The following is a 144,179-nucleotide window of genomic DNA, read 5'->3' on the forward strand; positions in this document are numbered from 1 at the left end:
GGTGGATAAGGGACAACCCTGGTGTGTGCCCCGCCCACTGGGTATGATTGTGAAATGGTCCTCCTCATTCAGACTTGTGTAGTGGGCTTTGTGTACAACAGGTACAACAGCTGTGTCTATCGCAGAAATTCCTCACCCGAATCCTTGCGATTCATGACCGAATGTAAATACTGCCAATGTAAGGCATCAAAAGCTTTTTCAACATCAATAGCTAATGTTAAAGCATTGGAGTGGTCATCAGTAGGATGGTCCACAGTGTGGCTTAATCTCCTTCCGTTCATTGTTGTGTTTAGTCCGGAGATAAACTTGCATTGATCTGGATTGTATCAACCCCTGAACCTTGGATAGAATACTATTCACTAATATCTTATTGAATTGAACATTGAAAGACGTCTATAAGGACATCACCAACCCATCTCGTCCTTGTTTTGGGAGTGACATGATCAGGGCCTTACAGGAGGAAGGAGATACTACATGACCCATTCAGGAATATTTTTAAAGCCCAACTAATTTTGATGCAAGTGAGTCAATATACATCACAAAGAACTCTACAGGCAGCCCATCTGAGCCAGGTACTTTTCCATGAGGTTGCTGCTCTCATCTTTTGTTCAGCTATGTCTGCTGCTGTAGGAGTAACCTTTTCAGGAGCTAGCACCATTTTCCCCACTGCCTGAATATAAGCGTGGAAAGTATGCATAAGGCACTTAGCAAGAGATGCATACAGAGTTTCTTAGTAGTGGGCAAATACCTTTCTGATATCAGCCCATGAGTGCCCCAAGAGAGCCTTTGTGATGCAGATCTCAAGGAGGGAGGGGCATTATTTATTGGTGTTTGTAAGCCAGAAGACCTTTCCGGTTTTGTCCGTTTGACTGTGCCCTCTAGCTAAGAATTCTTTGTAATCCAACCAACTTAGGGGGTCATTACAACCCTGGCGGACGGTGTTAAAGCGGCGGTAAGACCGCCAACAGGCCGGCGGCAAACATTTTGGAATTACGACCGTGGCAGAAACCGTAAACTAAGACAGCCACTTTAACACTCCGACCGACACGGCAGTACAAACAAACAGCTCGGCGGTCACCGCCAACAGACAGGTGGAGGACAATGTACTGCCCACACTATTATGACAGGCCAATCCGCCACCGTTTCCGGGGTGGATTCACCGCGGATAAAAACACGGCGGAAACAGGAATTTCGAAGGGAAAACTCTCACCTCTACCACTCCACGAGGAAGGAGGACACCATGGACCCGGAACTCCAAATTCTCCCTGCGATAGTCTTCTTGCTCCTGTACCAGGAGCACCAACACCGGCGGCGAAGACCACGGTGAGTACTGCATCTACGACACAGGGGAGGCAAAAAACATGGACACACACACGCAACATCCCCACCCCCACCCTCACCCACTACAACACACACACTATTACATATTTATTTATACATTATAGTTACAGCCCCCAACCCCCCGGAAGAATGCAAAGACAAAAGGAAATGAGTGTAATCATTGTAATGTATCAAAATTCAGTAAGCAAAAATATATATATATACACTATTAACAAAATATACACCAAGATTATTAGTCCAGGTATTGCACCATTCATAGTCCGTGGACCACTGGGGCCAAAATGCATGGGCAAGGCGCACACACGATACCAGATCAAAACAGAGAGAACACTGCAGGGGTATCAGATAGAAATACAACAGGCACCTCAGGGGGAAGGTAACGGGGGGCACCTCAGCCGGATGAGTGCATGACGCCAGATCCACTAGGGGCCTCCATGCCCATTGTTGTATCCTGGGGAGTGCAAAGCCACAGTCTCTCAAGTCTCTACAGTGGGTGGTTTGCCCACTGATCAATCCTGGGGAGTGCAAAACCACAGTCTCTCAAGTCTCTACAGTGGGTGGTTTGCCCACTGTTCAATCCTGGGGAGTGCAAAGCCACAGTCTCTCAAGTCTCTACAGTGGGTGGTTTGCCCACTGATCAATCCTGGGGAGTGCAAAGCCACAGTCTCTCAAGTCTCTACAGTGGGTGGTTTGACCACTGTTCAATCCTGGGGAGTGCAAAGCCACAGTCTCTCAAGTCTCTACAGTGGGTGGTTTGTCCTCTGTTCAATCCTGGGGAGTGCAAAGCCACAGTCTCTCAAGTATCTACAGTGGGTGGTTTGCCCACTGTTCAATCCTGGGCAGTGCAAAGCCACAGTCTCTCAAGTCTCTACAGTGGGTGGTTTGCCCACTGATCAATCCTGGGGAGTGCAGAGCCACAGTCTCTCAAGTGGATAACATTCTCCACTGGTTTCTGTAAGGGGCTTTGTGCCCAGAGAGCTTCATCCTGCCAAGGACTGAGGTAGTGGATGTATCTCTCCACTGGTTCTGGAGGGGGCTTTGTGCCCAGAGTGCTTCATCCTGCCAAGGACTGAGGTAGTGGATGTATCTCTCCACTGGTTCTGGAGGGGGCTTTGTGCCCAGAGTGCTTCATCCTGCCAAGGACTGAGGTAGTGGATGGATCTCTCTCCTGGTTCTGGAGGGGGACTGGTGCCCAGAGTGCTTCATCCTGCCAAGGACTGAGGTAGTGGATTGATCTCTCCACTGGTTCTGGAGGGGGCTTTGTGCCCAGAGTGCTTCATCCTGCCAAGGACTGAGGTAGTGGATGGATCTCTCTTCTGGGTCTGGAGGGGGACTGGTGCCCAGAGTGCTTCATCCTGCCAAAGACTGAGGTAGTGGATGGATCTCTCCACTGGTTCTGGAGGGGGACTGGTGCCCAGAGTGCTTCATTCTGCCAAGGACTGAGGTAGTGGATGTCTTTCTCCACTGGTTCTGGAGGGGGCTTTGTGTCCAGAGTGCTTCATCCTGCCAAGGACTGAGGTACTGGATGTCTTTCTTCACTGGTTCTGGAGGGGGACTGGTGCCCAGAGTGCTTCATCCTGCCAAGGACTGAGGCAGTGGATGTATCTCTCCACTGGTTCTGGAGGGGGCTTTGTGCCCAGAGTGCTTCATCCTGCCAAGGACTGAGGTAGTGGATGGATCTCTCTCCTGGTTCTGGAGGAGGACTGGTGCCCAGAGTGCTTCATCCTGCCAAGGACTGAGGTAGTGGATGGATCTCTCCACTGGTTCTGGAGGGGGACTGGTGCCCAGAGTGCTTCATCCTGCCAAGGACTGAGGTAGTGGATGGATCTCTCTCCTGGTTCTGGAGGGGGACTGGTGCCCAGAGTGCTTCATCCTGCCAAGGACTGAGGTAGTGGATTGATCTCTCCACTGGTTCTGGAGGGGGCTTTGTGCCCAGAGTGCTTCATCCTGCCAAGGACTGAGGTAGTGGATGGATCTCTCTTCTGGGTCTGGAGGGGGACTGGTGCCCAGAGTGCTTCATCCTGCCAAAGACTGAGGTAGTGGATGGATCTCTCCACTGGTTCTGGAGGGGGACTGGTGCCCAGAGTGCTTCATTCTGCCAAGGACTGAGGTAGTGGATGTCTTTCTCCACTGGTTCTGGAGGGGGCTTTGTGTCCAGAGTGCTTCATCCTGCCAAGGACTGAGGTACTGGATGTCTTTCTTCACTGGTTCTGGAGGGGGACTGGTGCCCAGAGTGCTTCATCCTGCCAAGGACTGAGGCAGTGGATGTATCTCTCCACTGGTTCTGGAGGGGGCTTTGTGCCCAGAGTGCTTCATCCTGCCAAGGACTGAGGTAGTGGATGGATCTCTCTCCTGGTTCTGGAGGAGGACTGGTGCCCAGAGTGCTTCATCCTGCCAAGGACTGAGGTAGTGGATGGATCTCTCCACTGGTTCTGGAGGGGGACTGGTGCCCAGAGTGCTTCATCCTGCCAAGGACTGAGGTAGTGGATGTCTTTCTCCACTGGTTCTGGAGGGGGCTTTGTGTCCAGAGTGCTTCATCCTGCCAAGGACTGAGGTACTGGATGTCTTTCTCCACTGGTTCTGGAGGGGGACTGGTGCCCAGAGTGCTTCATCCTGCCAAGGACTGAGGTAGTGGATGGATCTCTCCACTGGTTCTGGAGGGGGACTGGTGCCCAGAGTGCTTCATCCTGCCAAGGACTGAGGTAGTGGATGTATCTCTCCACTGGTTCTGGAGGGGGCTTTGTGCCTAGAGTGCTTCATCCTGCCAAGGACTGAGGTAGTGGATGTCTTTCTCCACTGGTTCTGGAGGGGGCTTTGTGCCCAGAGTGCTTCATCCTGCCAAGGACTGAGGTAGTGGATGGATCTCTCTCCTGGTTCTGGAGGGGGACTGGTGCCCAGAGTGCTTCATCCTGCCAAGCACTGAAGTAGTGGATGGATCTCTCCACTGGTTCTGGAGGGGGACTGGTGCCCAGAGTGCATCACTCACCCCGTGACGGTCCCTGTTGCGTCAGTGCCCCTGCCACTCATGGGCTAGCGGTGCTTGAGTAGGCGGTCCTTGCCCTGTTCAGAGGTGCTTGCCCTGTGCAGCGGTGCTTGAGTTGGCGGTCCTTGCCCTGTTCAGCGGTGCTTGAGTTGGCGGTCCTTGCCCTGTTCAGCGGTGCTTGCCCTGTGCAGCGGTGCTTGAGTTGGTGGTCCTTGCCCTGTTCAGCGGTGCTTGCCCTGTGCAGCGGTGCTTGAGTTGGCGGTCCTTGCCCTGTTCAACGGTGCTTGAGTTGGCGGTCCTTGCCCTGTTCAGCAGTGCTTGCCCTGTGCAGCTGTGCTTGAGTTGGCGGTCCTTGCCCTGTTCAGCGGTTCTTGCCCTGTGCAGCGGTGCTTGAGTTGGCGGTCCTTGCCCTGTTCAGCGGTGCTTGAGTTGGCGGTCCTTGCCCTGTTCAGCGGTGCTTGCCCTGTGCAGCGGTGCTTGAGTTGGTGGTCCTTGCCCTGTTCAGCGGTGCTTGCCCTGTGCAGCGGTGCTTGAGTTGGCGGTCCTTGCCCTGTTCAACAGTGCTTGAGTTGGCGGTCCTTGCCCTGTTCAGCAGTGCTTGCCCTGTGCAGCGGTGCTTGAGTTGGCGGTCCTTGCCCTGTTCAGCGGTTCTTGCCCTGTGCAGCGGTGCTTGAGTTGGCGGTCCTTGCCCTGTTCAGCGGTGCTTGAGTTGGCGGTCCTTGCCCTGTTCAGCGGTGCTTGCCCTGTGCAGCGGTGCTTGAGTTGGCGGTCTTTGCCCTGTTCAGCGGTGCTTGCCCTGTTCAGTGGTACATGAGTTGGTGGTCCTTGCCCTGTTCAGTGGTGCTTGCCCTGTGCAGCGGTGCTTCAGTTGGCGGTCCTTGCCCTGTGCAGCGGTGCTTGAGTTGGCGGTCCTTGCCCTGTTCAGTGGTGCTTGCCCTGTTCAGAGGTGCTTGAGTTGGTGGTCCATGTCCTGTTCAGCGGTCCTTGCCCTGTTCAGCGGTGCTTGAGTTGGCGGTCCTTCATTGCCCAGCTGGGCTGGGGCTGGCGGTCCTTCATTGGTCAGCTGGGCTGTGGCTGGCAGGGCTCTCCTGGGCAGGTGGGCTGTGGCTGGCGGGGCCCTCCTGGGCAGCTGGGCTGTTGGCGGGGTTATCCTGGGCAGCTGGGCTGTGGGTGGCGGGGCCCTCCTGGGCAGCTGGGCTGTGGCTGGCGGGCCCTCCTGGGCAGCTGGGCTGTGGCTGGCGGGGCCCTCCTGGGCATCTGGACTGTGGCTGGTGGGGCCCTCCTGGGCAGCTGGGCTGTGACTGGCGGGGCCCTCCTAGGCATCTGGGCTATGGCTGGCAGGTCCCTCCTGGGCAGCTGGGCTGTGGCTGGCGGGGCCCTCCTGGGCAGCGATGATGGGGCTGGCGGGGCCCTCCTGGGCAGCGGGGATGATGGCGGGCTTCTCCGCCGTGCCGCTCCTCCCAGACTTGCCGGGTTTCCTGTGGCCCTTCCCCACCTTGGGAGGAATCACAGCTGAGTCCACACTCCCACCGGGACCCCTGGGAGCGGCTTGGGTGGCTGGAGTATTCCCCTCTCCCGCCGGGCACTGGCCAACTTCTGGTGCTTCACAGGGGGGGGACTGGCTGTGCTGTGGCTCTGTGACACACTGGCTGTCCTGGTGGCTGGTGCACTCCACATACCTGTGACAACAGGCACCACTGGTCCTGGAGATTTTGTGGCTAAGGTGCTAGTTCGGGACCTATGAGTTGGACGGGGGTGGGAAATAGGTTAAGGGTGGACAGGAAAAGTTGTTTGGACACACTGGGACGGGTAGCTGGAGGGGGTTTGGGAGTGGAGGAAGAGGTGGTGGTTGTAGGAGATGTACGCTTTGTGGCTTTGGGTGCAGGTGCATGCACTGGAGGCTGTGGTGAGGTGGATGTATGTTGGGTGGGTGTGTGCCTGCGTTTGTGTATCTTCGGAGGTTGTGTCACAGACACACTGGGAGAGGACACAGGGGACGTGTGAATGGTAGTGGGGGTGGTGACTGCACGTGAGCGGGGTGTGGTGGTGGGTGTGCTGGTGCGGAATGTAGTGGCTGTAGAGGTAGTGCATGCAGGTGTGAGTGTAGACGAGACTGGGAGGGAGGAGGGAGACGAGGAGGAGGGGGACACAGTGGAGGCAGTGGATGTTGGTGTGTCTGTATGTGTGTGATGCTTGCGTGAGTGCCTGTGGGATGTGTGGTGCTTATGTTTGCCTGAGCTTCCCTTGTGTGGTGAGGTGTGTGCAGGCTGGTCTGATGGTGTGCTTGGGATAGGCAGAGGTGGAGGGGATTGGGTCTGGGTGGAGGAAGTTGGAGGGGGGAGGCTAGACACAGGGACAATGGCTGCCATCAGTGCTGAGGCCAGAGTTTGAAAGCATCGGTGAAGGGCCGCCTGACCAGAATGAATGCCCTCCAGGAATGCATTAGTTTGTTGTAACTGCCTTTCTGCACCCTGGATGGCATTCAAAATGGTAGACTGCCCAACAGTGAGTGACCTGAGGAGGTCAATGGCCTCCTCACTGAGGGCAGCAGGGGTGACTGGGGCAGCATTTGAGGTGCCTGGGGCGAAGGTGATGCCCAACCTCCTGGGTAAGCGGGCACGGGGCGAAGGCTGAGGGGCTGCTGGGAGGGCGGCGGCTGTACCTTTAGAAGTGGGGGGCACAGATGTTGCCGCCACCACAAGGGAGCTCCCATCGGAGGACGAGTCCTTGTAGCTGGTTTCAGCTCCTATCCCCGGTGTGGTGCTCCCCTCGCCCTCCGTCTCACTGGTGTATTCTGAGTCCGTAGTTTGGCCCTCCATGGCCAAGTGGGATGCAGCTCCCTCGTGCTGCTCCTCCTGATGATGGTAATGCACACAAGAACAGGGAGACCACAAAAAAGGGGGGGGAGGACCAGAAGAAAGACATGTTGAGTGCATGGATTACCGCTACCGTTGGCGGACAAGACAGACACAGAAGCTCCCTGCACTATGTCGCGCTGATGGGCTCTACAGTGCAATTCCTGGGAAATGGCCTACAAGGCTATGGATGACATCTGCACACATAGATGACACAGGTGCATGAATAGCTGTACTTGGCACTCTACAGAGGTGTGGTGGGGGGGCACAGGGCCATGCCTTACGAAGGGGCCTAGCCTACGGAACTCACCCTGGCCTATGGAAACCCACAGCCCTCCTACCCCCCCGACACTTCCACTGCGTGCAAAGCCAGCTGAATGAGAGTGTACTCACCCCCTTGTGTCTGCTGTGATGCCCTCAAGCGCCCATCCAACTGCGGGTAGGCGACAGCCAGGATCCTGAACATCAGGGGGGCCATGGTTCGACGGGCACCCCTTCCACTTTGGGAGGGCATCCCCAGCCGAGCCTCTGCCGTCTTCCTTCTCCAGCGGCGAATGTCCTCCCATTTCTTCCGGCAGTGGGTGCTCCATCTGTGGTGGACCCCCAGGGTCTGGACGTCTTTGGCGATGGCACGCCAAATATCCTTCTTCTGGTGGGCGCTGACCTAAATGAAATGTACAGGGTACGAAGAGAAGTCATTACCAACTGCGCCGTCAAAGTGAGTGGCCCCCATCCCCACCCTTGCCATGTGGCACATGCACCCACCATCTTTCATGCACGCATAGCTCTGCCCCCTTCCTTCTTACAACCAGCCCTCTCCACACAGGCATAGCCCATACAACATGCTCCCTGTTAACTTACCTGTTGGTCTGGAGGACCGTAGAGTAGCGTGTACTGGGGGAGGACCCCATCGACGAGCTTCTCCAACTTCTCCGATGTGAAGGCAGGGGCCCTTTCCCCAGACGCACAGTCGAAGATCAGGTATCGAGTGATTGAAGTGATAGAAAATGGCAGTCACGTCTGCGGCGGTTACGTCCACGGCAGTGCGTACCATCACCGCCGGCGTACATCATCACTGGCTCCTGGGACCCATAGGGTCCAATGTTAACCAATGCAGCATTGCGCCGCGGTCTTCGACCGCCTACCACGACGGTGTACAACGCCAGCGCAGTTACCTCACATCCCATTGTCCCACTTTACAGGTCAGGCAGCTGCCATTTCAGGGGCCCACATGGCCTAATTACCAACTGCGTCACACATACCTAGGCCTAGTCTCAAAACACATACAGGCCAGATATTGTTTATGAATGGTGTTCTGTGTAGACTGTGGGTATATGCCTCTGAGTTGTTTGACTCTGTGCTCGCTGTTGTCCTTCATAGGCACCGTCCGCTGGGACATGTGAGGAGATTGCGGAATCCTCCGGTGTACCGACCGCTGGTGGACCTGTCGACAATGGAGGAAAGAAATTTGATTATCACCTACAGGTTTGACCTTGCCACAATCCAGAAACTGTGTACCCAGTTGGAGCCAGACCTGATGTCAGCAATCCGCCATCCCACAGGAATCCCCCCTCAAGTGCAGGTGCTATCAGTGCTCCATTTCCTTGCTAGTGGGTCATTTCAAATAAGTGTGGCCATGGCATCAGGGATGTCCCAGCCTATGTTTTCCAACGTATTGTCCAGCGTGTTATCTGCCCTGCTGAGACACATGCAGAGCTACATCGTTTTCCCTCAGGTGGAGGATTTGCCTACAGTGAAAGGTGACTTCTATGCCCTTGGACATATCCCCAACATCATAGGTGCCAGTGATGGGACCCATGTGGCTTTGGTCCCCCCCCCAAAGGAGTGAACAGGTGTACAGGAACCAGAAGAGTTATCATTCCATGAATGTACAGATGGTATGTTTGGCAGACCAGTACATCTCCCATGTGAATGCCATGTTCCCTGGCTCAGTGCATGACACCTACATCCTGCAGAATAGCGGCATCCCTTATGTGATGGGTCAACTCCAGAGGCACCGTGTGTGGCTATTAGGTGACTCTGGTTACCCTAACCTGTCATGGCTACTGACCCCAGTGAGGAATCCCAGGACAAGAGCAGAGGAACGCTACAATGAGGCTCATGGGTGAACTAGGAGGGCTATCGAGCGGACCTTCGGCCTCCTGAAGGCCAGGTTCAGGTGTCTGCATATGACAGGTGGATCCCTATTCTACTCACCAAAGAAGGTGTGCCAGATCATCGTGGCCTGCTGTTTGCTTCACAACTTGGCTTTGCGACGACAGGTGCCATTTCTGCAGGAGGATGGTCCAGATGGCGGTGTTGTGGCAGTTGTGGAGCCTGTGGACAGTGATGAGGAGGAAGCAGAGGAAGAAGACATGCAGAACAGGGACTCAGTCATCCAGCAATATTTCCAGTGAAACACAGGTGAGAATACATTCCTGCTTACTACATGTACTTTTACACTTCTACCTCTCTCCTGTCAGTCGATTTCACTTAGTGTATGGTCACTGAGTTGTCACTTTCCCTTACGGTTTCACAGGTGTGGGTCCCAACGTGTGTCATCTGCTTAGATTTCTCATGGACTAGAGCTGTGTGACATAGGTATGTTGACATTACTATTTCATGAACATGTTGTCACTGTAATTGCAAATACACTATTTTAAAATCACAGACAGACTCCAGATCTTTTGGTGCTTTAGGTGTGTTTATTTATATACAAAATATTGCAGGGGGATGTTAAATGGTGAGGGGTGATGGCGGAGGAGTGTCCATAGCAGAGTCTAGTCTATTAGTCTCACTGGTGCATTGCCATATGGGCATAGGAAGTGGAGCTGGGGCAGTTTCAATATGGACAGGGTGACAAAGTGGGACAGTGGGATGACAATCAGGGTGGTCTCATTTCGTGGTGGGGGTCTTGGCATCACTCCCTGTCTTTGTCCTGGATCTCAGGGACCGTTTACGGGGTGGTTCTCCGTCTACAGGGGGTGGGGTGCTGGTGTGGTGGTCCTGTGGCGGGGTGTCCTATCCACTAGCGCTGGCAGAGGTGGTGGGCAGTTCATGGTCCATGCTAGTGTCAGGGGCCCCTGGGAGTGCCACAGTGTCCCTCCTGGTGTTGAGTACTTCCTTCAGCACTCCTACGATGGTGCCCAGGGCGGAGCTGATAGTTCTGAGTTCCTCCTTGAACCCCAAATACTGTTCCTCCTGCATGCGCTGGGTCTCCTGAAACTTGGCCAGTACCGTTGCCATCGTCTCCTGGGAGTGGTGGTATGCTGCCATGATGGAGGAGAGGGCCTCGTGGAGAGTGGGTTCCCTTGGCCTGTCCGCCCCCTGTCGCACAGCAGCCCTCCCAGTTCCCCTGTGTTCCTCGGCCTCCGTCCCCTGGACTGTGTGCCCACTGCCAGGTCCCTGTTGTTGTTGGGGTGGTGGGATATCCTGGGTTCCCTGTAGTGGTGGACACACAGCTGATTGACGTGTCCTGGGGACGGAGGTATGGGCCCGCTGGGTGGGTGCTGTGCTGGTGTTTCCAGAGGGGGGAAGGTCTGTGGTGGCCTGTGCCTGTGTGAGGGGAACCGACTGTCCCGAGGCCCACGATGGTCCGGGCTGGCATCTATATCCAGGTGGACAGAGGTGCTGTCATCACTGTGGGCCTCTTCTGTGGGTGGAGTGGACATGTCTGGACCCTCCTGTCTGGTGACGTTGGGTAGTGGTCCTGCAGGGGTGGAAAGGCATGATTATTGCATCTGTGTGTGTCATGGTGTGCAATGGGTGGGTGACCGTGTACCCCAGTGCTGGCATTCCTGTGTGGGAGCTTGTGTGATGATGGTTTAGGGGGTGTATGGGTATGTGCAGTGGGCATGCTTTGGTGATGGGTGTCCATGCATTGTGAGGAGTTGGAGTGATAGCGGTGGGGGCGAGGGTGGGGGTATGTGATAGCATGCAGGTAGGGTGGGGGATGTAATAGTTAAGATTTGACTTACCAGAGTCCATTCCTCCACCGACTCCTGCGAGGCCCTCAGGATGCAGAATCGCCAAGACCTGCTCCTCCCATGTTGTTAGTTGTGGGGGAAGAGGTGGGGGTCCGCCGCCAGTCCTCTGAACCGCCAGGTGGTGTCTTGAGACCACGGAACGCACCTTCCCCCGTAGGTCGTTCCACCTCTTCCTGATGTCCTCCCGATTTCTTGGGTGTTGTCCCACTGCGTTGACTCTGTCGACTATTCTTCGCCATAGCTCCATCTTCCTTGCAATGGAGGTGTGCTGCACCTGTGATTCAAATAGCTGGGGTTCTATCCAGACGATTTCCTCCACCATGACCCTGAGCTCCTCCTCCGAGAACCTGGGGTGTCTTTGCAGTGCCATGGGGTGGTGTAGGTGATGTGTGGGGTGGTGTGTGTGGTGATAAGTGTGGTGATACGTAGTGGTGTGTAGTGTGAGGTGCGTGGAAGTTATGTGGGTAATGGTGTTGTGTGCCTGTGGATGCTAGTTTGTTGATGGTGGTGCCTCTCTCTGGCCTTCTCTCTGTAATTGTGGTCTTAGGGGTTTGTGGGTGACGTGGGTGTGTGTTTTATACTGTATTGGGTGTGTGGGAGCGGTGCGTGTACGTGTATCAGGTGTGTGTATTTGGAATTGTCCAATGTGGCTGTGTTTTGTAAGAGTGTGTGTATTTTGAGCGCGGCGGTGTGTACCGCCAATGGAATACCGCGGTTGAAAGACCGCCGCGTGGATTCGTGTGTCGTGCTAGTGTGGGCATATTTCTGTTGGCGTGACGATGGAGGTTTTGTTTTCGCCAGTTTATCACTGACCTTTGGTGTGGCGGACTTGTGTGGGTGTCTGAATTTTGTCGGATTCCAAGATGTGGGTCATGATAGCTGTGGCAGAATTCCGCGGCGGTGTGTTGGCGGTCTTCTGCACGGCGGTAAGCAGCTTGTACCGCCAATGTTGTAATGACCACCTTAGTCTTCTTTGCCTAATGCATAATTTTCCCCTCTTTCTTTGCTTACTGCATCTTGAAGCTTGAGCTGCCTACCCATATGCTTTCTGCTTCTTGTAAAGTCTGCTCTTCTCTATTAATCAGGGGAGTGGAATTCCCATGGTCTGACACCCAGGACATATTGTTTAGGGTCAAGGACATTAAGGGGCATATTTATACTCTGTCCTGAATTAGCATCATTTGTTTCACGCTAATTCAGTGCAAACTTAAATCCATATTTATATTTTGCTGCTAGACAAGTCTCACGCCAAAATATTGGAATTTTTTGCCTACGGAAAACTACCTTGCGTCAATGAGATGAAAGGTAGGCATTCCTGGGCAAAAAATGATGATATGGCCTTAGCGCCATATTTATCACCACGTGCTAAAATCAAGCATAGGGGTATGGGGGCCTTAAATAATGGCACTAAGCTTACTTAGGGGGTGATTCTAACCCTGGCGGTCGGTGTTAAAGCGGCGGCCAACCCACCAACAGGCTGGAGGTAAAAAAAATGGGATTCTGAGCCTGGCGGGAACCGCCAACACAGACAGCCACCTTAACACTCCGACCGCCACGGCGGTACAAACAAACAGCGCGGCGGTCACAGCCAACAGACAGGCGGCAGACAATGTACCGCCCACACTATTCCAACTCACCAATACGCCACCTTTTCCGGGGCGGGAGCACCGCCGATAAAAACACGGCGGAAACAGACTACGGACGGGAAAACGCTCACCACTACGCACTCCAGGAGGAAGGAGGACAGCATGGAACCCGAATTAAACATCCTACCTGCTCTCGTCTACCTTCTCATCTACCACGAGTACGAAGTCCGGCGCAGACGACAACGGTGAGTACTGCACCTACGACACACGGGAGGGGGAGGACGAAAGGTTACACACATATGCGACCCCCCCCCCCAACTATGTACTCACCAATGCAGAGCACCAAGTCACAGTGACACCACCCAAACACCCCTGAAAAATGCTAGGACATAATCATATTTGGAATAAATATTTATGTACCAAAAAGCTCCAGAAAATTATCGTACAACCATGAAAGATATTCACAACAAAACTAATGACATACACATCAGTGTATAACTGAAGTACCAAGTCCTGCACATCCTACGAATTCAGCATGTCAGTGGGCCAAAGTCTTGAGAAATAAGGGCAAAGCCCACACAGGAGACCTGAGTCCTTTGGAGAGAACACTGCAGGGGCATCAGATGTAAAAACTACAGGCACCTCAGGGGGAAGGGAAGGGGGGGGCACCACAGCCACATGAGTCCACGACGCCAGATCCACGAGGTGCCACCATGCCCACTGGACCATCCTGGGGAGTGCAAAGCCACAGTCTCTCAATGTCTCTACAGTGGGTGGGCTGCCCACTGGACCATCCTGGGGAGTGCAAAGCCACAGTCTCTCAATGTCTCTACAGTGGGTGGGCTGCCCACTGGACCATCCTGGGGAGTGCAAAGCCACAGTCCATCAGGTGGATGACAGTCTCCACTGGTCAAGGAGGAGGCATGGTGGGCACAGTGAACCATAAACGGTGCTTGAGACGGCGGTGCCCAGCGGAGCGGTGCTTGAGATGGCGGTGCCCAGCGGAGCGGTGCTTGAGAGGAAGGGCCCAGCGGAGCGGTGCTTGAGAGGAAGGGCCCAGCGGAGCGGTGCTTGAGACGGCGGTGCCCAGCGGAGCGGTGCTTGAGAGGAAGGGCCCAGCGGAGCGGTGCTTGAGAGGAAGGGCCCAGCGGAGCGGTGCTTGAGAGGAAGGGCCCAGCGGAGCGGTGCTTGAGACGGCGGTGCCCAGCGGAGTGGTGCTTGAGACGGCGGTGCCCAGCGGAGCGGTGCTTGAGAGGAAGGGCCCAGCGGAGCGGTGCTTGAGAGGAAGGGCCCAGCGGAGCGGTGCTTGAGAGGAAGGGCCCAGCGGATCGGTGCTTGAGACGGCGGTGCCCAGCGTAGCGGTGCTTGAGACGGCGGTGCCCAGCGGAGCGGTGCTTGAGAGGAAGGGCCCAGCAGAGCGGTGCTTGACAGGAAGGGCCCAGCGGAGCGGTGCTTGAGACGGCGGTGCCCAGCGGAGCGGTGCTTGAGACGGCGGTGCCCAGCGTAGCGGTGCTTGAGACGGCAGTGCCCAGCGTAGCGGTGCTTGAGAGGAAGGGCCCAGCGGAGCGGTGCTTGAGACGGCGGTGCCCAGCGTAGCGGTGCTTGAGACGGCGGTGCCCAGCGGAGCGGTGCTTGAGAGGAAGGGCCCAGCGGAGCGGTGCTTGACAGGAAGGGCCCAGCGGAGCGGTGCTTGAGACGGCGGTGCCCAGCGGAGCGGTGCTTGAGACGGCGGTGCACAGCGTAGCGGTGCTTGAGACGGCGGTGCCCAGCGGAGCGGTGCTTGAGAGGAAGGGCCCAGCGGAGCGGTGCTTGACAGGAAGGGCCCAGCGGAGCGGTGCTTGAGACGGCGGTGCCCAGCGGAGCGGTGCTTGAGAGGAAGGGCCCAGCGGAGCGGTGCTTGACAGGAAGGGCCCAGCGGAGCGGTGCTTGAGACGGCGGTGCCCAGCGGAGCGGTGCTTGAGACGGCGGTGCCCAGCGTAGCGGTGCTTGAGACGGCGGTGCCCAGCGTAGCGGTGCTTGAGAGGAAGGGCCCAGCGGAGCGGTGCTTGAGACGGCGGTGCCCAGCGTAGCGGTGCTTGAGACGGCGGTGCCCAGCGGAGCGGTGCTTGAGAGGAAGGGCCCAGCGGAGCGGTGCTTGACAGGAAGGGCCCAGCGGAGCGGTGCTTGAGACGGCGGTGCCCAGCGGAGCGGTGCTTGAGACGGCGGTGCACAGCGTAGCGGTGCTTGAGACGGCGGTGCCCAGCGGAGCGGTGCTTGAGAGGAAGGGCCCAGCGGAGCGGTGCTTGACAGGAAGGGCCCAGCGGAGCGGTGCTTGAGACGGCGGTGCCCAGCGTAGCGGTGCTTGAGAGGAAGGGCCCAGCGGAGCGGTGCTTGAGACGGCAGTGCCCAGCGTAGCGGTGCTTGAGAGGAAGGGCCCAGCGGAGCGGTGCTTGAGAGGAAGGGCCCAGCGGAGCGGTGCTTGAGAGGAAGGGCCCAGCGGAGCGGTGCTTGAGAGGAAGGGCCCAGCGGAGCGGTGCTTGAGACGGCGGTGCCCAGCGGAGCGGTGCTTGAGACGGCGGTGCCCAGCGGAGCGGTGCTTGAGAGGAAGGGCCCAGCGGAGCGGTGCTTGAGATGGCGGGGCCCTGTTCAGCGGTGCTCTTCTCCACGGCGGGGCCCTGTTCAGCGGTGCTCTTCTCCACGGCGGGCCCTGTTCAGCGGTGCTCTTCTCCACAGCGGGGCCCTGTTCAGCGGTGCCTATCTCCACGGCGGGCCCTGTTCAGCGGTGCCTATCTCCACGGCGGGCCCTGTTCAGCGGTGCTCTTCTGCACCGCGGGCCCTGTTCAGCGGTGCTCTACTCCACGGCGGGCCCTGTTCAGCGGTGCCTATCTCCACGGCGGGCCCTGTTCAGCGGTGCTCTTCTGCACCGCGGGCCCTGTTCAGCGGTGCTCTTCTCCACGCCGGGGCCCTGTTCAGCGGTGCCTATCTCTACGGCGGGCCCTGTTCAGCGGTGCTCTTCTGCACCGCGGGCCCTGTTCAGCGGTGCTCTACTCTACGGCGGGCCCTGTTCAGCGGTGCTCCACTCCACGGCGGGCCCTGTTCAGCGGTGCTCATCCAGCAGGTCAAGGGAGCCAGACCTGGCCTGGACTCCCTGCTCAGTCGCCCTCGGACCGTGACGTTTCTGGACCCTTCGGGGACGGACTCCTGGCCTCCTTAGTGTCCTCCTTCCCAGCAGGGATGTGGCATGTGGGGTCCACCTTCTCCGCGCTCCTGCTGCCCTTCCGCTCCTTTGATGGGGCTCTCGGGCCCTTGCCTCCCCTAGATGGTGTGGGTGGTGAAGTGGCCGCACATTGCTCCTTGGGGGCAGCCCTGTCGGTCCTCGCACGGCGGCCCTTGTTTTTGCGGGTCCTCTTGCCGGGGGGGGGGCTGGACGTGTCCTTGCTGCTGATCGATGTGTCACTGCTGGCAAAGGGTGGGCTCCAGAACCCAGGCACAACAGTGACACCCGAAGCTGGGCTGGTGGTGGCTGCGGTGCTCTTGGGACTCTTTGAAGATGGATAGGGGAGCTCATCGGGGGGAAAGAGGTTAAGGTTAGTCAGGAAAAGTTTTTTAGGGCCAAGGTAAAGGGTAGGAGAAGTGGAGATGGAAGTGGAGGTAGAGGAGGTGGTTGTAGGAGAGTCAGGTGTGCTGTCATTGGGTGAAGGTGCTGGTGCTGTAGGCTGTCGTGAGGTGGATGGCTGTTGGGTGGGTGTCTGCCTGCGTTTGTGTGTCTTGGAAGAGGGGGTGACAGACACAGTGGGAGAGGACACAGGGGACGTGTAAATGGCAGTGGGGGTGGTGACTGCACGAGTGTGGACTGTCCTGGAGGGTGAGGTGGTGATGGAAGCACTGGCTGATGTTGGGGTGCATGCAGGTGTGAGTGTAGACGTCACAGGGAGGGAGGAGGGAGACGAGGAGGAGGGGGACACAGGGGTGGCAGTGGCTGTTGGCATGTCTGCATCTGGGTGTTGCTTGGGTGAGTGTTTGTGGGATCTGTGGTGCTTGTGTTTGGATGAGCTGCTCTTGGGTGTTGAGGTGTGTGCAGGCTGGTCTGATGGTGTGGATGGGATAGGCTGAGGAACAGGAGACAGAGAAAGGCTGGAGGCAGTAAGAAGAGGGAGGCTGGAAACAGGGACAATGGCTGCCGTCAGTGCTGAGGCCAGAGCAGTGAACGCTCGTTGATGGGCAGCCTGACCCGAATGAATGCCCTCCAGGTACGCATTGCTCTGTTGCACCTCCCTTTGCACACCCTGGATGGCATTCAAAAGGGTCGTCTGCCCAACAATGAGCGTCCTTACCAGGTCAATGAGCTCCGCACTGAGGGCAGCAGGGGCAACAGGGGCAGGGGCTGAGGTGCCTGGGGCGAAGGAGACGCGCGCCTTCCTGGGCGAACCGGCACGGAGCGAAGACTGAGGGGCTGCTGGGAGGGCGGGGCTGGTGCGCTGGGTGGCGGCTGTACCTGTAGAGGCGGGGGCAATGATGTTGCCGCCACCCCTAGGGAGCTCCCATCTGAGGACGTGTCGCTTTCGCTGCTCTCACCAGCGGTCCCCGTCGTGGTGCTCCCCTCGCCCTCCGGATCACTGGTGCCCTCTGTGTCTGTTCCTGGGCCCACCGGGGCCTTGTGTCCTGCAGCTCCCTCGTGCTCCGATGCCAAATCTCCTCCGCCTGATGATGCTAATGCACACATGCACAAGAAGATGAAGAGAAAGGGTGGGGGGAGAAAAAAGAAGACCAGGTTGAGTGCATGCAATGTCAACACCGTTGGCAGAGAGGACAGACACAGGTGCCTAGTGCACTAAGCCGCTCATTCGGGGTACACTACTCAGTACTACTGACTAAGACAACAGGCCAAGAGACGTCAAACGCGCACATGGGAGATGCTGGACCTTCAATGGCTGTACTTGTCACCCTACCGAGGTGGGGGCCGGGGGCACAGGGCCATGCCTAAGGGAGAGGACTACACTACAGAAAGCGCCCTGGCCTAATGTCACCCACAGCCCTCCTCCCCCACCCAGACGCCTCCACTGCGCAGAAAGATAGGAGAATGTGCTGATACTCACCCCCTTGTGTCTGCTGTGATGTCTTAAAGCGCCCATCCAATTCAGGGTAGGCCACCGCCAGGATCTGGGACATCAGGGGGGTCATGGTGCGACTGGCACCCCTCCTAGGTTGGGAGGCCATCCCCAGCAGTGTTTCTGCGGTCTTCCTTGTTCCGCGGCAGATGTCCTCCCACCTCTTGCGGCAGTGGGTGCCCCGTCTGTTGTGGACCCCCAAGTTCCGGACTTCCTTGGCGATGGCACGCCAAATCTCGATCTTCTGATGGGCGCTGACCTATTTGACATGTACAGGGTGGAAAGGAGGAAATCATGAATGACCTGCATGTTAGATGTGATTGGCCCCCCCCACCAACTTTGCCATATGGCACATGCTCTCATCTGTCGGGCGTTGCACTCCTCATTCGCCCCCCACCCCACCAACTTACATCCACCCCAATCCACACATGCATAGCCCATTCCATGTGCACCCGGTGTACTCACTTGTTGGTCTGGAGGACCGTAGAGTAGCGCATACTGGGGGAGGACCCCATCCACGAGCTTCTCCAACTCTTCAGACGTGAAGGCAGGGGCCCTTTCCCCAGTCGCAGCAGCCATTGTATCTTCCAGACCGAGGTCACAGCAGCACTTGCAGTATAGGTCCTCTCCTGTGGATGATCAGGTCTCGAGTGATTAAGCAGATAGAAAATGGTGGTCCCGCCCGCGGCGGTGCGTACCGTGGCGGTGCGTACCGCGGCGGTGCGTACCGCGACCGCCGGCGCACTTCGTCATTGGCTCCTGAAACCCATAGGCTTCAATGTTAACCAATGCGGCTTTGCGCCGCGGTCTTCGACCGCCTACCGCCACGGTGTGCCCCGCCAGCGCTTTGACCTCACATCCCATTGTCCCACTTCACAGGTCAGGCAGCCGCCATTTCAAGGGCCTACATGGCTTAATTTTGACTGCGACACACAGGCCTAGGCCTTGCATTGCCACACATACACGCCTTTCAACCCATTGCCATTCTTTTACTGTGCAAGCTGTCTGTACGTACCTGTGGTTTGGCTGACTCTGTGCTCCATGTTGTCCTTCCTAGGCACCGTCCGCTGGGACTTGCGATGAGAAGGAGGAATCCTCGCGTGTACCGACCGCTGGTGGACCTGTCGACAATGGAAGAACGCCATATAATACTTCGATACAGATTTGACCGTGCCACTATCCATGAACTGTGTGCCCAGCTGGAGCCAGCCCTGATGTCCCCCATCCGCCAACCCACAGGGATTCCCCCTCTGGTGCAGGTTTTGTCAGTCCTCCATTTTTTGGCCAGTGGGTCATTCCAGACCACAGTGGCCATGTCATCTGGAATGTCTCAGCCTATGTTTTCTAAGATTTTGAGCAGAGTGTTGTCTGCCCTGATGAAACTCATGCGGAGCTACATCATTTTCCCAGAGGAGGGTGACTTGCCTACAGTGAAGGGTGATTTCTATGCCCTTGGACATATCCCCAACATCATTGGTGCCATTGATGGGACCCATGTGGCTTTGGTACCCCCAAAAGACGATGAGCAGGTGTACCGAAACAGAAAAAATTATCATTCGATGAATGTCCAGGTGGTCTGTTTGGCTGACCAGTACATCTCACATGTAAATGCCAAGTTCCCAGGGTCAGTGCATGACGCGTATGTGATGCGAAATAGCAGCATCCCCTATGTGATGGAGCAGCTACAGAGACAACGTGTGTGGCTAATAGGTGACTCTGGTTACCCCAACCTGCCGTGGCTACTGACCCCAGTGAGGAATCCCCGGACAAGGGCAGAGGAACGCTACAATGAGGCACATGGGCGTACTAGGAGGGTGATTGAGCGAACCTTTGGCCTCCTGAAGGCCAGGTTTAGGTGCCTGCATATGACAGGTGGATCCCTAATGTACTCACCAAAGAAGGTGTGCCATATCATCGTGGCGTGCTGTATGCTGCACAACCTGGCTTTGCGACGCCAGGTGCCTTTCCTGCAGGAGGATGGTCCAGATGGTGGTGTTGTAGAAGCCGTGGAGCCTGTGGAGAGTGAAGAGGAGGAAGACTCAGAGGACGACACAGACAATACGGACAGAGTGATACAACAGTATTTCCAGTAACACCCAGGTAAGAATCACCCACGCCATTTCACAATTGCTTCTAGCCTCCTGCATCTGTACTTTCTGTAGTTCCCACTAGATATTTTTGGGTAATTTTTGATTTTCCCTTCCCTTCTCAGTGCTGTATGACGCAGTGCCTGACTTCTGCTTGGTTTGCCCATGAACTACAGCGTATTGACATTGGTATGTTGTCATCACTAATTGACAGAACAGATATTGAACAGTAATATGTAATACATTTGCTAATAATACAGCATGACTCCAAACTGATTTGTGTGCAATATGTGATTTATTTACAGGGCTAGATATTGGTACATGTGATTCTAAGGGTGATGGGTGGGGGTGGAGTAATGTCCATGGCAGAGTCCAGTTCTCAGTCTCACAGGTGCATTGTCCTTTTGCCTGTGGAAGGATGGAGCAGAGGCAGTTCATGGTTGGACAGGGTGGCAATGTGGGACAGTGGGAAGAGTTCAGGGGGTATGTCCTGCTGGCGGGGGTCTTGACATCCTACTCTGTCTTTTTTTTGGATCTCAGGCTCCTCTTACGGGGTGGTTGTTCTTCAGCAGGAGGTGGAGTTCTGGTGGCCTGCCGTGGTGTTGGGGCCTCCTGTCCACTAGCGCCGGCGGAGGTGGTAGGCTGTTCCTGGTCCGGGCTAGTGACAGGGGCCCTGTGTGGTGCCACATGGTCCCGCAACGCGTCTTCTATCCTGTTGAGGGCCAGGACGATGGTCCCCATTGCGGTCCCGATGATTCTCAGCTCCTCCCTGAACCCCATGTAGCGTTCCTCCTGCTGTGCCTGGATCTCCGTGAACCTGGCCAGTACCGTCGCCATCGTTTCTTGGGAGTGGTGGTAGGCCCCCATGATGGTGGTGAGGGCCTCTTGGAGAGTGGGTTCCCTGGGCCTCTCCTCCCCCCCTTGTCGCACAGCAGCCCTCCGAGCTGCCTGGTTTCCCCCGGCCTCTGTCTCCTGGACGGTGTGCCCGCTCCCACTGCCCCCAGGTCCCTGTTGTTGTTGGGTTAGCCTGGGTGCCCTGTAGTGGCAGACACACCGCTGATTGACGTGTCCTAGAGACAGAGGCATGGGCCCGCTGGGTGGGAGCTGTGCTGGTGTTGGCAGAGGGGGTCGGGTCTGGTGTGGCCTGTGTCTGGGTGAGGGGAACCGACTGCCCAGAGGTCCCCGATGGTCCGGGCTGGTCATCAGGTTCAGTGTCGACAGAGCTGCTGTCCTCACTGTGGGCCTGTTCCGGGGGTGGGATGGACATTTCTGGACCCTCCTGGCTGGTGTTTTGGCGTTCGGGTCCTGCATGGGGTAAGAGAGTTCGGTTATTGTTTCTGTGTGTGCAATAGCGTGCGTGTTATGGGTGCCCTCGTCCCCCAGTGCAGGCCTTCCCTTGAGGGAGGTGTTGTGAGGGTAGTTAGTGGGGGGGGGGGTAAGTGCGGTGGTCATGCTTGGGTGATGGGTGTCCATGGATTGTGTTGGCATGCAGGAGTTGGTGTTGGGATGGGTGGGTTGAGCTGGTGAGACATTGTCAGGGAGGATGTGTGCTGGGGGGTTGGGGGTGAGGGTGGGGGTGTGGGTTGGCATGCTGGTGGGGTGGGGGGGATCTAGTAGTTGAGATTGGACTTACCAGAGTCCATTCCTCCGTCTACTCCTGCGAGGCCCTGAGGATGCAGGATGTTGAAGACCTCTTGCTCCCATGATGTAAATTCGGGAGGGGTGGGTGGGGGTCCGCCGCCAGTCTTCTGGACCGCGATGTTGTGCCTGGAGACCATCGATCGGACCTTCCCCCGTAGGTCGTTCCATTGTTTGCGGATGTCCTCCCTATTCCTGGGATGCTGTCCCACCGCGTTGACCCTGTCCACGATCCGCTGCCATAGCTCCGCCTTCCTAGCTATACTGGTGTGCTGCACCTGTGAGCCGAAGAGCTGGGGTTCCACTCTTAGGATTTCCTCCACCATGACCCGGAGTTCTTGGTCCGAAAAGCGTGGGTGCCTTTGGGGTGCCATGGGGTGGTGTGGGTGAGGTGTGGGGTGGTGTATGTGATGATGAGTATGTTGGTGTGTGGTGCTTTGTGCTACTATGTGGTGTGTGTGATGGTGTAGTGTGCCTCAGTGTGTATTGCTATGGATTGTCTGCTGTGTCTCTCTCTCCTTCTCTCAGTAATTGTGGTCGTAGGGGTTTGTGGGTGATGTGGGGGTGTGTTTTATAGTTGATTGATTGTGTGGGAGTGGGTTGTGTATGTGTATCAGGTGTGTGTATTTGTAATTGTCCAATGTGCCTGTGTTTTGGTGCTGTGTGTGTATTTTGACCGCGGCGGTGTGTACCGCCAATGGAATACCGCGTTGGAAAGCCCGCCACGTTGATTCGTGGGTCGTAATGGCATGGGCGTTTTTCTGTTGGCGTGACGGTGGAGGTTTGGTCATCTCCAGTTTATCGCTGCCCGCTGATGTGGCGGCCTGCAGTGGAGGTCGGATTTTTGGAGGTTTGGCCGTTGTGGGTCAGAATGACCGTGGCGGCTTTCCGCGGCCGCGGCGGTGTTATGGCGGTCTTCTGACCGGCGGTAAGCGCCTTTTACCGCCGAGGTCAGAATGACCCCCTTAGTGCCATTATTTGACGCCTGGGTCAGGGCAGGCATTAGGGGACCTGTGGGTCTTTTTCCATGGTCAGAGACCACAGGTGCCCTTTCCTGGCCCCAGGGACACCCCCACTCACACCAGAGGGTCAGAGGAGGATGGGGGACCCCATCTTAACTAAGACAGGAGTCATGTCCATGGGGTTTAAACATCAGAAAATGACGCTAGTCTGGTTAAAGTCATTATTTATGCCTCTGCCCATATTAGCATCATCCTTTGACGATAAACCCCCTGTTCCCTCTACCCCCCACCTGGCTTCCGTCCTTCTTTATGACGCTAGCTGGGCCTTACCCCTGGTTACCGTCATACCATAAATATGACGCCCGGCCGAAGTCTTGGAATGGCGCTACCCGGCGGTATACTTTTTGGAACCAAACTGGTTTATACCCAATTGACATATTTGATCTACTTGTAGGTCTCTAGTAAAGTGCACTACATGTACCCATGACCTGTAGATTGAATGCTACTAGTGGGCCTGCAGCACTGGTTGTATCACCTACATAAGTAGCCCCTTAACCATGACTCCGGCCTGCTATTGCAAGGCCTGTGTGTCAGTTTCACTGCCATTTCGGCTTGGCATTTAAAAGTACTTGCCAAGCCTTAAACTCCCCTGTTTCTATATTTGACACCCCTAAGGTAGGCCCTAGGTAGCTCATAGGGCAGGGTGCTATGTGGGTAAAAGGAAAGGACATATGCCTGTGTGTTTTATATGTCCTGGTAGTGGAAAACTCCTAAATTCGTTTTCCACTACTGTGAGGCCTGCTCCTTTCATAGACTAACATTGGGGCTACCCTCATATACTGTTTGAGTGGTAGATTCTGATCAGAAAGGGGTAAACAGATCATGGTTAGTATGACCAGAATGGTAATAGAAATACCTGCTTATTGGTGAGGTTGGATTTTACGTTGATATTTTAGGAATGCCACTTCTAGAAAGTGAGCATTTCTCTGCACTTAAAACCCATCTGTGCCTTACAGCCTGCCTCCAATCCACGTCTGGATTGGGCTGGTTGACAGCTCCTTTGTACATTTCACCCAGACAACCACAAACACAGGATACTCAGTCACACCTGCACTCATCTGAATATTGAATGGGTCTTCCTGGGCTGGGAGGGTTGAGGTGCCTGACTCTTACATTTCAAAGGCTAGTGGCCTGCCCTCACACAATGGACTGCCAAACCCCTGACTGGGACCCTGGCAGACAGACCTATACTGAAAAGGGACCTTGTGCACTTCAAAACCACTCTTTGTAGTCTCCCCCACTTCAAAGGCATTTTTGGGTATATAAACTGTGTGCCTGACCCCACCAGGTCAGAAACTTCCTGGAACAGACACTTCCGGACCAGATCCTGCAACCTGTCAAGAGGAGCTGCCTGGCTGCCCAAAAGACTCACCTGGACTGCTTTGCTGTGAAGGACTTTTGCCTCGCTGTTGCCCTGCTGCCTTGCTGGCCTCTGACTTTGCTGATAAGTGCTCTCCAAGGGCTTGGATTGAGCTTGCCTCCTGTTTCTGAAGTCTCAGGGCCGAAAAGACTTCCTCTCTTCAAGGAAACTCCTTGTGCAGTGAAAAACGACACAGAGCCTGCCGGAAGCGACGCACAGCCTGCCCAGTGATGAGAAAATCAACACATCGCCGAACCGGAAATACGCAGCCTGGCTCCCCGACTGGAGATCGACGCAGCGCCTGCGTTGCGACCAGAAGACTATGCATTGTCTGTGCTGCATCAGGAAATCCAACGCACACCTTCCTTTTTCCACGGATCTCCTTCTCTGCGGTCACTGTGCGTGTAATTTTGACACAAACCAGGTACGTTGTGCACACAAGAGACACTTGTTGATTTTTCAAGACTTAAGACTTGTGCTTATCAAATCTTGATTGTGTTTTACCTTAATTCAATCAGATAAATATCTTATATTTTTCTAAACCTGTATGGCATATTTTTGTGGTGTTTTCACTGTCTTATTGAATGATTTATTGCACAAATAATTTACACATTGCCTTCTCAGTTAAGCCTGACTGCTCAGTGCCAAGCTACCAGAGGGTGGGCACAGGATAATTTGGATTGCGTGTGATTTACCCTGACTAGGATTGTGGTCCCTACTTGGACAAGGGTGTATACCTCTGCCAACTAGATACTCCATTTCTAACATTTACTATTAGGGTGAGCGCTGCAAATAAATGTTGCAAGCTTGGACTGCACTATTGACAGTGGTTCCATTAAAAAAAATGAGTAGACACGTTTGTAAAGTTTAACAATATGATACTACATATAAGGCCCGCAGGATGTTCTCTTATAAGATGTAAATATTTGCAGAAGCTTGAATGCAAGATTTGTGATTCTTTGCTTTCAAAATAAAATGTTTAAAAAAATGCAACTAGGAAAGAAATGTTTGCTAAATTACTGTGAAATGTTAGGTACCATTTCCTTTGAAGCGTCATTTACTAAAATGTGTTGATGCATGCTAGTATTTCCAAAAAATATTCGGATTGGAACATCAGTGGAACCAGTTTCAACAAGATTACAGGAAACATGAAAATAAATTGGCATTGGCAAAGCCAACAGGTCCTACATTGGCGGTCAGTCTTTTGGTTTTGTCAACGTGTGTCTTGTTTTGACATAGCTTTTGTAAACCTTTATTGTTGTGGGAGAAGCCGGACCCTCACCATTGTAACAAACATTGGCAAAAAGCAAATATAACTTTGGTCTCAAAAAGCACATATTGCCATAGTTCCTGGCACTTAACAAAACTACTTTGTGTGCTGATATGCTGCTTGTAAAAGAGCAGACTGCTATCACTCACGGTGAAGCCAGCCAACACATGGTTAGAGAGAGAGAGAGAACGAAAGATAGAATTTTAATAAAAACAAAAGGTATTGGGTAATGCCAGACCTAATTAGGGGCACAATTCTTAAAGAAAGTCACAAAAGTGCACCCAAGTTAGATGTCTTTACATTAGTGCAAATTTACATATTGCATGAATTCATAAGAATTCACACAACTAGACCAGCAAATTGTACTCCTGAAAAATATTTGTGAACTGTATTTTAGCACAATCAAATATACATGTGCAGATTTGCTCATGCGAAAATCTGTTGAGCCTTACAAGTTCCCTTTCTCTCCAGCCACTTTTTTCCCCAACCTTGAAAGAAGTTTTGTTTCTGCTCTTGTCAGGAGTAGGGTAAAGTGCCCCCCCAAAGTGGGGGGGCGCGTCCCGTTAGGGGGCGGGGCCTCCGAGCCCAACGCTCTCCTTAGCACCAGAGGTGCGCAGGGCTGGCCGGGGCTTCCACTCCCGCACCTCGCGAGGTGTGGGGCGGAAGTACCTGGGGGAGGCGAACATTGCGGCAACGTGGGCTGTCGGACGGATCCGGCCGGATCCGGCCGCTGCAAACCAGTGGGGGGCTATTTAAGAGCCCCCCATGAAGGCTCGTCCTTCTTTCTGGTTTGCAGCAGCCGGGTTCGTGTGGAGCCCGCAATTGTCTTGCCTGCCTTCCTTTTTCTCATTCAACCGGCTGGTGGTGCTCTTCAGTTGCTGCGTTTTCTGAGGACCAGCGGACTTCCGTGACCTGGGTCGGGTAGGTTGGTGCTATCGTTGGCCGCTTCCTTCACCTTCGGGCAGGCTAATCTGCATCACAAGTTGATTTTGTAAGTATTGTTCGCCGGCCGCAAACTGTGTTTCTTCCATTGTTGATGAAACGCGCGTAATTTCTTTGCGCGCATGTGTTGAAAGACGGCATTCTTTTTGTCGTGTTTCGTGCGCTAGGGCGCTAGCTGCAAGCTGTGTTTCTCTGTGTGTGCTAAGAATTGCGCCAACAGTGGTTTTATTTGTCTACATTTATGCGTATTAAATTTATTCTGGATCTGTTGCTGTTAATTTCTTGCCGCGCGTCTTTTAAAAGACGATATTCTTCTTTGTCGAGTTTCAAGAGCAAGTGCGCAGGTAACTATCAGTTGCCGCATGTAAGCCATCATTGTTTTAGCGCTGTTAATTTCTTGGCGCGCGTCTTTTGAAGGACGGCATTCTTCGTTGCTTGCTGGAAGTATGTAAATGTTTGAAACGCGGGTTTTTTAAAGCAGCATTCTTTCATTGTTGTCCTGCGCGCGCTAGGACGTCATTAATAAAACCCTTGCTGTAAGTTTGTAAGTGCCTTTATTTACACACTAGAGGGCCTGGTGGGTGTTTACTCACATGCAGGTAATAATTCCTTTGGCTTGCATCACAAAACAACTATATTTGTCAAGTAAATAAATGTAAAAGTATGCCATTTGAACTTCATCTTTTACAGGAAGCAAATAACTCATAATGCAGTAGTCATTCATATGTGTCTGTACGCTATATGGGTATATGTTAAGGCGAGTGCCTTTGTTGACCTGTTAATTACCAGAGCTATTTATCATTTGATTTGCAGGGCCATCATAAAAAAAAGTAAAAAAAAGTATTTGCTTCACTGTTGGGTAGCCTTTTTGGTATTACATTTGCACCATGCCACCTAGCAAGGCTAGCGCTGCGAAGGGAAAAGGGAGGGACCCTGAGTTGTCCCAGTTATTAAAAATGGTTTTGGAGGAGTTAGGGAATGATGACACGGACAGTAGTGACATGGCATCTGATAATGAGGTTAGTGGGGAAATGACCAGCCGTCCACGGCGGTCTCATGTAGCCCCTTGCGCCGTGTTTCCCACGGTTAAGCGTAGGAAGAATGAGAAGACAGCAGCGCCTGCTCCCCCTAATCAGGTTTCATCTGCAGTGATCAGTCCCCCAGCGCTGGTGCCCCCCTCTGTGATTCCAGTCCCTGTGGTAGCTACCTCACCCGCGCAGCAGGGCCCAAGTGTAGGCTCATCCGTAGCACCGGCCCTAGGAGTAGAGGAGGTATTAGCGAATATTCGAAAATCGTTGGCTTCCTTGTCACCCGCAGGGCAGTCAGGGACCCCTCCAGCCACCCTTCCTGTGGTACCGCCACCTGTGCCCCCCCCCCCTTTTTCCTCGGCACCCCAAGCACCAGTGCAGCAGGCGCAGGGACAGGACTCGCACAGGCAGGCTTTATTAGAGGTATCCAGACTATTAGCCAGCATTAACGGCCCTGCCAGCAGCACACTCCCGCCCACAACTCCCTGGGGTGCTAATGATTCCTTGCAAAATTCATTATTGGAGCTGAAACGCCAAGTGGACGCGTTGGCAGCAGGGCATCCCTCAAATACATCCCAGGCGTCATCAGACAGTCTGTGTGTCACCCAGACACTGTGCACTGTAGTTACGGCAACCCCTGTACTTTCAAATGTGCTGCCCAGTATCAGCAAAAATCCAGTCCAGGATAATTCTGCAAAAGAAGGGTCAACTGATGCATTACTATCAAGACCAGGTAAGCTGGCAGCACACGTTAGTGCAGAGGTAAAAGAAAAAAATCATTATTGGAGCTGAAACGCCAAGTGGACGCGTTGGCGGCAGGGCATCCCTCAAATACATCCCAGGCGTCATCAGACAGTCTGTGTGTCACCCAGACACTGTGCACTGTAGTTACGGCAACCCCTGTACTTTCAAATGTGCTGCCCAGTATCAGCAAAAATCCAGTCGAGGATAATTCTGCAAAAGAAGGGTCAACTGATGCATTACTATCAAGACCAGGTAAGCTGGCAGCACACGTTAGTGCAGAGGTAAAAGAAAAAATTTGGAAAGGGGATTTTGTCTACATATTTTCACTAATCAGCGCAAGGCGAAGGGAGGTGGATGCTATAGATAAGGAGACTAAGCCTTCCTCTTTTGGGGACAGAAAGGCAAAAGTGGAGGAGAACATTACAAACTGGTTATTTGGTTTTAATGTATTCATGACGGTATTGTTAGAAAAGATACCAGAGCTGGGCACCTCTTTGATCTACTATGCAAACAAGATATTGAGGGCTCAGCACACCTATGGGGGGTCTGCCTGGATGGAATACGATAGGGACATCCACTGGGCTAAAGTGGAAGATCCTTCCATTGGTTGGGATCAGACAGAAGTTAATGTTTGGTTGGAGTGCGTTAATAACAAAGTCCCTGGGAGGCAGCCCTTTCGTTCCCAATTATCAGGTGAAAAGAAGGGATCCTGTTGGGCATTCAACAGAAAGGTGTGTTCGCGCCCCGCTGGGTCCTGCAAGTTCAGGCATAACTGTTCCTTTTGTGGACACCCTTCCCACCCAGAATTTAAATGCATCAAGAAATCTAAAGAAAGAGGTAGAGATGGTAGAGATGCAATTAAGCCTTCTAACTGACCCCCCCTTGCCGTCCCCTATCAAGTTGGTCACATTGCTCCCATGGTTGAGGGCTTATCCGGTCTCTGATTCTGCAAAAACACTTCTTCAGGGTTTTTCTTCTGGTTTTAGGATCCCAGCATTTAATGTTCCACCGGTGAATCACTGCAAGAGCTTACTTTCCGCTTCACGGAACCCGAGTGTGGTGGCCAAGAAGTTGTCAGGAGTCTTGTCAGGAGTACATTTCCAACCTTTCTCAGTTTCGGAAAGGATTCGAGATGAGCTGGTGAAAACCCTTAAAGCATGCAAGTTATTGGGTCCACACAGACTCAAAAGGGCATTCCAACCTTGTAACTATTGCTTACTGCTATCTCTAGCCCCTATATGTAGATCTGTGGAAGAGTGACAAAATAATGAATTTGCTAGTACTGAAGCCCTGCTATAGTATTAGCCCTGACATAACCGTAGAGGTTATTATCAGAGCTCTTATATAATGAGATTGCTGCCATAATTTGTTACAGCTCTACATGGCACCAAAGGGAAAAGTATTTTTTTACAGGACAAGTACATTAATGAAGCAACTTGTCACATGGACAAGTAGATATTTTATTAAATTCCACATCCCTGATTAATGAAACACAGTAATGTGTGTCTCATGTCTACCTAGGTCACAATGCATTTTCAATCGACTACAGACTGGAAGGCATCCCATTTGACAAGCATTGAATCAGGTGTCATATGAGTCCAGGCAAAATCATGCCTAATCCATTCCACAACATTTGCCAGAATATTGGCTCCTTGGGAGTACCTACTTGCAGCCCCTATGTCATGATTCTTGTTCTATCGTTGCTCTTCCTCAACATTATCATCAGGCGTGGGCTGTGGTCGAAATAGGTCTTAGTAAGTTCTGTGTGTATTCTACATTCATTTGCAAGAGAGGGATGCAAAACAACTTATCTAGCCTGACAAAGAGATTGTACGTGTTAGAATAGAATAAATATTCTCTTGCTTTGAGATGTTGTGCTCTCCACATGTCTTTCAAATCCAATGGGCCAGACAGATCTGCAGCACTTTCATGGTCCTATATGCATGAGAAGGGCTAAAGCAGGTGTCATCTATCTAGTGTCACATCAGGTGTACAATTTAAAAACTCCCCATTAATGAGAAGAGGATAATGAAGTACATTGGCTAATCTGGTGGTTGATTCGTGAAGGCAGCTTGCTTTAAGTTTGCAACATACATATTTAATATGTCAATGTCTTCCCTATCCAATTTGTCCCCCACCACCATGTACTGCATCTCTGCATCTCTGATCTGTAATGTGAGTTGGACAGGGACATCCGACCTAACCCAGATCAGGACTCTGAGAGAAAGCAACATTTATTAATCAATTAGTAGCACAGACGGAGCATATGGCAATTAATAAATCTGCAGTTTTAAAAGCCTAACAGAGAAAATAAACATAGAAATGAAAACGTGCAGTTTAAATATGGTGGACATTTGTGCCTAACAATCATATTTTTACATCACGCTTAACATGAAAACATTGTGCATTTATAAATGTGTGAATTAATAATGAATATTAACATGAAAGTATTATTTTTATGTAGGAACGGTAGAAATAAAATGTATAATAATTAAATGAATATGAACTAAACACACTTACACTGAAATAAATGGATTTCATTATTATGATTATGTGCATAGAATACAATACATGTTTGAACCTGCTTTTACATAACATGAATGATGTTTTAGATAAATCATTTGTTTTGCATATTTGATTTGATTATTAAGGTGTGCACAAGGTTTCATTAATGAATTAATTGTATTAACATGCATTAGGCTTTCTTAACATGACTGGGCCTGGAAGGTTAATTTTGCAAGCAGTCATGAAAAATGTTACTTGTTTATTTTGTCCCCTCTGACCTGAATTCTCTTCCTAGGCAGTTAATGTAATTTTGAATGTTCTATTATATTGCAGGAGAAGAGCATGTTTCAAATTTAGTTAATGTAACAATATGTGTTCTAGCTGTCAAATAGAGCAGGAACCTACTGTACTCATGTGAAAGAATACTAGCTTAGTTTATTGTTTTCCATGGTAAGGGAACTGTAAGTTGAAAATTATTAAAAAATGTGATATTTTGGCATAACTCTGTAACCAGAGGAAGATGACAACGCAATTTTGCTGAGACGATTTCCAATATTTGCAAACTTGGTAGTACCACTGCCTACTATTGGATGCTGAAACTGATGCTCAGAGTGTGCCCACTTGAAGAACCAATTAATTAATTTTGTGTATTTTAATTTGTGAACAACTTGGAAACTCAGAGTTAATTCACTCGTCTTGAAGCGTTCCAGAACTCTGTCTATGTCTGTCCTATATCAGCTGTTCATTATCTTCTCTGAGTCCCTTGATGAGTTTCCTCATCATAGTTTTAACTGCCCTATTCTGTTATGTGGTTCAGCACTAATATGGCCAACTAATTCTGAACTGCAGATTTGCCCTATGTGCAGCTCATGTTCTGTACCATCCTGATGCTGTTATTAACTGACACTGGAAGAAGGTGGCCTTTTCTGTGGAATCATCCTGTATGGTGCCCCATGAGGAGAGGTTTAACTAAATGTGGTTTCTTGTTTCCCTTTTAGCTTAGTCATTTACACTAGCATATTTTTATACTGAGTTATTTTAGTTAAATGTTTTCCAAATTATTTTTGTCTTCTTTTATTTTTGCTTTTGCCTGCATGTGTTAGTCCGTTCCCACACATGCAAGACCCAATTCTGGTTAGTGTTAGGAGTGGTCCAGCCCTAAAATCATTTGTTAAAACTGTATTTTGATGATTTACTGTTGTCACAATCATCAGCTTTGAAATCTAATAATAACGTTCATATTGTATTGTTGCTAATCTACATAATTCTTTTGGAGTGTTTAACAGTATTAATGTTCAGCAGGTTGAATCTTTTCAGACATTTCGGTCAGCCTATGGTTTTTATGTATGTGTATAACTTAGTTTTGTGCACCATATATGTGACATTGCTTTTGGGACTGTAAAAAAGCTTTGAATCTTTATTCAGATTGGAGTTTTGATTTAGTGCTGAATTATTTATGATGTCGAAAATTGCCTATGGTTTCATGTTATTGATTTCTGATTGAGTGATTTCTGACTACTGCCTCCGTCACAAAGTCGAAAGAACTGGTCTACCTCTAAGGGTGAGCTTTATGATGGTGTCTCACCCGTGCACCTGTGTTATCTGTACCCAAGGTGGAAAGAGGACTTCTGTGGGTGCACCAGCTACTCCATGGGCAAAGGCAGAGTAGTGTGTGTAGAAAAGCTAACTATACCAACAGTTTTGGAGTGCAAACCCCTCCACTTTGGTTAAATATGCCCTCTGAATGTCAGCTATGTGTGCACCTCATCATTTTATATATGCCTGAATAATATATCTCTTCATCATTGAAGTGAGGCCCCTCACAGTTAATGTAATTATTCTTATCCCACCCATCTATGATTGACGCAGGCAAAGTTGTGATGACTGAGTGTCCCTCATCTCCCAAGCAATCTCAACTACATCCCCATGATTATCTCTCATTATTAATCACTGAAACAGTAACACAAAAAACAAAATAACAAAGCACCAGCTGTTCCCATCCTGCACAGTATGAGAAATACCCCCTATTCAAACCACTGTCTGATATCATAATTCCTCTTTGCTAACAATGTCTGGGTCTGATCCCCGGTAAGACAGATCGATCAAAGGTAGAAGGTGGGTGGAGCAAGTCATTATGTGCTCCTGATCACCTCCAGCAGACATTATCAGCAAACCAAACTATTGACCTGAGACTGCTCCAACTGACCAAAGTTAATTCACCTCCAGCCGCTGTGATTCATAGTCTGTTGGACGGTGCTTGCACTGCATTAAATCCAATAATTTGCTGCTCTCTGGGTCAATTTAGGCATTTAGATGCTGCTTTCTGTGTCTGTTAATAGTTCCATATTTATGGTATGACCTCCATCCATTGGATCTCTTGTGTCATCTGTCAAAGGGGACTTCTCTTAAGTTTGTTGCTAGTGCCACTGCCCTTATCTCTGTCCAGTTGTTTCAGCTGGTGAGTGGGGCATCGCATTCTGAGTCTCTTCCTACATCTCTTCATGGGCCATCAACTGGTCGACATGTTGTTCCTTCATGAGGCACCTCTCGTCGACCTCCAGTCCCGCACATCCTGTGGGACTGTCAAAAAAGTGGTTCCCTCGCCATGATTTTAAGGTTAGCTGGAATGAGTAAGCATATGGAACTGCCAAATATCCCAATGTCTTCTTTGCTTCACTGAAGGAGGTCTTCTGTTGTTGGACTGCTGCTGTGCTGTTGGGTAAAAATGTGACTTTGTTATTTTCAACCAAGATGTGACCTCCCGCACTTGCTTTTGATAGTATTGCCATGGTACCTATAGTGGCCTGAACAGGCAGCCAGGATGGTGTGGGGGGTGAGGGTGCTGGGTGGCGTAGGGCTCCTGGAACCAGATGCTGCCTCTGCAGGATGAGGGATTGTGCATGTCCGTCATGCTTATGTTTTTGCCTTCCACATTTTCCAGAAGATCCACTATTCTAACATTGTTCCTTCTGCACCTCCCTCTGAGTCCTTTGCTCTGTATTCCAGGTATCAAACTTTTTCAGTCAAGTCTTTTGTCTGTCCAATCGCTTCCACTGCAATTGTATGAAGCTTTAATAAAGTATTTTTCACTTTGGTAAAATGGCCTGCTATGATCATCACGTAGTGGGTTCAAGTTGACTGTAACAGGGTCAATTTTATGTTCCACTGACTAGAGGCTATAACTGCAAGGATTGCATCAAGCCTGTCATAGCAGTTTTTTGACTCTGAGATAATGGTGCCTCGCCCAATTTGAGAGTGATTCCTGTTGCTTTTGACCTGTGTCACCTAGAAGCTTGGAAAGTCTCCCCATTTGAAAGTAATGTTCAATTGCTTTTGAGCAAAAGCAGCTTGGTAGTGTTTCCCCATTATGACACTTGGTCAGGAGAGCTCAACCAGGATCCTGTATCACTTTTCTCACTCACTGCTGTGCTTCTCCTGCCAGGCGGAGCACTGTCTCCCCTGCATACTTTGCAAAGGGTGGGCAGGAGGAGTGCTTAAACATCTTGGCTTTAGGATGTGAGGGTGCAACAGTTATATCATTGCTGTCAGTAATACCACAAGTACAGCCAATGCCAATAGGTCCCGCTTGAAAGTTTTAGCATCTGATACTATCACACAGGCTTCCCACTCACTTCCCGGTGTCCCCTGTCCACCCAGCTCACTTCAATGAAGGGAAGTGGGAATCTGGAGCTACTCCCCTGCACAGTGCAGCTGTTGGGAAAAGGCCAATTGCATAGTGCCTAGATCCAGTAAAGTGAAAACCTCTTATAGCAGCATGCATTGGTGACATTAGTCTTTTCACTACTTCTTGTCTACTGGGTTAGAAGTGCATATCATTTGCATACTATTGTGCCACCTGTTTTTGTTTTTTTCTCTGGGCAAGAGAGGTAGAAAGGTATTTACATCACAGGCCCCCAATTACGATGTCAGCTCAAGGAGTTTCAATGATGGGGAGAGAATGGAGCCAATGGTTGTACACATGGGATGGCTCACACCTGCCAGCTACCCTTCACCAAAGAGTTCCAAATGGGCTTGGGTGACACCTCACCCATCCGTTCTCTGGTCAACATTTGTCGGTCTTCCTATCTTAAGTGTGGTAAGCCCCCATCTTGACCAATCACGTTTCTACTCGGCTCTTGTGCCTTCACCAGCTGCCAAATTGTTGACAGACTGTCCCATGGCCTGGGCCTGGGTCAGGATCTTATTCCTTCTTGCGATCCACTGATCAGGTCTTCTCCAAGCCCCACACAGCTCTTCCCGCAGGGCACTGAATGCTTCACTTGAAGCGCAGTCGGTTGCCATGTTGGTGTGCTATGGGGGATGTCATTTCACTGCATCCCCATGCTGGCAGCACCCAACAACAGCTTTTCTTGGGGCACACTGTGCTCTCTGGCACACTCCTAGTCTGTTCCAGATGGGCAACCAGAGACGGAGAGCTCTGTCCCACCACATGGTCAAAGAAGTCTGCCAGGGTGACTGAGAGCTCGCCACCATGCCAATTAAGTCAACGTTTCTTGCATTCATGTAGCCAGTGCTCCATTTGTCATTAGAAACCCAACAGCCCATTTATGAGAAAGTCAGTAATGGACTGTCTCCCAGATTCCTTGGACCATACCCTGTAGGCCAGACAATTCTGTCTCAGGCGGCATTATCTCTGTCTTTAGTTTATCTTAGGTGGTGGACATGCCATCTGCTGAGACCCCTCTGACTCCACAACCTGATCCATCAAAGGTCCAAACGTGGTGGAGGAACTGTCCAATGTAGGGTTTCTTGTCTGACACCATTTCTGGTAAAGTTAATTCTCTGAAAAACAGCATGAAAATGGTGGCAGATCTTCAGGAAAAGGTAAATGTGGAGTCTCTAACATTTTGATAATGCTGGAATACATTCAGTGGTGTAACAAAGGCCCCTACAGCCCCCATTGTGTGGGGGGCCCTGAGCACCCTGGTCTGAGAGCTCCTGAGTGAGTTTGGAGGGGGGTCCTCCATGTACTTTGCAGGGGAGCCCCCTCAAGTTTTGTTACGCCACTGGATACATTCCTCATCATGTTAGAGAGACTACAATCTGTGCAGTAGTATTGTGCTCACAATTTAGGGGACATTGGCCAGGGGCATCTGCTCTGCCCGAATGTCCACATCCTTTGATGGACATTGGTAGCTGTTTCACTCCCAAACAAGCTACTCCCATGGCAGATATAACAGAAAAAAACACTGCTGGATAAACCATGTCAACTGGCAGACAGTCCTAAACATGGGGGATGTTCAAATGAATCCATAGTAGAGGTTGTACGTGGATCAAAACGTCATGTGGACAATTTACCAACCAGCCTGCAAGTATCCTACATCTTACCCTCATAGTTCAAACCTGAAGCAATCAAGCATGGAGTAAATACATAAAACAGAATGTGGTTCTTGAATGGAAAAATGGTTAAATTGAACTAGGGGCCACGCCGCCAGGTCACGGGCACCGAAGACAGGTGTGGGCCGGATCGGACCAGTCACAGGCAGTGGCGAACGGTGGCCACCTTTTGAATTTTTCAGCGGTGAGCAACCATTGGTTGCTCCCATCAGATCAGTGGCAGGGTCGCCCATGCGGTCGTCAGGGGTGGCAGGGCATGTTAAGTAGCAAGCAGGGTCGCCCAGTTACACGTTTCTGCCTGGGCCCCCGCCTAACAATTGCTGCCGCCGCCCTTTGGCCCCTCTTGGCCTGCTACAACAATGGAGTAAGTCGTTTCTAAGCTCACCCCCTGTTAGGTGTGGGAGGGGGTCATCCCCTCATGCTTGGGAAAACAGAGCTTCACCCAGAAGGCCTGAGTGAAAAAGGGCCTCATGAGAACTAAAATGATGTAACTACAATTGTCTCGCACTGTCTCGAATGTCTACTGATATTTATTTTATCTCCTTTAAAATCTGATCTTTAGGTCACATGGCTACCGCCTGTGCATGGATCCTCGGTCATACTGCCGGTAGCAGGCAAAGTCACCTTCTGCCCAGAACCAGGTTAACAGACAGGCCGAAAAGCAGAACTTTTCTTCTACTGGAATGTGAAGGGAGGTCTTTGTCAGAATGGGGTACGTCGGCTTGCCCAGAAGATCACAGACGGGGTGCTACAGCACTCCACCATTTGCATGGTCTCTGGTCGTCCCAGAGTCTGGGGGGAGACCTGGTTGGTAGGGAAACCATCCAGGCCTGTGGCAGAGGAGGAGTCATGTTTGGCCACTAAGAACAGGTAGAAAACCTTGGCATCAAGAATATGTACAGGCGAATTCAAGATGAATTGGATTGTTTAAGCATTTGGCTCAATCCGGGGCAGGGTTACTGCGGTCACTACTGGAAGGCTGGGGACGCCCGCTACCGCGATTTGTCCATAGCCAGCCGGGGTACTCCATCACACGGCCCTGGGGATACAGGGGATGGTGGCCTGGTATAGGGACCAAGGTATGGCCCAGTTGGCCAAGGCCCACCTCCCAATGGGTGCCAGGGGGAATCCCTGTTTTGGGTAGCTCTGGCATGGTTGTATGGGGGTACAGCTGTTATGCTGGCCCAAGCTCCCTCTGTCTTGAGGGGACAAGTGAGTTCGCCTTGGTAAAGACAACTTATGGAGAGACCGGCAGAGTCTTGCTCTGGGTCCAAGTCAATTGAATCAGTCAGCACCACAAGGGCCTGAGGGTGGTAAATCATGACTCCTTAATTGGATATGAAATTTAGGCCCTTATTTATACTTTTTTAGCGCCGCATTTGCGCCGCTTTTTGACGCAAAAACAGCGCAAACTTACAAAATACAATTGTATTTTGGAAGTTTGCCCCGTTTTTGCGACAAAAAGCGGCGCAAATGCGGCGCTAAAAAAGAATAAATATGGGCCTAATGTATTCATGTATTAATTATTGTATATTTGATTGGAGATTCTATGTATTAGATATGACCATGCAACTACTATGCTGTATTATACTTATTGTCATATTTATGTGGAAAACAAAACATTTGTCGTGTTTGTGAATTGTAACAAATACGGCCGGAGAATGTTATATTCTCTAACGCAAGAAACCGGCTTGCATTGGCTCTTTCTTGTATAATTTTGTATATGAAAGTTGAGTAATTGTATGTCTGGTTAAAATATGACCGGTCTCGCTGCGGTCCCCCACCTGTAAGCATTCTGGTGTCCGATCGATAAAATACCCTGTGGAAGCCATTTCAGAAATTCCCACGAAATGTTAGCAAAGCAACATTTCCCTTTCTATTTAAGTACTCTAAATCCGATGTATTAATTGGTTTTGTGCTAAAAAAGGATAAAGCATCATTCTCCAGAAAGGAATCGGACTGAAATTATCAAAGAAGCAAATTTAAAATGCACTATGCTTCTAATGACCATTTATAAAATTTCACTTCGGTGGTGGTTTGATTTGATCCTGATCACCAGTAGCTAAGAATGGCAGTACACAAACAGAAATAAAATGTTGTGGGAAGTAAGTGCTTCGATTCTTCCGCAATTGAATATTGTGCAATTTTACATTACATATTTCATTTTCATAGTTTGTTAGAGTAGCATAATGTGTTTTGTTCTGTGGAATTAAGGGAATATTGGGTTGAGGGGTTCCTTGTATGACAGAGATTGGAGGCTCGGGCTAGCAGTTCTGTGAATCGCTGTGAAAACTTTCACCTATTTGTAAATACATGCCTTCTGTTTTCTATGGTGAATCAACATTCTTCTTGCGAAGACTTGACCAATTGGCGAGCCACCATTATATTTGTACAGAGAACAAGTACTCAAGGGTGATCTACACACAGTCTGCTGGTGAATTGAAAATTACGGCGCTTTATTCTTCTTGGTCTAAGGAGTGGCAGCAAACTCCTGTACCGATGCGGTTGCAGACTCAAAGTAGCTCACAGTGTGTGCAACGGATTGTGGAATTCAGGACACGTTCCAAGTAGGATGACCACCTGGCATTGAGGCAAATTATGGACAGGACTGTAAAGAAATTCAGGACAAAGGGTCAAAATTCAGGACATAAATTCAGGACGAAGGGTCAAAATTCAGGACAAAACCTCAAGAACAAACATCATTTTTACAGACACACCCAAGAGAGGCCATACCACATTAGATTTTCAGTGCATCTATTTACTCTTTTTTAACATAGTACTATTTATTCACTGTGGTCTTTTTGTGATTGCCTTCTGGAATGCTACATTCAGGTGTCACATTACATCCTTGTTCAGTAGTAAATTAATGCCCTTCAGCACTGTGTCAAGGCCATCACACCTACCCAAATCTACCCAATCTTTCTGAAAGAGAAAGTAACTACAACATTTTGATTATGTTTCTGAACATTTTAAACCCCTGGCAAACAGTTTGGGAAACATTAAGGTAATTACCCTTATGCTAGTTTAAACGAATTGAACAAAAATATCTGTCTCACCCCAACCGCCCATGTACTTTCAATCTGAAAAAATAATAATGAGACAGGGCAGGTGGTGTGGGCAACAGTCTCACACCTAATGTCAGGCTGTGAGGTACCCACAACTTGTCTGTAGTCTCCCAGCACTAGAGTGTATGTCTGGGACTCTACGTTTATTTCAGAACTGGCAGCCCGGACTACCAATGAACGAGAATAAAAGAGGAAGATGACATTGAGATCAAATGGGAGGTGTTGCTAGGAACCGGATAAATAAGGAAGAGAAGAACAAGGTGAGACAGCTCTTAAAATCATACAAGATGGGTCCATCAAGACTATCGGAAGGTATTGGGTACCTGGGAGTTGTCTCTGCAGACAGGAGAGAAACAGAAGGGGCATTAGCAAGTGTTTGAACAAGCAGCACTCAACCACCTTGGCAAACTGTTCTGGTGCAATGGTCCACTGTTCATGCTTGTGAAGGATATGCAGGGGTCAGACCCCTTGCCAGGTTGTGCAAGGCAATTGCCCGCTTTGTCCATGTCTTAAAATGGTTTTGAATTTGAGCAAAAGCCAAACTAGTGATCTAGGTTATGTCTAAGTGTCACATACACATAGAATCTTCAAAATATTTGGGATGTAAATTGAACAAACAAAATGTAAACATTTTAAAATGTAATTAGTGTTTCTTTAACATATGGCACTGTTTTCCCCTTTTATACAATTAGACCTCATATTGAACTGGGAACCAGTTACCTTTCGATACCTAGTGATTAATATCTGATTTGCCGGATGAAAATCTTGGCAGAGGATCACGGTCCCTCCGAGCCCAGTTTGCTTTTTCGTATTCTCTTCTGCTTTCTGTAGTGGGCCACGTGGCACTAGGGAAGATGGTGTGCTACCCCGATGCTAGTATTATCTTGCAAACCTTCCCCTGCTCTTCCTTCTTTCCTTTTTCAGACATGCCACACATCTGATTTGGTCACTAGGGCGCCATCGGGTAGCCCTTTCCACTCTAAAGCTATGCATGACTGCGGGTTGATTAGGCCTTCTGAAGTTAATACGCTATTATTCAGCTGCACAGGTCCAATGGGTGGTTTGCAGGCTTTCTGCCCGCTCCTCCCTGCATGAGATAGGGTTTATCTGTAAAGACTTTTAAGGAGGGCTTACTGCACTGCTCATTGTTTCCTACTGAACATTCTATGGATCACCATCCGGAAGTATTATGCACAGCTTTCTCTTGCCTTGCTAGAACCTGTAAACTCACTGACACGAAGAAACCCTGTGCTCCTGCATTACCTTTGATAAGCCTTCCCACTCACACAGGACGACTGTGCTCAGAGCAACTCCATCAGTGGCATGCTGCAGGTGTCTCAAAATTGGGGGATTTGTTTCTGGATGGTGTGCTACTAAATTTCTAAACCCTTGGGGCAGACTACCATCTTCACCCCAGTCAACTCCTTACTTACAACCACCTTAAAGAATCATTAAATGCCCTATTTCATGTCTGCCACCTAGCACTAACCCTACATGAGGTGTGCCAAAAGCTCTATATCATAGGGACTGGTGGCAAACTGATAGAATGGATGTACAGAACTTTCCTGCAACATTGAGACCACTCCAGGTCTTCTTGTCATACTTCCTGGGTGATTGATGTGGCCAATCCTCTGCAAGATACGGACTGGACAAAAATACTGAACTTTCCCCGCAAAGTATCCCACGGCTGGCACTTTAAGTACATTCATAGAGCTTCCTTGGGAATGCCGGTTGCTCCACTCTATGGCATTGCACTCTACAGCACTATACTCTCCTCTAAACCACTCTACACTACTCCACTGTGCACCACTCTGCACTACTGCACTCTCTGCCACTCTATTGTATGCCACTCTACTCCACTGCACTCTATGCCACTCTACTCTGCCCCATGCCATTCTACGCCAATGCACTCTAAACTGCACTGTACGCCACTGCCCTCTACTCTGCAGCACTTTACTCTACGCCACTGGTCTGTGCCACTCTACACCACTGCACTTGCACTGTACTCTGCAACATTGCACTCTCCACAACTGTACTCTACACCACTCTACTCTGTACTAGTGCATTCTACGCCACTGCACTTTATGCTACTGCACTCTATGTCACTCTACTCTGCATCAGTCTATTCTACCCCACTGCACTCTATAGCACTATACTCTTCTCTGCACTACTCTACACTACTCCACTCTGCACCACTCTATGCCACTGCACTCTATGCCACACTAGTCTACTCTGTACTCTATGCCACTGCACCACTCCACACAACTGCACTCTCTGCCACTCTACTCCAATGCACTCTATACTGCTCTACTCTATCCCATGCCCCTCCATGCCACTGCACACTACGCCAATGCATTCTAAACAACTGTACTGTACCCCACTGCACTCTACGCTGCACCACTGTGCTCTACGCCACTGCTCCTATGCCATTCTAGTTCACTCTACACCACTTTGCCACTAACTTTTCAGCCACTCTGGTGTATACCATGGCTAAAACACATTGGCAAAGCCAATAACTCTTGCGTAGACGAGACCTATTGGCTTTGCCAATGTTTTTTAGTACTATGAGGTACCAAGGTCCCTGAGAGAACTGTGAACGTGTTAAGTCCTTATTTTAAACATGCATTACACACATCATAATATAGGCTGCTACAAAATGCGTAGAAACATTTTGGTTAAATAAAAAAAAGTCCTTTTAAAATACAGATTTGAATAATATACAGTTTATACCTATTACTAACATTTTTTAATAACCGTCCAATAAAACCACACACTCCACAGCTCACCTTGGAACATCTTTATAGTACCTGTGTAAAAGAAAATTTATTTGCCATCAGAAAGCTTCAAGTGACTCCTTTGATTAAAGTCAATGCAGGTTTTCAAGCCCCTTTAAATTTGCAAATTTACCAGTTACCCACATTTGAATTTCTTTAGGGAAGGAGACACCCTGGCAAGAAGGCCTTTTCTTATCTGTCTGCCTCTGCCTCCCTGAGAGCACAGGCGACTCCCTGCCTTTCAATCCAGCTGGGGAAACTGATCGGACCTAATTACATTTTGTCCTTTAGGTGAAAGACTACAATTACGGACAAATGATGTCCGTTAAGCCTTTCATCACAGACAACGGACGGCAGGGCGAAATTACGGGCAGTCTGTGAAATTTACAGATGGGTGGTCATCCTAGTTCCAAGCCTGACCTTGGGTACTGCGGTGCAAGCCTGGTCCTGCGTACCAACACTTAGCTGAGCGCACAATACGTTCCGAGCCTCCCCTGGTTGGGGCTGTGATGTATGCAGCAGAGGTGCTCATTTCTGTAGAATGTTTGCAGCACACAGGCTGATATGGTTGGTGAGTGCTGAGCCTCATACTTTGATTTGAAAGTAAATGAGGCCACAAGGTCTTTTGCACAGAGCCTCAGCTTCCATGTCGGCACGTATTTAAAGCATTATTATTGATTTCTAAGTATGAAGTTTCACAATCCCTTACATAACAGGTTTCAGTCATATGAAGAAATAAGAAAAACATGTAGGTCCGAACCACTCAGTTGTTAATGTGTAACCAGCATATATTGTAGTCGGGTTATATTGATTCACAATATTACTCAATGAGGTGCTCCATCCATGGTAATTGAAAAAGAGGGTTTGTGCAGTGCATCAAGGTAAAAAGTGAGTATGCACTTTCTATAAAACTAACAAAACGTATTAGCCATGACCATATAATACACAGTAAATTCTCTCATAGATGGGCCAGATCCACTCCTCCTTACTTGTCTAAATGGTTTTCTGGTGTAGGCCAAAAGAAAAAGCCATCAAAGTTTCCACCCTTTCAAAATGTGTGGCCGTATTAACATATAGTCAGGTCTTCATCAGGAATGTATGTTGAACACCCTGGAACTGGTGTGGATTTTTAAAAAGATGGCTACTCACCAAAATGTCTGGTGGTCTTAAAAAAATCCAATGTCAGAAGATGCATGTCACGTTTCAACATCTTATTCAGATGTGAGGTGCTCTTTGTTTCCTTGCAAGCTTCTTCCGGTGTAACTGAATGATAAGTTATACTAGCATTGCATGCCATTTGGCCTGGCATTTGCAGTATTGTTGTTTCAGAGGCTCATGTTTCATTTGTTAAGGTAGAATCAAAAGTGTTGCATTTTCTAAGATATCAGGTTGATTTTTGCCAAGGATCTTCAGGAACATGGCTGTATTTTGGGTATGGTGCTTACCATATTTTCAGGACGTGGTGTGGTAGCGAAAAGGGAAAATGTGAATTTTTGAAGAGGGAGGTTGAATTTCTGGGACATGTAATATCAAAAGATGGGGTTAGGTCTGGCCTAGGCTGTCACTGAGTGTTCACTGCAAAGGGACAAGGATGGTCTCAAGTCCTTCATGGAACTTTGTGAATTGTACTCTAAGCGTATACCAGATTAGGCACACAAATAAAATATTTATCTAACATGTTAAGGAACTGTTCCATTCTGCTTGCATAAATGGTGTCAGTTGACATTTGATTTAAGGTTCAAATGACTGATGGCAAAACCCTCAAGCCATATGACCCTAGTTGAGTGTGCGTTATCGTTGTGGATGTAGCAGATATGGTGTGGAAGCTGTGAATACCAAGGAGAATGAGTAAGAGGAAGGTAAGCTTTGCTTCGAAAGTAGTGAGAAAATCAGAACCCTATGTTTCTATAATTGAAAAGTAGTTACTTTCTTGTTATTGGGGAATGGGGAAATTTTAGTGTCATGTTTGAGGAAAAAAGAAATGGTTATTATGCAAATTGACCACAAACCTTCAGTGTACATCTTCAATAGGGAAAATATGAAAACTCTGCCCCTCATATTTCCAGACTTGTAGCAAAGAGGATTCAGTCTCTCTCTGATGTTGTTCACTTACTGGGTGGTAATAACGTCACATAGATTTATTTTTACCCAGGTTCCCCATGAAGGAGAAGATGGTCATTGTTGATGAAGAGGATATTAAAAACTGTTTTGTGGTAGCTGTGGAAGTCAAGCAAGCTTGTTTCTACTCAGTGGCATAACAAAGGCCCCAGCAGCCACCAGGGTGCGTAGAACAAAAGAGCTCCAGTGGGCCCCCTCAGCACAATACACTGTTCGCAGGCGGCAAGCCCCTGACTGGGTCCCAGGGTGAGAGGGCCCCCTCAAGGTACTTTGCAGGGGCCCCCCTTCAGGTTTTGTTACAGCACTGTGTCTACTCTCGACGGTTATGGCAAAAAGCAATGTGTTGGGAGAAGGTTTTAAAGGAGGTAGTGGGCTTCATTCAAAATGGTTGGCCCAGAGTGTTTGTGCCATGTTCTAGTATGCAACTATGGGCAAAGACGTTGATGAAGTGATTAGCGGGTTTGTACTGCGGTCTAGTTGTGAGAAGAGATTTAAGGATAACATACCCCCCCATTGCACCCTATAGATTTTCTCTCAAGGCCCTATGTTATGGTGGGGACAGATAGAGCCAATGCTCTTTTTATTCCACACACAACACTTCATTCAGTTACTAAGCTCTCAGATTTAAAAAAAACATTGGGCAAGAGAACGAACCTCCAAAGTGTTTTTCCAGCTTTGATTGCAAAGTGGATGAAGAATGGGGTGTCTTTGGAGGAAATGTACAGCATTGTATGTGGAAAGGATCAGGGGTAACATCACAAACAGAAGGTTGCATTAAATGGGAGGAAGGTAAAGCTTGTACGTTTGGTGTTGGTGATTTCAGCCAGATAGGCAAGCCTGGTAATTTCAGGAAAGGCAAAGCTGGATATTGGGATCTGGTCTAAATTGACTTGGTTCGGGACAATGCTGTCAGAGCCCTGGGCGACACTGGTGGAATTCTGAAAACGTGGTAAAGGTGACATTGAATACCTGAATGGCCATGATCCAGCCACAAGTGTGAAAGTTGTGAACATTTTGGCAATGGGCATATGACGGAGTGGACAAATTAGGAGGATCCCCTATAAGCTACATTGATTGGATGTGCTTACCATTTCCCTCATATCTTTATCACTAGCTAGGAAATGCACCCACAGTTAAATTTAATTGAAAATGTATTATTAGCTTGGAAGGGTAAAAAAATGTTTAAAATATATATTTATAGTTTTTTATTTAGCATTTTTTGCTTTTCTTAAAGAAAGGGATACTAATGTTGTGTTTACTGGTGCTTGATCACAGAACCTTTGGAGTTTCAAGATTCTGATGACTCTGGGGTATCAAAGGAATGCTGGATAGAGGGGTTCCTTGTACAACAGTTGAAGCTTGGAGGATAAGGCTGGCAGCTCTATGGGGAGTCACTGTGAAGACTTTCACAATAAACCTACTTATAAATATATGCCTTCTGTTTCCTGTGGTGAATCATAACACATACGTTCTAGGATTGCAGATCAGTTTGTGTCCTACAGTACAACAAAGTCTGTGAACTACAACATGCTATGGCATTTGCAACAACAGATGGAGCACAGTTTGGTACCTAAATAACAATGGCACATTATTTAGGTGCGCAAATGTACAACAAAAAAACACTGCAATACTCGGATATAGGTGCAGAATGTGTACTTATACTTTAACAAGGGTGCAAGAAGGAGGGATGCGGGAGGTGCGGCAGCATACCCAAGATAACCTTACATAAGTTGAGAAGGAAAAATGATTTATAAAGAGGCCTTTTAGTTTAGTTTTTAATTTGTCTCATTTGCTGTGAGTTCCAAGACTGGTAAAGTGCCATGCAATGTTTTCTTACAAACTGTTGCTTATTTTACAAGATTGGTGTTTACTTTTCCTTTACTTGAGTTCAAAGTGAAGGAACTTTGTAATGACTAAGTGACAATCTTACTTGGTTACAGAAAGTATGAAAGGAAAGATTGCATGGTGTTAAACGTTTTTTAATATGCAACAAAATGTAAATACTTGTAAATGAACTTTACAAATATTTCAAACTATCAGTAGCAAGAAATCTACAAATAAGGCACTTTTTTCTAACTATGAGGTGTGGTGGAAGCAAAAGTTTTAATAAGATGCAAACATACCAAGATACTTTACTCGTACAATGCACAACTTTTAAATACATGCAGAAATCCAATAGCTGCACCGTATGGTTTGTGCGCTACATAGGTTTAGCAGTAAAGCTGCATAACTGATTCAAATAAAATGCCAATGTCAATGGAAAGTGCACTCTACGTAAAAAGTTCCCTTACAGGTCATGCTTTTTAGGTTGAGCATAGCAGCGCACAAGCGGTGCTTCTCCAACGTGTTGGTATCTATTTAGGCTTTTAACCACACCCATCACTATAACTCGTTCGGGGGCTTGCCTTTTAAAATCCCCTTGATTTAATTTGTGAAAGGCATGCATACGTTATGTCTTTTCCGGTGTTTTACCTTCTTTGAGAGCCCAGCCAACTACTGAAAACATACGCAGATCCATATTTTCAGCATGGTTTCTGGATTAGTTTTTCTTTTTATCTCCTACACAGCATGATTGTGCTCAGCAGCATTGGAGCTATTTGCATGCCGACCAGTTTACTTCCATTGTTTATTCCTGGTTTTTATTGTTTTTGTTACAGATGAACATAAATACATTTTTAAAAGCATATGACTGCTTGTGTGTCTTCGTTCGTGTTTGTTGTTTTATTTACATTGTTTTTAGGTAGTGTTTTTTTCTTGTTTATGTCACAGTTGTTTGCTTATGTCGCAGTTGTGTGTAAATGTATTTTAAAAAACAACTTTTTGTGTGCTTTTATGGTAAACAGAGCTGTGTAGTGACAAAATAAGCAGATAAACACAGAAAACGTTGCTTTTACAAATACGTTTACGTGCCATCAAACAAAATATAATGTTATATTGTAGCAACTGTAATAAAGCGCTATAATGTATCAGTGCTTTCTTTTGTGATTGCATCTGTACACAAAAGAAAACGCTGTTACATTATAGCGCTTTATGCACTTTTCACTTGTGCTACTACCTGGAATAAAACCACTGTTTTTATCCAACAACATAAGTGCACACCGTAGACGAGTACATGTTCCAAGGACAATCTCAAAAGAAAGCGCTGCTATATTATAGCGCTTTATCACAGTTCTACACTATATAATTATACTATGACATTTAGCAACTGTAATAAAGCACCATAATGTAGCAGCGCTTTTTTTTAAGGTTACTTTGGAACATGTACTTGTCCATGTTTTGCACTCACATTGCTGAGTACAAACACTGGTTTTGTCCAGGTGGTAGCACAAGTATTATGGCGCTACATGTTGCGGTGGTGTTTGAATACATTTTAAACAACAAATGTTTGTGTGTTTATATGGTAACTGCAACTGCGTGGTGACAAAATAAGCAGATACACACATAAAATACATTCATGCGGAACGTGATATCAAACAAAATATAATGCTATATTGTAGCAACTGTAATAAATCGCTGTAATGTAGCAGCGCTTTATTTTTAGATTGGTTTTGTACGCACAAGAAAGCGTAACTACCTTATAGTGCTTTATGGGCTGTTGGGCTGGCATTTTGTGGCAGCATAGTTGGTTTTCCCGTTGGTGAGTAATTTTGTGATAGTGGTATGGGATAGCTTGATGTGCCATGCAATATTTTTGTGAATAGAAGCAGTTTTTTTAACTTAATATAACAAAACATACATAACTAAAATGCACCAACACAACCTTTACCAATAAAACAGAAAGCAGCAATAATTTTTTGAAACGTTTCTGGTCATTATCTAAAAGGCAATCGTTGCCTTTACGGTAGCTTAACACCGCAAGGTTATAGTAATGCAGTCACATTTTTTTTTTAAAGAAACAAGGGTGCACCAAGGACTCTGGGCTGGTGTGAAAGCTATGAATAGTACTCCACGTGCTTCAACAGGAAACAGGATGGTACAAGACACTGTGGGAATTTTTCTATGCAGTTATTTAGGGCACATCACTCAATGTGTATTCAACACCTTTAATATAAGGTTAATTTTCTCTTTATTATACCGTTCTGTTTCCTGTCAGATCACAAGGAATCCATGTTTTGCACTTACGTTGCTGAATATAAACACAGTTTTTTTTCCAGGTGGTAGCACGCGTAATAAAGTGCTACATGTTGCGACTGTGTGTAAACGTATTTTAAAAAACAACTTTTGTGTGTTTATATGGTAACTGAGGCTGCATGGATAAGCAGATAAACACACAAAAGGTTGTTTTAAAAAAAACATATATGCAGAACATGACATCAAACAAAATATAACTGTAAAGAAATGGCTCCCTGTTGCAGTTACCCCCCCACTTTTTGCCTGATACTGATGCTGACTAGACTGAGAAGTGTGCTGGGACCCTGCTAACCAGGCCCCAGCACCAGTGTTCTTTCACCTAAAATGTACCATTGTCTCCACAATTGGCACAACCCTGGCACCCAGGTAAGTCCCTTGTAACTGGTACCCCTGGTACCAAGGGCCCTGATGCCAGGGAAGGTCTCTAAGGGCTGCAGCATGACTTATGCCATCCTAGGGACCCCTCACTCAGCACAGACACACTGCTTGCCAGCTTGTGTGTGCTGGTGGGGAGAAAATGACTAAGTCGACATGGCACTCCCCTCAGGGTGCCATGCCAACCTCACACTGCCTGTGGCATAGGTCAGTCACCCCTCTAGCAGGCCTTACAGCCCTAAGGCAGGGTGCACTATACCACAGGTGATGGTATATGTGCATGAGCACTATGCCCCTACAGTGTCTAAGCAAAACCTTAGACATTGTAAGTGCAGGGTAGCCATAAGAATATATGGTCTGGGAGTCTGTCAAAAACGAACTCCACAGCTCCATAATGGCTACACTGAATACTGGGAAGTTTAGTATCAAACTTCTCAGAATAATAAACCCACACTGATGCCAATGTTCGATTTATAAAAAAAATGCACACAGAGGGCATCTTAGAGATGCCCCCTGTATTTTACCCAATTGTTCAGTGCAGGACTGACTGGTCTCTGCCAGCCTGCTGCTGAGAGACGAGTTTCTGACCCCATGCAGTGAGAGCCTTTGTGCTCTCTGAGGACAGAAACAAAGCCTGCTCTGGGTGGAGGTGCTTCACACCTCCCCCCTGCAGGAACTGTAACACCTAGCAGTGAGCTTCAAAGGATCAAGCTTCGTGTTACAATGCCCCAGGGCACTCCAGCTAGTGGAGATGCCCGCCCCCTGGACACAGCCCCCACTTTTGGTGGCAAGTCCAGGAGAGATAATGAGAAAAACAAGGAGGAGTCACTGGCCAGTCAGGACAGCCCCTAGGGTGTCCTGAGCTGAGGTGACTTCGACTTTTAGAAATCCTCCATCTTGCAGATGGAGGATTCCCCCAATAGGAATAGGGATGTGCCCCCCTCCCCTCAGGGAGGAGGCACAAAGAGGGTGTACCCACCCTCAGGGCTAGTAGCCATTGGCTACTAACCCCCAGACCTAAACACGCCCTTAAATTTAGTATTTAAGGGCTCCCCTGAACCTAAGAATTTAGATTCCTGCAACTTACCGAAGAAGAAGACTGCTGAGCTGAAAACCCCTGCAGAAGAAGAAAGAAGACACCAACTGCTTTTGCCCCAGTCCTACCGGCCTGTCTCCTGCCTTCTAAAGAAACCTGCTCCAGCGACGCTTTCTCAAGGACCAGCGACCTCTGAATCCTCAGAGGACTGCCCTGCTTCAAGAGGAACAAGAAACTCCCGAGGACAGCGGACCTGCTCCAAAAAGACTGCAACTTTGTTACAGAGGAGCAGATTTAAAGACCCCTGCAATCCCCGCAAGAAGCGTGAGACTTGCAACACTGCACCCGGCGACCCCGACTCGACTGGTGGAGAAACAACACCTCAGGGAGGACCCTCCGGCGACTCCGAGACTGTGAGTAACCAAAGTTGTCCCCCCTGAGCCCCCACAGCGACGCCTGCAGAGGGAATCCCGAGGCTCCCCCTGACCGCGACTGCCTGACTCTAAAATCCCGACGGCTGGAAAAGACCCTGCACCCGCAGCCCCCAGCCCCTGAAGGATCGGAACTTCAGTGCAGGAGTGACCCCCAGGAGGCCCTCTCCCTTGCCCAGGTGGTGGCTACCCCGAGGAGCCCCCCCCCTTGCCTGCCTGCACCGCTGAAGAGACCCCTTGGTCTCCCATTGATTTACATTGCGAACCCGACGCTTGTTTGCACCCAGTGCTGCTGAGGGTGTACTTTTTGTGTGAGCTTGTGTCCCCCCCGGTGCCCTACAAAACCCCCCTGGTCTGCCCTCCGAAGACACGGGTACTTACCTGCTGGCAGACTGGAACCGGGGCACCCCCTTCTCTCCATTGAAGCCTATGCGTTTGGGGCACCACTTTGAACTCTGCACCTGACCGGCCCTGAGCTGCTGGTGTGGTGACTTTGGGGTTGCTCTGAACCCCCAACGGTGGGCTACCTTGGACCCCAATCTTAACCCCGTAGGTGGTTTACTTACCTGCAAAAACTAACATTACTTTACCACCCCCAGGAACTGTGAAAATTGCACTGTGTCCACTTTTAAAACAGCTTATTGTGTTTTATGTAAAAAGTATATATGCTACTGTGATTATTCAAAGTTCCTAAAGTACTTACCTGCAATACCTTTCAAATGAGATATTACATGTAGAATTTGAACCTGTGGTTCTTAAAATAAACTAAGAAAATATATTTTTCTATAACAAAACCTATTGGCTGGATTTGTCTCTGAGTGTGTGTTCCTCATTTATTGCCTGTGTGTATGTACAACAAATGCTTAACACTACTCCTTTGATAAGCCTACTGCTCGACCACACTACCACAAAATAGAGCATTAGTATTATCTCTTTTTGCCACTATCTTACCTCTAAGGGGAACCCTTGGACTCTGTGCATACTATTCCTTACTTTGAAATAGTGCATACAGAGCCAACTTCCTACAATAACGTTATGTTATAGCAACCATAATAAAGCTCTATAATGTAGCAGCGCTTTCTTTTGTGATTGCCTTTGTACCCGCAAGAAAGCGCTGCTACATTATAGCACTTTATGCCGTTTATAACTTTTGCTGCAGATAAAGGAAGAAGGTAAATTACGTGCTTCAGTTATATGCAGGGCCACTGAAAATATGTGGCAGGAAAGGACCAAAATATGAGGCAGGGTTGACCAATTTATGTGGCAAGAAAAGTCCAATTAGGCATTTACAACGCCAATAGCTCCAACTCTCGCAAATGTGAGACCTATTGCATTGCAAATGCTTGTTTCATTTAGTTACGGCAAATTTGTCCAAAATGCACCATTGAATAAACACTATTCACTCGCCATTATTCAGCTGAATGAATGTGGCTCATTTACTAAGCTCTGTGTAACACTTGGGTTTTTCACAACTCCTATGACTTCACTGGCATGACATTAATGTCAGCAACCTCCTTTTGTAATTGTTTCAGCGCTTCTGTACTTTAAGTAGCTGGGACTTCCTGTTACTGACAGTTGCATTTTCAATGATTTTCTGTTAATTGTAGGTGTGTCAGACCAGTTGGCTATGTCCCCATGATTACAAGAAAAACATTTTATAGAAACAGAATTCAAACAGTCCCTCCTTAACCCTGCGTCCTCTTTGCAATGGAGCGAATTGGGGGTAGGTTCAAGGGTTGGTACACATCAACATGCAGAGCGACTCGATAGTAAGCAAACTGTCTGTTCTTTCTAACTGTACTTAGCTAAAAAGATGGCATTAAAACATGCTGTTGTAACACCCATGCAGCAGACTTTCAAATTCGCAGTTCCAACTTCCACTGTGTCTCACCATATCGTCTCTCTTCCCACTGTCTCCAAGTGAAGAGACAATATCCCACTGGGAAGGAGAAAGTGAGCTGGAAACTCCTACACAAGCTGAGTTTCCAGCTTGTGCATGAAAGATCTAGACTGCTGATGTCCATCATGGGTTTTGTTACTTCTCTGAGCCACCAGCAGCAGTCTCACAAGCTTTTGTTTGTATATATGGGGAAGGTGGAAGGTATAGTCAACCTACCCTGGGCTTGAAGGCCTTGTCAACCTCATTGCAGGTCAATAATGGGCTCAAGCCCAACCCCTCTCCAGATGCCAATCCTCTCCTTTTTCTCCTGCTCGCACACTGTGAAAATATGTTTAAGGTTGGAAGGTCTCCTACAATGAAGGCAGAGCTCTGTGGTTCTTCCTCAATCTTCCCTCCCCAGCATAGCCTGCTAACCAGAATTGGGCCAACAATTAACAGTTGATTCCTAACCTCCTCTGCATGTTTAACATCCCTGAATCGTCTCCACAGAGCAACTTTTGCTAACTGATAAAAACACTGACTCATGGGCAAGCCTGCTTTCAGCATCACTTTGATAATGTAGTGCAAACATTAAATAGGAACATTTGTTAGAAAACTTTTTGATGAGCCTGGGATACTTCTGGAGTTTACTCAATGTAATATTCACGCCTTTTTCTACCTTTTTCTGAATTGTAATCTAAGTTATTTAGGTCCTACAAGGATTTACGCAAATAACATATTGCGTTAAATCAAGTACCCAAGCTAAACTTGCTAACATGGGGTAAAGGGTTGTCAGGCGAAAGTTGTATAGATTATTAAAAGGGGCTAAGCTGGAAAGGATCCAATGAAACCTTAGTAGCGCTCCAATCCCTGGCCCTGAAAGATAAGAGCCAGTGGCCCATCAAGGTAGACCTTAGGGAAGTTTCTGCACTAAATTCAGACCTTTGTCAGGGAGTTTTTCAGACATGGGTAAGTATCATACTTTCACACATGGAAAGGGAAATGGAAAATAATATTTTGCTGTGAATAATTTCAATTACCAGGTGACCCCAAGACATGATTCACTCCTCGAGAAGCCCAGCACTCCCTGGGACGAGGTCAGTACTTATCTATCAAATTTGTCTTTCTCCTTTAATGCCTGGATCTTCAACATCGCATTTACTCTGGGGATCGGAAAAGATAAAGGAGAGTTTGTGCTTAGGACATGTGCTGAACTCAAAGTTGATTTCCCGAGAGAGAGGGTGCTGCTGAGAGGATCTTCATCAGTGGTCTGGAGTTTACCATCAGCATATTGCCAGACCCTTCAAGTGTGCCCCCTTGATCTGATGTGGCCTGCTCACTACGGTAGTCGCTTCAACCTGTAGGTTTGAATCATAATGTGCAGCCAGTGCATGTTGCTGTCCATCTTCAGCCTGTTCAACCTGTTGCTACAAGAGACTTAAAGAATTTCCCCTTTTACCATCTTTGCTAAGTAGAGTCCACTCGAAAACACTCAGTGAGAGATGTCCAGCCAGTTAAGGGAGGAGGTGCTCATAGAGACCATGAACTACCCTAGACATCATGAACAACTCCTAGAAGAATACTCCACCCAGACACTAAATTGAGGGAAAGGGAGATAAGGGTCCTTTGGAAATTCAATTAGGACTTTTGCTGAGCAAGGAGCTGCTGATTAGTCTTCCTGAAGCACTGCATTTGGTAGATGGTGTGGTGGAAGGAAAGGCTTGCAGACACTGACATGTAAGGTGGATGAACACCTCAGGTAAGGACATTCTTTTGTCTTTATCTGATCATTGTTTCAGTGTGGTTGAGGACCACCTGGAGCATAAATCTCACAACTCTTTGTGCCTTTGTTGTGCTTCATGCTGGAGACTACCCTGCTGTGTGTAGCATCACTTTACAAAAAGGCTCTATCTGGAGAACAGCCCAGAGAGGACCCATTAAACCGCTTCTGACCAAACTGATTCTAAAAGCTCAGAGAGTGGTTCCATATTTCCCTTCTGCTTCCACTGTGTAAATGTGGGACCCACTTACCTACTTGTTGTTCCAGTTCTAAGCTCCATATGAAATGGAGTGCTCCACAGAGTACTGATAGGAGTGCTGTGTAATCAGAGTTGCTGTCTGCCAGAGTTGAGGAGCCATCACCTGAGCCTAACCCTTGGTGTAAGAAGTGTTTATTTGTCCTGAAGCTCGTAGAAGCCAACCTGCCTGCTGAGAGAGGGATGGAACCTTTCAACACTGCAGAAGGAATGACTCCCTAGGAGGAATGAGGTGCAGTGTTAACCGAGCGTGGTGTGTCTGCTAGAGGAGGAAGACTGAACACAGGGATCTTTGTGTACTGGTGTCATTGGGCAGCAGACTTTCCACTGCAGATCTTGGCAGGAATTGTGAAGCTGCAGCATTAACTAAGCTTCTGTGTCCAAGTCAAAGTTCATGCATGACCTACATCACTGTGCCAGAATTGAAGTTGTATCGTGACCTGAAGCCTCTCTTTAATGAAGAGATCATGTTGTGACATGTGCTGAGTCTTGCTGTCTGACCAAGTCTGGCCTCTGCATGGCTGCACCATCCCAGACTCAATCAGCCCAATTAGGATTGTGCCGAGCACCTGCTCTGTGAGTCTGCATGTGATCCAGAGTCTCCACGAGCAGCCATCCCCTATCAGCAAGGAGCCACCACATTCTCCAGAAAACGTGGAGCAGCCCCTCATCCGAGATACGACCACCTGAAGAAGTCCTCCGAGGAATTGCCTGTTCATACTCTTTAAGAAGCTTAAGAGCAGGTTAACAGAGGAAGAGCAGTCAACCCTACAAGTGTTTTGACCGTAACATTGACTATGAGACCTCGCTTGTGGAGAACTGTGAGAGAGACTGTGCAAATTAAAATAATGAGGGGAGTAATGTGCACTGGAGCCTAATCACATTTCCCCTGGGAGAGTACCACCTGGACTACAAGGTGAGGACAAGAGCCATTGGTAGGAAATGGCACAGACAACCTCAAGTGTCCAGGACTCTAACTTACATTTTGCTCATGTTGTATTATTAGTATCTAGTTCTACTGTAAAACACTTTCTTCTTTAAAGTCTAGCACTGAGTTGGACAATCATTTATTATGTGAATGTATATATTGAGTGCTGAGCTTAAGCACCCCTAGAGAAACCTCTAACTGCTCGTCATTATTGCAACTGACAATGAAGTGCTGAAAGGGTTGTAGATGGCCTAGTTTGCAGAGTCATAGTAGGACGGTACCTGGGACATGAGTGGCAAATGATCTCAACTCCCACAGTTGAGGCCCAGTAAGCCATGCTTACACTTTAGCCTCCCAAACACGGCCTGACAAGTGCACTCCAAGGGTAAAAATGAACAAGCAACTGACTTGACACTGTCCAGCACGTTTCCTCTGTTAAAGGAAATATACCTTAGCCCTTTCCTCTTTCCTCTTCTGAGTTGTTATACCCTACTGAGGGATATGCCACTGGTATATACAAAAGAGCTGGATTTTTCTTATTTAACTGCTATAGCTCTCATTCTCCATCTACATCAGTTTGATGCTCAGTCCCGTATACGTTTAGTATATTCCTCTGCTGTCACTCCATTATTCATGCACACTTAGTACATCATTCTATTCTGCAGTCCAGTATACTTTTACACTTAGTACATTGCTTTTGCTACTCACTTCACCATACATAACTCATTATATATAACTCTGCTGCTCACTCTATTATCTGTGTACACCAATAGCACACAACACTATGGAGCTCACTCCATTATCCATCTACACTTAGCACATCACTGTGGCACTCTCTCCATTGTCCACGTACAATAAATATCGCTCTGTTGTTCATTCTATTCTCCATGGATACTTAGGTATGTTACATTCATTTACATTCATACACACATCAGACTTGGAGACCGTGCAACAACTATCCTGGGTAACCTTAGTCCAGTGCTCAAGTGCTTTTCTAGTTAGCTTCTCTATACAGGTTGTTTGTTATTGCTGGCCCAGTCTGGGGAACCCAAGTTTATTATTCATTTCTTTTTTTATTATTCTACTATTTTCAACTTAACAAGCAAAATGAAACATAATACAGCAGTTAACACAACCTGAGCAACATCCCACCATGGTCACTGAGTAAATGCAAACATTTTTCTTTTTCAGTTCTGGTACAAAATGCCCAAATGGACAAAACACTTCCTACTTGGATCACAAATGCAAGTAAATTGAGAGGATGCGGGAGGTGAAGCTGAATGGAGAGGTAAGGGCTTTAGGACTTAATACCAATGTGATCCTATTTATAACACATGACACACACTGTCTTCATTCAAAGATCACCAATGTCTCACCTCCTCTAGCCTTTCATGATGGGAACACTCATATATATTCTGTAACAGTTTTCTACCTTGGAAGTACTTCCAGTATGCTATTTTGGATAAGAACCAATGATGTAACACAGTGTTTCTTCATCTGTGGTCCGTGGACCCATTTGGGCACCCGAACCCTACTTAAGGGGTCTGCCCCTGCTAAAACAATTTTTTTAACTATTAATAGATTAATATAGTGTGTACGGATTAAGAAACTAAATGTACAATTGCATTTTTTGGAAACATTCTATAAAAGTGAAGAAACTTTAAATTTGAGGGCACAACTTGTTAGTATTCTGAGATTGAGTCATGGGAGCAGTGCAAGTGCATCAAACACAATGTAGTATGGTCGATTAGTAGCTCAAATGAATTTAGAAAAGCTTCAACCTTCTCATGAAAATTTCGATTTTTTTTATATTTGCTTGTGAATTAAATAAAATATTTAATCATTTGTATTTTTGTTTGTTGAATACTTGTTTCTGTATTATTCATTTATTGTTAGTGGTTCAATTTATTGAAAATGATTAGGTCAGTGTCCCCAGATTACAGTAATTACTCAGTGTGGGACCCCAGATTCCACGAATGATTTTGTAGCGGTCCCCAGGTTCCAGTAATGGTTAAATGGGGATACACATCAGTCAAAAGGTTAAGAACCACTGATGTAACATATTCAGTACACCAACACTTCCGGGGCAGACTTAAAAGTGATCCAAAATTCTTAATGTTTTTGGTTATTGACAGAGAAGAAAAGGAAGTCAGTGATGGAATGCACAGATGAATGCACGAGGGGACGAAAGAAAGACAATATGGGCTGGGACAGAAGTTAACACAGTAGCTACTGTAGCACGTTGTTGATCGCTTCACAAAACCAAAAACACAACAGGATTCAATAGCAAGGGTGCTTGCACATAGAAACATACACCTTTAGTGAACAGCCACAACGAAAATACCCCAAGAAGACCTTAGTGCTCATGCTATAGCGATTTTTTGGTAAATATGCCTGCACTTTATTAGGTGTGTATGCAGTGCTTTGTGTGTAAAAGAATGAGAGCTCATGCCCAAAGCTCTGCTCAGAAGTCCGCGGCCACTGTTATTAAACGTGATATTAAGGGCCAGATGTAGGAAGCCGTTTGCATGGTGCAAACTGCGAAAATCGCAGTTTGCGCCATGCAAACAGCCTTCTGCGATGTATATTCACAATTTGCGAGTCGGTACCGACTCGCAAATTGTGAATGCGACTCGCAAATAGGAAGGGGTGTTCCCTTCCTATTTGTGACTCGCATCGCAATGCAGAATTGCTTTGTGACCGCGAATGTGGTCGCAAAGCAATTCGCAGTTACCACCAGTGTCACACTGGTGGTAACTCATTCGCAAAAGGGAAGGGGTCTCCAAGGGACCCCTTCCCCTTTGTGAACGTGGGCAAAAAGTTTTTTCAGAGCAGGCAGTGGTCCACTGCCTACACTGAAAAAACGAAACCAAATGGTTTCGTTATTTTTTTTATTTTGCAACTCGTTTTCCTTTAAGGAAAACGGGCTGCAAAATAAAAAAAAAACAGCTTTATTGAAAAAGCAGTCACAGACATGGAGGTCTGCTGACTTCAGCAGGCCACCATACCTGTGAGTGCAGGGACTCGCTATCGGGTCGCAAAATGCGACCCACCTCATTAATATTTATGAGGTGGGTCTTTGTGACCCCATAGCGAGTCGCAGACGGTGTCTGAGACACCGTTCTGCATCCAAATTTGCGATTCGGAAATTGCGAGTCTCACTGACTCGCAATTTACGAATCGCAAATTCGGACATTGATACATCTGCCCCTTAATGTCTGCATGGTGAATACCAAAGTAGTCTTGAATTCACCTCTGGCTTCTTTAATCCAGTATCCCACGCTGCCTGCCTGTTTATCGCACTTTTGCAGATCCCGACTTTCTCCCATTTTTTTTTTTTTTTTACAGTTTGTCAGTCTTTCTCTTTGCTTTTCTTTCCCATTTGTGTGTTTTCCCCCTCTTCCTCACAGTCATTATCAGATGAGGAAAAATCAGTGCCTGTCCCCAAAAATGCGTGTCAGTGAGACCCACTGGTAACCACCGGCTTTAATTAAGCACTGCAGGTATGATATATAACTTGGCCTTTAAGGGTATTATATGTGAGGCAAGCATGCCTACTTTTCATAATCAATCATTGGTAAGAAATTCCAGATACATGATAACATTTTTTTATCATTTTTCAATCAGTTCTCACCACTTGGTGTCTACTCCCATCATAATAGGCAGGACTTGATTTAAAGGTCGGCAAACTAAAATAGCTCTTTCTACACTAGTAACACATAATCAAATATTCTTTAAATTATCAAACTAGAAAATACATTTATAGTTTTGGAACTGACATGTGACACAAAGAAAATACTGTTGTCTAACCAAAAACTTCAGATCTTTATTTTCTATTTAACAATCTCCTTCCTCTTCAAGGAAATATAGGATGATACAATCTTTTGGCCTGGTCCAACTCTTCACACACCAAATGGGATCTCCTCCGTTTTTTTTGTGGTGTCCACTTCAAGCCAGCATTTGCACATTGAATCTATGATATATCAAAGAACTGATAACAGAGATGAGACAAGGACCTGTAGTGAACATTTTTTAGAGGCATTCACAAGGTTTGTGATATGCACTTGGGAAGGTTTGTGAAGCACCTCACATTTATATCATTAGCCCAAGCACTATTGAGAAACAACGGATTGACGTACACCAATCGATCCATTTTCCTACACAAGAACTGTGTAGGAAAAAGTGATAAGCATAGTTGTTATTGGAGAAACGAAACAGAACAAAATGCCAAAATTGTAACGCCTTAATCTTGCTTATGTTCTAAAACCACAAGTCAGTTGGTATGTACGAGTAGTGTTAAAGAACACTTGCATCTCACCTTTTTGTCTGAACATTAAAACTTTTCAGTGTATATTTACAATCACAAAAGTTATGCATGCATACATTAGATGCCAGCAGAATATATTGTGAGTTAGTAAAATGTCTAATATACCAAAGTGAGTAGACATATTTTTTGTGACTACCTTTCTGAACTCTGTCCACTATTCTTTCCTGTGTCTTACACACTGCAACTGGCCAAGAGACTTCTGCTAAATGTGTCTGAAATTCTGATCCGACTTACAGTGATTGGACTGTGTGCCGACCTATGTACTACCCTTACATCAACTGAGCTTCTTCTAAGAAGGGAATGTCAATTATGAGAAGAACTACATGTGTTGATAAAAACATATGCTGCACCGATTGAAGTTAAAGGAGTATTTATTAAAGTATATGGAGAACTGAGCAGAGCTCCACCACTTCACTATCCAGCTCCAACTGCTGTTCCACCGAACCCTCATTAACATACTCCCTCCACTCTACATTCTATAGTGGCACATGCCACACACATTCTACATTCTGTAGTGGCGCATGCCACAAATCTCCCCCCATTAAGAACAACAAGAAAATAATTATAATATAATAATAATTGAGTAAAAGATGCAGTCAACATACTGTCGCAAAAATCCTAAAATAAATATAATTACAAAAATATATTGTACTGATACATAAATACAATCCCCCGAATGTGCACTGTAATAAAAGGATATAAAAGACTTGGATCGCATACAATTTCACCCAACTACATATCTTCCGAAATAACTCGGTACCTTCTTCTTCGCTCACTGCGTCGCAACACATTACCTTGGTCAATCAACTTTTTATCCACACATAAATTCGTCTGCACATTAGGAGCACATATTCCATCTCTCAATTGAACTGCACTTCCCAACACTGCACTAATTCTCATTGTCTGTAACCAACAAGATTTACTTACCCTTATCAACAAATCCTAGTTTTTTGACTCTAACATATTGTCCCACCATCAAGTAGAGAGTTATTCCTACCAGGTACAAATTAAATTTCAAAATCATACATCTGTAATTTAGGAGCCAATCTTGTTAATCTAAGAGATAAATTCCTTTCACCACTAGGTTTTAAAATGTTCGCCAAGGATTTATGGTCTGTGCAAATTTTACATTTCCTTCCCTAAATATACAGCCTAAATCGCTGCATAGCCCAAAAGGCTGCTAATATCTCCTCCTCAATAACCAAATACATTCTCTGAGCCTGAGTCAAGGTATGTGAGGCATAAGCTACAATCCACTTATAATTAAACTTCTTCTATGACAACACCGCCCGATGCCATTTCCACTCGCATCCACCGAAATCACACAATCAGCACCTATTTCAAACGATTTCAAACAGAGAGCATGTAAAATGTCCTTCTTAGTTGAGCCAAAGCATTTAAATTGCTCCCATTCCCACACAAACTTCATATTTTTCTCGAGTGATGTCCTCAAATGCTACACTTTCATAGAACAATATTCAATGAACCGTGAATAAAATTCATAAGTCCTAAAAAACAATATCAATTGCTCCTTACAAGTAGGTTCTGGAGCATTCAATATCACTACAACATGGCTAACCTTATGATAAACCCCATTGCCTGTTATTACATGGCCTAAATATTCCAGTTGAATCTTCCCAAAATTACATTTGTAACTCTTCACAGTTAATCCCTTGTTCTTGAGAATAGATAACACTTGTTTTAACTTTTTCCTCCCCAAAAATCAAGATATCATCTTGGAAAACCCTTGCCACTTCCACTTCTGCTAATATTTTGGTCATTTCCCTTTGGAACACTGCTGATCCACTGGCAAGACCAAAGGATATTCCTTTATACAGAAATGCTCCTTCCAATGCCACAAAGGCAGTAAAATCCCTTAAATCATCCTCCAATTCAATCTGATGGTATGCACTGGACAGACAGATTGTAGAAAAAACAGTAGCATGACTCACTGATGATAATAATTCTTGTAGACTGTGCAAGGAAAACCTATCAACCCAAATCGCCTTATTTAAGCACTTCAAGTCCATGCATAATCCCAATTAAGCATTCGGTTCAAGAGATGTCACCAAAGGTGATATCTAATCCGACCTTTGAATTGGTTTAATTCAATTCTTTTTACACAAGTCATTTAACATTTCTTTGAGATTGGATCTATAGTTCACAGGAACATTGCGTAACTTTGGTCTCACAGAACTCATGCTTCCACATAGAATAATTTTGTGTATAAAGCCTTTTAGCACACCCAACGATTTGCTAAATATCTCAGGCAATACATTTTTAAGTGTCTCATACCCCAGACAACTCTCATTAGACTTCTGTACCACATAAGCTGTTGGTTCCATATTCAGATCCAGTTTGATTCCCAACTCATTCATATGAGGCCATCCCAAAATCACTTCACCTTTCTCTGCAAATTATAATTTACCATAACACTTTCTGTTATCAAATTCAATTCGTACCCATGCAGAACCCACCATAAGTATTTTGTGCCGCATATAACATCTTGGGCTTACATACGATGTGTATGATTCTCTCCTCAGCCATGAACTATAGAACACATGTTTATTCACAATCGTGTACCCTGGACATGAGTCTACCACAGCATTCAACAGGTGCCCATCAATCGCCCATTTACATATAGGCAATTTTACAGATACCTTCTTCCATTGTTCAATTAGCCTGTACATTTAATATCACACCCTTACTTCCTTCCTCTCCATTATAATTTTCCAATACATAGTTTACAATTTTATCACACCTGTACAAACCCTACTTAAGTGACCTTTCTTTTTGCATGTGCTACAAATTTACCCTACAACAGAACACAATTTGGAATTAGCCAAATGTTTTCTTGATCTACATCTATAGCACAATTTAGTACCAGTTTTTTGCAGTTTTTTCCCACTTCTCCTTGCCTTCCTTCGTTGCCCCAATGACATTATTAGTTCCAGCATCCCCATTACTATTTTTCTTCTGCACAGTTTCATTTACATTTTTCAGACACCTCAATATTTCTCAACACCTGTTCATACAATATGTGTTCAAAAGTGCATGTTACTGCTAGTCCTCTCAGTGCTGCAACAAATTGACCAATGGACTCTTCTTCTTACTGAATACTGGAGTAAAATTAAAATTTCTCCAACACTACATTTATTTTCCTGCCATATTGCTCATGTAATTATTCTTGTGCAACTTGATAGACATCAGCATCACTAGGATTTTCTAGTGGAAGACAATTCTTAAACTCCCTTAAACCAATTGCTCTCGGTCTATGTTTTAACAGGGATAAATATCTCTCTGGAGTAGATGTTCCCTTTTCTTGAACCTCCACATAACTTCAAATAAGTCTAGCCATAACTCCCACTGTATTGGAGGATCCCCTGGGTCTGATAAGAAAAAATGGTGGTGGTTGAATCATAGCCATTTGTGAACCAACAATGTACAATGTACTATAAATTCTAAACCACACTAGAATGTACATAACGATGTGCAAACCATCTAATAGAATTTACCTTAGATTCTAAATTCCCATAACTAAGTGGTGTGTGAATCACTGTTTGTCCATCAAAGCAATTCGCCAAACTATTGCAGTGGTAAGAGTGCCAGAACTCCACTTATAATAAAGGTGTGCCAATCACGGTAGATCCACTTAATTTGGAGCCGAGCCCAAAATGGCCCCTCCTGTCTTGCCTGACGATGTAATCATGTGTCATGTATGCTGAAACAGCAGGCTCCCAACTCAGCACATGCAGACAGCTCATGCATAAACACCATCACATCACGTGCTACAGACTTGCTGCATGTTGGTAGCTCCCACATCCAGGATGACAAGGCTTGGCCCGTGTCGGAACACAACTCCAAAACAGGTATCCTCGATAGAAGGAGGGTCACACTTGCCAGATTCCCACAAGACTTCACAGTCACAGGCTACACTGACTTTAATTGCTGCTCATCTCAATGAAATACTTCCTGCTCATCGCTCTCTGTGATGATAAGTGTATACGCTGCACCGATTGAAGCTAAAAAAGTATTTTTTAAAGTATATGGAGAGTGGAGGAGCCCTTCCACCACTTCACCATCCTGCTCCAACTGCAGTTCCACCAACCCCTCATTACCAAATTCAGTCGATTCTACATTCTATAGTGGCACATGCCACACACAAATTCTACATTTTATAGTGGTGCATGCCACAATGCAGCAATGTTCATGGCCCCTAAACCCACAAAACTTCTTGCAATCTGGATGAAATTTCATAATTCTCAATTTCATCATACACACTGTACGAGTCTTTAAGGCTTTTGTGTAAATTGCTAATTTGTTCATATATTTCTATAGATATGTCAGATATATGTACACAGCACTAGGCTTCTAAACTGACATACATGCAGCCTTGGCTGCTAAAATTCCAGAGCAATTCTGATGTGTAAAATAACATTTCTTTATGCTACCAATCATGTAGCTATACACTCAAGAGCATTTGTGGTCAAAGTGTCCAAAGCGTCCACCTGTACTCTAGCAATTTGTCAAATCTATTTAACGGATAGGCCCATCCCATAGTTCAGAAACAAGATAGTGAAGAACTGTGCAGTTTTATAGCTCTTTTCATTTTCCAACACCAGGCAGGAGGAGCTGTAGCTGAGTGTCGCACAGCTACACTACTTAGCCATCAAAACTTCAAGCAGACCAGCTTTAGGGTAGGAATAATAAGGCTCTGTTGCCAGACATAGTTCCAGTTTGATCAGAAACATCTCTTTGGGTGAACAAGATACCAGAGGGAGAAGCAGTCCTTGACTCAGCTTAAGTGACAACTGAACAAGGAATCAGCACAGTATTTTGGTGTATTGTCAAATTACATTCACTGTATAAAAAAAGATGCTGCAATTTTCTTCCTCAAAAACTGGTCCTTTGGCAACAAAATAGCAGGTAAATAGTAGGGGCAACATCTCTTGGTCAGGTAAAGGCACAGTTAGATCTTTAAGACGAAAATGGGTTCTGTTGTCACATTCAAGAACAAAGAACCCATAGAAATATCGGTCCTTGAGCTGTTTTTTCTTTTTTATGGGACTGGAACCATGAGCACATCCTCATTCAAGTCTGTGTGCTAAACTAAGTAATAGTATTGTAGGAGCAACCATTTTACCATCTTTGTCCCTCCACAGACCATATATTAACACCAACAATATTGAGTGGTAAGACAATTGTGGGACAAAATATGGAAAGGAAAGTACATATAGGGAAGTATAGATTTACTATTCCTAACTCCACATCTACATACCAGTAAGATGTATGTACCCTGTAGGTACATATATGTGTAATAGGTATTGAAAATATAGACTTACATACCTGTCAGAATTTTATAAAATATATTTTTATTGATATTGTGTCCACACGTTCGATATTCAATGTGCACACTATATGATTCACTAATACAGCCATACTGTGTCCAGAGTTTGATTATGCTTTCCAGGGCTTGCTCCTCCACAGCAAGCAGCAAGAGTGTGCAGAGTAGGCTTGAGTGGTTCAGCATTTTGAGAGATATACTTTATCAGTACAGAATTTGAAGCTAGAGTAGCATTTTAGCAGCATTACCAGTAAGAGCATTCCCAAGGTGAGGGCATCCTGCTGATCCGGGCACTGCCTCGGGGTGCGAACAGTTCTGGACCCGGCGGCACGCGACCAGGGAATGGAGCAGCCGGAGGACAGAGCACAACAGCCTCTTGTAGTGCAGAGCGGCACAGCTGCTAACGCGGTGAGCGGAGACTGTGCGGCCCCACAAAATGGTGGACGCGTGCCGTCCCTGAGGAATTAGTGGTGTGGGCCTGCTGCTACCAGGGAGCAGGGTGCGCCGGAACACCAGGTGCTGGCGCACACAGACACTGTAGGGGCCCGGGCCTTCTGGGGCAGAAGTTGGATGAGGTGGCGGACAGCGCAGACAGGAGGCGCATAAGGGCCAACAGGGCTTCAACCCCTCCCCCACCCGGCCCGGAATAGATGTGGAGGGGTGGATGGCACCTGGTGTGGAGCTGACAGACCCCCACGGCACAAAAGTTGAGCTGTTACACCGTGATGGGGCAGAGCGGTGAGGTGCAACCTGGGCGGAGGTACCTGCGGTGAGTGCGGTGGGTCCGGCCTTTCATAACCGGCATGGGCGTGGCCCATAGCTACTGCAAGGAACAAAGGGTGGAGTGCATACGCCTGGGGGGCGGCTAGGGTCGCCGACAGCCCTGAGTCTTGGAAAACCTGTTGGGACACACCGGATCCCGAGCGGTAGAGAGGGGGCCAGCATTAATGGCAAGTGGCCCCCAGACCCATACCTGGCCACCCTGACCAAGTGGGCCTGATGGAGAAACAATGCCCTAGGCCACAGGAATCGCGGGCCGGCGAGCACAGACGCTGACCGTGGGACCACGGGCCGCCCCCCCAGAGAGCACCCCAGCCGCCCCAGGTGCAAGGCACCCTACAAAAGATCCTGGAGGCAACTGAGGACTCTAAGAACACCCTCAGACAAGAAATAGGAAAAGTGTCAGCGGAACTGGGCCTTCTAAGAACGGACCACCGAAAACTGGTGGAGAGAGTGGACAATGCAGAGGAAGAGCTGAATGAAATGGACGTAGTGCATTTTATTTTACATTAATAAGTGCAGGTATTCTAACTATTTTCCCACAGTTAACAAACAAGTTTGCTTTTGATCTGCTATGTGCCTCCACTTCACCTTTACAGTTACCTTGAACAGTGAAGACAATGATAGTGAATCAATTGTACCGGAGTTCAACACTTCACCCGAGGTAGAAATATGAGTAATTGAAACTCAATGCATTATTACAGTACAAAACACTGAATACGGTTACTAATATGCTGGCAACAGTTTGGATTAACAACATTATTTAATTCCAACTGTGTTTTCTCTAGCTAAGGTGCAGTCTCTTTGAAGCAAATGACACACCAATAAGAGTTCTTGCATCTAAAGTTAACGAAATGGATATCTGGTCTTCCAGTTAATTAATTCATTATAAATGCATGCAAACAGGAATGCATCAAAAGCCTTACAGGTAACAAGCACAGGCAAAGCCAACTAGCCTCACCTATGAAAGATCTATTGGGTTTGTCAATGTTTTTACAGCCATTTTGTGCAGCAGGAAGGTTAGAGGTGACATGCAGCAATGCTGGACAGGGTGGGAGGAGGAAATCATCATTGGGGTAGGGCATTACAACTTAAATAAAATAAAAAACAAAAATTAATGTTTGGAAAAAAGTGTTATGACTCGGCTAGTGCTGCCTACGTCGTAGCCCTATTTTTCATTATGGCGGGTGGAGGTAGGCGAACATAGACAGCGGCAGCATGGTGGGATGGGGCTAGCCCCATGAGGAGCAGCAGGAGGAGTGTGGAAGTGAGCTAAGAACACAGGAGTAGCACTACAATGTGGGAGGGGATGGAAGGATAGGGATGAAGGAACCTACACAACACAGCAGAATGGTGGGAGGGATGGTCAGCCTCAAGAACGCGGGACAAGGCAGGGCAAGCAACAAGGATGGTAAGCAAGAAGAACAAGGCAAGTAATTAAAATAAAAATAAAAGAGTACATCTGAAACTGCAAGCAATGGAAGGGCACAGTGGAAAAAGGAATCAGTACTTGGGCCAGGGAAAGGAGAAACACACAAAGAGGACCTGAAGTTGGCATGCGATAAACATAGAAAAGCAAGTGAACGATAAAGCCAACCAATGGAATACATCTTCATTGAGGAAAAATAACCTGCAAAGATACATTCTGTTACAGCCAGCGATGGTCTTAAAGAGGTAATTATTTTTTCAGTTGGCTCTGTGCATGTGTAAAAGCTTTCTCTTTGGCAACCACATAGTATGCGCTGATGGTATGTCTTCACTGAAAAGCAAGTATATTTTCTTAGCTGTCAGAAGATTTTCCGGCAGTACAAGATGCTCATACCAATGCTGATGCTGCTTTCATGTTATTTTAATCATGAAAGCAGCGCTGGGATTTACTGGGGCACCGGAAGAGAAGAGGAGAGCAAGGTGGCAGATGGTGCCCGTGAAGGTAAGTTTCTTTTTTTTATATATATATTTTGTTTATATTTTCCCCGTCCCCATCCCCCCTGCCCCTCCCCTTGAGATTTGTGGTGGCCGCTGCTGCAATAAGCACTAGCCTCCATGTGTGATTCTCACAGTCTCTCATGAAAACTGATGAAAAATCATATGATTGTCTTCAGCCTAGGTAGTTTCTGATGCAAACTTTCCTATTTGATGTGGGGTTGACTGCTACTGGTTCTTAAGCCAAAGATGATTACATTTCCATGTCTTGGTGAATCCATAGCTTTGTGTCCTTTTCTATTTAATGCATTTCATGGCACTTTGGGGGAGGTTTTTATTTTTGCTCCTGCATCCTGTGTTTTCCCAGCCAGTAGAGAGTTTTCGGGATGGGATCATACATTATCTTATGCTTATATTCATATTCTCATTTAGCTTCCATGCAGTGCTTTTTTATGTATTGTGATGTTTTGATTTTTATGTATCACAATGCACTTATTAATAAGATTGCACTTATATCATTCAAGTCTATTTGAAAAAGGGATTTTTCGAATTTCTTTTCAAAGGCAGACACCCAAAATCGATATGAATTTGTATAAGTGAAAATGTCTACATCTAGACTTGATTACCTATTAGAATTAGTGTGCTTTCATTTTTGCTTTAATTGGGAGCCAATTATTTTGCCCAAAATGGCGATTATGATAAGAGCACCTTAGAATTTGTTACATGCTGTTATTGACCTTATTTTATGGAAATAATGTTTTAAGATGTCTTAATACATGTTAGATGGACTTCAACCACCTGTTGACTGCTACCTGAACTTTGCACAGTTCTTCCTTTTAGTTTTTGGGCAGGGTACTGTAGGCCTGTTCTTACACATAGGTATCAACAAATGACTATGATGGTCTTTGAAGGTAATAGATGAGCCAGTGTTCTGTGTTACCTGGGTTCTGTTAGAAAAGCCTCCGGTACTTCTCCCTCAGATAAGGTTGTCGTGATTCATGTGGTGGGAAAGTCCTGTCTGCACTGTACTGCCTAACAGTACACTTTAGATTTTCTATAACTAACTCCACATATCTGTACTTAGTTGGTACATATATCTTCCAGTTATGCAGATGTGAAGTTAGGAATAGTAAATGTATACTTCCCTAATTACATTTACCTTTTGATACTTTGTCTCAAAATATTCTGTCCTCTATATCACAATATCGTTGGTGTTGATATTCAGTTGTACAATCTTTGAAATCAGGCATTAGGAGATTAGGAATAGGTGAAGTTGTCAATACTAGTAATATTGGGGGTCTGATTTAGATAAGTGCAATGTCAATATGTCACTGAGTTTGCCTTTGCCTGTCAAAATATTTTCTAGTAGGATTAACTGTACCACTTATCTATTCCTGTTATCTTCTTACATCAGCACTCAATGACAAGGATGGGGCATCAAATGGGCAGGGCCAAAGCTGCCACCACCAGTGCTAGGGAGGATGGAAGTACCACTTCCATCACCAGCGTATTCCACTTGCCAACCATATGTCCATCATTGACTAATTTATTCTAATCCTTCATTGCACTTCAAATAACTCACAGTAATCATCATATCTCTGCTCCTCCATTAGAAAAAAGTTGTTGATTGGCTTGACTACCAAGCTTTTTTAACATGGTCAACCAACAAAATGCCCAAAGTGATATTTTCGATCAATGAGAAGATACTGCAAACCAAACTGTAATGATGTATTGCAGTTGTATTTTGTTTACAAAAAAGTGGAGGAGTATCTGGCATTTAACATGTGCCTCAGCCTACCAAGGAAATTGTAAAAATCCATTCTAGGCATGTGCCACATTTTACGGTGCAAGTGGTTCAAATATTTATTTAATGGCTTCCACAATGAATTTACACCTGTTCACATTTTTCCCTTTTGACATCTGTCAGCTTTCAGCTACAGTGACTGACTAACTCAAAGCTTAGGCACATGATGACAACCCACCATTCTTTAGCAAATCCTCTACCTACCCGGCCTTTATTCTGTAACTTACCCTTCAGTAGAGTAAGTCAAGTTTCCTTTCCTTACTGCCAGGCAAATGTGTTTGTTTGTTTGAAATAATTTGTGTTTGAGGGTGAGGCCAGGAAGTAAAGTGAGATGATGTGCATGTGATTTTTTGTTTTGGAGATGGTATACTCTGTGATCAATGTGTCCAATAAAATCTATATATCGTGTTCCTTTCCCTGTGCATAATTTTTCCCACCGTCCACTTACGGCAAATAGGATATCTATTATCCACATGTTATACATGACGTGTGACATTTATTATTCATGTGCCTTTTTGGAGTCAGTGGTGAATTGAAAGGCATTTGGAGAAGAGCAGGGCATTGGAATAAATGTATTGTCCATGTCAGCTGCCCCATTACCTAAGTAATACCTGATGCGCTATCTAGCAAGCGTCTATTCATTTAGCACAACAAGAATAGAATACTTGTACTCCATAGTGGATGATGCCTTACTCATTAATGAGAGTTAGTTTTCTTTTTTCCACACAAAGTTTCTGTGTGTTTTTTATGAAATCCTTTACAAGAAAAGAAAACACTCTGTTTTTTTAATTCTGGGGTTATGCACACTAATTTCTTCAGCCAGTCAGTGCTTTTATGTGAGGCACGTGTGGGTAAATCATGTCCCTGTGACTCTCCAAGTCATGTCAATAAATCCAATGGCCCTATGGGACCAGCAATGTACTGCTACTGTGCCACTATATAATTTTAAACATGTGTTGGCACGGAGCATTGCTCACAATTTGTCATTTTTTTCTTTCTTGATATAGCTACTTCTGCTGGTCCACCACCTCCATCGACCTGGCAGAAAATAGCAGCCCAGCTGCAACAGCAGAGGTTGGAGACCACCTGGGTGGGCTATCAGTGGCTGGCAGAGAAGGAAGATGAGGCACCTGCCCCTGCCTTGGTCCCCAGGTCCTCCAGCCAGCCATCAGCATCTCCGGCCTCCAGGCCACATCAACACCAGTGCCACTGATAGATGGCGGCCACCAGCGTCTGTAGCACACCAGACTACTACCACCATGACACAACAAAGAATACCAGATATTATATAAAAAACTAGCAATAGAAAATTATTCTGAGCAATGGGGAGCATGGAATTTAATGAAAAACAAAGTTACAAAATACTCGAGTCAGGAAAAGTGTACTCAAAGTCTGGAGTGGACAAGGTTAAGCTTCTATGCATAACAAAGGCCTGAACGATGATGTTGATGAATTATGTTATTTTATACCTGGTTGGGTAAGTGGGGCTGGTGTGGGCTATTGCTCAGGAAATAGAAGATCTCACAATGAGTTGGTGTTGCATTTTACCATTTCTGCCCTACCAAATGTGTGATCCATTTGGGGTAAAGTAAGTCACACCTCAATAAATCAAAGAGCCCGGGGGAAGGGGGTTAGGGGTTTCATGAATCAATGGGAAAGGGGATTGAGGAAAGATGTGACAAATACAAAAGTTACACAGTGCAACAACAATATTCGTCAGTCAAATGAACCCACCAGTTATAAAAAAAAAATATGATTGTTAAAAGAAAAATGATACTTTTGCCAAATTGTGCAGTGCATCTGCATTCTTCTCAGAATGTCCATCATTCTTGGGTGCCTGGCTGAACCGGTCCGGTAGGTAAGCAGGAGAGTTGAGCTCAGCTTTCGCCTTTTGTTCGTACAGGAGAGGAGAAGGCCTGCAGATTGTGAAACAAAAACTATTGTAGAGTCAAGGAGAAGGACAGAAGGACGGTAAGATCCATAAGAGTGTACCAAGAAGGCTCAGAAGCAGAGCGAGAGCATGGGAGTTTCACGTTTGAACCAGCAGTGAGCAGCACACCCTTCAGGAGCATTTCCAAAAATCAACACACTTCTCTCCAGTCTGCAGAACTGAGTACTAGGACTCAAAGTCATCATCATCACGATTTCCCTTTGAAGTCAATAAGTCTTTTCACCTGGCTGTTGAAGTAATACCACCTTGAGTAATTCCATCCTCCTCCTGACTCCAAGTGACTCTGTCTCAGTCCCGACCCAAGCACCCATACCTAGTATAGACCGGTAGTGCACTGCTGTTGAAGAATAAGTAGAGAAGCAAAATTGAAGTATTTTGTTGTGTAGATTTGTGTTTGTTAACTAAGGTGACTGGTCTGATCTCTGAAGAACCAAAAAAAAGGAGTGGACCTTGCAGGTACATTTCATTAAGGTTGAAAGGCCAATCACCTTCAGGAAAAATGATTTCCCATCAGGCTCCAAACATTGCAAATCATTGAGATCATGTTTACCAAATAGTTAAACACCGTACCTCATTGTCTGCCATCACACAAATCATCAATCACTCACAATGACTCAATAATATAAGATCACTCATTGGTGCAATAGGCAACTCTTCCAATCCAAGCATGCTGGTAGGTATACAATTGTATCTCCTCGTTGATGCAAGCAACACATTGGAGTTTGGCCGTCTTCTAAATTGATGATCTTCGGGGGCAGCCCTGCTAGGTGATGCAAAAAAGAAAAAAAAGAAAATAACATTGGCGTAGGAGGAAAGCAGGCATTGTCTCCAATGTCCTGACAGGAATGGGGAGGCTTCTTCACTGCATACTGTTCCAACTCCAATCCAGCCATACATGTGTCTAAAAATGGTGGGGCAGCATGAATCAGACACAAATATAATGTACTACTTATTACATATACATATATTTTTGGCAAAGAAAGAAATCCAACAATGAATAATTAAAAAGGACTATAGTGGCATTCTCAGTCAGGAAAGTGGAGTTTGTCCTCAAACTCATGTGATTTGCCCAGAAGTCAGCTAACACACTTGATTCTGACCAAACATCCTATTCCTGTGCTATTTGAGAAACAGTCTAATAGTGTGGTGTGAAATGTTGGTTAATTTTGATCATGGTCAATCTCTCCACGTTTTGGGGTTCAGAGACTGTTCCTTCTCACTATGACAACTGTGCTAGTTGCACTGAGCACATGCTTAGCAGACACAGTGGATACTGGACAAGATATGGCCAGTATGCTGAGCACTGGCCATTGGTGCATCTTCACATACCAATACACCAAAGGGTTTTGATCCACACAGACCTCTTTTCGGTCACCCAGGTACTCTTGGAATAGCCTCTGAAGTGGCATTGGTGCTGCCACTACTCAACCTTTTTTTGCCTATGAACTGGACTCAGGATCTGCCACTTGAAACTAAACCAATGCAGAAGTTGGGGCCAATTCTTCTATTCCTGTAGTTGTGGTTGTTGCTGGCATTCTTGTTACTGGTGTTGGCTGCTGTGAGACAAGACTCCCCTTTCTGGAAGTTGAAGGCAGCACCCCAGAACTTCTGCCCGGGAGTGGTAATTTCCAGCCATTGTTCTTCTAGGTCTCTGGCTTGCTCAACAACCCACCTCTTATATTTCAAAACAACCCCTTCAGAAAAAGGAATTAAAGTAGCCAGAATTTATTTGTACTATGGATCAAATAGTGTGGCCCAGATGTACTCATTCGACAACATGATGTCATTTTGCAGCGCTGTATTACAAGCCAAGTGAAGGATTAAGGGCCACATGTACGAAAGTTTTGCGAGTCGCAAATTGGTCGCAGCGCTTTTTGCGACCATGCAAAAAGTGAAATGGTATGTTCCAATGCCATTTCAGAGTCCCAAATAACAATGCGACCAATTACCGACTCGCAAAAATTGCGACTCGCAATTAAGAAATCGCAATTTGCGAGTCGCAAACCGCATGTACAAGGTAGTTGCTAATTGTGAATAGTAGCAAAAAGCCCGTTTTGCACACCGAGATTAGCACTGATTCCAAACAGGTGGTAACCAGAACCAAAGTATAAAAGCAGACCCAGGAGGCAGTTGGGTTTTTCAAAATGGCTGCACTCTACGTGATTGCATGGAGGAGGAGAGTCCAGGCTTCCCAGCAGAGGAGGAGGAGGTGACGACAGAAGAGGATATAGAGAACCAGGCAGACCATATTTCAACAAACTGAGGAGGATATATACGACAAATACAGACTGAGCAGCACAGTTACCTTAGAGATTACTGAACTGCTGAAACCTCAGCTAGAACGTCAGACTTTGTGCAGCTGCTCTATCCCCACACATGTTCAAGTGCTCTGCTCACTGCACCTCTTGGCCTCAGTTAGTTACCAGGGGGTGATTGCTGTTGCTGGTGGGTGTCCCAAAGTGCCCTGTCACAATTCTTTAGACGGTTCTTAGATGCCATACTCGTACACATGTCTGATACATATACCTTCCCAGGAATGAGGAAGAAATACACAACACCAAGTTGGACTTCTACAGAATAGCAAATTTCCCTCATGTACCCATTTGCCCACCTGCAAATCTGCAATATGTTTTCCGCAATAGGAAATGTACCCACTCATTCAAACATCCAGGTGGCATGTGATGCCCATAATGTAATAACTGACATAGTGGCAAAATTTTCAGGGAGTACACATGATACATACATATTCAGGCACAGTGGGAGACACCAATGCCCTGAACGTGGGGAGTTTGGCAAAGGATATTTATTAGGTACTGTGTAGTACACACCGATGTCTTAAATACATGTCACTGCAGAACCATGTGACGCCATGCTCATATCTGCTGTTTTATTACACAGGTGACAGTGAATATGCCAATCAAAATGAGAGGCGCTACAACATTGGACATCGACAAACCGTTTTCGATGCCTGAACAAAAGTTGAGGGGTACTCCAGTATGCCCCAGAGACTGAATGCAAGATTGTGGCAACATGTGCCATCCTACACAACATAGCAACCAGACATGGGCTACATCTCACCCTAGATGACACAGATTTGGAGGATTAGGAGCAACAGCCACCACAACGACAGCCTGGGGATGGTAGCATCGCAATGGAGAGCAGACAGAGACGGGACCACATTGCAACTGACTACTTTGGCAGGTACCTGCCAATCGTTACAGCACTCACAAATGTAAGACACACATAGCCAGGTTGTGCAAAAACAAAAAATCCCTTTAATGTCAGGAGTGTAATAATGAACTGTTGATGTCTAAACAGCAATAAAAACGTAAAATGTTACAATGTCTGACACATTTACATCATGTGCCTCAGGAAAATCCCAGATTAGCAAAATCACACCCTACTGTGACTACGGCCACCATGGCCCGATCCTGGTTGGTCCCCTGATGTTTGGTGGGCACTGCTACTGGGTGGTCTGTATTAGGTCCACTGCATGACTTAAGCGCCCTAGTCCCCTTGCTACATCACCAGCAAAATGCCCAAGTTCCACCTGTAGCATTACAGTGTGCCTTGACAGGCAGGTAGTAGTGGTTGCAAGGCGGCCAATCGACTGACTCAGCCGTTCCAAACGGGCAGCAGTGTTGCGCTCTCTGCACCTTGCATGGGCCCTATCCTCCACCATTTTCCTGCACATGTCATTGATGGCGGTGGTGAGGTTTGCCATGTTGTTGTTCATGGTGGTGAAATGTGTGTCAACATTGGCAAAACCCTGTGAGAGGGTCTGTTGCAGCCTGTTGCAGCCTGTGCAGGTTCCTGTTCATTAACTGCATATGTTTATTTTGCAGGCGGAGACTGCTCAGAAAGGATGCCTCCAGTCCTAGGAATTGTTCCCCTGTGACATCCTCCTCACCTGCTGACTGTGTTTGACGTCGCCGTCTCTGCCCAGACCCAGCTGACCTATGTGGCTGACTCACACTCATCGGTGGCCCGGTGTCAAGTTGCCTGTCTCAGTGTCCACATCTGTCTCGTCTGTGGTATCACATGCATGGTGGACAAGTGGTGTGGTCATGCACTCCCGTGCTGATACACTGGCTGCTTCATCTGCGGTGATGGTGGCAGATTCATCTCCCTGCACATAGGGTCATCTGTGGGTACTTGTGAGAGACCTGTGGGACACAGGGGATACACTGTCAGTGCCTCTCATATGTGTGGTGTATCAAAATAAATATTCCTCAAAAGTTGGACTACTGTACTACATTGCCCATAATGCTTTGTTCTGTAGGTTACAATGTAGACATGGGCACCTTTGGAGGATGCATGCTTTTGTGTACTGTGGTTGTGTGCATGGTGCATTGAATGGTGTAAATAAGTAAGATTTGCTACTTACTTTTGGATGTTCCTGGTGCAGAACTGTCCAGGTCCCCAATTCCAAAGACAGCCTCTGGCTCCAGAGTGGTCTCCACCATGCTCTCAATGGCTGTAGGAGGTGGTACTGTGGATGGTCCTCCACCAGTTCAATGCGCCTCCCTCATCCGCTCTGCCATCCTTTCTTTGGTCCTGGACCTGAGGTCATACCAACTTTTGCGTACCTCGTCAATCGTGCGATGGCTGACTCCTATTGCATTGATCTTACTCTGAATGTCCGGCCAGATCTTCTTCTTCTGTGTGTCAGGGACACTCATTACTGCCTTGCCAAATAGGACCTCATAGTGCAGGCAGCACTCCTCAGTCAGGACCTCCAGCTCCTTATCAGAAAACTTCAGTTTCCTCTTCCTCCCTGCAGTGGGTGTCTCCTTGGTCTGAGCTGCCATGGCTGTAGTAGCTCCTCTCAGCTGGGTGTGCCTCTGCTGTCTGTGCTGGGTAGACTCTTCCCAGTTCCATGGGGGTACTTCCTGGTTCTGATGTCATCAATCAGAACCGGGAAGTGTGTTTTTTTTTTTTTTTTTTTGGCACCCGCTCTCAGATTGTGACACAGTCACAATTTGCAAGTCGGGGCCATACCATTGTGCTATTTGCAAAATCACAATTTGCGATTTCACAATTTGCGCTGCAACTCCTCACCGAATCGCAAACTGGAATTGCGATATCTACTTACTCGCAATTTGCGAGTCGAAAAACCAGAGTTTGATACATGTAACCCTAAGCTCTCAATTAAGGCAAGCATTTCTGCATTTTCTTTTACAACTACGAGTGTGAACCTTTCAGACACCTGTTTTCACTGGTCCCATAGCAGATGCAACAACAGGATAGCTTGGCCCATGGTGCTGTCCTCTTTGCTAACTTTCTGAGTGAAAACCTCAAAAGGGACTAGTATCTGTGTCAGGCATTTGAATAGGCCCCATTTGCGCGCATCCATCGTCATACTTTTTCCAATTTCATCCTCCCTCATTCAATGACATACTCATCGATCTGTCTGTACTGCTCAAACAGATGTTGCAGCATGTTAGAGGTTGCATTCCAACATGTTGGCATATCCTGTACGGGGGCTTTAACTGGTACTCTATTAGCACATAGAATAATCATCAACTGCTTCTGGGCTTTAAAAGAATTGCTGGAATTAGTGCAGATTCCTCTGCAGGTGCTCAGTATGTTGCTGACTACATCTTATTTTTAAAACATCCTGCACAACCAGGTTGATTAAATGTGCCAAACACAAGACCCTCAAATAGGCACCATCTGACTTGGCCTTGACTGTATTACTGCAATTGTCTGTGGTAACAAATCGAACTTTGAGACCTGGGGTCACTGCCATTCAAACACTTTGCTATTGAAGTCTTCCAAGATGTTTGCTGCTGTATGGGATTTATCCATGGTGAACATTGCTACTGTTGCATGCCGCTGAATGCCCATAAAAGTATCTTCAGACAACCACAAAAGAGATCTAGTGTGCAGTGATATACATGTAAACAGTTGCTTGACAACTGGTCTATACGTCTGTCCTCAGTTGGATAGTGTAAACAGCACTTTGCTGCAAAGTTTGTCCAAGCACTTGCAGCACATCATGCTAGAGCCCTGTAACAGCAACGCTAGCAAAATAGGTCCAACTTAGAACCTTCCATTTCGGGAAGATGGTAGCCACACATTCTAAAAATCCCACTCCTTCCACAAAAGACAAAGAGAGGAGGTCCAACGCAAACATTTTAGCCAACTTCCCATTGTATAAACATGCCATTAGGTAGTTGCGGTCATAAGGTCCCTGTTTCCTAAACAATCCTATAATAGTAGCCTGATTTTCTCCTTTTCTGGGGCCAATGATGCAGACGACATCCGAAAAGTAGGAGGTGTTAGACTCAATATGCCTCTTGGGGTAGTCACTCTAAGCCGTGGTGTCTCCATCTGACGCTTATGCCATTTTGAGGTCCCTGAGGCAGTGATGCTGGTGCACTGATCGGAATGGGGCTGCTTTGCATAGAGATGTCACCCTCTTCTTCCTCATCACCTCCCACTGTGATTGGAACTGATGATTACCTGCTCTTCTCACCTTCAACCATGATGTACAGCAATTCGTTTTTAAGGTGCTCTTTTCACCGGAGTGAGTGGTGTTTTTTCATATGGGTTGTTTAGCCTCCAGTACCATAGTGTACATCAGGTTTATTTCGACAAACACTTGCATAGCAAATGAAACATATTGCAATGTTATTCTCCTGCTTGCTAATCGAAAAAAGTCCCAAACTGGAAAAAATAACTTTCTTAGTGTGACAGTGCATACTTCTATTGAGGTAGGGGCTGATGCAGATCTCAGCAGGGGAATTACAGATATGGGAGCTGGCGCTGGTTCCTGTGCCACATCCCTTGGGTAGGTTGAATAGCAGGGGTATTGTCGGTCTCCTCTATGCCAGCTTCCATAACAATGACTGGCTCATCATCCTCCTCCTCATCCCTTCCATAATTCAAAGGCTTTCAGGAACTGTTCTTTTCCCTTGGCTCTCCTGGCATCTCTCAGACTCTGCCGAGGTCCAATCCATATCCAGATCATCATCATCAGAAGAGGTGCAAGAAGAAGAAAGTGGAGTATCCTTCCTTTTTCTTGCTGGAGATCTGGGAGCCAAATGTTTCTAAAAGAGGTGGTTCTTTTTGCTCCAACTTCAGGAAGATCTACTATTGCTCACTGATGCTCTCCACTTTGCTCTGTTTCCTGAAATGACTGGGTAATATTTTGTGAAAGTAGCAAATCCAATTCAACGTCTCTGATCATCTGTGTCACCATGATTGCACTGGCTGCTAACAGACATGGGCTTGGGATAAAGCTGTGGTGGTGTTGTTGATGTGGGAGTGCTGCTCCCAGCGTCCTCTTTCGAGGCTGGTGCAGCAGGCACAAGTCTCTGGAAAAAAGTTGTTGATGGCACGCCAGTGGTGGAAAGCTGCTTCTTTTTACTGGCCACTTTTTTCGCAGCACCTTCCTTTGGGGCCATCTTAAACCTGTCACTTGGCAGTGGCACTGAGCTGTAAAAGTAGAAGAGATTGGAGGACTAATACCACATGTTTTTGTTCAGGCCTTCTGTCTGGCAGCACTGTGGGTGAAGTCTCTGTTCTCTTGCGCACCTTAAAGCAAACATGCAAGAAAAACATTTAATTAAACGTAGCATGGTTGCAGTTTCAATCAGTCAATCAATCAGAGATTTGTAAAGCGCGGCTAATCACCCGTAGGGTCTCAAGCCGCTGTTTTTGGGTGTGCTGCTCAGTCAAAGAGCCAGGTCTTGAGGTCCTTCCTGAACTGCTTCAGTGTTGCAGTCTGCCTGAGCTTGAGATGTAGCGAATTCCATGTCCGGGTTGTTGGGTAGGAGAGGGATCTTCCTCCTGCTGTGCTTTTCTGGATCTTGGGGATGGCTGCAAGGGCCAGCTGGGAAGAATGGAGATGTCTGTTCTGTTGGGTACAAAGAAGGTGAAGCAGTGGTTGAGGTATGCTGGTCCTATGTTGTGTAGTATCTAGTAGGTGTGGATGAAGAGTTTGTATGTAATGCGCTTGTTGACTGGGAGCCAGTGCAGGTCTCTGAGGTGTGAGGAGATTTGGCTGTGTCGGGGGATGTCCAGTATGAGTCTGGCTGCTGCATTCTGGATTCTTTGTAGTCTTGATTAGAGTTTCTTGGTGATGCCAGCATGGAGTGCGTTGCCGTAGTCCAGTGCATGGGTGACTGTCTTCCTCGTGTCAGAGGGAATCCACTTGAAAATCTTTCAAAGGAGTCAGAGGGTGTGGAAGCATGATGATGAGATAGCATTGGCTTGACAGGTCATGGAGAGAGAGGAATCCAGGATGATGCCCAGGTTGCGTGCATAGTCCGTGGGAGGGGGCATTTACCAGTGCTTTGGGCCATCAGGAGCCAATCCAGGTGGAAGGGGTGGAGCCGATTACGAGGATCTCTGTCTTGTCCCGGTGGAGTTTGAGGCAGCTGGCTTCCATCCAGGCGTTGCCTGCTCTCATCCCATTGTAGAAATTTCTCTTGCCCGTTGCAGAGTCCTCGGACAGGGAGAGGGTCAGTTGGGTATCGTCGGTGTAGGAGACCATGTTTAGCCCATGTTGTTTGATGATCTTGGCAAGCGGGCCATGTAGATTTTGAAAAGTGTTGTGATGCATGAAGATCCTTAGGGCACTCTGCAGTATGTGTCTTTGGGTTCTGACGTGAATGGTGGTAGTCTGACACTCTGCGTTCTTCTGTGAGGAAGGACCTGATCCATTCCAGTGCTTTATCTCAGATGCCGGCATTGTGTAGTCTGGCAGAGAGGGTGGAGTGGTAGACTGTGCCAAATGCAGCGGAGAGGTTGAGAAGGATGAGTGCATCGTGCCTCCGTGGTCCAGTATGATGTGTATGCCGTCGGTGGCTGCTATAAGTGCGGTTTCAGTGCTGTGGTTGCTTCGGAATCTGCATTGGGATGGGTCTAGGATTTGGTGTGTCTCAAGGAATTTGGTGAGTTGCTGGTTGACGGCCTTCTCCGTTTCCTTGGCTGAGGAAGGGAGCAGGGAGATGGGTCTGTAGTTTTTCAGCTCCCCTGGGTTGGGGGTGGGTTTCTTGAGCAGCAGGTTGATTTTGGTGTGCTTCCAGTGGTAAGGTGGCGGTCTCGAAGGATCGGTTGATATTCGGCAGAGCTGCGGTGCTATGGTGGCGCTGATCAGGTTGAAGACATGATAAGGGCATGGGTCCGAGGGTGCTCCAGAAGTGGATGGAGTTCATGAGTCTTTGGGTGTCCTCTTTGGTGATGGGGGTCCAGGAGTTCAGGATCTGGTGAGGTGCTGGGTCTGTGGTGGTGAGCGTTGCGGGCAGGTTTTGGTTCTTGAAGCCTTCGTAAATCTCCTGGATTTTTCAGTGAAAGAAGGTGGCGAGGTCGTTGCAGAGGTTTCAGGAGAGAAGGATGGATGAGGTGTCTGTCCTGGGGTTCGTGAACTCTATGACTATGGTGAAGAGCTCTTTGCTGTTGTGAGCGCTGGTGATGAGGTGTTCTTGAATGGCAGCTTTTTGGGGGCTCTGGTATGCTGGTGGTGCATAGTGACTGCATTTTTGTAGGCTGTGTAGTCTTCGGTTGATTTGGTGTTCCTCCAATTTCCATTCCAATCATCTGCAGGAGTGTTTAGATTCCTGTATGTCTGCGTGAGCCATTTAGGTGTTTTGCTATGTCGGTTTCCTTCTGGTTTCCTTAGGGGGGCTACGTTCTCGGTGCATTCCGATAACCAGTGGTATAGATTGCGTGCAGCTTCATCTGCGTCTGCTGGGAGGGAATGATTGAGAGCATTGGTGAGTTGTAATTCTGTAACTTTGCCCCAGGGTCTGCCGAGGGGGCGAGGTGCATAGTGGCGTGCAGTGTTCTTTGTGAAGGTAGAGTAGATGCACTTGTAGACAGTCCGATTGTTCCGAGGTGAGAGAGATGGTGATGTGAGAAGATGGGGTCCAGAATTTGTCCGGCTCTCTGGGTGGGGAAGTTGATGAGTTGTTAGAGGCCAAGTGTTGTGAGGCTGTCCAGGAGGAGTGTGGTGTTAGGGTCATCGTGGGTATCAAGGTGGAATTGAGGTCGCCGAGTAGGATGTAGTCGGAAGAGGTGAGCACTTGGGGGTCAGGGTCGAGGTGGCCTGTAGATGAGGGTGCCACAGAAGGAGGCATTGGGTTTGGTATGAATCTGAAAGTGTAGGTGTTCATGGGTTGACTGAGACTGTAACTCGTTGGTGGTTGTCAGGTGGAGGTTGTTCTTGTAGAGGATGGCAATGCCTCCTCCAGGCCGGTTTGCTCTGTCCTTGTGGATGATTTTGTAATTGTCCTGGAAGGCTGTGGCGATGACTGGGGCAGCGGAAGGTGTGATCCAGGTTTCCGTAAAGAAGGCGTCGTTGAGTCGTGGAGGTCCCAGACTTCTACTTCGTACTTGACGAGGGAGGGTATGTTGAGGAGTATGCACTTGAGGTGGTTGTCCGTGCTTGGTGTGGGATCGTGAGGTGGTCTTTTGAGGGTGCGGGAGCATGCGTGGCAAGAAAAAGGTCCATGAGTGTTCCTGGGCTCGGCTAGGTGGCAGGCTAAGGATCTTCCTGGGTTGAGGGCACTTAGATTGCTTGCGTCAAACTGGCAGATGGGGCGAGGACCGGGGTCCGTGGCACGGGCCAGGCGCGGATAGGCGCAGATGGGCTTGCCTTTGGTGCACCTTTGGCACGTCAGTAGCACAGCACCATTAATAAGAGCAGGGAGGTGGGGGCGGGGCCACAGGGGCAGCAGCGGCACTGGGAAAAATGCAGGACAGTGAAGGAAGAGAGAAAGAGACAAGAGGGAGAAAAAAGGAATAAAAGACAGACAGTGAGTACAGAAGTAAAAAACAGAAGTAAAGGCAGAGGTAAAAGACAGAAGAGACTTGCAGATGGCCACTAGGCCACCAGGGGTGAGGCGCAGGCAGAAGCCTGAGGGCAAAGATGGACTTTGAACTAAGAGTATGGCAGGCTCTCAGTTCGCTCAAGGCAAATGCAGCAGCAACAGGTGGAGCTGCACAGGGGAGGACAACAGACGCTGACCAGGAGGTCAGAGGAGTTGCCCTCTCACTTCGCAGCAGTGTTATTAAGAATGGGAGGGAGGTGGGGAGTCTGGTCAGCTGGGAGGCAGAAGGTGGGAAAAGCACTTTGCGGGGTGGAGCGGGAGAGGCAGCAGCGGTGCGGGAAAACACGGGACAGTGAAGGGAAAGAGAAAGAGAAAAGAGGAAGAAAAAAGAAATAAAAGACAGACAATGAGTACAAAAGTAAAAAACAGAAGTAAAGGCGGAGGTAAAAGGCAGGAGTAAAGAGAGACAGAAGATACTTGCTTGCAGATGGCCACTAGGCCGCCAGGGATGAGGTGCAGGTGGAAGCATGCAGATGGAGGTGGGCCTCGAACTGAGAGTCAGTCAGTCTCTCAGTTTGCTCAAAACAGAGCAACAATAGGTGGAGCTGCACAGGGGAGGGCCAAAGACGCTGGACCAGAAGGTCAAATGAGTCTCCTCTGACTATATAATTTAGTGTGGTTGGTTACTTAAGTTACTATCCTAAATAATTAACACCAATATATCCAACCATTTTAAAGTCAAACCACACCACCCCCATTTAAATTTAATTTCCAATCAGGATAACAACATACAGATGTACCTAGACTTTGCTGTATGTGCATCTATTCTAAGAGAGACATCTGTGGCAGTCAGGGAGGTGCATCGGAAAATGCAATAATCCTTAATAAATGAAGGCGGGTGTGTGCCACCTATGGCAGGAAAGGGTGTTTGAGGGAAGTGTAATAATCCTTAGAAAATGAATGAGGCTGGTGTGTGTACAGTGCACCTACTATGGCAGACATGGAGCCCAAGGGGAAATGGAATAATACCTGAAAAATGAATGCTGTTGTTCGTTTGGGTGCCTATGGCAGTCAGGGGGTTGACAGATCATGGATGGAGGCAAAATGGAAAAAACGAAACAAAAAAAGTAATTACAAAAATACCAAAATGTAAATAAAGAAATAAAAAATTGAAATATTCAATAATTGAAATAAAAAATTAAATAAAAATAAAAAAAGCAAAATAAAAAACAAAAATTAATTGCTGATGTTTGTACTATGGGGGCAGGAGAAACTTATTGGGAGGCAAGGTGGTACAGGTGATTTTTTTTTTACAAAAAAGTGAATTTTATATAAAGCATTGTTCATCATAATCATATTCATAATATGCATACACTACAATGATCTTCAATGGTATTATTAAGCTGATATCACATGCAAGCCTATGGCAAAAGCACACTGACTGGCTGCACAAAATAGCATCCACCCACATGGTCAAACAACAGCGAGCCAAGTGGCATGGAGAACAAAACACATGCAAACCTATGGCAAAGAACACTGACTGGCTGCACAATAAGGCCCCACAGCCACATGATCAAACAACAACAGCAAGCAAGGTGGCATGGAGAACAAAACACATGCAAGCCTACGGAAAAAGCACACTGGCTGGCTGAACAAAATGGGCTCTCGCCACACGATCAAATAACAACAGTGTGCAAGGAGCCATGGAGAACAAAGGAAACATGCAAGCCTATGGCAAAAGAACACTGGCTGGCTACACAAAATGGCCTCTGGCAATAAGGTCAAACAATGACAGCAAGCAAGGAGGTATGGAGAACAAACACATGGAAGCCTATGTCAAAAGCACATTGGCTAGCTACACAAAATGGCTATCAGCCACATGGTGAACCAACAAGCAAGGAGGCATGAAAACCAAAGAACACATTCAGGCTTATGGACACAGACTACACAAAATGGCCCCTGGGCACATGGCATGGCGATCAAAGACAAATGTGGCCTGGGCAAACTTATTCCCATACACACTGGCCAGACAAAGGAGGCATGGCAATGTGAAACACGAAAATTAACTGAGGTACACAAACTTTACAACAACACACATCCTCCTATGGCATCAAAAATTATCCCACATATACACTTTTTGCAGAGAAAATAATTTGAAATACAAACAATAACCCACATTTTCAATGTAATCCAATGCCACCCCTGCCCTAAGTGATGTTTTAATTAAAACAACACATAGCACAGAAACAGTTATTTCATTTACTGAACCCGAGGTCCATGTTAGCCTTTTAAAGATCCACTGGCACTCCATCAGGCATAGGGGCTTACCAGAAGAATTTAATGTAAAGGCCAGTACTACCTTTTGATAGTCAAACAACAAGTCAATTCCATCATGTTTAAATTAGTCCTACCTAGGCTTTCCTGATTTACTTTTAAACCTGTAATGCCTGATAAAACCCCAACAAAAGCAAAATAGCCCTTCTATGTGTAAACATATAAATACTGCTAAACACATACACATCCACACCCAGAAATTCCATTCACAGAAAATAAAGTCAAAGAGTATGTGTAATTCATTATTTCTTTCTGAACGGGCCAACACAGCGTGACTCTGTTAAACAAGGAAGCAGCACAAAACACTGGTTTATGATTAGCATGCTTACATTTTGTGGTTTAGGGATGCCTATAAATGTCGGCCCAGATTTATGAGGTCCTAGCGCCATTCCAATGCCACATTAGTGTCATTTCTTTACATTAATGTGGCGTTAGAAGGCCAAAAACGCCACACCATATCTACAAAGTGGTGCAGTGCATGCATTGCATCACTTTGTAACCCTTTGCACTACATTATGCCTGCACCAGGCATAAGTATTCAAAGGGAGCATTCCCCAATTAGGGGGGCCGTTACAAAGAAATCTAACGGATGCTTTGCAGGATTAGGGTCAACATTTTTTATTCTAATCCTGCAAAGCGCAGTGCTAGCGTAAAAAAATATGATGCTAGCTCCCTAGCTAACATCTTGTTGTGCAGTTTTTAAATATGATGGCGCACACATGGTGGTGTTGGGGGGAGCTAAGGGATCCAGGAAAAGTGGCGCTGCACTAGCTGCAGCACCACTTTTCATAAATCTGCCCCACAGTTTCGTATTCTGTTTGCTTCTTCCAGTTTCGTGTGCTTGAGTTAAAAGCATGGGGTTTGGAAGCATGTTTTCAGGTTTGATCTAATTATAATTATGTTTGATCTTGTGGCAGTGTTTAGGTCTGTTGCTTATTGATGGAATGGCTGACTCACAAGAAACTTGCCCAGTATCTCCTGTTTATTTGTTTATTGCTAGTTCGAATTTCACAGATTCGTCTGCACAATACAATTCAAAACGAATTTAAAATAGATTAAAAACACGAGAATAAAGTGAGAAAAAAAAATGACATCGAATACCATCGTTCCCAATCCCTCTCACAGTATGAATTGCTCCTTGCTTTTGAAGTGGAATCCGCAAGTTCAATGAAAAGACAGACAAAAGAAGCTGCCGCACATAGCTTGAAGCTACAGTACAAGCTAAAATACAAAAAGCATGTCAATCCAATATACCAACAGCCTATTAGTCAAACCAAAGTGCAGGTGTTCAATCTAGCAGCGCATCAGTCATTCAACAATAGTTACGTTCTTGCTTAGTCAATGTACAAAACATTTTTCAGCAGTCATACACACAAGAAATACAGTGGCTGTGCAAGTATTGAAGTATAGATACATTATGTAGTTGCAAAAATAAGTCATGAAAAATCTATATACTTATTTATCAAGTCCTGTCAATCATGCAGTATTTAAGAGAAAGTCAGTTACAATTTGCAATCTAAATATTTTAATCTTACCAGTCACACAGCATGTAAAAGACTGGAAACTGGGAGCAGGATCGTTGGATTTGTATCTTCTCTATGGACCCTCAGGGCCTCCCAATAATGCCTAAGCCTCAAAGACAAGCATAGAGGTTTAATCCATTTTCGTCGCAGATAGTAGCACTCAGGACAGAAAAAAAGAAAGTGCTTGACATTTTCTTAGCCTAGTTTACACACAGGAAAAGTGACAAAACTGGACTTTGGGTTCCTGTGCCCAGCATTAATTGGATGTACAGTTTCCTAGCAAGGAGTAGTGAAAACAAATCTAGGAAACCCCCAAAGTAACAATCAACCTTCATATTTAAAAAAAGAGTCAGTTAAATTCCCCCAAAATGTGCAATTCACTCTCCTATTCAAAACATTTTTCAGAGTAATTTTTTAACAGTTTGACGTCTGCTGGGCATGATGGAAATTGAATTCTTTCAGAGAGCTCCCATGGCTAGATTGTTTAACGGAACTTAACCAGGGGAAGGTTAATACCTGGGCTCTGCTGATCACATCACAAAGCAGTGTCAATAGTGAGCTAGTTCTTCGGTGGATGACACTCTGGTCCAGTACAAAATGGGCTTTATCGCTTATCTCCTCTATAGCCAAGTCTAAACATAGAGGCAAAAAAGAAGTATTCTGTGGGAGCCTTAATAGAGAGCAAATAAAAAAGTTCTCTGGTGGTAAAAGGGATTCACCTCCACAGTGGCCTCACGGTTCGGATCCGTAAATACAGTACAGCATAGTACAATGCATTTCTATAGCGCACAGCTACAAAAATGTTTCCTGGTGCCTGCAGAAAAGACTGTCAAATTGTAAGACCCTTTTAAGAGCGGAAAATTACAGTAAGACTGAATCAAACAGAAATATTTGTAGACCCTTTCTAAAGGTCAATTCCAAAGGGCAGCTTCAGAGGATAAGAGGCAGTGCATTCCACAGTCAAGTTGCCAAATAAGCAAAAGAGCGACCTCCGCTTCTACCCTTGTGTATCCTAGAAATTAGAAACAATTTGCGTTGATTGGAACGCAGGGCGCGAGCTTGCTCCAACATTTTGAACCTGTTCCTGAGATACTCAGGACCTCTTAGATTAAAATTTCGGAACGCAACAGTGAGAGCCATGAATTGGATCCTGCTAATAATTGTGAGCCAATGAAGCTGCCGCAATTCACTTGAAATTGAGACCCGGGGGGGAATCTTAAGGATCAGAAAATTTGGGAGGCCTATTAACAGACTGTTACAATAATCCTGTTTTGAAGTAATCAGTGCATGCACAATAGTTTTTTGATCGTCCGCAGGGATCAGGTAAAACATATGTCACAGCAAACTCATAATCAGAAAACAGGAGCTAGACAGAGCTTTATTCTGTGGCTCAAAATTGAGCACAGGGTCAAATTTGACACCAAGGTTCCTCACTACCGGGGAAGGGCAAGGTGGAGGTCCCAACTCTGGAGGCTACCAAAGGCCAAAATCAAGATTAGATTTAGTACCAAAAAAAAACAATCTCAGTCATATCTGAGTTGAGTTTTAAAAAGCTGGAATTCATCTAGTCCATGACAAATTTCAGACAGGCCTTGAAAGAACCTAAGCTGGACTGGGCATTTTCCTGAAAGGCCCAAAAAAGTTGCATATCATCTGCATATGAAACAAACTCCACTCCCAAAGGCTCAGCAAGTTTAGCCAGGGGTGCCATATATACATTAAAAAGTGTAGGGCTAAAGGCCGACCCCCGAGGAACTTCACAGCACAAAGGCTTAGCATCTGAAGTAAATGGGGGAGAAAAACTGCCTCAGTACGATTAGCTACGGAAAGACTTAAGCCACATTAATGCATGACCTGCAATGCTAATCCTTTCCAGCCTTTCAAGCAGAACAACACGAGAAACCGTGTTGAAGGCCACAGAGAAATCTAAGAGCACAAACATAACCTGGGAATTACAATCACAATTAACTTTAATGAATTCTGAAACTTCAAGAAGATCGGTTTCGGTGCTGTACCCCGGTCTGAAGCCAGATTGGGAGTCATGCAGTATATGGTTATCCTCCACAGAAGCTGAAAGCTGCCTATTAACATTTGTTTCCACCAGGTTTGACATAGTAGGGAGAAGTGAAATAGGTCTAAAATTGCTCAGGATGTTAGGATCAGCCACAGGTTTTTTCAGTAAAAGGAGTAAGAGTGCCTTCTTCCAGCTCTAAGGTACAATTGCCTGATCCAAAGAATCATTCGGAAGGGCATTCACGATGGGATTAACCACTGCGGTAACTAATCTGAGGATAGTCGAAGGACAAGGATCGAGTGGAGAACAAGACTTACATTTGGTAAACTCCATGGCCGACTCTTCAAGGAAAATGGGGCCAAAAATGACAGAAGGGGGACGGATAAAGCAATGGAGAAGGAACCCATAGATTACTGTCATCTTCAATTAATCAATCAATCAGTATTTGTAAAGCGCGGCTATTCACCCATAAGGGTCTCAAGGCACTGGGGCGAGGGGAAGGGCCTCATCCGAAGAGCCACGTCTTGAGGTTCTTCCTGAAGACGGTCAGCAACGGGCTTTGTCTGAGGTGCCGGTGGAGGTTGTTCCAGCTCTTTGCTGCAGTGTAGGTAAAAGATCATCCTCAGGCGGTGGTTTTGCAGATGCGAGGGACGGTGGCCAGGGCCATCTGGGCAGAGCGGAGGGATCTGGCGGGGTTGTGGAAGGAGACACAGTGGTTCAGGTAGGCGTAGTGTATGGCCTTGTACGTGTGGGTGAGAAGCTTGATGGTAATTCGCTTTTCGACCGGTAGCCAATGGAGGGTCCTCAGGTGTTGGGAGATGTGTTCTTGGCAAGGGAGGTCCAGAATGAGTCTGGCGGCGGCATTCTGGTTGACTTGAAGTTTTTTTATGTTTTTAGTTGAGGTGCCGGTATAGAGGGCGTTGCCGTAGTCGAGCTTGCTTGTGACTAAGGCATGGGTGACTGTCCTGGGACAGTCTGCTGGGATCCATCTAAAGATCTTCCGGAGTTTGCAGAGTGTGTGGCAGCAGGAGGAGGCAACAGAGTTTACTTGGAGGGTCATGGATAGGGAGCATTCGAGGATGATTCCTACATTGTGGGCATGCTCTGTCAGTGCAGGGGGGGGCGCCCACCCCTTATGCATCTTAAAGCATCAGAGAACCATGGGACAGGCGACCTTGTTCTCTTAGGTGCAATAGTAGTGATCACCTGTTCTACCCAGTTGTTAAACAAGATCACATTCTGATTTAATACTCTGGTCAGATGTAACGTAGTGGTCTGGAGGGCATGGGCCAGAAGCAAGGTCGGTATGTAAATCTAAATAGCAGTGCTGATGGCCTTGGCTCTATAAACCTCTAAAGCGGGAGGTATCACATTTTTGCCATGGACATAGAATGAGTAAAACCCTTAGATACATAAGAACCCTTACCTCTCAAGTGAATATTGATAGGGTAACTGCCAAATACCCTATGCTTTAAACATTCAGTGCTAGTATAGTGACAATTACCTATGAAAACTGTGTTGTCACCATGTGCATGGGACAGTGGTGAACATAAGAGACAAGATTTTCCACATATCAAAATAGCATACTACAAAAAATAAATCATAGATGCAAGGTGTCTCATTATCATGTGTGCCATGTTAAGCTAATGCTGTTTTTTTACCGTTTAATACTAGAATTGTTGAGCCCATACTTACAATTTTAGCAGCAACGTTCCAAGTCCCAGAATTTAATGCGGTGACAGTTAAAGAGTCAGGGCTGACCTAAAGTGTGACACTTGACATGGGAACACTTGGCAGCTATGCATCTCCATGCAACAACAGCAGTGCTACTCATGTAATCAGACAAAGAGTGCAGAAAAGCAGTGGCGAGCATGCTGAAAGGATAAGGTTTCAGGTTTTTAGAATTCAGGGCTGCACAGTAACCTGGTGTGATAAATGGTTTGATGGGTACTATGTTGATGGCAGTGTTGGCCACCACTACAATATCATAATATGTATTAATGTGTAGGTGAATGGCCCCCAAACTGTGTTAAAAATGTGTTTACTGAAACATTGGAATATAGCACTTTCATGCTTCCTTAATCCACTAATCACCCAGTCGATTATAGTCCCAGGAGAGTGAGTTTGAGAGGTACTGAAATCTGAGAGAGGGAATGAGACAGAGGACATGAGTGTGAATTTGCACATAATTTTACGCTTAGCACAATCTACCATAAGCCCATTGAACACACTGTCAGTGGAAAGACACTTCACGCCCTCAATACTTTTCTCAACATGGAATATGTGTTTTGTAGTAATCACTGCAAAAAGCAACATGTTTTGTAAACACTGGGAAAACACAGCTTTGTCTGTTTTGGGGGGTTAGGTAACTTAATAAACACTGATTTAAAACAGTTTGGAAAACACAGAGAAAGCACCTCTGAAATCTTCAAATAGTAAACACTAAAAACAGGAAAACCTAGTTATACTCTAGTTGAAGGGGTATTAAAGCAAAATGATTACGGTTTCTCGTTCCTCAGTGCTGCAGGCTTTCAGGTTTGAGTTGAGGCTTTGCTCTCAGCAACATTTAGCAGCATACCCATATATTACTTTCTTTTCCTAATTTAGGACATTCTGTGTGTCCGAAGCTTACCTCTTTAGCAGTATTAAAATACAATCTTGTAGGACAGGTTTTCAAAACTATTTAATAGGCAAATCGCATGGTATGAGAGAAGGGTCATGGGTTACAAAAGAATGACACTTAACAGTAGCAAACTACTCTTAAAGAAGGTTTTTCATGAGAAAAGTACACAAGTCGATACGACATATTTGTAACCTAAGGTTTTGGTAGCCCACACTGGAGCTTTTTTCTTGTTAGGAAACTAAGCTTTAATCGGCTATCTTTCATGCTGCCTAGACCCAAAATGTTGTTAAGGTGGAAGGCTGCTGTGGATCCAGGTGGGGCAGTTCCAAGATGTGCTACAATGTTGAAGAGTAACGAGGGAAAATGTTTTTACATACTACAAAAGCTTTGCACCGGAGTACACGTTTTAGGTCGTTAAAAAATTGTTGCCATTGGGATGAAATCTCCTGCATCATATTCTTTAAAAATGTGGGGAACATTTCGGAGGTATGCTCTGCTGTTACTGTGCCAGTTGTCATGGCTTGGGTAATCTTGCATAGATCGATTAGTTATTTAGGAGGCACATCCTCATATGAGCAGCAATGCCAAACTGCAGGGACTTAGCCAGGTCTTACAGGCATATTCTTACAACTTTACTTTCCCTGTGTCTGACCTGGTTCTCTCGGTGTCGTAACATTTCTAATTACTTTATTACAATGAATGCATATATTCGATATAGGTGCACCTCAATAATTCTGCTTACGCATGAAAATTTCCATCATATTCTATCTTGAAATCAACTATATACAAGAGCCTTGCTTAATGCATTATATACAGTTAATGAAACAGTAACTTATTTTATTCAAATAATAAGCTGCAGGCTGCAAAGGCCAACACAAACAGAGAAAAAACAAGGAAGGACAGACTGTAACCGAGTTGTTTTGGTTGGCTGGGCTCCAGGAGCATGCTGGCATCATTTCAGAATTAAAGTGTGTCTCGAGATATAGTAGGAATGACAGGATACCCAATTTTAAATTACCTCTGAGGAACAGGCTGAAGGTTTCTTAATTAAACCCAACTTCTAAAAGAACGCTCGCAATAACTTTTCAGATCGTTTGCAAGTCGTTGTGGATTTTAAGGAGATGGATGGTTTATAAACCGCGTTTTTTTTAATCAGAGAGGAAAGCTGTAAGCATTCAGTGACAGTGTTTGGTAATGCTCAAAGTATTTTTTTTTTTTAAATACACAGGAAGTGCCACTAAACACAATAGACAATCCTGGTGTGTTACCTGGAAAAAGAAAGAATGCCATGTATTACAGTTGCAGGGTTATGCTGCCTGGGGGAGTAATTGTCTTTTGTACCCTTTTGTTGTTTAGATAGTCTAAGGAAAATTAAGAGCACAAAGTAAAGAAGTGGCACAGAGCCATTCATACCATCGAGAAAGCACACCTGGTTCGAGGAGGAAATAAATACAATGTCAGAGTAAGTAAATGCTTCAGTACAAGGTTAAGATTGTGAAAGATGGAAGACATGATTTCAGTACGAGATTATCATCCTCCAGCCCTTTGGATACACTGGCGATCAGAGCCATAAAAATGCACTGGGAATTTACCTTTGCATTTAATACAGTATGGGAAAATAACACTTGCATGTATTTACTTTTTAATGCTTTTGTTGAACACCAAAAAGCCATGGGTACAATTCCAGCCTCAAGACTAAGATGGTTGTACAAGGCTGTAGAAAGCCCGGTTTGGATGCAAAACAATATTATCCGCTCAAGTGTAGAGGCAGGAGTGCTGTCATTATGCCTTCAATGAGGGGCAGTAGTTTTGGGAGGAGACCATTTGGATGGCCCATGTTTCTCAGATAGTGGACTAAACCAATTTTTGAGTAGCTGGTTTGCTCCAGTCTGGAGATGGTGAAGGCAGCTAAACTCCAAAGTACCATCCTTGTAGTCCCATTTTCAGGGTGAAAAGGAAGTGGTTTGGTTGAACTTTCTGTGATTAGTTTAGGACCCTCCACATTGACTTATCCATCAATGTGTTTCTTATGTTTGAACTGGGAATGGCAGATTGAAATGGCATGTCTACGGCCTTAGTCACCAAGCAAAAGCATAGTGGAGGTCAGGATACTCTAGGTGCTCTAGGCACTAGTTGGAGATTTCCTTTTGTACAGAGCATTGTGTCTTCAATATTAATCCTCTATTCAATTCACAACCATGAAAGGGATTTCAATGCAAGTGTTATAAGCTCCTGTTTCTTCATGTTCAAACACTACACGTCTGGATGGGTTGAAGTATTTGATGAACGTTTTTGAAGTTGTCCTAATTCAGCACAGAGTTAGTCAAGTTGAGACTCAGGCCTTCTTCAGAGGTTTTACATTCAGATTTCCTTTCTCTTTTTGCAGGTACTAACGCATCTAGGGCCACATGTACGAAATTTCTGATTTGCGACCCGCAAATTGCGAGCCGCAAATCCGAATGTAGGATGGTGTCCCTGACACCATCTGCGATTCGCACTGGGGTCGCAAATGCCCACCTCATGAATAATCATGAGGTGGGTTGCCGAGATGCATTACAAAAACAAAAAATGAAACATTTTCGTTTCATTTTTTCAGAGCAGGCAGTGGTTCACAGGACCACTGCCTGCTCTGAATTTTTTTTTACAGTGGCATTCACAATGGGGTAGCGGTCCCATGGGGACCCCTTCTCTTTTGCGAATGGGTTAGCACCCATTTGAAATGGGTGCAAACTGTGATTGTTTTGAGACTGCGTTTGCGGTCACAAAACAATGCTACATTGCACTGCGAGTCGCAATTAGGAAGGGAACACCCCTTCCTAATTGCGAGTCGCAAAATTGGGTTTGTGCATCGCAATGTGCTTTTTGCACATCGCAAACAGCAAAATTTGCTGTTTGCGACATGCAAAAAGCTACCTACATGTGGCCCCCAATGCTCTAGAGGCATTAGAGTGGGATGCATTACCAGCAGATATAGGACTGCTTGTTTTGAGTGTGGGGTTTGAATTGGATTTGTTGTGAAAAGTGATTTAAAGGACCCTCTCCATAGCTTGACCCTCTCCATAGCTCCTAAGAGGATAATCAAGTAAGCATATAATATAGACTATGGGGGTCATTACGACCCTGGCGGAAGGCGGAGAACCGGCTGGCGGTCTTACTACATGGAATTATGACCATGGCAGTTACCGCCATGGTCATCTGTCGGTTCTCCGTTCTGCCCGCCGGGCTGGAGACCTGGGTCTCCAGCCCGGCGGCCGTCACTATACCGCCGGCGGTATTTGGACCCGGCTTACCGCTATGGATTTCCAGCGGTTTGAACCGTCATGAAATCCATGGTGGTAAGCACTATCAGTGCCAGGGAATTCCTTCCCTGGCACTGATAGGGGTCTCCCCCACACTGACTCCCTCCCCTACCCCCCCACCACCCCTGCCACCCTCCAAAGGTGGCAGGGCCCCCCTCCCCACTCCGACCCCCAACATCACATCACCCATACCCACACTACACGCACGCAGGCACCACCTACACACTCACACGCACACACGCCAACATACATGCCTACATCCACACACACAGTCAGACACGCACACCCACATACAAACATACACGCACACATCCATACAGACATACCCACAGACATACATGCACTCATTCCCATACACACAACACCCCCGCAAGCATACACGCACTCACACACCCCCTCTACATACACACACGCACACCCCCCTCCCCTCCCGGACGATCGACTTACCTGATCCTCCGGGAGGGGATGGGAGCCATGGGGGCAGCTCCGCCGACACCACACCGCCAACAGAACACCGCCACTGCGAATCACAGGACGTGATTCGCTGGGTGGTGTTCTGTTGGCGTGGCGGTGGAGGTAGAGCAACCTCCACTTCCCCGCCTCCCGCCAGTATGGCTTTTGGCGGCTCTCCATCCGTAAAAGGACGGAGAGCAGCCAACAGTCATAATACGCCGTGCGGCAAACCGCCACTACTGGGGGTCTTCCGCACGGCGGTCCCTCAGCGGTCTTGGAAAAAGACCGCCGAGGTCAAAATGACCCCCTATGTCTTAGCCAACATTGTAATTGGATATCATAATGTAGTGCGTTGAACCCTTTGCAACTGTACATTACCTACTAACACATACCAGGCTAGCAAATCCCAGAACAATCAAAACAATCCCAGGAGAAATAACAGAAGAAGAAGGAATGACATAGCCCTTCTTAAACAGTGATATATAATACAACCGCTACTACACACAGCTGTTAAACACTTTCAGATATACCTGCCCAAAAACCAGCTGCCCAAGTTCCCCCATGTTGAACTAGTATAACATCCTAGGATGTCAGGTGGTGCAATCCATCCTCTTCAAGTGAAGCAATAACCCCACAGATGTTTGGAGCAGAAAGATCTCATTGATGAGCTTTCAGTCAATAGGCACCACTCGCTATGCAGATCAACTGACCAGTAGATTCCTAACAGGTACTTAAGATCAAGGATGTAGTCTCACCACAAGTACTCAGTTTTGACCAAACTTAAAAGTGGTCCCATTTCTAAAATAACTTGAACTCAAGTACTGGGCTTCAGACATCATCTAATTTATCATCTTCCTCTTACCTTGAAGGACCATATATTCTTACTTGTGTAAAAAAAAAACATTTGGTTCAAGGTCCGTTGATGAGGAACCACTGGAACAGAGGTACCTTGAATGAAACAGGCATATCACTAAAACTGAATGATTCAGGCATTAGTGTGATGATAGTGGATACGTTCAAGAATGACATAGGAATTTAGTGACAAGTGGCAAATAGCATTAACTACAAAATTATTATTTTGTAGGATTTTGATGCTTGGCGGGAATGCAAACTGGTAGCATGAGATTAAGCTCTCCCCCTTACAGAGAGTGACTAGCTAAGGAATGCTAGGAAAGGCAAGGAGAGATTCAACCACTCTTCCCCTCACTAGTGACTGGAGGAGGGCTGTGCCAGAACCATAGATCTTCAAGTGCAGGCTAGCTAAGTGATTATTCTGTCTGTTGGGCAAAGTCCTTCCTGTGCTGAATGGAGCTTTTTGCTCATCTTCAGGAAAGCCTCGTCCTTTTCATTTCCAGGTAGGTACTCGCCTATGTCGACTCAAAATATTGTGGCCATTGGCACATTACTAGCCGAAGTTCCATGGGTACTGGAAGACGTTTCCAAGCCACACTTTGGGGGGGCCCTGACCTTGACTGATGCATAGCAACAGCACAGAGCACCAACAAAATATAGTTAAAATTTTGACCAAATTAGGTAGGGAGCAATGGGGAGAAAAAAACACAAAAACAACTGCCAGAATATTAAGTCTTTGGACTAACAATATGAAGTGTTGCCAGACAATTTCTGTGTCAAGTCAGGGTTCTAAGTGCAGCGGTGCTCGCGCTACCCAGAAGTTCTTCATTACTCTTGAAGAAGAATTCTGTGACAGGCCTCAGTCCTGCTCCCCACCCCATAGTCAGCAACATTTCTGCCACAGCTGAAGACCAACGATCTTAGAAAAACTTCTTTGGGCATCATCATGAATCCAGTCTCAACCCATGAGACGAGCATGGGGAACAGAGAGACTGCTGATTCCACCCTGAATTTTATTTTCCTCCTTTACAGTTTGTAATATTTATGTTTAAAGTAAACATATAACTTCTCCTCATCACAAGTTAGCAATTGCAAACATGGCTACACATAAGTGGAGAATGAGAGACTTTTTTCAGCCGTCGTACAAACTACCTGTCAGAAATCTAGAAAACACAAAATCATACAGGGGCTTTTATCGAGGAACTCTTTAATGTAGACTCATCTACTGCTTCACAGAAATATTAAGACGTTAGGAGAAGACACCTCACTCACAATTAGTAGTGGCATGCTTCATCATAGGTGCCTTCACCTCATTCGGATCAGTGAATACCAACTGAATGGCCTCAACCATAAAATTGGAGCTTGATATAAGATCTTTCTTCTGGAAAAGTGCAGAGATCAAGGTTTCTAAAAATGATTATGGGTATATCCCAAAGATATCCCCTTTTATTTATAGGGTACCATTCCATGCCAGTTCAAATCATGAACCATTATGGGAATAATGTTGGCTCTCAATATGCCCAATATTTTAATGAAGAATATATATATATTTTTTTAACATTTTATTGGTTTTGGTATGTATAATAGTACAAACATTATAACATGTAGAACCCTCCCCTCAAGTAGAGTAGTGAGATCTGATATGAGTCATTTACAGCAACTCCTATAAACAGTTTGCTCTTTTGTCTATGGATTCTCTTTCGGCAGAACACTGGTTTGTCATTACCACATAGCCTTGCATGCAGGTCTGTCATTATCGTGGAAGGTAGGCAAGTTCCATGTGGCAGTGTAGTAGTTTGTTAGTCTCTGTCAATGTATGTCTCCACTTGAGGGGGTTAAACCATTTTCCTCCCTCCCACCCTTCCCAACTGTCGGTCGAGTGATTGGTAAGTGCAGCACGGTGATTAATGTATATGCAAGCTAGGTTTCTTATGAAGGAGTCTTAGATGCAGTTTACTCCTGGTATGGTTGGGGCGTGCCCGAGTGAGTGTTTCGTTATAACGTGTGTGTTATGCAAAGCTTCGGGGAGGATTATGCTTATCTGCCAATAGTCCCTTATAAGAGTCAGGGTTCTTGCAGTTTCTCTACTCGCTGTTCCCACTCATCCACCAGTGTACTCCAGGCCCTTTCTCTATCTCTAGGACCCTGGCCTCTACGTGCCTCTCTGTGTCTAATCGTTTCTTCAGCTTTGGACCACTTAAGAACTTCCCTCGTCGATGCCTGTTTTCTTGGCCCTGTCGCCGCTTTCCATTTTATTGCTATCTCTCTTTTGGCCAATACAAGAGCTAGATCTTGAAATTGATTAGTGTATTTATGTAGCGGTTGATGCCCATAACTTCCCAGAAGGCAATGTACGGGGTCCTCTGGCACATCGCGTCCAATGATGTCAAACAGAAGCTGTGTTATGTTGTGCCAGTATTCTCGGATTGCTGGGCAGGTCTAGAACATGTGCATAAATTCGGCCCCCTCCTCATTGCATCTGGGGCAGCTAGCCCCCAAGTCCCCAAAATGTCTCTTTATTCTGCCTGGTGTGAGATATGCCTGATGAAGGACATATGTATTTATTCATTTAAATCGGGCGTTTCTAGAGGCTCTCGCGGTCCAGGCTAGGATTTCCTCCCATGTTTTGTCTTCTATTGTTGCCCCTCAATCTACTTCCCATTTCAGTTTAAGGTCCGATAATGGTCGGGTCACGTTGGCTCGGATTTTTCTATAGAGATTTGTTACTGCTCTAGATGTTCCCGTTGTACTCACTAGGTATTGTGCGACTTCCGAAGTGGGGGGCTCTGCGCTTCACATGCACCAGTGTTTTCTTATTGTGTTTGTGATTGCTCTATGTAGTAGGAAGCCTCCCGGTGGCAGTCGGTATCTATCACAGAAGTCTGTGAATGGCAACAAGGAGTCTGCTTCATATAATGTGCCCAGTGTTGTGGCCCCTACACTTTCCCAATTTCTAATCGCAGCCCAATTCCCAGTGTGTGGGAACATTAATAAACATCTCAACAGGATTTCAGGCGAGTAGGGTCTGGGGAATTGTGTCTTATGTAGATATCTCCTCCAGCATCTATGGATGACCTCAAGAGCCTGGAATCCGCTGGCCCTCGGGCCAATGAGGTTCAGTACCACCCCTGATAGTGTGCGTAATTCAGTAAGAGTAAAAGGTCAAATTTAACTCTCGGGTATTGTGCGGGCAGCTATCCACGTGGTCAGCCACTGAAGTTGACCGACCAGGTAATAATCTTCGAAGTCTGGAACAGCCAGGCGGCCCCCCTCAGTTGTCCTGCAAGAATAGAGTTCAGGTTAGTGAAGAAGTTGCCTGGTATCCACAATGGGAGGGCAACGAAAAAGTAAAGTAGACTAGGGATGGCTATCATCTTTAATAATGCTATTCTGCCTGCCACTGAGACATGTAGCGTCGCCCAGAACCACATGGAGCCTTTAATACCCCTCAGTGCTCGTTCTATATTGCTTTCGTAGAGGTTCTGTGGGTTATGATAAATGTGGACCCCTAAGTATTTGAGGCACCTTGGTTCCCAGTGTAGTTCTCCTATGGCCGGGGGGGGGGGGATATCCTCCCTCCCTGAGTGGGAAGAGACTGGATTTTGCGCAGTTCACCCTGAGACCCGATAGGTCTCTGAAAATTTTCAGTAGTGATTGAGCTCCTTGTAGATCCCCTTCCATGTTACTGAGGAAGAAGAGAAGGTTGTCTGCGTATAATGCTATATGATGGGATCGACCTGCTATGGTAATACCTCTGTAATCTCTGCCCTCCCTAGTGGCGCAGGCCAATGGCTCCATCGCCAGTGTGAACAGCAAGGGTGAAAGAGGGAAACCCTGTCTCGTGCCTCTCGCCACTTCATAGCTGTCAGAAATGGTAGTGCCCGTACGCACTCTGGCTTAAAATACACAATTTTGTCCATGCAACAAATCGGGTGCCTAGTCCCAGTCTACAAAGAACCTCGTATAGATACCGCCATTCCAAACTGTTGAATGCATTTTCGAAGTTGATGGCTAGTACTGCTGCTTCGTTTTTATCAAATCCATCACTATTCATTAAGGCTACCAGGCGGCGTATATTATGTGCTGTTTGATGCCCTGGTATAAAGCCAGCTTGGTCAGATTGTATAATTTGGGTCATGTGATGCAAAAATCAGGTTGCTAATATTTTACTTAATATTTTATAATCTGTAGTTAGCATTGGCAGTGGTCTGTAAGAAGTTACATCTATAGGGTCTTTAACTGGTTTCAACAGTGGTATAATCAGTGCCTCTTGTGCACATAATGGGAAGGACTGGGTTTCAGCTGCTAAGTTATATAGTGCTACCAACTTAGGTCCTAGTTTAGAGAGATAAGATAGATAAAATTCTATTGGTAGCCCGTCCGGGCCTGGTGTTTTGTTACGTTCATAGAAGCTACTGCATCTTTCACTTCTGCTAACGTAATTGGTGCCCCTAGTTCATTCGCATTTAATGTTGATAATCTGGAGAGCGGTAGATGGCGTAGAAAACTCTGAATTTCTAATAGTGAGGGGTGTACTTTGCTAGAGTATAGGTCTGCATAGAATTTCCTAAATTCCTCGTTAATGGCCATCTGTGAAGTCACCCGGGACCCTCCAGGTAGAGCGAGTTCTACTATTACTGAGCTTCTCTTATCAGGATTCGCCAGCCATGCTAAGAGTGTACTCGTATGGTCCCGCTCTGCATGTGTTCTGGTTAGGTAAGCTTTATAGTCATACCAGCGTAATCGGTCGATCGCTGCCATTGTTTTTTCCCGTTCCACATTGAGGGACTCCCTACTATCTGGGGCTCGGGGACATTGTCGCTCTAGTTCCCTTTGGCTGTGCTCAGCTTCCTCTCTATCCCGCAGTAGGGTTCGTATCACTCCAGATGCTACCGATAGACACATACCCCTAATGACCACTTTGAATGCATCCCATTCAATAAGTTTGGAGGAAGACGAGCCTTCATTAGTGTTGAAGTAAGCATCAATCGCTTCACCGATGGCATGTTTAAATGCTTCATCCTCTAGCATGAGAGGTTGTAGTCGCCATATGGGTATTGGTATGTTTGTCCAGGACCAATTCAGGGTGACCAGGAGTGGGTTATGGTCCGAGATTGTTCAGGCCAGGTATTCACTCGTTTGTGCTGCCCTATGCATTTCTGGCGAGGTTAGGAAAGTATCTAGTCTGACGTGTAGGTCGTGCATGGGTGAGTAGTATAAGTATTCTCGGTCTTGAGCATTTTGTGCTCGCCAAATGTCTAATAGACCCCAGTTGACTTGCCATGCCTGATATACGTTCGCCGTTTGTATTATTGGCGATGTGGGGGGGGGTGCGATCTATCTAGTGCTATGTCTGCAATACAATTGAAGTCTCCTCCCAATATTATCGTTCCCAAAAGATGTTCTGCTAATTTTGTGGATAGGGTGGCTAAAAACTCTCTTTGGTTCTTATTGGGACCATAGATGCTTCCTAGTGTTACCTCCTTGCCATCTATTTTTCCTGTGATTACCGTGTATCGCCCAAGGGGATCGTTAATGGTTGATAGGTGTTGATATGGAACTCCTGCTTTTATCCATAGCAGCGTTCCTCTAGCGAATGCCGAGTAGGTTGTTCAGAAAAGTCTACCTCTCCAGCGTTTCTGGAGTGCCTGGCTCTCTGTTGCATCTAAGTGCATCTCCTGGAGTATTGCTATGTGGATTCCCCTTCAAATGAGGTAAGCGAATACTTAGTAGCGTTTGGCCATAGATCTTAATCCCCTAGCATTCCATATTAGACATTTCAGGTCTCTTACCCCAACCATCTGTCATTTAGTGGTGCCTGTCTAGCTCGTTATTTTGCTTCTTACCCAGCTCGTTTGTCGTAAACTGCAACATATCTAAATAACAAAAATCCCAACTCCCCTTCCCCAGGGCCAAGGACATGCTGGCTTCGCCCAAACGTTTACTTATCAACAAAGTTGATATTAGTATTCTAGATCCTGCTGTGATATACACAGTTGTTGTTGGGGTGCTGCGTCAGCCTTCAAGTGGGCGGGAGCCCCGGGATTCCCTCGGGCCATCCTGACCACACCGATCTTCGATGTTGTGGGAAACGCGTGTGGATGTTACCTCCAGTAGGTTATTAATCTCATGATAGTAGGCGTAGTTCTCTGTTCCCACCCGAGTTTCTTATTGTGCAATTTGTCTTGCGGCTCGGGCTTTCTGAACTTGTGTTTATTGCTCATATGATCTCATCTGCTGTGCCTGGCGTGATCACGGGCAGTAATATACTTGATTGCGTGGAAGCCGCTGTCTCACTGTCAAGAGTCCGAATGTTCATCTTCTTTCTGCGGGCTCCAGGGTGGGGTAACTCCCGATCTCCTGGCTGCCCGCCGATCCTAGCTGCTGCTTCCATCGCCTGTCTCCTTTCGCTGAGAACCTCATCCGCGGTAAGGGGGTCGCGTCTGTAGGTCGGTTGATGTCTAGTTGGTCTGGGTCACCTTTGTTTCGCCCTGTGTTGAGGGCTAACGTTTGGATCGGATGTTGGTCTGGACTCCAACCATGCCCAAGTTTCCACTGGTGTTGAAAAGAATTCTCTGCCCGACGGGGCATCCACTCTGAGTCTGGCAGGGTATTGCATTGAGTAAGGGATCTCCAATTCGCGTAGTTTGCATTTTACTGTGTTGTAATTTGCTCTACGCCTTTGAACTTCCCTGGAGAAGTATGGGAAAACAGAGATCTTACTATTTCCTATTGTTAATTCTCCTTTCTGTCGTGCTTGTCTCAATATATGATCCCTGTCTCTGAAGTGGAGCAGTTTCGCTATCACTGGCCTTGTAGGGGCACCAGGAGGAGGTTGTCTGATAGGAACTCTGTGTGCCCTTTCCAGGACAAAGAAGGCAGATAAACCCTCCGGGGTTACCTCTGTTCTCAGCCAGTTCTCAAGGAAGTCTATCATGTTTAGTCCTTCGCTTTTTTCTAGGAGTCCTATATTTTCTAATGTTGTTGCGCCTTGCCCTGTTTTCTGCATCTTCTGCTCTGTCTTCGAGAGTCTTAAGGCGATTATCAATATTATTTAGTCTATTGCCTGTTAGCGTTAGTGATGGGAGTGCTTCCGCTAGGTCTCTTTCAGCAGTGGAAACCATTTCAGCTAGTTTTTTGTGGTCGTCTCTCAAAAGTCCCAGGTCTATACTTAGCATGTGTATTTTGACTTCTAGTGCTGTTCGGGATGCCGCTACGGCTTGTAATACGTCTTGCAGAGTCGGCTCAGCAGGTTCCGTTAGCAGCGGGCTTTGTGTTGTAAGATTCGGTCCCTCTGAGCGTGTTTTGGAATGTGGGGGGCCCCATGTCGCTGTCCCTTTTTTTGGTGGTCTTCCCCATCTATGTGGAATGCGATCTTGCTGCCCCACCGGCCAGCAGGGGACGCAATTAAGAATGTCTGAGTCCTCGCGTTAGGCAGGTTGAAGAGGGCTTCTCATATGTTCCTCAGTTTCCCAGGTGTGTGCTGGTGCTACTGTGATCTCGGTTCCCATCCCGGATCTCGTGGCCTGTTCCCAAGCTTTTCCCCTCTCTCCCTTGCGGTGTCAGTTGCGCAGGCGATAAGTCTCAGCGGTCCCTGGGCGCGCCTTCCTTGGCTTGCTTTGTTTGATTCCAGTGTCTGGTGGCAGCCGCTATTTTGGGCCCATTTTAAAATTCTACCAGGGGAGACCATCTGTCGACGGAGCTTTGTGCCAGTGTTAATCCAGGGCGCATAGGATAGTTTCAGTGCACTGTTGTATATTTGCATTTTGAGTGTGTTGTGCAGGGCTTCAGATTTGGGCTACATAACAGCGTTCACGCCATCTGGGGGTTCCCCTTGGTATCCCAAGCATTGTATCCTACAGCTGAGCTGCGAGGCTGTGCACTCGCGTACTGGTTGATTACTCTGGGCATATGATTTTGGTGTTTGTTGTCTCGGGGCCCTCTGGCCTACCCCTGAGGCCCCAGACGCGCTGCAACTCGAATTGCTTCTGACGTGCCCTTCATTCTCAGGCTTCCGCGTCTGCCATGCTTGGGCGCCGGTACGGGGAACTCCCACCTCCGCCTCGCCGGGTTGCCACCCTCTGGTCAGAGATGCAAGGCGCTCTGATCCCCCCCCCGGCACTCTCAGGTAGGCGCTTTCACTCTCCGGGCCGCACCTGCATGCCTCGCAACTCCCCGTGCTGCTCTCCGCGTCAGCAAGCGCTCCAGTTCTCTGCGCTGGTTCTCCCGCACGCAGGACCCACCTCCATTCCCGGTCCGTGGGCTGGATCCCGGGCTCTGCCCACAGTGTCGGCCGGGGCACTGCTGCCAGATCTCCTCCGTTGTTGCTACCTCGTGGTGCTCCTAGATTAGAGGGGCCGCATCGCAGTTGATCTTCAGTGGTCTCGGAGCTCGCTGGCGGCCGCCATTTTGTGAACGCCGCCAGGCTTCATTAAAAAGTATTTTCTGGGTTGATTCCGCCCCGTTTAATGCCGCCGATATCAGTTTCCCGCTCTCGGGGGGAATAATCATCCGCTTGCCCCTTGAGGCTGTTTCAGGATGGGCTGTTGCAGTGTGGCTACAGTCGCGGATCCTGGAGCTCCCGATGTCCGCAGCCTACACCATGCTGGTCTTGGCCACGCCCCCCATTTTAATAAAGAATAATAAAACAACTTTGTTTTGTTGCACAACTGAATTGGTTTATAATGTTTGTCACGGCATGCACATACTTTGCTTTTTACTATTTACTGAACCATACTCTTGTACTGGATTTTAGGTTGCAATTTCTTTCATCTCTGCTTTTATTGGGAATTAATAATTCATTTCTCTAAATATATGTCAATTATTTTTCTCAATAGTCTTTTTATTTTGTCTAAACTCAGTATATATTTCAAGTTTTTTTATGGAATCTTACCTACAAGATTCAAACCCTGCTTCATAAGATCATTACCATAAGATAAACAAATATAAAGCAAATATAAATGACCCAAACGTGTGTCACCATTTCATACCAGGTAACCTCATAATACCACAAAGAAGTTAATAGGTCTCTTCATTGAAACACCTTAGGTGAACAGTGTCTAACTTATCAATCAAATATGCTCGCTTAGCAATAACGCCTTGCCCCATCAGCACCCTTGATACCTCCGTTGCCTTATAAAGAGCATGAGCGCATATCTGATTCAGATTACATTGCATTTCTATCTAAAAAATAATGTTAAATTGTGGATTTCTATGTATTTGTTCCAATGTTGCTGTTTTGCTGAGACTCCACTTTTGTGTTGGTTTTTCTAATGTAATAAACTATAAGGGCATTTTATTACACATACACAAAACATTTCAACATAATTATCATGTACATGTGGGGATGATGTAGACATATTTCTTTAACTACATGATCCCAATGGGTATAGTTTTAACCAGGGAATGTACCTGTTTTTTGGCATTAGTGAGAACTCAACAATTCTGTCCGGTACTTTTTCTGCTGATATGAATATGTGCTTCATATTTATTCCTCACTGGTAGGCAAACATTGGATTACTACTGAAGACTTGATGGCATTTCTCATCCAGTCTCCAAAGACTACTAAAATTGTTTTTTATCAATATCCATTTGTATTGAAAATTTCTTTACAGGAACCATCCTTTCCTCTTCTTTCTGTTTCCTCATCATTAACAAATCCTGTCTTTTAATTTTCCTATTTTCGCTTGTGATTCCTCCACGTGTCTCTTGAAAAAAATTGTACAATACATTTTTGTTCGAGATTTGTACCTTTTCTTCCAAAATTAATTCTTTTCAGAAATTAATTTCTAATTTTTCCACATCTGAAGGTATGATAAATGTTTTTCAAACTTTTTTTGAATACTTACATTGGGCAGTAAGGGTGTGGCCAACTACTAGACATGGAGGATGCAGAATTTGTGAGCTCACGCACCCGGACCCCTGAATCCAGCAAAATCATGCCTTGATGGCAGCATCGACAGCCAAAATATGGGGCTGTAATAGGAGGAAACTCGACGCATCCTTGCTGCCCTGCCAAAGAGAACTAACCCTGTACACGCAAGATGGCAGGTGGCGGCCGGCCTTCAGCATGCGGGCTACAACAGTGATCCCCTGAGAGAAGCCAGAACTGACATACTCCGTTGCGGCGTGGTGATAAGGGAGCAGCTGCGTCAGAATGAGCGGTGGGTGTGTGGTGGACTAGGAATCTGTCCGAGTGATGCCTGGCAGAAGGGGGCTGGGCCCAAGAAGTTATGGTGGAGGGGTGAGACTCCTGGAGGACCTGATGGCAACATCTACCTAGCACATGCGTTGCTGCCGCACCTGGCCAGAGGAGGAGAATGCAGAGCACTCCCTCTTGCTCAATCATACAGCTATGGATGGACTCAACATCTGGCCCTTGGCAGCCCCTGAGGACTGAGTTGGGAGGCCCAAGTGAGTACTATGCCCTGACCGGGTGGCCCTCCTGCAGTGCAGATCATCCTTCCCCCAGCCTTGTTACTATTGGGTGATCCTCCCCCAGCTTCACTGACTTGTACACCTTTGGGCCATGATGGGGAGGCGGGGGAAAAGGGGGCACTTCCACTAAAGCCCATATCAATGGCGCAGAGGGCCCGACAGACACTTGAGGACTATGGGGACATGGCGAGGATTATGGGTGGTGTAGCTGGGGGACCCTGCGGAGAGTCAAACAGAAGGCAAGACCAGGTTGTAAGCAACCAACACTAGGTCCCGGTGGCCCCTGGATTCCTAACTGCAACTGCCAGCAATCTACTGTTCCTTTACCTACCAACTAACAAGGCGAAGGAGGTTGGGGTGCAGAGACGGTCCCCCGGGTGGCCCTCACAATCTCACCACAATATTGACTGCACTGCTGCCTGGGGCCCCCTTATGCCACGACAAGCACCTGAATGGTGATGAGGGCGGGCTACTCCTGGCCACGAATGCAAAGCTTAGATTATGAAGGGCATTCGATTCCCCAAGGGAATCCCTGCATAACTAACTGCTTTGAAGAGTACAAAACACATATCAACAGTAAATACAGACACAGGGATTGTGCAGTACGTCCTTGGGGATGATCTGGCCCCCTAAGCGCCACATGGGTATGCTCCAAGACCGTACAGAGTACGCAGAGGAGAGAGATCACCACAACAATGTAGCAGGGGGCTCACATGTCTCTCACTTTATGAAGAACTTACTCCAAACGATGGTAGCCCCCACTGGTCTCAGACATGTTCGTTGTTGAATGGGCCCCCACAGTCCCTACCAGGAATCTGATTTCTGGAGCTCCCTCTCCGGACCCATTGAGGTTAAAATTCTTAATTTCAGAAATTGTGATACACTTTAGCAAGCCACCAGGGAACAAGCACCTATTTTAGTGGACAATATGAAGGTCTCCCTCTTCCTGGATTACACCATCACTGTGCAACATAAGCGGGCCTCCTTTCAGGAGGTCAGTAGGCTGCTTCAAACAGTGGGCCTCACATATGAGCTCCTTTTCCCGGCTTTTCCCAGCTAAACTGAAAATACTCCGTGACCAATGTCTCAATTTTTTTGAGGTCTCAGAGGACGCTTTATATTGGTTGGATTAACACTTCCCTGATTCCCTGAAAAGAGAGTGGACAGGCCCAGCTTCACCAAAAGCAAAGCGAGTACCTAGGAAGCAAAGACAAAGGACAACAGTATCCACTGGCGGTGCTGGTTGGGGGACTCCTTCCCAATAGCAAGTGATAGAGGGTCAACTGACGCCCATTTGATCTGTGACTACTCTTAGGACCACGCATCAGCCCATAAGTTCTAGTTCAGTCCAAGGCACTGTCCTGGAATGAGCTAGAACTTATGGGCTGATGCGGGAACTCTGAAACAAATGGGAATGGGGCGCTGTTCCCCACAGTTACTCCTCAAACTGCAAAGTATTTGTAGGGAGGCACCACACCATAATAGTGGCTCAGGGGCATGTGTATCCAAGGATGTATAATACTGGTACTCAATACTGACCTATTACACCTGCCTCAATACTCCCCAAGAGAATGGTTACCCTTGGGCGATGCTGCTTGCTGTGGTCTCCCCCAAGTGGGTCATTTTGATTTTCACTGATCAGCTGAACGGAATGCCTTGACGAAACACTGATAGATCCTTTTATCCTTACCTTGTGCTGGTTCGGGGACCGGGTGGTTCTTGGGTGCCCTCTAGTATATGCTAAGTTATAACAACAACTATTGTAGGTTTGGCTGCATGCATCCCTATAGCACATGCAATTGGTTTACAATGTTGGTATTTTTATTGTTTTATTTACAGGCTTGGTCAAACGAAGGACAATTGCTGGCCTGAGTATTGGGGAAAAGTTTTAATTAGTTTGATTGTGTCACCTGTGAGAATGAGGATGGGATACCAAAGATTGGTGCGCGGGCCTCTGTGATTTATATTAATTTTTGGGCACACACATGACATTGATAACTAAACAGTATCACCTAATAAATTGGACCATCCAGGGTATGGGATCCATACAAAAAAGGCACAGAATACTGGCTCAGTTGCATAGGTGCCTCTGGTTACCTCAGAGGCTACCAAGTGACACAAGCATTCACGGGCCAATTGTTCCACACATCTTATTCTGGCTACTCGAAGGGGGCAGCGATTTGGATCTGGGCCGGGAGTGCCCTTTGGGGTACAGAACTCCAGAGTAGACATGCAGGGGTGGTATGTGTCAGTTCAGAGTACCCTAAATAGGGAAACAATAGTACTGGGGTGCATCTACACGCCTAATTCAGAACAAGACACTTTTTACACCCACCTACCAGCAGTGTTGGCGGACTGGGTGCATTACCCTTGGGTAATAGGAGGTGATTTCAATGCTGTATTTGATGTCACGCTAGATAGATCACAGCCCTCAGTACCAGGGAACACACTGGCCCATCAAGACCATCTATTGAAACAGTGGGTGGATAGTTGGGAATTAAGGCTGTATGGGGTGGATGTAATGAAAGTATGAGAGAATACTCCTTCTACTCTCACCCACATGCACTACATTCACGCTTAGATCAAATCCTATGCCCAACACATCTTCAGCCGAGTGTCACCCATGCTGCCTAAGACCATTTTTGATCATATCCTCCTGGAGATCTCAGTAATATGGAGACGAATACTAGCTCCAATCTTGCTTGGAATATTCACCACACCGTATTAGAAGACACTGTATTCCTGAGTGCCCAAGCAAATGCCATTGACACATAATTTACAGACAACACTGGCTCTGCTTTCTCGTCCATCGCAGAGTGGGAAGCCTTAAAGTGGTGATCCTGGGTACAGCCATCAACACAGTGGTAGTGGCTAAAAAGGCGATTCTTCGAGACCTGAAAAATGTAGACTATTTTGCACACAAGAGCAACTCAAATGTTCACGTGAACATGGGTATACATGCTTCAACAGGAAACAAAGTTTCATGTAAAACACACTTGTCTCCAATATATAATCAGGCAGGGAGCACTGCTATTGAACGAATCAACCCAAGCAACAGTTATAGTCCAACAACAAAGACAGTTTACAAATCTGTCTGACGTACGTAAATAGCAACCCGTACTTGAGAAGGCAGATTTTCCTCACTCAGAGTATGCATATTGAATGGACGCATTCAGTTGCACGCATGGTGTGCTTGATCTTATTACAGGTTAAGCCCTTCATCTCTCAGCCTTCAGACGTCGGTCTTTTATTGTAGCATCGTCTTAGGCCTGCCCTGAGAGTACCTCATCATTGTTTCATTCACTATTTTCAAGTGGTACTGAGGACTTTGCCCTCAATTGAATGTGGCTATTTTCCAGCCATCTTCTCAAGTAACCATCCCCCAGGTCATCTTATGTCCTGGTGAGACCCTTGTATACAGGATAGGGTTGAAACGCTTTTGAGCCTGTTACTGTTTATCCCACAAGAGTAACCATGCTGTGGATGTATTTGGATAACTGTCAGCTGTGGCTGTCTTTCTCTATGGGTTATTACACCAACAAATGCTTTTAAAGATTGTAACTGTTTAAATTGGTGTTCTTTCACGTGGGGTGCGCTTTTCACTAATTTCTTCACTAATGCAATTAGCTTAGAAGATAACAAAATATGATGTGAACCTGTATGGCATCTCAAGTACTGGGTGCTAGTTACGTACGTCAGACAGTTTTGTAAGCTGTCTTTATTGTTGGACTATAACTGTTGCTTAGGTTGATTCATTTTATAGCAGTACTCGCTGCCTGATTATATATTTGGGACAAGTGAGTTTCACATGAACATTTTTTCATGTTGAAGACTGAAAAAAGTAGAGAACTCCTTAGGTCCCCTTGAGCATGCATTGGCTGATAACGCAGCTATAGCACCCCAGTTGCAAAAACATAGGGTACAATATCCTGAATTACTGGAACACCTCAAGATGGTGGATTTTGGCCTATGTATGCAGAGGGTGCACACTGAAGTGGACAGATCAGGCAGACTCCTGGTGCACTTAATACGTCCTGAACTCTCTCCTGCACCAATCCTAGTAATTGACACCTCAACTGAGGGCGCAGTAGTGACTCAACTAGGGATTAATACAGCCATCCAAGACTTTTATACAGAGCTATACTCATCTCATCTCTCACCTGACTGAGACAAAATGCTGAGGTTCCTACAGAGGACACAACTTCCTAAGGTGCAGGCTTCCAACAGGGAAACCCTCTGTTCCCATCAATGCAAATTAAACCAGAGGGGCCTTGAAAGAGCTGGCATGCAATAAAACACCTGGGTATGATGCTCTCTTGGTGGAGTTTTATTCCACATACCCTACCCAATTGATTCCACAATTAATACAAATATTTAACACAACCCTCTACACTGGCCAGCTCTCCCCTTCTACCAGCGAAGCAATAATGACATCTCTACTGAAGCCTGGGACGTCCCCACAGGAGTTGTCTTCGTATCGCCCCTTATCAATACTGAACACCGAATATAAAATCCTCAGCAACCTTTTGACTTGCAGGCTGCTACAATTGCTTCCATGGCTGATACAAATAGACCAATGTGGCTTTGTGCCTTACAGAAACACTTTGTTGAATATTCAGTGCTTGTTCAGAATAATGGATGCCAGTCGGGATCTTTACCCTCATGCAGGTTGCCTCTTCCTAGACATCCGGCAGGCTTTTGATTCATAGCATTGGGACTTCATACTAGCAACCTTACGTCGCTTTGGGATACCTCAGGCCTACATTAAATGGGTCAAATTGTTGTACACTGCTCCCTCAGCTCGGGCATGAACAGGTCTACACATATCCCAATCTGAGTATGGCAAGGCACAAGACATAAGGCAAGATTGCCCTCTCTCCCTGCTTATCATTATCCTAGCGGTCGAACCCAAAGCCCAAAGAATACGTCAGGAGGCAGGTCATAAGGGGATCGCCATAGGCAATACTATCCACACTATATTACTCTATGTGGATGACATGATCTTGTATTTCAAAGATCTCCAGGAAGTACAAAAAGAAATGTACCAATTATTTTCCACCCTGGGGCTCTTTCAGGCCTCCACATCAATGCCGATAAAGCTTGGACATACTCCTTTGCTGGCACATATCTGGAACCTACGGTACGCTTCGGAGACCACATGACACCAGTGGCCCTCTGCACGTTTTGGTACCTTGAGGTCCAAATATATCGAACTGGCCCTGACTTACTAGAGGGCAACCTTTTGCATACGATAATGGTGCTTAAATTACAAGTTGCTTTTTGGATTACGTTACCCGGTCCATGGCTTGGTGGATAGCCCTTACCAAAATGGTAATGTTACTGTGCCTTTTATACCATTTTTGTTAATTTACCAATCAACATACCCACAGGGACCTTATGACACCTGAATAATATACTAACTAATCTGATATGGGGTCAAGAGCTCTAAAGAGTCAGTTTTGCAACACTGCAAATCCCAACAGATCGAGGAGGCACGGAGGCCCCTACTTTAAAGCCTATTGCATCAGCTACAATGGTTGTGCTACTGGCTTGCTGGTCATAACCTGGCTGAAATGGATTACACCATGTCACAAATCGAATGTGGCCAACTGCACTTTCTGCTACACCCTGCTGCCCGAGTCTGCCCACACATACACTGCCTGAACACATAACGCTTATGTATTGGAAAAAGGCAATAAAATACACTGTGATTCAGACACCTTACGCACCTAATATACCCCTATGAGGACTTCCAACATCTTCAGGCACCTTAACTAAAAATAGAGTTAAACCCTAGTAACAGGAAGGGATTACTACGGTGGGGGACCTCTTTGCACACGGCTCCTTAATGACACACATGGACTTTATAAACACACATGACCTTCTGGACTCCCTATTCCTCACGCATGCCAGTATCCTTAGATATGTGTGCAAGTACTGGGTGGTGGACGGTCGATAGCCACTGGCCCCTATGTTACTCCGAGCACTACACATGATAGAGCATGGTAGGCACCTCAAGCGGTGGTGATATAGGGGCCTCGCAGTCCTCTTTATAATACCACTTACGTCCCTAAGAGATACGTTCGAAGCAGATTTATCCAGAACAGTTTCCGACAAGGAATGGGTCACTGTTTTAGAATACCCCCTCAAAGTGTCTTGCAATTCAAGATTTAAGTTTATTCAAATTAGAATTTTAAACAGGGTATATCTAACTCCTCGCCAAATCAATAGGATATATTCCACAGCTGCATTGTCTGTGCCTGTTGCCTGGTAGAGGGAGCGTATTTACTCTATATGCTATGTGCATGTCCACAACTGTCAGCCTACTAGCAAGAGCTGTAGGTGATGTTACCACTGTATACTAGGGATGCCAATGCGGCCAAGGGGATCCAAAGTGGGGGAGTGGTTCAGAAAATTGCCAGTACTATTGGTGAAGCGCCTTCTTACTAGAAGATGGAAGTCACCAGTGGTCCAACGCTGGAGTCTTGCAGAAAGTCAGGCCCTTCGACAGGAAGAATACAAAGGGCTTTGTTAATCATCAATTTCCATGGAATGGGATTTCCTCCTAGGGGGCTTGAAGGCACAAGATTCCTACTCCTGAGGCGATACCAACCCACAATACAGTTATCCATACTGTAACATTGCGTGCGGCCCCCCTCCACTTCAAGTTTTTCTAGTCACAAATCAAGTCAGTCAAAAACTCAAGTGAGTAAAGTTCAAAAGAAAGGCAATCTGAGATTCCACGCCAATATGGATAAAGTCTTATCCAATCCAGAAGTTTATTGGACCAAATCTTCAGATTCACAGCATTTTTCATGGAAATACACTCCGAGCCAACACGTGTTTCGTCATGGGAAAGTTCAAAAGTCCCAATACTGGTCTAACACCAGTGCTGTACTAAGAGAAGAGTGTCCCACAGAGAGTCTATGGCCACTGATGCCACTAGATCTACACCTAGATTACACTACACTTGCATTTCTAAACCCTTTCCTGTTAGAAATCGTTACCCTTAGGTGACACATCGAGAGTACTAGTTATGGTTTGGCATCCGGGTGGGGTGGTTGATTATCTCATAGAATATGTTTGGCTTTTATACTGGCGCAAGTGAACAAGGATTTAAATAGCACACTTGTAGCATTATATGTGTACCATTGACATTAACAAATTGTACTGATTTACTGCTTGCCAACCGATATCCTGTAATGTCTACTATTTGAAACTACAATAAAGTTTGTGTTAAAAAAAATAGAAAAAAATTGCATTGGGCAATAAATTGTTCTTGTCCATATGCCATGGGTCTCTCCCATGGACTTTGCTTTGTAACTGAATCGTCAACTTCAGGAGATATACTCAAAGGTCACCCACGTCCCCCTGCAATAAAAATAAACAGTAGATGAGTGGTCTATTCTCTTGTAATCCTTATAACCATAAGTGGGCCTGATTGTTTAGTCAGCTCCTTGTGCAACTGATACCCTCACAAGTCTTGAATGTTCATTTGCTATAAATTCCTTGAAGAATACATAGGGGGTCATTCCAATATTGGCGGGCGGCGGGCGCCGCCTGCCAAGCGGAAACCGCCAATTGCCCGCTCCGCGGTCAAAAGACCGCGGAGGCCATTCAGACTTTCCCGCTGGGCTGGCGGGCGCCCACCAAGGGAGCGCCCGCCGACCCAGCGGGAAAGGCCCTGCAACACAGAAGCCGGCTCCGAATGTTGCAGGGGTGCGACGGGTGCAGTTGCACCCGTCGCGATTTTCACTGTCTGCTATGCAGACAGTGAAAATCATGCTGGGGCCCTGTTAGGGGGCCCCTGCACTGCCCATGCCAGTGGCATGGGCAGTGCAGGGGCCCCCAGGGGCCCCACGACACCCGTTCCCGCCATCCTGTTCCTTCCGAAATTCGGGCAGTGAAATGCGCGACAGGGCTATGCCTGGGGGCCCCTGCACTGCCCATGCCAAGTGCATGGGCAGTGCAGGGGCCCCCAGGGGCACCCCAAGTCCCCTTACCGCCGGCCACACCGCCATGGACAGGCCGGCGGTCGGGACTCATAATCCCCAGGGCAGCGGTGCTGGCACCGCTGCCCTGGGGATTATGACCGCCAGGCGGAATCCTGGCGGGAAAGTGGAGGGGCCGGCGGTATGGCTGTGGCAATTCCGCCACGGTCATAATTGCTGGCAGAATACCGCCAGCCTGTTGGCGGTGTTACCGCCAACATACCGCCGGCCGCCAGGGTCGTAATGACCCCCATTATGTTTTTATTATGCTTTTCTCTGCTTCTCATTTTTTCTTTTTTTCCTTATTTTCGTCCCAAAATTATTATGCCAAAGAAGTTTTCACATGCATACTTTGCATTCGCAGGGTGCGTGACACGTGCGTCGCAATACAGTTAGCAGGTTCTACTGACTGGGAAATCAGAGAAGTGATTCGGTATAGGCAAGGGAGTTGGGTCTGGTTGAAAGTGCGCATGTTAATTGTTATGGTCCAATCTCCGATGACATTAGTTATCTGGGGAAATTGCATAACATTGCCATGGGGGCCAAAGGGCCTCTGATTATTGGTGGGGATTTCAACTATTTACAGGATTTGAGAATGGGCACTTCCATTTTTACCATAAAGCAAGATTATAATTTGGTCCGCCCCTGGCAAGCACATCATCCATATGAGAAGCAGTTTACATGCTTCTCCCATCAATTTAATTCTGCATCTCAGCTCCATTTCTATTTAGTAATCCAGTCACTTAATTGGAAGAACACTGACAGAATGGCCAATGCCGTTTCAGGTCATTCTGTCAAAGCCGTCATCGAATTTGAGAGTCCAAATTTAGGTAGAGAATGGTGGCAGTTTGACAGGATTCTTTTAGTTAATCAGATTTGGCTGTCCGAGGCTCGGCTGTTTATCAGTGAATTCTTTTAAATAAATCAACATTCTGCATCTGGATTCATGGTCTGGGAGGCATTTAAGGCCACACTTCGAGGCTGTGTGATTGAGTATAAGGCCAAGCTCGGAAAAGAGTATAATACGGCTCAAATTCTAGAACTGCAGGCAACTATTGACATAGCAAAAGCCGCTTTTGAGTGGGCAAGACTGGAGGAAAGAAGGAGTATTAAAGAGCAGTGTTTAGTGGCCAAACAGAATGTGAGAGACTTCTTTTTGTGGGTGGAGATCAACAGTGCAAGGGCCTTCCAGCAGCAGATGTATGCGGATAACCAGTTGATTGCCAGTTTCCTTCCATGGTCCACATGAGTTAGACAAAATTTATAGCGTATTATGAAGCTCTTAATTCCAGACTCAAATCTTGTCTTGTCCACTGATAGAAATATTGCCCAAGTATTTCTTCAACACTGTAGACGTTTGCATTCGGATGCGTGTGTTACCCACATCGCTAAACTAGAGTTTTTTCAGCGCATCAAACTCCCTCAACTCGATTCAGCCCAAAAATCTAATTTAACTACTTGCATCTTAGAGCAGTAGGTGATGACCACTCTGCAGAACATGCTTAATGCTAAAGCCTGCAGCTGTGATTGTTTTCCAACTGATTTTTTACAAAAAGGTTTTTGAAAGAGCTGCTCCCTTTTTTGACAGAGCTTTTCAACTTAATCAATAAAGGTACTCTAATACCATCTACATTTAAGTAATCCATCATCATAAGCTTTGTGAAGAAAGAGAAGTCTCCCCTTGACATGAATTCTTATCATTCGATTAGTCTATTAAATGTGGATTATAAGTTATTCAAAAAAGTGTGGCCATCATGCATTAGAGACCTGGGGCACATCTTGGTCCATAAAGACCAGAACAGCTTTCTGCCGCACATACTGATGGCATCCAATACGCCTTTCTTGATTCAGGCTATCAAATTTTTTTAAGCATCAAGATCCCACTGCCATTATTATGTTTAATGCTGAGAAAGCGTTTGATCTTGTAAACTGTGATGCTTTGCTCTAAACCTTAAGCAGATTCGGCTTTCCAGAGGTAGTGGTTAATATGATCAGAAACCTGTATTCGGTGGCAGAAGCTGCATCATTATCAGTGCTAAAGACGTTAGTGTCGTCCAGGTGAACAGGAGTACCAGTCAGGGATGCCTCATGTCGCCCATTCTCGTTGCTCTTTTTAAAGAACCCTAGTGAAAAGAATTTGTAGTACAGCCAATGTAAAACCTCCAATTGAAGGAATGATGAAAATAAAGCTTTTTGCCAATGACATGGTCCTTCTCTACAAACTGATGGGGCATATATTGAGCATGCAATCAATCTAATTCAGGAGGTCAGAGGGTATAAAATCAATCCCCGAATAAACTAATCTCTCCTATTTAATGCTCAACCAATGGTACTCCCTTTGAATTTGCAGGATCAATAGAATAGATAGTGCCCAGTCTGCTACTTAGGAATTTGTGTGACAAATCAGCATTCTGACCATTTCTCTCTGAATTATGCAGCAATGCTAGCTAAAACTAAAAACCTGTTGGTAAGGTGAATATTTCTCCAATTGACATTAATCGGGCGTGTACCCCTGGTGAAGATGTCCATATTCCCTTTTTATTTTTTCACTTTGCAAATCTCCCTATGAAAATCAATAAAAGCTTTTTTCTAGAGCTAGATACTCTTATTATTAACTTTGTCTGGAATGGTAGGACAACTGGCCCGAGTTAAGAACCATATCCTACAACTAGATAAGGACCAAGGCGTCATGGTTGGACACAGCATTCCACAGGCAAGAGGAGTCTGTGGATATGAAATTTTTCAGTCTTTCACAATGGCACAAGAAACTGGCATCGATATTCCTGCCTCTTTGAAAATCCCGAGACCACCAAAGCAGACAAGATGCAAGGTACTAGTTGATATGGAAACTGTTTTGAAACACTTTTACAGTGTAAGGCAAGCACCGTCTGTCCATAAGATTATGTGGCTGAGCGAGTGCGCACCCTCAGGGCTAGATGTTCCCAAACCACTTGGGAGGGGCTGGAACTCTCGTGCACAAGGGCCACACGAATCAGGGGGAACCTACTTATGGTGGCGGCACCGGGTCGGGACATGGGGGAGGGAGTCGGGAAGGGGCAGGCTCCCCGGCCTCCTCCCCGCAACAAAAACACAGCTGATTGGCTGAAAAGGGGCTCGCGACCGCGGAAGCACTGTTTGTGCTTCCAGGGTCGCGCACGACTATGACGTCACGTTGCCGGCCTTATAAGGCAGCTGCCGTGTGCAAACGCGTCTTTCTCGCGCTCACCGACCGGACCAGGGGGCCCCTAGTGGCCACAAAAAGAATTACCCTCCCGCCTCCCCCCGTTGTTGGGTGTCAGTCTCTACTGAATTAGCTCTTTTTCTTACAGTTAGATTTGAATGCTCTAAATGTTCAATTTTGGTCTACATTCTAACGATTTGTTTTATAAGGTGACTTGATTTGTGGTGAATGGACAGTTATAGTTTGTTCGTTTGTCGCATTTGGGGTACGATGGTGGGCGGGGTGAGATCATGACTGGGAATATAAACGGGTACCTTTTTTATTACAAAATTGGGTGACGGTGACAAGCTAATTGGACCCTCCAAGCGGTGCTGGCTGGAAGTGTAGACGAAATACAGTGGCACGGGGGTTGCGAGCGGTCGCTGCATCTGGCCCATAGGGCCAACCACCTGCACATGCAGATAAGGTCTGAAGAGAGCGCTGGCCCTTGGAGGGCTGGAGTCTGAGAGTGGGGGGGCGCCCGAGGTAGGTATCCTAGCGGGCAGCCGGGCCCCCTCCACAGCAATCCAGTTTGGTTGGAAGGTATGAGAACACCCTGATGGAGATCCTACCCCTGGGATTCATAGCTTAAGGAGGGGCAGGGTTTGGGGTAATAAGAAAACAGTCCTGATCTCATTCACAGCCACCAACATTGGGTACACAGGAATTAACTGTTCAAGTCAGTGACAGGAATGTGGATGTATTAGAGTACTCTGTTAAGGCTAGGCATCCATTGAAATCTGTAAATACTTTGTGAATATGATTGTGGTTACTGCGTATAATTTTGATTATGATTAACAATACTTTGTCAATAAAAATACGGCCGGGTGTTTACGCCCCCTAATCTCAAAGCGAAATGCATCTAAAGTTTTCATTTAAGCTTACACGGGGGTGAGAGTGGTGTTTGGTGGTAGGAGGCCTCGGCGATACCTGGCCATATGGATATGTAAGGCTTGAGGACTTCTTTATTGGTAATCGACTGATAACCTGTCAGCAAATGCAAAATCGTTTAAGGTCAGGTCACCAGCGCTTCTGGCATAGTTTCTTGCAGGTTTCAGGGTTTTTTACAAAACAATTGTTTGGAGATGAACGGAACCAGCCAGACCCTTTTTAAATTTTTGGCCAGTACAAGGCTAATGGGGATTGGCAATAATGGGGGGCGCTAAGGAAATGGTCGGGATCACCCTTTAGTAACGCCTGTTTACATAAACTTAAACTTGCGAGCGAGTTGGGTGTCGGATGTCCACTGATGAACGCGGGCATTACTTCTAGGCTTAGATATAAGTCTTTTAGAGCTGCGAATTTCAAAAGAATGGGCTTCCTCTTAAGGTGGCTGGCTTATTATACCCCATCTGCAATTCATGAAATGTTCCCTAATAATTTGAATCAGTGTTTCGCATGCAGGCAGGATGAAAAAGGGGATTGGCTGCACATTTTTTTATCCCTGCACTAAATTGACCTGCTTTTGGCCGGATGTCTGTTCAGCTCTTAGCGATTGTGTACAAGCCACGATCCGACCCGAGGCTTTATTGATTTTATTTGGGGTGTCCCCTGCTACTTGAATGTTTAGGCTACATCTACAATATTTTCTCTATGCCGTTGTATTGGTAGCTCGATCCCTTACTTGACAAAATTGGCGAACCTAGACAATACCTGGCTTGCAATGTTGGCTTGACAAGCTCGAGAAAACCTCTACTTTCCAAGAAGAATATGCGTGACGAATCAAAGCCTTAAAGTGTTTTGTAGATGTTTGAGATGAATGTGTTAGGTGTCTGAATAGTAAGAACAAGCAAAGCGCTCTATGCCCAGCAACACATTATGGCAGAGGTAGAAATGTATATTTGTCTGTTTGGATATATATATATATATATATATATATATATATATATATATATATATATATATATATATATATATTTGTATTAAGGCAGCCTGAAATTGTGATAACGTACATTTGCACTTTATTATTCCGGCAGCTCTTTCACTAAGCACTTTTTACATCTCTTCCAATATATATATATATTGGGAGCTTGAAATTGTTATTACGTACATTTGCACTTTATTATTGCGGCAGCTCTTTCACTAAGCATTTTTACATCTCTTCCACATCTGGCTTTAAGACTACTTGGCCTTGATCAACTAGACTGATTGTAGTTTGAATTCGGGTTGAATGTGAAGGGATGTGTTACCAAGTGCATGTACAATGCACTTTCCTGCTGTCCGTATGCACTCTAAAGGTGTAATTGCTATAACTGTTCTGAATGTTTTTTTAATGTATTTTTTTCATGTAATTAGCATTAAACTACCATACCAGTGGTCAAGAGCCATGGCCATTGTTTAGGATATTACTGCTCAATGATTTAAAAGAGGACACAAGGGGGCAGGAAGTGGACTGGGAGGTAGCAAGAATGGGCAGTCGAAGACAAGGGAAACTGAGTGCTGTACAGTAGAACTGGGCTCCGTGGTGACCATACACATGTACCTACAAGAATAAAGACGTTTACTGACCCAACTGCTGTGTCCATCATGTTTGTGTGGGGTTGCATGCAAAACAACACCCAGGATTTTGCACTTGATGAAGGAAGGTTGTCAGTGAAGGACATAATGGTGTTGAAGGGCATTTAATCGGATTTGTAAATTGCATCGAGCTGCCAGGGAGAGAGCTCAGTAGGCATTCCATTTTTGAAGGGTTCAATTGAAGGCAGTGATGTGTCATCCATGACTGGATTTTTGTAGGATTAGTACAAGGCGTTCACGGTCACTTGGAGATGGTACTTTTAAATGCAACTGAGTATTGTCAGCATAGAAGTGATAGGAGATATTAGTGTTATCTAGCAAGGCCCACAAAGGTTCCATATATAGATTAAAGAGGATTGATGAGATAATTGAGACTTGTGGGTGGGATCCCTTGTTGAAGAGAGGCAGGGTTGCATAAAGTGTTTTTGATTTGTATAGATTGGGATAACTATACTTGCATGCATATTAACCGTCTGCCGCATGTTATATTCTGTATTGTACCATCATTTGTCTGCCTTTGGTATGGAGTAACACCTTCTATATCCTGTAGAAAATGAATGGACTACAACATCATCCTAGAAATGCTGAAGATGGCTGGGGGATTATAGGGATTCGCAATTCAACGGATCTTTTCCTTCCCAAGTGGCTTGGGACAGAATCCATTGATGAATGTTCATCTTCACAAAGAGGAATCCAATGTAACATGCCTCAAAGCTCAGCCCTTTGGGATTTCCTATCTATATATTTTCAGAAGGTACCCATAACATCAAAAAGTATTATAACACCTCTTCAGGTTTTGTGGCTCCTGTCACAACGCTAGTAGAGAGCAAAACAAAGTCATTGCAAGGAATTCTCACAGTCTACATTAAGTAATCACATTTTCCATGGTTCTGAACATAAAGGGTAGGCTTTGCATAATGTGGAAATAGATTCAATCATCTTCACCAACATAACACCTTGTCAGGTGTGCAAAGCATTATATAAAAGCAACTTCAACAAAGTACAATAAAGTCTAGGTCCAGGTGATTGTTACTTGCAGACTTTGTGGGAGGATTCATATTTGAATAAGGCCTAGAGATCCTAGAATTGTTTATGCATTGCCACTGAAGCCATGCTGAGCAGCAATATTCTTTATGAAGGGCAAATGTATCCTTATGAGCAAATCAGATTATCTCTTCTTCTCGAGAAAGGAAGAGAGCTGAAAGAGGTTTGAGCAACTGGGAACACATAATGACATAACAAATTATAGATGTTTTGGATTTAAGTTAGTTTCCTCATACGTTTACGAATGGAAGAGCAACGGTAAAATCACCTTACCTTACTTGACATATTAAATGTTTTTTTACTCCATTTAATCTCTGAGAGTTAGGATAGCTCTTATTTACGTAACCTCTATGTAGCTCAGTGCTTGTTTGTTGTTTGATCTCAAAGTCAAAAAGGATTTTGGACTGACTGTTAATGATTTAACAAAGCTGAATCCCTGGTGTGACACTCTGTTGGAGCCTGTTATATTCAAGGCCGGAGGCCCACATGCTGCAATAACCGATGACATAGACACTGGTATAGTGTGTAGAGAATAGGCCAAAGAAATGTGCTCCAGGCCCCTTTCATAAGAAGGCGCCCATCACTCGTGATGCCTGTGTTGGATGGGTGTGGGGTGTGAGACCAGTCCTCGGGGAGTGGGTGGACACAGCTATGTACGCAGCAGGAAACTACATCCCTCCCAGACTTTAACAAAAAACTAAAATTTGTCCAACCTGAGGGAATAAATAAAACAAGCTAGACACCACTGAGTGTCTCAGTCTCCATCGGTAGTCCGCAGGACAACAGTAGAGAAGTGGGCAGGTGCAGCTGGGAGCACCCGGACATCACTGGTCGCATTCATAATTTAAATAGATGATTCTGGGCATGAACTCAGGTGTGAATGCCATCTGGATCATTCAATGGCATTTTTGTTAGGATACGTCCAACCATCACATGCTGGTTTGTCCCGCTTGCTCTTGCGATAGCATGGTTGGTGTCAAAAGTTCTAACTGGGGTGCATCAGGAGCATCAGTGAAGTCTGCTGCAGAGCTTTCTTTTGGGATGTCTTGTTTCCATGAAGGACAAACTTGTAAGAACTGGGACAGCATCAATTGTGTTTGGACACCTTTCTCTGAGGCCCTGGTGCCTCCCAGTACCCATCGGTGGAGTAGCTTCAGGCCCATCCCTCGTGCTGGGATTCCCTTGTGCAGTAATTTGCTTGAAGCCTTCTCAGTGGGTCACCACAGGACTATGTGGGCTGTGCAGGGCTGCATGGCCATGTGGGGGCCACTGCAGGACTGCCATCAGGGCCACGGCTGAGTCACTTGTGCAACCACAAGGGTTATGGTCATGTGTGCTTGCCAACAGGACTCAGGTGCACATAGGGCTAGCAGATGATCTCTGGATGATTGGTCCCTCACGTTACTAGGAGTGCCTCCTTGATCTCTTGGTGGTTTCGGGGTGGAGGGCTCCACTCTAGTGGTGAGATGCACCTTTGGTAGTTATGGAGATGGTTGTGGCATGATGGTGTTGAAGCCATTTGACAACCAGTACAACAAGTGGCAATGACTTGCAGGGAGTGAAGGTGACTGGAGGGTCTTCGGGGCCCGCAGCTTGGTGTTGCTAGTGCTGTTATTCTCCTATGGCATGTGCGGTTCTTAGCAGGTATGCCATCATTTATCAAATAGCCGGTGACTGTGGCCTGACAGTCACACTGGAAGCTTACTTTCAGTTCTCCCGCTGGGCTCTCACCAGTGACATCACTCAACATCAGTGGCTTGCTTGTGTCTGTCAGTGCACTCTCCTGTAGTGGCACGAGTCCTCGGTCTTGTTGCCCTTGATCATTTCTCGTGAGCACCTGTGGTTGTCAGGTTCTTCAGTGTGACAGGTCTGTCACACGCCATTTCTCTCCTCTCCTTTTTCGGTTCTCATTGGCAAAGCTGCATCATGCCACGCTCTCTTCTTCCTCTGGTGATAAGTGGATTCAGGCTCTTCAGTGTGTCAGGTCTGGTCACACACTCTTCTCTTCTCTCCTTTCCTTTTTCAGTTCTCTCACTGCGACGTAGAGTGAGGCCATGTGTCACATGCATTCCTTTCTTCTTCAGGTGCGATGTGGCAACAGCCACGTGTCCCCAGTTCTCTTCACCTGGACCTCTCACCGGTCACGTCCTGTTCGTAGGGCTGCACATCTTCTCCCATTGTGGACCTCTTGCAGGTCCTGTCCTGTTCATAGCACTGCACATCTTTTCTTCAGGTCAGTGTGGCATCCACCCACACTTCACATGTCCCCTTCTTAGGAATCTTCTCAGGGTTCCCCTCCATGGATGGCATAGAACCTTTCTTCCGCCTCCCCTTTGCTCAAAGGCGCAGTGCTTGCATTTTGTGGCCCCGCTTTTGCTGTGCTTGATCCTGACTAGGATTGCGTGCGCTGGGCAGGGTCAGTTATTCAGTGTGATGTTCTCAGTGATGGCCCAAAGGTGGCCATTCAGTGTTGGGGCAGCCAGCTGGTACAGGCTCTTCCTTGCAGTCATACTTTTTCTATGTGCTCCCCAATGGCACTCTGGCTGTACTGCACCACAATAGTAGTCTACAATGTCAGTTTCATTCATGGGTAGTACTGCGTAAGTTGCACGTCGTGCTCAGGGTGTCCTCTTGTGAGGTTTCTGCTCCTTTGTTGCACAGAGATCAGGGCAGAAGTGCTCTCCCTTTCCACTTCTTCAGGCTCTCTCTTACCCTCATGGGAGCTAGGCTTCAGGCAGGGCTATCGTAGAGACTGTACTGTGGTGTGGTACTTCAGTGGCGCATTGTCCATGTCGTGCTCCCCTCTAAGTCCATGGTTACTGTCTGTGATCAGGTGGGGCACCTGTGTGCATCTGAGTCTTTTTCCTTCTGCCTACTTGCTACCACACTGCATACTGGGTGATAGGTGGTTTCTGTGCTTTTTGCTCACTGGGGCAGACCTCCCACCAGCTGAGATTATAGCTGTGATGCCATTCAGTGATGTCTCTGTGCTCCTGAATCCTCAAGTGGAATACTGGCAAAGTGCACTACAGGAGCACTCCCCTGCCCAGACGAATCTGCAAGACCTGTTGGGGTCCTCTGGGTTGCTGTGTATCTGGGTTGGCTTGCCTTAGTGCCTTTGGTTTCGCCCCTCCAGGTTGTGCTGGGTTTAAGCACCCTTTTTCCTCTTTTCTACAAAGATGGCAATTGATTTTGCAGGCTGTGGGACCTGGGGTGCAGCACACAGTCTCATCGACTTGTTTCCTGCTTGTTGTTGGGGTTTTGCTTAGTTCCCTATACTGAGCATGTGTGCTTGCCCCAGGCGCACCTATTTTGTCCACCTGCTAGGGCAAGGGACCCTGGCTGTGGGGCAGGGTGCCACAGTGGCAAGAACATCTCCCTTCCTTCTCGAGCAGTGGCAGCACCCAGCGAGGCACTCCTTGTGCCTGTCCCAACTGCAGTAACTAGCCTGCACAGTGCTTCCCTTCTGCAAAGCACATGGACTTCTCTCTTCCTTGTGGTGATGGCAGGCGGCCACCAGGGGAGTGTGCATTTCTCTCCCTGCCTGTGAGGATGCTGACTCTACGACAGGAGGAGGGGGGCCCACTGTGCTTGCTACCTCCCCTACACGGCTTCTCAGTCCTCTGGCCGCAGCGCCGGTTTATGCAAAATGCCCTCTGGTGGGCACATTCCGCTCAGGCTGCCCCTTTTTTTTTCCTCTGAGCGCAGTCAGCTCCGATCTGTCTCCTCAGGTACCACAAACTGACCTGGGCAAGCAGTCTTTCATTCCTCGGTGCTGGAGCCGCTGTGGCTCAAGCTCGGGTGCAGTGCAGCATAGGAGATGACCAGTTCTTTCTGCCCCTCGCAGAGGCAGCAGGCAGCCACTAGGAGGTGGGCAGCGCTCACCACTCATGTCTCAGCTGCATTTGTTCAGCCGCGCTGGGCTCACCTTCTGACCTGCTGATCCAGCAACTTTGGACCATGCTCTTCCCCCCTGTTGGGGGGGTGCCATACACAACTGTCTTTAGATAGCAAGGATAGTGGAGCGCCACTCACCAGGCCACCATATCTCTTCCATGCACTGAGTGGTGCACAGCAAGCAGATGAGGTGGAGGGAACAGATCTGTGAGGTCTGTTGATAGCGGGTGGATGCAGGGAGCTCTGCATGTTCTTCAGGTGATGATGGTATACGGCAAGCTTCTTACCCCTCAGGTGAGGAACAATCTCCGCAGCGGTACATGCCTCAACTTGGGCCAGTATGCGGCCATCATTGAAACCTGCTGATATTACTGTTTTTGCTTCTCCACCCCACCTCCCACAGTCACTGTGCAAGTGGATGGCAGCAGTTGCAGCAAAGGATGTTTGAGGCAACCGGTCTCTATTTCCTCCCTCTCATAGGTGAGGAAAAGGTTCACCACTTTCTTTTCAGGCACAACATGACCTCATTCCAGGGGGCTGCAGTAGCAGTGCCGAGCCTGATTTCTTCCTCACTCATGGCACTTGGCAGAAAGGTGGCACAGTGTGTGGGGTCAGACGCCTCATTGCCAGTGTTATGTTCAGGGCCCTAGGGCCACATGCTGCACTAACAGACACAGACACTACTATATCATGCAGGAAACTGTCCAATGGCACGTTCACATCACTCATGCACCACATCACTCATGATGCCTGTGTTGGTTGGATGGGCTTGGGGTGAGTGTGGGGCCACCTCTCGGGGAGTGGCTGGATACACTTCAGTGTCCAGCAGGACACTGCAGAGCCAAAAGGGAACATCAACTCTAGTCAAGAGTAAGACTGCTTTAATGAGTGAGAGCTAGTCTCAAGTTTTCCAGGTCTTGAGTCAGTAGTTTATCAAGCCCTGTGCATTCTAGGATTTTGTAACCCATTATTTTTAAAAAAGGACTAAAATTCCCAGAATGCAAAGAAAAAATCTAGGCAGGATGAGCTACTCACGCATGGATCTTGATAACTTGTGAGTTTTCTGTGACAGAGCTCTCAAGTTTCAAATGTTCATCCGTGAGTTGCTCATCCAGTTGTGGTTTTTCTTTGTATTCTGGGATTTAAATGCCTGATTTTGTGATGGGATTAACAAAACTACAATCAATCAGTGCAGAATATGGGTGTCCAATTGGGTGACAGATTGTTATTAGAAAAGCATATCAATAAGATTGAGGCTACATGCTATGGTCTCCTGAGAAATCTCAGAAATATTGTCTTGCTTTTATCATCATCTGCGCGCAGATTAACAGTGCAAAGTATCATTCTGACCAGATTTGATAATTGCAAGGCGCTGATGTTGGGAGTACCAGCCTACCTTTTTTACAGATTATTCAGGATACAAAAACTGGCAGCTAGGATGCCCTTGGATCTTAACAAGAAGGGATTCTGCATCAGCAGCGATGAGGACACTCCATTGGCTGCCTTTGAGGGACTGGATCAAGTTTAAGGCCCTTTGTATAATACATAAAGCTGTAAATGGAATAGGCCCAGTTCTGCTACAAAAGATGTTCACATTTTATTGTCCAAGCAGAGCACCTAGGTCTGCCATTGCCAAGCAGATTGAGATTCCAAAAGTGATAAAAGTAGAGCAGGCGGGAGGTCCATCTGGGTCAAAACTGCCCAGCTTTGGAGCAATTTATTGATCAAGCTTAGAGCTGAGAGAAACCTGCTCAATTTTAGGAAGAATCAAAAAACCTGGTTGTTTCCTAAAGATGTTTTAGTGGCAGCTTTATGAGAGCAGGAATCTGGTTTGTGAGACCTGTTGCATCCCCTTGGTTTGACTCCCTTGTATTGTCCTTGTTGAATGCTCCCTGTCTCTGTTGACTGGAGTGTTGTATGATGTGAGGGTCTTGAATTTTGTTTGTCGTTATTTGGTGAATGCGTGTTCTTGATGTGTTTTATGCACAAGCGCCTTGATACCTGCACTTGGTGTACATTTGTGCTTTACAAATATCACTGAATTAATTCATTTATTCATACAATCCCAGAATGCAAAGAAAATAAGCATTTACAATACAAAATGTCTCACATTTGCTTGAGTTAGAGCTATTGGCATTGTACATTCATAACTGGGCTTGTCTTGCCACATAAATTGGTCAACCCTGCCTTATAATTGTCTCCTTTCCTGCCATATAATTCCAGTGGCCCTGCATATAACTACAGCACTTCCATTATCCTTCTTCCTTTATCTGCAGGAATAGATGAACATGTTGCCATTTAGCATCCTAATCCAAATCTGCCATGCTATTTCCAATAGATTACCACTTTCAACACCCCACCATCAGAGTTGCGGACTGGCTAACACTATTCCTCAAAAAGAGACAAGACAGCCACAAAGGAGAAATAAAGTCTAAGAGTCACCCAACCATACCAAAAGTGTTTAAAAAGTCATAGTTTAGTAAGGATGTTAAATTGCCCTGAATCATGGCCATAATTATAATAAGGAGAGATTATTAAAACATATACATTTACCATATAAACCATATCAGAAATAAACTTTTAGCATTAGATTGTATTGCTCAAAACAGATCCTAGAGGGCACCATAACAAAAATATAATGCATAAGAAACATGGTTGTGTAATCATATTATTAGCCAGTAGAGGTCATAATTACATAACAAAACAGGAGAAAGTAATGAAGTATAACCCTATACTTAGGCCCTAGAGAGTGGTTTTATGACTAGCCGACCAACTGCAATGATTTTACAAGCACAGCCCTTAAAACAAAACTTCCCCCAAGCTGTAAAACAAAAGTTCTAGCCACGCAAATGCTTAAAAGACACTGAATAGTGGGTGGGGTTATTATTTTAGGGTCCCCACTATCCTAGTGTGGGGACCCAGAGATGATGTAAACAGAAAGATCATGTTGTGGTGAATGTTTTGAGGGTGGCCCCATTGTCCTAGAACCACCACATGCTGAGTTATGAGCAAAAATGTTTTGTAAAATTAATGCCCTGAAAAGCATTATGGGGCAAGTTTCCATGCCACAAATCTTTTAGAATGTTGATATGACTGTGATGCTTAGAACATCCCCTAGAGAACACCACATTGAAAATAGTATTTGCAAAAAACATGGTCATATAACTATATAGTTAGCTCCTAGAGAGTATAATGACACAAAAAGAAAACAGCCATAAATCAGACAGTTTAACCATATATTTAGCCTTTAGAGGATGGCCATAAGTAAGACAGCATAACCATATATTTAGCTGCTAGAGAACATACTGCATTACACATTTTCAAAGGTAGCAGGCCTATAGCACTAATATTATAATTCAAGGCCCTTAAAAGACAAGTTATTCCCAGCTGTAAAACAAATAATCCAGCCAGAACAGCGCTTAAAAAGATACTGATGGTTGGAATAGTTATTATTTTGAGGTCCCCACTAACTTAGTGTGGGGACCCAGAGATGACCTAGATAGAATGAGTGCGTTGTTGTGAACGTTTTGGTGGTGGTCCCATTGTCCTAGGGCCACCACAGGCTGAGATATGAGCAAAACTGTTTTGTAAAAGTAATGCCCCGCAAAGCATTATGGGGCGAGTTTCCCTTAGTGCAGTGAATGTTGTAGTATATGCTCTTCTGCTGCTTTCGCTTTGAGGATTTCTGTTTTACGTGAAGTATATATCAATTTTAAGTGTTTTAAGGGGAGAGCCACAGGAAATTACTCTGATTAGGTAACTGAACAATGTGACCAGTGCTCCGTTACCACCGATCAAGTTCACGCTGTTGTGCCTGTTCGCGCTGTGAGTGCCATGTCCGCCATGCAACAGGAAGGGGAGAGACAAAAGAAAAAATTAGTTCGCCCACGCTGCAGTATATCGGTACAATAATCCATGTAACAGGGGCAGTCAGCAAGGCATGACAAAACCAGCGTCAAGGCGGGACAAACATAAAGCATTTGCCAATTACATCAAGTGATTTTTGAGAGGCAAGCCCATTAACGGATGAAAGTGATGGGCGTGGTTAAAAGCCCATAATATTTAGAACAGGTCAAAGCGCTTGTGCGCGCGGTTTAAAAATTACCTAAATTAACTATTCGTGAAAAATTGTGAGCTTCATTCATGAGTAAGAATGAGGATGAAATTTAACCTATGCTCTTGTTGTCTTGCAACATTGACAGTAGGCATCTTGCTTCCAGGCCGTTTGAGTTTATCTCGCATTCGTGGATTTTCAGTCTTGCCTTTTTAGTGTAAAGCAAAATTACAAGCAATAGACTGTAACGCATAAAATCAGGACTGTATAAAATATCCATGAACAGCATGGAAAAACGTGTGTTCTCAATATGCAACAGAAACGGCTAATAGCATAAACAATGCATTTTTCAGTTTTGAAACGGTGAAACGGTTATAAGAGAAACAAAGAAAGAGAGATCGCGGCAGAGAAGAGTGAGTAGTGTGATTTTTGAAGGGTGCATTTTCCAATTGGTGTTTTATTATCTAGAAACGAGAACCGGCTTCCGGAGGCTGCACAAGTCATTCGAGGCAATCAATGGAGAAACACAGTTTAATTAGGGACAACGCATGGCCTCTGCAAGAAGAAATCGGAGCTAATGAACACGATTTATCTTTTGTTTCTAATTGTATTTCAAGATACTTGACCGCCCAATGCTAAAAGCACTGCGCCCCACTCCCCACCACACAAGCTTTTAAAAGTGGCACTTTGCTTCTGGCATTAACCAATGTATAGCGGTGCACCCTATTGAAACAATAGTTATTGTGTGCTAGTTTATAGACTTTCAGGGAAATACGGGGCTGTGAGGGCGTTTAATGGCTTATGCGAGCTCTCTTACCGCGGCGCAGACTGATTGAGTTTGGCACAGACATTATGGGCTTGTCATGGAGTAAATGAAACGCGCCGTGCGTGAGATGGAGGCGGTTCTTTTGCTTGTTAGAAATAATCTGTCCTGTTAGGCTTTAATGGACGGCTCCTGCAAGTTCAATAGAACATTGCTCAGGCTGATCCAGTTAATAAGAGATTACCCGGGTGACCCTTCGTGAGGAGTTTGCGGAAGTCGGCAAGTCTGGCTCAAGACTCCAAGATGCGCTTACCTCAGGCGGGTTCATGGCGTCATCTCGTGCCCGCTGGAGCAGGATTCTCTAGTAAGGAGCAGATAAACGTCCTCTGCGTAAAAAAAAAATACGGCACTTTATCTGTTCGCCAGAGTATTAAAGCGTTTCGGGGCGAAAAACGTCTTAAAGCAAATGCAGACCTTAGGGCCATATTTACAAGGGAAAGGGCAATAATGCGCTGTATCTAGTCCACAAATTGCTGCCATGCACTCTTGCACCATTGTGCAAGGGCGCCTGTGTTGTGGGGGTGATAGATTTTGTGCAGGAAGGGAAACCTTCCTGAGCATAAACAATCAGTGGAAGCGTTTCCTCCTCATAAATGTGCTACAGAATGCAGCACGCATAGAAAGAGTAAAAAACAAGGAGAAATAAAGATATTTCTCCCTGTTGCGTTACTCTTACACCACTCCTTGGGTGGCATAGGCTTTTGATGCATTCCCAGGTTTACAAAACCTTGTAAATCTGGGAATGCGTCAAAATCCATGGATGTTGCGTGGGAACACCTATGCAACCTCCATGGAATTCCTTCCCTGATGCAAAGTAAGGCAACTTGCGCTGTGTTGCCTTACACCATATTTGCAAGGCAATAAAAGGCCACACAGAGTGGCTTTGCATGACCTTGTAGATATCGGTCAGTCTCCTGAGCCGCTGGTGCGGCACTGCAGCACAGGCTGCTTGTAAATATGGGTCTTAGATTCCATATCTACGTATAACAGCGCTTAAGCTGTCTCATGCCAGGCCTCAATATCCCACCCATTTCCGATTGTAGCATAGCATTCTGGTACTTGTAGTCCTGAGTTTATAATGGAAATGCTACAAGCATAAGACTTCTAAAACAAAAAGTAAAAACAAATAAACGAGCTATTTATGTCTGACATGGGCAACTTCAGAGCTGTCTCCTTGGTTTCTTTTAAAATGACATGCTAACAAAACATACAATCGTATTGGTGGTACATAATGATTGACAGGTCGATCTTATTTGTTAAATGCAATCTTTGAGTTTGATGCGATACAGTTATGGTTGTCAAGTAGCTCCATGTAGTCAGTGGACTGGGAGCACTCTCTGCAGCAAAACTGCAGTGGGGCAAGTTGCCTTTTAAATTGCATTGTTGGTAGCTTGAGAAGATGTTAAAGCTTGCTCAGTGTTGACCTATTGCATCTAATTAGGCCAAAAAAGTCTGTCTTCAGTGAGGATATGAATTCACAGATTACTGGGGACAGGGTAGCATTAAGAGATGGACCAGCAACTTCAGTGTAAGGACCCAGGGGGAGCGAAGCGTCTGGTAGTCTCCCCCTGGGTGACTTTGCACTAGTGGCACAGGCCAAGAAACAAGTTAGGTGGAGAGAAGGAAGGGGGGTTTAGGCAAGTAAGTATAAAGGTTGGGTTTTAGGCAGGATGGCGACTGAGGGAATAGTACCAGGTGGCAGACAGGAAAATGAGACCCACTCACCCCCTCCAAGATGGTTAATAGGTACATACAACATGGAATTTATAAAGGCTACTGGGATATCTTGGCAATAAAACAGTCATTGCCACAGTAAGATAGATGTAGCTTTTCAAGCCTAGGTGGTATTTTGGGGGTGGAGAGTCTGGAGTGGGAGTATCCATACCCAGGGGGGGAGATCACAGGGAAGAGGAAGAGGAATATCTGGGGCTTTGAGCCACAACAGGTAAGTTCACTTGGGGATGCTTACTGTAGAGTGATCGAGAGAGATTGTGAAATGCAAGGAAATGTTGGTGAGTGGAGGAAGAAAGGAAAGAGGGGGAATAGCATGGAGGGTATTTGTTAATTAAATGTTTGTCAAGTTGGGAGTTTTAGCAGGGGGGAATGGTTAGCATCTAATGTATTAGGGAGTCAGGTTTTTTTAACAATGCACTATGTATTATAATGAATTGATTCTACAAACCTGTCCTAATAAAATGGCCTTTTTTGCTAAATAAGAAATTGGAGTGTGTTGTTATTGTGCGAACTGCCAATGTGCCTTTCAACGGAGAGGGACTGGCCTGAAATGTAAGAGGGCACATGCATCTCCCTCATCAAACTCCCAGCCCCTAAAAAAGGAGGATGTATGTGGTGGTGCCTGGGTCCTCTATACCCCTTCCAAGCTGGCCCTATGGTTGACAAAGAGCAAAATGAATTTCCTCTGCTCCAGCATGGTGGCCACAGAGGGTGTGATGCTCTGAGTGTTGTCACTGGGGCTGAGTGCTCTGCTGCCCAGAAGAGCTTTTTCTTGAGCTCTTGTGGTGCTTCCCTGTTTTCTCTCTCGCATCTGACCAGTAGATATCAGTGCTGGATTTGTTGGCTCTGCGAATTCTTGATGTCGATGGGTTTGAGGTCTCTAAATGTTAGTATTTCAGTCTTTTGTTTAGCATCCATTGAGTAAGTTGAGGTCATATTTTTTAAAGGAATGAAGAAGGGGTCCGACAAACTCAATTTGAGAGGGTTTTATATTTGTATATTGTGTTCATAGAATTCAAGGCCACAGTAGAGCCCTTATAATGGGCAGCGGACGTAGGTTGTTGTTTCATACAGGGGCTCTGAAGAAGGATGTGGTGGTATCTAGGAAAAGTTGCTCACAGGAGGAGGTGAGTTAATAAAGGAAACCATTGATGAAACTCTGCCAGTTCCATTGTATTAGTTGGTCTGCCTCAGTGCTTTAGGTGGGTGTTTGTAATCTTCATAGTAAGTCATGAGGTAATTGCAGCTCACACACATGGTCATGTCATAGTACGCAAGTGTTCTGGGTAAGCAAGGTCTCCTTTTTCGAATGTCTCTGAACATTTCTTGATCCATTCATTTCTAGAACATGATTTGGTAATCGCATGTTAGTCTTATGTTAAATGCTTGGGTTTCACAATGTTGATTTTTACAGACCAGTATTATAAAAGGGAAATACCAGGGCGTTTTCCACTCCATTATTTTATTAGGTTTTATTCGAAGAGTCTAAAAGTGTAGTGAAATGTTCAGGATCTTCACCTGATTTTACTGAGCATTGCATAAAAGCAAAATTAAAGATGGTAGTGTAATTACGTAAATTAATTGGGGAAGCTGATGAGATTGCATTCAATTACAAAGGTCGTGCATAACACTTAATAAATTCTGGATAACACTTAATAAATTCTAAGAGCATGCAATCAGTATCATGTTTGTCAGCAGAAAAATGGGTGTATACTCTGTACATTTTGCTTCTTAGGTAATCAAAAACTTCTTAACAAAAACATAAAAACTAATTATATTATGCGTAGAACAGATATCAATCTTCTTGAGTCGTCATGTGGCATTTGCTGGCTGATTAGGCTCATTAATTTAAGCATACATGTAGAGTCATATATTGATCTACACATATACTGTACACTTAACTGTGACTGCTTCTTTGGAGTTAACCCACACATATGTATATTCAACTTGGTAGCAAAGGATGTTTTACTTATGTGTTTTCATAGATAGCAGCTTGATAGGTGAGTTCACAACATAACTACTCAATGAGTCAGTGTCGTAACACAAAACAATGGGGCCCTCTCCAGGATGTGAAGCGGGGCCCCAGAGTTTCCCACAACACACATGTTCATTGGCCTTGGGCTGAATGGGAGCCTCTCTGAAGAGTTAGGGAGTCCTGGAGTGCTTTCATATAAAACTCCTTATAATGCATGTGTTCCTACGTTTAGAGTGTACCAATAATTTTCCCTGATTTATAAGTGCCTGTGCACTAACTCAGCAGTTCACATAGTTCATCTAAGGCATTGAGGTAGTTTGTCATAGTATCCACCCTTCGTATAAAAAGTTTTTCCATATTTTACAACTTTTTTTCATTATCACAGCCACTCCTTCTGCTGTCTTCATTGATGTTTGCTATAACCGTCCATTTCATATCCTTTGGTCTAAGTCCTGTTTATCTGTAAAGGCAAACAAGTGACACATTCAGTGTTAACAACTAATATGCAGACTTATGTTGTGTTATATGTATTTTGACATTGTGTGATAATTCCAATTTAGTTTTTTTCGCATGGACAAGTAACTGTGTATTTCACATTTTTGCAATTGAATTTTAAGAAAAAATGTTGATCTGTATTGTCAATTTTCGTGACCACCTTGCTCTTTCTAGTGAACATTTGCTCATTGCGCTGACTACAACTCTTGCCTCCCATGAAAGTAGGTAACCTCCGATGGTGGTTAAGCAGGCAATCTTTTTTTGGCTTAATGCTTTGATGAGCGAGCCCGTCTCTGTTTTTTTCCTCATCAAAAGGCAAGCACTGGCTCGTGAATAGTCAATCCTTTTAATATATGTCAATGTTGTTTAATGACACTGAGAGAGCGTATTTAATATTACATATTATAGACGTGAAATGCTTATGTCTAACAATGCTGTACTAAATAAAACATTCATTAAAGCGTATTCACAAATATGGAGAATCGTTAATATGTATAAACTAATGTCAACTGTAAGAAATAATCGTTTATAGTTTGCCTAACTGAGTACATTAAAACGTATAGAACTGGATTCATTAGAACTCGTATATCTTAAGTTAGCATGAGCCAAGCAGAAGCTGTGTAGCTCTCATATTAAAAGCGTATTTTTCCTGTCTCTTCAGTGTGCGGACTTGCAAACGACCATGACCCAGCTATTGTTCTTTCTGTATTAGTTTGAAACATGGGGACATTTTCCCATCCGCCTGCTAGCATCTTTTAGTATAAAATGATGTGCTTCGAAACATTTGTAGATACTTCCAAGGACAATGGGACGAGGGAAAGAGAACTTTTAACCTGAGACGTGTGCCAAGATGATGAAGTAACCCCGGATATGCCACCTACGGAAAGCCAATTATGAAGACCAATAAGAAGACCAAACAATATCGAGAGATGACAAATGCATTACTTAATGTATAATTTGATAGGTTAACAATGATGGGGTGTATTGACTAACCAATAGAATTTTGGGGGAATGAATTACTAGAAAGGGATAAAAACCCATGACACAGGAAATAATCATCATTAGGTAGGGAATGATATTGATTGCATCCCGAAACTCTGTCACACTATTTTGTGACTCGAGGTTTAGACAAACCATCCTTGCCCATATTACTGTCCCTTACACTCTTCTCTTTACGAGGAGAGTGTCTTGCCTCTAACTTAGATAGACTGATGGCGATCTGACTGATGTCCTGAAGACGAAGACTGATCCTGAATGCTGACTTAATCAGAGGAGGGTAATTATAAAATTGCTAATGAAAACTCATTTGCCTTTCTTTCTAGGTACCAACTGCTGTATGTTTTTATTAGAGACCGTAGTTAGATGTTTTCCAAATTGGTGTTCAAAATTGTTTTGCATGACGCCCAACATGCTAATGCTAATTAGAGGTTAGACGAGGTATTCATTCTGACTGACAAACTGACGTGACTGACATGGTGCTATGCTGAACTAGTATCTTAGAAAGTTCGATGTGTTATAATCTGCTTATTTCTATCTGATTGTCTATGCTACTGATCTTTGCATTATTGAAACTTATTGTGGTTGTCATCTTGTAATCGTGCTTATATGCTTATTGACTTTGAGATTAATGCCTTTGCTACTAGATTGTAATCAATAGGGAATAAAACTTATAAACTTCATTAAGGTGTGGTTATTCATGACTGAAAGGTCATGGTTGCGCCAAATGTTTATTAATGTCTAAAGTAAGATATATTTTGGTGTTAAATGTTGACAATGTTATTGACATATTGATTGATATTTTGATCAGTTATCTCGTCCTACGGTGTCTCACCACTGGGCTCAAAGATTCATTGGCCTAAAATGAGTCCTGATGTGTATAAATTGACATAGACGGACGCGTTAACAGTTCTGGTAGCAGAGGACGGTTTGGCCCTTGAGGGCCCTAGGACGGAGTTTTCACTGTTCAATTGTTTTCTTGTGATAATGCAAATTGGAAAGATGATGAGTTGCTAGATCTGCAATGGGCTTTCCCGGGATCTCGGAGCCTGCCTAAATGAGTTGGGAATGTTCTCGGCGCCATAGTATGTGTAGTTAGGGTCTTTTGCGCTTATTAAATCTTATGCACTTTTGCAGGTGATTGTGAATATTTGAGTATGATTAGGCCAAATTAAGTGTTGTTTAGAAGCAGTGGGCGTACTCCACAGCATGAGAGTAGGGAAGTCGGCGTACTTCATGTGAATGCAGCGCTTGTTGCTCAAAATTATCCACGTGGTTGGTTGTTGTATACGGGCCTATTGAGGTCTAAGACTCCGGAGTATGATGTTAAAATGGTTTATGTTGTAATCTGTGTGGTTTAATAGATCAATCGGGCGTGGTTGACAGGTCGAGTTTCGAGTTATGATGCATGCGTGTAACCTTCGATGGAGATTTGACAAGTTCTAAAGTGCACTAGAAGGAGTCATTGACAAGTCGAGAGTAGGATTTGCAGGTCGAATTCTGCTTGCGTATGAGGGAACTGAGAAGGAGAGAGTAGCGGCCGAGGCTTCAAGTGAAATCTCTGTAAAGTTCTGACGCGAATGTGTTACCCTTCCTGTAGTAAACCGGCAGATTAGTGTTGTGATTTAAGTGCTAGCAATAATTTGCATTAGTTTGTATGAGTTGTAAGGAGTTAGTAAGGTGAGGACAAGCCGCAAGACTTTGTCAGCTGCAGTGTGTGAGTGTGACGTCAGTGGTGCAGCGATGGGATAGGTCAGATGTCGAGAGGGGTCGCGCACGGATTGGCTGCCGTCCGTGAGAGGCAATAGGTTGAGCAAAGGGTAGGTGAAGAGTGTCCTGGGAACTAAGCCGTTTTTCTGAGTAAAAATAAAATAAAATGAATTTTGTTAAGGCATTCAAAAGCGCTTTGAAAGGAGATGTATATATCGTTGCAACTGATGGGGAACCTACACCACCTGAGGGTACACCAGCTTACACGGTTATGGAGGAAAAGGGTGTCGCACCGTGTTTATGGATAAAACAATGGTGTAAACTAACAGAGAAAGAAGGGTGTCTAGCGTTTCCCGAACATGGAACTTTTAATCAAAAGGTGTTAGAAAATCTGAGGTGGATGTTAAGTACGCAGAAACCACCTCCTCGACCAGCACAATATGAGGCTTTGGCAATTTGGGACCTGATGGCTCTTAAACATAGACAAGAAAGATTTCACAGGAGATTGACAAGAGCAGAAAAATCCTATGCAGAGGCTAGATGGGACAATGAGAACAAAATGTGGAGACGAGGAATAGTGGATGGGTTGAAGCTGTTTCCGGCAATAACCCAGGGAGAGGAAATACAGGGAAAGAAAGCTTCTTGCAAAACTGACAAAGAACCAGGCAAAAACAAAGAGAATAAAAGATCTTGGGAAGAAGAGGACGACTCAGATGATGAGGCGTTTATGGTTAGATTGTTACATGATCGTCCGCCACCATACGCGGTGAACGACCGTGCTCCAAGTACTAGCTTGGATCCTGGGAACCAGACGAAAGAAAAGGGTGTTACTGATACAGTGCAGACTAGCAATACAGCTTTGATACAGAATGGTGTCAGTGTGCCCACTGCTCCAGACCCGCCGATACAGTTACAGCCTCCACCACAGATAAAAAGAATTTATCCCGATGTTCCAGTGCTTGAGACTACTACGAACTTGATGGTGCAGCCAGACCTGATATATACGAAGCCAAGGTTAATGCAGATTGAGTCAACTCCGCAGTTAGTGTCACAACCGCCAAGACTGATACCTGGGTATAACCCAGTAGCGGGTCCTTTAAAAGAACCTGCACCAGGATTATTAGATCAGACCTATGGTGTTGAAGCTCCAAGAAGCTTGGGAGCAGGCCAGACACCTGCCGCTATATCACTACCCATTACAGTTGGTCTCCCGGTGCCGTTGTATGCACAGGAGAAAACAAGGATGTGTGAACAGGGAGTCATAACTCATGAAATGATAAGAGGAGGGCCTATTATAACCCCACAAATAATGGCACAGAGAGGACAGGCTTGTGAACAATCAAGACCCTTAATGGACCTTAGTCCAATAGGGGCACCTCTTGAGGCAATGCGACAAGCAGGATTAGGAGTCCTGACTCCCCAAACTATGATTACAAATACCTCATATACTCCAATGATACATGCAGGGAACATTTCACTGCAGGGTTTTACAGTACAACAGTTAAATGAGTGGTTAGAGAAAACTTGCACATCACAAAAGGCTACAGCAACTGCAATCGAACCTGAGAAAGAGAAACGCGATGAATACCTAAATCAAGTACGACTAGGAGCAGAAGCTGCTGAATTGGTGGATGGAACAATGGGAGTAAATAGGTTGGAGTCTTACACTGAGACAGAATTAAGGTACTTATGCCCTAAAATCACCAAAGAGGTAGGCAAAGTACACCAGAAATTAACGAATTTGGCAGACAAATACAATATCGACATTGGAAACACGAAACATTTGAAACGGAGTTACAGATTAGATTTTGACTCAAAAGATTTTGAGCACATGAGATCTGCAGGCATGAAGACACATTTGAAAGAGCTGCTGCAAAGCGCACAAATTTGGGGAGCACTAGAGAAATGGGAAGGCCGATGGATGAAGAAAAGAGATAAGGGGAAAAGAGATAGTCCAGTATCTAATGAAACAACAGTCACACCAAACCTAGAGACAGTGAAAATCCTACCTATGAGAGAAACAGCTGGTGGTGTTTTGGTGCATGTGCCTTGGTCCAGGGGAGACATTTTGTCCTTTACGAATGATTATCCCAGGTTAAGAGAAAAACCGATCGAGTGGTACCAACAGACAGATAGATTCGTGAAGCTTGCGAAGTGTCTCTGGGAAGACTTAAATACCTTGTTTGAGATTATTGTTCCGCCAGACTTGTGGCTTGAGTGTAAGAGAGGGGTAGATTGCCCCACAAAGGAACCAGCAAGGGATAAAGTGACTGGAGCGCCTTCTGAAGAGGTGATGAAATATTATCATAAAGTAATTGAGTTTTTGAAACAAAAGGTGTCGCCGAAGGTGACTGATTGGCAGAAAATCGACCGGACCTCTCAAGAGGTTAAAGAGTCAATACATGCATATTATGAAAGATTGTTGAAGGCATTCAAACATTACAGTGGTACTGACACAATTGAACCGAAGGACATGAATCATCTTGTGTTCAGATTTGTCGAAGGGCTGAGACCAGAGGTCAGCCAAATGATTAAAAATCATTTGATTTGTTGGCAAGCTAAACCGATTGATGAAGTATTACAGTACGCGAAATACTGTAGTGACGAAATTGAGTTAAAGCAGAAAAAGTTGAAGGAGAAGGTGATGGTGATGCAGATAAGGGCTGCACAGGCTGGAATACAGGGAAATGGTGTTCAGCAAATGATACAGCAACAACCACAATTGAATGGTGTGTTTCAGGCACAGCCAAGAGGTAGAGGTCGAGGGTTTGTGAACCGTGGTTCGGACATGAATAATGTTGTTGTTCAACGTGATGGTCAAGGAGTGAAAAAGATGTCACCATGCCATGCGTGCGGGGGCGTGGGACATTGGAAACAGGATTGTCCAAATATAATACAGGATGGTACAGTTCAGCAGAGTATCAATGCTGGTACATTGCAAAATTCACGAGGTTCAAGAATGAGACACCCGAATCAGAACTATCAAAATAATTTGGTGCAAATGTCAGGGGTGCAACCTATGCAGCAAATGCAAATGCCGCGTTTCCAAACAGTGTCAGTACAACCAATGCAACAGCAGATCCCTATGGTGCCTAGACAGCAAATGCAGTTACCCCTAGCTCCGATGGGACAGCAACAGGTGATGCTTCCTCAACAGGTCACAGGTCAAGTAACAAATCAAAACAACACTGTACAACAATTCCCATTACGAGGTGAAAATGAGATGAATGAGGACTGGTCAGATGATAGCTCAGACAGTGAAGAGTGCAGACTCGCCGCATCCTTAGAGGTAGACCAGAGAGGCCCATATGTGGAGGGAAAAGTAATGGGCTACAAAGTCTCATTTTTAGTCGATACAGGAGCAGCTACACGCTCTACTGTTCGCAGTGCAGAGGTACCAAGATTACCTCTCTCAGGGCGCACCATACGAGTGGTTGGTGTGGCTAATCAGTACCTGACTAATCCAATCACTGACCCAGTGCAGGTTGAAATTGGAAATTTCCAGGGCCTGCATAGATTTGTTGTATGCGATTCAAGTCCAGTATCCTTGTTAGGAAGAGACTTATTGTGCAAAACCAAATGTTCAATTACCTGTTCCAATGGTGGAATAGAGGTTCAGACAAACAGTGATGATGAGGCAGATGAGGGTCAACTCATGGAAGAAGGAGGAGAGATGAATGAAGATTACCCTCTAATTACCCTTTTCCCAGTGTTCACCTTGATCGATCTACCTGCTGATCTGCAAGGATCAGTGATAGAGAAGGTGTGGGATTTGACTGGAAAGGAGGTTGGATTAATAAAGGGAGTGAAACCAGTCAAGGTGCAGATAAAGCCGAACGCAGTGTTCCCACAAGTGTCACAATATCACATGACTCAGGATGTCCTTATTGAAGTAACACAGATAATTGCAGATTTTCTCAGACAGGGAGTTTTGAAAGAGGTCCTGAGCAGTCCGTGTAACTCTCCATTTATGGGTTTGAGGAAGCCCTGTGGGAAAGTTCGAATTGTGCAGGATTTGAGAAAAATAAACGAAATCGTGATAAAATGCTGCCCTGTGGTTCCCAACCCAGCAGTAATAATGTACCAGGTTCCTTGTGATGCTGAGTGGTTTACCGTAGTAGACCTATCACAAGCGTTTTTCTCGATTCCACTTCACGAAGACAGCCAGTTTTTGTTCAGTTTCAAATTCCTGGATAAGGTATACAGTTGGTGCAGAATTCCTCAGGGGTTTTCTGAGTCACCATCCATCTTCAATCAGATATTGAAGAAGGATTTGGAACCTCTTGTGCTACCTTATAATTCGACTCTTGTGCAGTACATTGATGATTTGTTGATTGCATCCAAAACCAAAGACAGCTGCAAATATGATACCATTGCCTTATTGAATCATTTAGGGAAAAACTGACATAAGGTGTCACCTAAAAAGCTGCAGTACTGCCAAAAAGAAATAAAATATTTGGGGCATCTGATTGAAAAAGGGTCTCGAAGAATATCAAAAGAGAGAATAACAGTTGTTTTACAAATGAATCCGCCAACAACAAAGAGAGATGTCAGAATGTTCTTGGGAATGGTGGGCTACTGTCGCCAGTGGATACCCAACTTCTCGATCATTTCAAAACCATTAACAAAACTGACAGGAAAGGAAGTTAAGGATGAACCATACACAATCACATTGACAAAAGAAGAGCTTGAGTCATTTCTAGAGCTGAAAGAATGCATGTGCAGGGCTCCAGCATTAGGAATGCCTGATTATGAGAAACCATTTTTGTTGTTCTGTCATGAACGTGATGCTTGTTCTTTGTCTGTTTTAACACAGGTCCATGGAGATACAAATCGCCCTGTAGCATATTTTTCAGCTACTTTGGACCCTGTCGCAGCAGCCTTACCGGGTTGTTTGCGAGCAGTCGCAGCAGTTGGTCAAAGCCTTTCACAATGTGAAGGCATAGTCATGGGATACCCCTTGACAGTATTGGTTCCACATTCTGTTGAAATTCTGCTGACACGAACTAAGACACAACACATGACAAATGCCTGACTTACCAAATATGAGACAATTATTCTGGGGTCACCAAATGTCACATTGAAAAGGTGCACTGTACTGAACCCGGCAACTCTACTTCCCATTGAAAATACAGAAATAAAGGATGGGGAAGAGTTTGAGCATGATTGTCTGGAGGTAACTGAGCTCAGTACCAAACCTCGCTCAGATATAAAACATACCCAGTTAAAGGAAAACGATTACATTATGTTCGTTGATGGGTCCTGTCTAAGAGATTCATCAGGAACCTTGAGAGCTGGTTATGCAGTATGTACCATATCCGGTATAGTCGAGGCCTCCTGGCTCGAGAAAGTATTTTCTGCACAAGTGGCAGAATTGATAGCTCTCACAAAAGCCTGCCATGCTGCTGTAAATCTGAAAGTCACAATCTATACAGACAGCAGATACGGATTTGGAATTCTACATGATTTTGGTCAACTCTGGTCACAAAGAGGGTTCATGACATCCTCTGGTTCACCAGTGAAAAATGGAGAACAGATAAGAGATTTGTTACATGCGATTCAGTTGCCTCTCGAAATTGCTGTGGTGAAGTGCAGTGCTCACACCAGATCACAAGATTTTGTGTCAATGGGGAATGGTTATGCAGACCAAGTTGCCAGATTTTGTGCATTGAACCGTATATCTTTTAAAGAGCAGTGGGAACTGTTACCACAACCTGAGAATGACACAGCCTTAAGTCTAGCATTACGAGTGGTTGATACTTTAGACGAATTAAAGACACTACAAAGCCACGTTGGTAAGGAAGAAAAACGTTCCTGGCAGAAAATGCAGTGTGCACAGAGAGCAGACGATATTTGGGTATCAGGAGAGGGAAAACTAGTTTTGCCAAACAGTCTTCTGTCACAATTTGCCCGATTGTATCATGGGCAGGCACATTTGGGAAGAGATGCCATGATCAGATCATTTAAGATTGATTGGTTCAATCCAAAATTCAGACATGCCGCAGAGATTACTTGTCACAGATGCATCATTTGTCAACAGATGAACGCTGGAAAAGGAACTGTGGTAACTTTGAGCCACACTGGGAGAGCTGGTGGTCCATTTAATAAGATACAAATGGATTTCATTGAAATGCCTGTTTGTGGAGGTCTGAGATACGTGCTGGTGATTGTGTGTGTTTTTAGCCATTGGATTGAGGCATATCCCACACGTAGGAATGACAGTCTTACAGTTGCAAAACTACTACTCAGAGAATTAATACCCAGGTTCTGGTTTCCGGTTTCTATAGAATCGGATAGGGGAAGACACTTCGACAATGAGGTGATTAAACTTCTGTGTGCCGCACTCAACATTGAACAAAAGCTGCATTGTAGCTATCGCCCTGAAGCATCAGGACTAGTCGAGCAGATGAATGGTACTTTGAAATCAAGAATAGCAAAAATGTGTGCAGCAACAAACATGAAGTGGCCAGATGCATTACCTCTAGTGCTGATGTCTATGAGAAACACGCCAGATAAGAAAACGGGATTGTCCCCACATGAAATCCTCATGGGCAGAGCAATGAGGTTACCGGCGGTACCTGCAAATGCACTAGTGAATATTACAGATGATATGGTGTTGGATTACTGCAAAAGTTTGGCTGACGTGATTCACTCTTTCTCTCACCAGGTGGAAGCTAACACGTTACCACCAATCGGCGAACCAGGACACTCTCTGCAAGCTGGAGATTGGGTGGTTGTCAAGAAGCACGTAAGAAAATCGTGTCTTGAGCCGCGTTGGAAAGGGCCAGATCAAGTGATATTGACGACCACCACTGCTGTGAAGTGTGCCGGGGTTCCCAACTGGATACATGCTAGTCATACAAAAAGGGTAGCGTGTCCTGTTGAAGAGGAACTTGAAAATTCCGGTACAGCAACTTCAAGAGGAGAAGTCTCAGAGTCAGCGATCAGTCAAGAAGGATCTGAGACTACAGGAGAGCCCGCTGAGAACAGCCGTGTCCCTCAAACTATCAGTGAGTTCGAGAGAGGTGACGAAGTGCCAATCTCAGTGGAGTCAGCAGGAGAACAAAGTCAAGGAGAGGTTCTCCCAGAAGCAGACGAATACAATTCAGAATCTGAATACAGTGTCGAACAAGGAGAGAGAGACGAAGAAGTGGCAAATTTAAATCAGAACGAATCAAGATCTGCCGAACGAGTTCCAAGCCTATCAGGAGAAAACACCATATTATCAGAAGAGGGTGCTGTCCAAGGTACTGAAGGAAAACGCCGAAGTAAGACGAACAGAGGTGACAATTGGCCAGACAAATCACACTTTAGAATAAGAGAAATAGCAAATGAAACAATAATAGAGGAAAGCGATACCTCACGAGCAGACGATCTGAGTGAAGGAGAACAGCAAGGTGAACGAAGAATAAAAAGAATAGCAAACAGAAGATATACCGGTCCTGAATGGGCATACGCTACAACCTCTGAATGGCAACAAGAATTCTTAGCATTCTGTTTTGATCGAGAAATACCAGGACAGTACTACGGTACCTGAAGAAAATACAACAAGAAAACTGAAGATAAAAACATCGAAAATTGTGAAAGCTGAAAAATAATAAACAAGAATCTTAGAGAAGAAATAAAACTACCGGAAAGTGACATTAAACCTGGATTTGACTTATAGAAACCTGATTACGACAAGCTGCTAACCTGAATTGACGAAAAGGGTCCCGGAGTGAGTGAAGACGCTGTAAATTACGCAGAAAGAGTTTGCTACTCAGAGTTGATTGTTAATCCGCTATTTGATTCTATGCAAACATGGCTTATAGTAACAAAGGAAGTAAAGTGTGTGGTTGGTTAGGACTTATGATAGGCGCTGTATGCGCAATAATGATTGTGGGAGTGATTGTGGGAATGCCATGGAGAGAGAGTGAAACTACTAATGCAATTTCAAAACCTGAGACTACTACTACAACTAATAAACTATCACCATGGGAGAAATTTGAGCAAGACACAAGACATCTGCATGAGGGAACTAATGCAAAAGGGGAGCTTTCTACTAATGTTTTCTATCGCCTATTAAGTGAGTATGTAGAAACTATGAATGCGAAAGACTGTTATGTGTGCACTAAAATTCCTTCATCTGTGCAGGAGGGAGTTACTTATCATAGCCTCCCTCTTACGTATGGGATCAGTTGTAGCTTGCTACTAACAAGATTTTATGATCAAGAGCATGTGCAATATTTTTATTCAAATTTAGACGTTGTGTTTTCTTTTGTGCCTGTTATTGAATTCTTAAATAAGTTAGCTAAAGAGCATGATATAAAATTAGTTAGAGGATTCTTTGAGCCAACACTAACATTTGGAACTGCTTATGCACATCGCAATAACTTAACATGCTTACTGTCTCCTGTAGAGAAAAGCTTTTTAGATCACACAGATGATAGACGAAAAGCATTAAAGGAAAGATTAGAAAAAGGTTTAGAAAAACGCACTTATGCAAATGATTATACTTATACTGAAATTAAAACACAAGGTAAGTTAGCTATAGATGCATTACACGTAGGTAGACTCTGTATATATAGACCAAAATCTGATCAAGATAATTTGTTTGTGGGAACGAGTGAATGTAGGCATGTGTTTTTGTTTCAGAGCAAATGGACCTTTATGTTAAATGGACAAGACCCAGCGATTCCTGGAATCTATTACATCTGTGGGTTAAATGCATATT

This window comes from Pleurodeles waltl, chromosome 1_2, assembly GCF_031143425.1.
Source record: "Pleurodeles waltl isolate 20211129_DDA chromosome 1_2, aPleWal1.hap1.20221129, whole genome shotgun sequence".
Taxonomy (NCBI): Eukaryota; Metazoa; Chordata; class Amphibia; order Caudata; family Salamandridae; genus Pleurodeles; species Pleurodeles waltl.